Genomic DNA, 140,996 nt, shown 5'->3' with positions numbered 1-140,996 from the left:
GGATGTGGGATCTGAGGGTTAACCAGATAATAGGATGGGACAGCATCTCTGTACCAAGAAAGATTCTTATGCGACACCCTAACACCCAAACCCTAACTCAACAATGACCGCATTTATTCTGGAGAAACAAACCAAGATAGTTTTGAATTAAAAATGGAACTGGACATGGCTTACAGAATCGTTGTATACTCCCGGATCCCTAGCCTTAGAATTTGACTGTTTCATAAGAATCTTATCCATATGGTCCGCTGAATTACAAATGTGTTGAGTCATTTCACCAAATTATTTGAAACCAACTAGAACATGCATGATCTCAATAGGCTCTGCTGAAAAACATGGAAGCCTGAATAGCTTTTCCGCGTGTTAGACCTCATGAACCAACTTCCGTGTGAGGGGAGCACCTTCTCAAACGCGACGTAGTTTGCACATCCCTTCTCATTTTTCTAAAACTGGTAAATGAAGGGCATTGTTTTTTTGAACATACTGTATCTTGTTCGCCTTCAATGACGTTCTCCAGCTCTGCGTAAATAAGCCTGAGATCTGTGTGGAGATCATACAGGACAGATGGAGCCGTCTCGGGCTGTGTGGCTGTTGCCACTGTATAGGGGTGGAGGTGTGGGGGCAGCCGGTGGAGCTCGTCGGTGTCTGGACAGTCCTCGGAGCTGCTTGTTTTGACCCTCCAGAGTCTTTGTTGGGGTCCCACAGAGGATGGTAGTGTGGGGGTTAGGCTGCACCCCACCTTTTTATCTAGCCTGCTCTGAGCTGTCCAAGTCTCGGTGACCTCCAAACCAGACCATCAGAATGTCCCAGGCAGCCACAGGGGGGCTATTGTTCTTCAAAGTAGGTCAAGGACTGCAGCTATCACAATCAATTTGGACTGATTGGAGAACAGTGGGAACGGAGACGAAGAGACACGCCCAGCAAGGCTGATCACACTTGTTGATATAAACCAAAGGAACAGCAACTAATGAGAGCATTCTTTCTGTTTCATCACCCTCTTTCTCATCCTCATCTCACCAAACGTGTCCAGTCTCCTCATCCTCCTCATCTTTGTTCTTAGAACAGTCCTTCGCTTCCCCTTTTCCCCTAACGCTCCCTCTGCACTACTCATTTTGCATAGTGTAATTAGTCATGTGGAACATACCAAGCGTCACATTACATAACCCAACAGCAGGTGCACTCAGGCTCAACCCAAGATAATGCAGATCAGGGGCCACATTACTTTGGCATGGCAGATCTGAAGCGTATAGCTGCATCATAGCAAACGTTATTAGTTCTATGTCTCGTCCTGAACAATGAGTTGCTGCCGCTGGCCTCTTCCTTTCTTCAAACTAACAATGAAACAATTGCTATATTCATACACTACTGCTGCTCAGTCTGACATGCTCATGTATTATTGTCTCAGGTTTGATTAGGTGCAAAAGGATGTGATGTTTTTTAAAACTACACTTAAATATTTCATTGTTAATTTCCTTGTTGTATTTCTAAAGTTTTCTTATGGATAATGCATAGCCCGAATCCTATCCCCAGTAAAGTGATAGCCTTTTCATTTGGGTGCACTGTATCAAATACAATACATTTGTATGAAGACGTAAAAGCTTTGCCTTCAAATTCTTACTTAAAGTCACATAACTAAATTTGGGGAAATAGACCTATTTGCCTCCTTGTGAGAGTAGGACTATCAATACCCCTGTCTGTACAGTCAATATACTATCTACTAATTATAATTATCATTATTATCCCATATACATCATGTTCTCAAAGATGTTTTTAAAAAACAGCTTTAAGGTATGTTATGGAGTCAGAGGAGACCAGAAGTCGTAGAAGAAGAATCAGGTCATTGAGGACCATGTCTGGAAGTTTATCCTGTGTTTCAGCAGGAGCCAGAAGAGGTCACACAGGGCTGGAGTTACATGATTTATTGAGTGGGTACTGGTCAGAAGGTGGGCTGCAGAGTTTTGAGTATATGGAATTTTTTGTGTTTCTTAGAAAGGAACAGTAAAAGTCAGTGTAGGGCAATGTCACTGAGGTAATGTAGTGGACATGGGAAATGAACACGAGTCAAGGAGGCCTCAATGGTGGCCCATTGGAGTGTAGTGGGGTAACAATGAAGCCACCTATCAGCGTGGTTACATGGATTCGAATAACCGGCTTAGTCGGACTGAAATCGCATTATCCGTTTCATGTAAACACCTTTGTCCGACTATGTTCGGTCCGACTACGATCCGACTAACACCCCTGGATAACTTTGCGCCTGCTTGAGATCCCGACGGCGTCTTCTCTCCGTTATCAAATCAGCCAAAAGCGCCATTCGCTGTGCTCCGTTAACATCATGCACACATAGTAGAGGGTTGTAGCTTCACCTTGCTCTCCGTTCGCCATCTTTCTCCTAATGTTGATGTTGTTGTTGTTGGTAGTGGTGAAGCGGTCAAGCGGAAATGGCTGTATTACAACTGGTTGTAATGAAAACAGCGCCACCTATCGTATCGGACATGACATGCTTTCGGCCAATGATTTGATTCATTCACTGCCATGTATATTGGGATAATAGCACTTGCCCCGAAAGACAGCATAGTCCGACTAAGCAAAGATTCATTTATACCAATTATACCATCATGTAAACACACTGAGTGTTGAGTGCAAGATCTTGTGAGGTGGGGAAGGAGCCTAGGGAAAAATGAATATGAAGCCATAGCCACCATTCAGTTAGCCGAGCTTAGCGGAAAGATTGGAAGCAGGTAAAACTGAGAATTTGTACGACCACATTAACAGGTGAGCTTTATATGTGCTGGCCTAGTGGTTTCTTTCGAAGCAGATAAATAATCCTTCTGTATTTCCCTTGCTTCCAGTATTAATGCTAAGCTAACTATTGGCTCTGGCAATACCTTCACATTTACGGAATTATAGTCATTCTTGTCATCTAACTCTCAGCAAGAAGATAATTGGCATGTTTTCTATATTTTATAAAAGTTTTGAGTTTTGGGTTTGTTTTGAAAATGTGGTTTCATTATGTAGCAAAATGACCAATTTCTGTAAGATTGTCATCATATTGATGCATTGAAATGTAAGCAGCACTGTAAAGTTGTAACTCCTTGACAGGGCACACATTTTAACCGTACGAATTAATCCTATATAATATTCCTGTGGTGGATTAATCCATAGTAATGTATCAGATCCTATAAAGTCACATGTTGTATGAAATATTCATACCCGCAGAGTAAAGAATAACTTGTAGCAGCATGCTATAAAGAAACATGAAATGTAAGAAGTCCTTTTCGTTGGATGAAAGTACAGTACTTTTGTACATGTACTTAGTCACATCCCTGTGGTTTTTCTTACTTTTGCATTGTTTTTGTTACAATAAATATACTTCCTTAGCGATCTGCCTCTATCTGTATCTATTTGTTCAGATATTAATGACTTCTAAAACAGAGCCCATGTGCCCATATGTGTTTCCTCCTATATATATATCCTATATTTATACTATTCATTATGTAGCAAGTTGATCCAAGCCACCCGTAGATACATGTTGTGTTTGCAAAAGGCACAAGAGTTTTTGTAGTCTGCAGCTGAACATCTGAACACAGACCATCTGTGCATGTATAAGAAACAATGCTGCAGCTTAACACTCCCACGCCTGGTATTTGCTGAAGGGAACCTTAAAGGAGAAACAAGGCAGGGCCACCGTTTCCCAGTCCAAACATTTGGTAATGAACATACAGTAGTGACTGGCCGGACTAGAATTAGCTCTGTCACCTCTTTGTGTCTTAGCTAAAACCATAATCATGGACTATTGGGTTCATTAGCCGTGTATTATTCTAAGGGCTGGGATAATCCTGTGAGTGCTTTTTCCTGGCCGCTGCCACCATATGGGCCAGAATATACCAGCACAACGGCTCATCCGATGGCCAAACTCAACACACAATTGGCTCAGGTGTAATGTAATGACCTTAAGTCTGCTGATTAAGTAGTAATCTGAGAATCTTTTTCTTTTGTTATTTGTCACTAACGTCGATGTTGAATACGGAAGCCCGAGATCAAAAATGTTCTTGTTATCTTACAATACTTACAAAAAAAGTATTTACTTTTGTAAATACACAGGATTTTAGGAGATAACTTTTTACAAACACAATGTAATTTTCTCAGGTGAAACATCATAAACAGCATGTCATGTGTAATGGCTTTGCAATTATGCGTGTTGTTACTTTTAACAGCTGAACAAAAAACATAACTATTTGCTATATGAGTCGAGATCTTGAGATAACCCTGTCTTTTTGATGTTAAGGCTGGTCTCATCCAGCATTCGGTGTACCTAACAAGAAAAAATACACAGTACTTTGTTGATCCATATAAACTTAATGATGAACAAAGTATTAGGAACACAAAAGTCCACTCAGGGTATGTGGGGGACATACTGGGTGACTCCAACATGTATTGGACCCATGTTAAACAGGAACGGCACTAACATGTTCCAACCCAAACCATAATCAACCTAATCCTATAGTGTCACTCATTCTAAATGTATTAGTTACAGTATATCATCAGCTACACAATCGGGGCGACTGTGGGTGAGTGGGGAGCACGGTCGTCTTCCAATCAGAGGGTTGTCGGTTTGATCCCTGGCTCTGCTAACCCGCATGTCCATGTGTCCAACAACGTTGCTCCTGTAGCTGCGACTACAGTGTATGAATGTTAGTTACTGATGGCAGGTGTCACTGTGTGTGGTTCTCCTGTCATCAGTGAATGAATGATGTAATGTAGTGTTAAAGCACTTTGAGTGGTCAGAAGACTAGAAAAGCAGTATACAAGTACAGTCCATTTACACAATAGCAGCACCTTAGGAATACTCCTGGGCCAGACAGCGGATTCCTTAAGAAGCGTTTAACAGTAGTACCTCTGCTAAGTTATCGGCTTCACGTGTGTCTTCGGCCTGTATTTTACATGTGGTTTGGCTCAGGTGAGGTTTAGTAGTAGCTAGAAAACAGTCACATCAAACAAAGTACTGGCGTCAAATGTAATGCTTTTTGGCAACGATTTAACTGTGGGGAACCTCTCTTACCTTTGCTTTTCTAGAATGTCCATTATAAGAAGATGACACGTCAAACTGGCTGTCAGTTTTTCTCGTCTATTCAATTTTACCAAAAATGTGTTGATTGTCATCCCAGTGTCATTTATGATAAAGTTGTTATCTATTCCGATCTTATCAAACTCTCTTACATATCATATAACATATCTCATTCCACGCTGTATTGACTGCTGTCGTTTCATTCACTCACGTTACCTTTCTGATAATATCTGTTTGTAACTATTTATTTGAATTGCTTACAATATTATTTTGTGTGTATTAGCCCCCCATTTTCTGTGTGACATGGGGTGTTTCTGTCTTGCTTGGCTCTGCTGTTTGTATCAGTGAGGCTATTCTCTGGTTAAATAAAGATAATAAACAGAAACATTGATAGAGGTGTGATAATCAATACATACAGCATCTGTCGTCAAAGACTTGACCGACTGTCGGGGGTTAACTTAAATAATTACATTGAAGGGAGGAAGATCATCCAGCCTCACATTACATCCTCTGATAGGGCTAATTAAATTCCGTGGCCTATGTGTCCTATGCTTTGTTTAATCTGTGTGAGGTATTAACCCGATCTGATGGGTTCCTGCTTGCGTTTTGTGTTGATTAAAGTGTGTGAACGTACTGTGTAATCGTGTGTCAGCAGGGTGTGTATCACTCGTTCTATAGGAGCTGTTGATTTGTAGCTGACTTCAAATGAGAAATCTACTCACGTGATTAACAGTTATCTCTGCCAATAAGAGCCTTTTCTACTCTATGTTGTTTTATGACAATATATGGTCATTATTATAGGAGTTTTCTCATAACAGCCCCGTTTCCTACAGCCATTGTTTGACTGATGGGGTTATGTGATTTAACATTGAATTGATTAACCAAATACATAAATAAAAATAAACAAACAAAAAGAAACATTCTTCTTCTTATTCTGTCTTATTTTGTTTTTTAAAGACCTTCAAATAACAAGAAGATATAAACTTCCTTATCTTTCTTGTTGCTCTCATGATGACAATTCATAAGACATCTGTTTTTATCTCCAAAGGTTTTCTCTACACTAACTGATGTAATTAAATGGGAACCTGCTGGTAACAACCTAAACGCCAACAGTGTGTCTCAAGTCAGTAACTGCTGTGCATTCATTTGTAGAGTCATCAAATATTTGATAGACAAGAAGACTGAACTGAGACCTGGAGTGCTTTGGAACAAGAAAGGCAAGAAAAAAAAAGAGATTCACATGTTATAAAAAGGACAGCTTCGCACCTGAAAAATCAGTTTATATTGGTACCTAAAAGTTGAATTTAATTCATTTTCTTCTGTTGCTGCCCCCATATCACAAATTACACATTTTCTTTATAGGCTTTACAGTGTACAATGCAAGATCCTCTGTCCCAAAAGTCAGATACAACCATAATCAGATACAACCACCATGAGATACAACCACCATCAGACACAACCACAATCAGACACAACCACAATCAGATATCACCACCATCAGATATCACCACCATCAGATATCACCACCATCAGATATCACCACCATCAGATACAACCACCATCAGATACAACCACCATCAGATACAACCACTATCAGATACAACCACTATCAGATACAACCACCATCAGACACAACCACCATCAGACACAACCACCATCAGACACAACCACAATCAGATATCACCACCATCAGATACAACCACCATCAGATGTCACCACCATCAGATACAACCACTATCAGATACAACCACCATCTGACACAACCACCATCAGACACAACCACCATCAGACATCACCACCATCAGATATCACCACCATCAGATATAACCACCATCAGACACAACCACCATCAGACACAACCCCAATCAGATATCACCACCATCAGATATCACCACCATCAGATACAACCACCATCAGATATCACCACCATCAGATACAACCACCATCAGATGTCACCACCATCAGATACAACCACTATCAGATACAACCACCATCAGACACAACCACCATCAGACACAACCACCATCAGACATCACCACCATCAGATATCACCACCATCAGATATAACCACCATCAGACACAACCACCATCAGACACAACCACAATCAGATATCACCACCATCAGATATCACCACCATCAGATATCACCACCATCAGATACAACCACCATCAGATATCACCACCATCAGATATCACCACCATCAGATATAACCACCATCAGATACAACCACTATCAGATACAACCACCATCAGACACAACCACCATCAGACACAACCACCATCAGACATCACCACCATCAGATATCACCACCATCAGATATAACCACCATCAGACACAACCACCATCAGACACAACCACAATCAGATATCACCACCATCAGATATCACCACCATCAGATATCACCACCATCAGATACAACCACCATCAGATATCACCACCATCAGATATCACCACCATCAGATATAACCACCATCAGATACAACCACAATCAGATATCACCACCATCAGATACAACCACCATCAGACCATCTTGGCCATGGGTCCAGAAATGACTTTGATCCATGGAAAGGGAGAAAGCACAAATAGTAGCCACAACTGACAGTTCCTGTAGATATTTTGATTGTCATCTTTGGTTTTATTAGTTCCTGTAGTCCATAGAATGAGCTTGGTTCATTAATCGTTTCTTGAACTTTTGTTATCTTACTTTCAACAAAAATAAACTGCCTTACAAGGTTGCCAAGTACCTTCTATGTATTGATAAACAGGATTCATACCTATCGCAAAGAATTATTTATTTAAATAAATATCATGAGACATTATAAGTTTAAGTGCAACTTACTCAAAGAAAGGAGAGACCTCGAGGCTTACATTACATTACATGTCATTAAGCTGACGCTTTTATCCAAAGCGACTTACAATAAGTGCATTCAACCATAAGGATACAAACTCAGAAGAGCAAGAAAGTGCGATTTCATCAAATAAGACAATTTACAATTTGCTATAGATACTGTAAGTGGCGTTACAAGTACAATTTAAGTGCTACAATTTCTTAGTCTTTAGTCGAGGTAGAGTCTGAAGAGGTGTGTCTTTAGTTTGTGGCGGAAAATGGGAAGGCTCTCTGTGGTCCTGATGCTTACACTATCAGCAGCCATCCAGCTTTCCTGAAAGATAATTGGATGTGAGAGGAGGATAATCCACGTAGATGTGTCATCCTGAAAGTCCACAGCAAACAATGGAAAACTTACTGGAGATGGTCCATCGGGTAATTACAGACAATCAATACCCACATAAAGTGGTGAGTAATAGTCCTAATCCATAGGGAAGGGTTCAGCAGTCCATCTGGGGCAGATGGGCAACTATGGCGCGCGTTTTGCATTAGCCTACGCCCCGCTGGTTGCCCGGTCATGACCCTCCTGCTTTTGATCCTATTAGCAGGTGAATGAGGAGATGGACATCAGACTGACAGTCCAGCACTGGCCTCTGTTTGGCCACCTGACCCGAATACTCATTAGGCAGCACATATGCCGCTGTAAAAGCTGGCATATTGCACAAAGCTTCGGCTAATTCTCTCAATTGTTCATATCAAAGTGTGAGTCGTAACTGGAGGCAAAAGACGTAACGTAGTGAGGCATCGACTCTGCAAGCTGAATCCATAATATACTGGAAGTGTCAGTGAGTCTCAGGTCATTGTCATCACAGCCATACACTAACCATTTTCACCGTAAATTAACGGTAATTCAGGCATCAGGGACGCCAGTAACTTACTATTTTTAGGTTGTTTCACAGTATGTTTTCATACATTTGTTTACAATATGTTACTGTTTTTCTGTGGTAATTTAACGTTTGACGTTGCCAGAATGTTACTGTTGCTTTAAAAAAAGTTTAATACAATCCAATACTTTTGAATTTAATTCCCTACAAAATAAATTTAAGGTTAGAAAACTCAATCAACCTATTGGGCACCCCTGGTCTAAAGTAAGAAATTCTGAAATGGAAACAGAGTTAAAATTCATAGACAAACGGACAACAACGTATAGACAAAACCAATCCACAGCAAAAGAAAATTGTACGACAACAGACCAAAGCAGACTTAACAGGCTGCAGCATGCGTCAGGCAGAACAAACACACCTACGGTACAAGCACGTATACAGTACAACACCGAAGCACATAACATGCACGTTAAAAAGAAGGAAGATAACAACACTGAACAAGACAAATGCACATATAGGCAAGACAAGCAGACAGGACGGACAGCACATCAATGCTTACACACCAGATTGGCAACAAGCCAACCCTTAAGGTTGTATTGGAAGGTTTTGTAAGTGTTTTGTGCATTCCATGAGTGAGCTGCCTTCACAGAGAATGTAGATTTGCTAAACGAGCTTGACCTGTGTAAAATAGCACAATCACCTCTTGAAGCAGATCTAGTGAGTCTGCTGCTTTGACTGCTTTGTTTAATAAAAGCACTGAGTGGAGGGGCCATAAAAACCAGATACACATCAGTGAATTTAATGAGGTTCTCCCAACTAGGGATATGACGTTTGGTGAGAATGTTGCAGTAATGCTGACTTTTTTTTCTTTATCAAATGTTTTAGGGCTTGTTTATGGTGAAAGTGAATAGATTTCAATGTTGTGCTGCTGTTTTATGCCCCGCTAGTTAAGCAGTAGGTCAGATGGGGAACAATCATTGGTCAGAAATTTTCATATATATCTAAAATCCATGTGATTACGTTGTAAGACCTTTGTCAAATGTTTTACCCGTTTTTTTAAAAAGAAATTGGCAGCCTACAGAAAAACCCCGTACTTGGCTGTTACTATGCAACAGACAAACAACATTGGGAACTTCATGTTTGTTAGCTAACTGTTATTTTGATCAGTGCACTGATATGAACACTCAGGTCAATGTAACCAGGTAACATTACATTGTGGCTCAATTCAGTACACCCCGTGACTCACTCTCAACCAATCAGAACACTTGATTTCATCTGCCCCATATTATAAGAGACTACACTATAAGGGATATGAAACATAACCAGTAGTCGAAGTACAAGCAGGCAGTTAAATGGTGAATTTATGCTACTTTGTTGAATTCATATATTTGTGAATGTGACTTTGAAAGAGTCAGTGCCGCCCCCAGCCACGAACCTCACCGCGTTGTGTTGATTTAACACTGACAAGATTGGGACAATATAAGCATCAGCTTAGACTATAAATTGAACCTCACAGAGTCAATTTAACTCTCTGAAATTTCCTGTGTACTTGCCTCTCGCCAGCAACATAAACATCTGGCCCGGTGACACTTTGCAAGTCCTTTTTGTGAAGAACGTACAAAGTATTTTTAAGATTCAGATGAAGGTAGGAATGTGCAAGCCATTTAGTTACATTTGTCATTCTGGATGCGAGTTAAAGTGCAGTTTGTTGTTTGTTCTTTTCGTGAACATAAATCACTGTAGATTCAAACATCACACCATGCAAATTATTAATGAATAGACTGAATCACCAAGGTCCCAAAATAGAACCCTGTGGTACTCCCAGGTTAGATGTTAGAGTAGATAATGACACCCACTGCGTTCTTCCTCCAAGGTAGGATTTTATCAAGGCCAAAGACTTTCAGGGAAATTTTAAATTTGACAGTTTATTAATCGGGATGTCGTGATTAACAGTATCAAAAGCCTTCTTGAGGTAAAGAGTAAAGGCTGCTACTACACCCACTTTATCCATTTTAAACTTCACATTCTCTAAGAGAGGCAGTTGACAGTTTCAGCGATATGATTGGCCCTGTAACCAAACTGCATAGGACGCAACGGATATGGAGAGCGGTTTGAGATGTTGCTCATCAACACATTTGTCAATAGTTTTGAAAACAGTAGGACTTTCACAAACTTTGAATTGTTCTATGCACATTTGTAAATTTTCTTTTTGCATTTGTGAGTTGTTCTGTGTCCGTTTGCAGTTATTAAGACTGATCTGACCCCATAAGATGACGTTTTCAGGTGCTGTGTACTTCACTATTATGACTACTTATGAGTCAAGCCCGACTCATGACTCATGAAAATTTTTTGCTTGCTTCTAGTTACTTGTTTTCTTAGTTCCTTTTCTCCTTTTCCTGATTTCACTAGTGTTACTAGTGAAAAACTACTTCCTAGTGTGCACTTTTTCTCGGGAACAAGACAGATGCCACACCTCTGGATGCCTTCTGTATCTCCTTGCCTCTTGACTGTATTGTACGTGCATGTACACCTGCATCAATGTATCCATGTAAGGTTTTCATACACAGATAAACTTTAAATAGCATGTCTAAATTGGATTGCAGGATCATTAGATGGAATAAAAGCCATGTGTTGTTTTTTTTTACTTTTCCCACACTAGCGACATGCTGATGTCCAACACCAGTACTTGTACCCTTAAATGAAACACTAAAGTACCCCCCCCCCCCACCCCCAGAGAACACACCTCTCACACATGTACACACTGTGATTAAGGCTTGGGCCGAGATGAAAGGCAGCAGGACCAATCATACTTGAGTTAGGGGCAGCATGGGAGGAAGTGGGCGCGCCGAAGGCCTTCTGGTCTGTCTAGCAGTGACTGCCGAAAACACAAGGCTCTCAGAAACAGAAACAAACTGTAAAAAAGATGGAGGAGGGTGGAGGGAAACAGGCGCAACCATCTTCTGCAACGACAAGCTAAGCATCACTTGAGGGATTATTATTTATTTAAATGTGATTCCTTTGAACTATTGACATCCTTTTTTCTGTTATACAGTGTTTCTGGGCAGGGCATTAGCTAATTTCATCTGCTCATATTTAGGTAATAAACCTCCAGTTGCAAAACACAAACCCTGCAACACACACTCATCAGAGCATATACATGTAACACAGTGTGTAGAAGGTCTCTTCCTCAGTATGGTCTCTGCAGTTCCCCTGACTCTTATGTGCGACAGTGTGGATGGAGAAGAAGGAGAGAACACACTCACAGTGAGCCACGGCTAAGTAAGTAATCGGGATTTTTGTTTTACGTGGAAATGCTAATCGTTCATTCACAAATGGTGAATATTTTACACATTGCTGTCACATTCCTGTAGTAGAAGTAAAACAAACAGAGGTGTGACATACAGCAGAGAGCTGCGCAGAGGAATTACTCCATGTGTCAAACAGAAGGGGGTTGAGTGGCAAACGGACCACTTAAAGCACCGCTATGTTAAGCAAGCTGCTGCTGCAAGGCTACTTCCATCTCAACATCTAACGTTACCCTGTCTGCAGAGGACCACCACTGTGTCCCTAAAAGACAGTGGTTTGAAAACGTCCCGCTAAATGTGAGGGGATTGTTGGCACTTCAAACGCAGCCGTTAGATGATGGAGAGTTGAGAGCAAAGTGCACGAGGACAACAGGAAGAGTCGCTAGTTCAACATGTTCCACCAGGTGGAATTCTGCCTCCAAGATGATCACATGTGTGTCGTTTTGTGTTTAAAATAACATTAACAATTAAACAACAGTGCCTAAAATAAACATTTTCTAAAGTGATTACTCATTACTTTTAAGATTTAGTCTTAAAAACATTCATTAATAGCCATCAATCAAGATTAATGAAATGTGTGATTAATTAGTTAATTTCATTTCTCCTGATGATTCTGTCTGATAATTACTATCAGATAGAAGCAGCATTGGGGCGACTGTGGGTGAGTGGAGAGCATGGTGGTCCTCCAATCAGAGGATTGGTGGTTCGATCCCAGGCCCGACAAACCTGCATGTCGATGTGTCACTCAACACTTGTATGGTAGCTCCAGATATAACCACCATCAGGGAGGAAGTAAAGTCAGTAATGTTGGTTAATGATGACAGTAACAGTAATTTGACTGAAGTAATAGAGTAGTGTGAGGGTGTCAGCAGGGCCATGGCAGGAGATGTAACCATGACCTATGGAGTCCTGTGAGTCCACAGTACATAACATAAGGCTGGAAATAAAGGACAAATCAATTCACGGGGCTTTGGTTTTCATGTCAGACTGAATGTCCTTGTGTGCAGACTGATAATTCTGCCCCACAATCAATATCCCATATTACCATGATTCTGCTGAGGAATTGAGCAGCGGAGCGGATGCAGATGCAGCTGCCGGGATCAATAAGGAGGGTCGCGCTCAGAAGGTCGTCCTGGAACACAGGCACACAGTTTTGGAGTGTCCCTGTTCCTAGTAGAGAGAAAATTAGGCCAACAACAGCTCTGAAAAAGGAAGTTGGTGTCTACACGTCTAGTGGTGTGACTCTGGTGTTTATTGGATGAAATGAATGATGGCGAACAAGACACGCAGAGGGGGAGAGGAGTCCTAATTAGAGGAGTCTTCTTTATGTCCAATATGTCTACGATCTCTGTACGGCGACCGAATGGTTGAGGTTAGGGAAAGATCATGGAAATGGCTGATAAAGGAAAATGTTAAGGGCACTGCTGTGATCAGTATTCAACTGCAAGGAAGTTTGATTTGGCCCCCACCCATTCAACCACACCTCTCTGCTGTGTTACATACAGGACTTTGCATGGCAGGGTGTCCTAAAGTGAGACACTAAACCTTGCTCCTGGGAGGACTTTACATAAGTCCACATGCTTAACCTTCCTCTTGTGTTAGCTTTCTGTTACCATCCCTTGTGTTAACGGATCGGTTTTGACCCGTGTCTCAAATCAGCTGTAAAATACACTAGAAACAATTATCTATCATCCAATTTGTTTCTCATCTCTTGGTTACCTTGTTAGGCTTCCTTATCCATGAAAATATTGGTTTTAATATTTTTGGTGTGGGCCTCTGGGCCTTTTCTTTGTCAGTATACCCCTCGATTTCAATTTTTAAAAATTGGAAAATTAACCTCAAGAGAATCATATGCATAAATTAAAGGTTGTTGTGTTACCTGACTATTGTTGAGGGGTATTAGAACACATCTCTCAAATAAATTTGGTTGGATTATTTTTTTATTTTAATATTATTAACTATTGTAACATCTATAGATGCTACTCATTGTATACACATCTATAGAGGCTACTCATTGTAAGGGACACACCCTGGACCTGATTATCACAAAAGGTCTCATTGTTTCGGATGTTTTTGTGACTGATCCCTCATTGTCTGACCACTTCTGTGTTTTCTTTAATATTTCTTTCATTCCTGACACACAATCAGATTCAAATACTGTCAAAAAACGGTACATCAATGAACATACTAATGTACTCTTTAAAAATGTCATCTCCTCGTTACCACCTCTAATCCCATGTCATGCTGATAATCTTGTAAACAACTTTAATTCCAAAATTTTGAATGTTATAGATGGCATTGCACCTGTTACGGTTAAAACCAGTTCTAGTAAGCAAAAGGCACCCTGGAGAAAAGCTGCTGTTGTAACAGCCCAGAGAAGAGAGTGCAGGAAGGCTGAACGAATCTGGCGGAATACAAAACTTCACATTCACCGTGACATCTGTAAAGAGCGCCTCCGGGCCTACAATTTAGACTTAAAAAGTGCTAGGGAAACATTATTCTCCAACATCATCAACAACAACACTAATAAGGCAAAAACCCTATTTGAAACTGTTGACAGACTGACCAACCCCCCGACACAAATACCACCTGAACTTCATTCCACACAAAAATGCAACGAGTTTGCGTTCTTTTATACTGATAAAATTGAAGCCATCAGACGCGCCATTAATATCTCAAACAAAAATGTTGGATCACCACCCTATTTAGGCAAAAGTAACACAGCAATGATGGCAAGCTTTAATGCCATAGACTCTCAAACTCTAGTGAAAACGGTGACAAATTTAAAACCATCCACCTGCTGTCTTGATGCTCTACCTACCAACTTCTTTAAGAATATTTTTGACTGCCTAGCAACAGACGTATTGCAAATAGTTAATAACTCTATTCAGACAGGCCATTTCCCAAAAGCTTTCAAAACTGCAGTTATTAAACCTCTCCTAAAAAAGCAGAGCCTAGATGCCTCTATTATCAACAACTACAGACCAATTTCAAATCTACCTTTCATAAGTAAAATAATTGAGAAAGTTGTCCTACAACAACTTCATCACTTCCTGGCTTCAACTGGCTGCCACGACAATTTCCAGTCAGGATTTCGACCTCTTCATAGCACCGAGACGGCCCTTATTAAAGTTGTAAATGACATCCGTCTTAACACAGACTCTGGCAAAACTTCAATATTAATGCTATTAGACCTCAGTGCTGCATTTGATACTGTCGACCACTCAATACTTTTGGACAGGTTGGAAAACTGGGTGGGGCTCTCAGGCACAGTCTTAAGCTGGTTCAGGTCATATCTACAAGACAGGAACTATTTTGTTTTCATTGGTGACTTCGTATCAGAAACAACCGACGTAACGTGTGGAGTCCCCCAAGGTTCGATCTTAGGGCCGACTGTATTCAACATCTACATGCTCCCACTAGGACAAATCATGCAAAGAAATAAAATTGACCACCATTGCTACGCTGATGACACCCAAATCTATGTAGAGCTATCACCAAACGACTATCGCCCCATAGATCTTCTGTGCCAGTGCATTGAGCAAATCAAAGACTGGATCTGTCAAAATTTCCTACAACTAAATGAAGACAAAACTGAGATCATTGTATTTGGTGCTAAAAAAGAAAGGTTTAAAGTAACCCAACACATTCACTCTCTGTCCCTGAAAACATCAAATAAAGCCAGAAATCTGGGGGTTATTATGGATTCAGATTTACACTTGGAGAGTCACATCAAATCAGTAACAAAATCGGCCTACTACCACCTCAAAAATGTCGCACGACTTAGAGGGCTAATGTCAGCTCAAGACTTAGAAACACTTGTATATGCCTTTATAACTAGTAGGCTAGACTATTGTAATGGTCTCCTTGCAGGTCTTCCAAAAAAAACTGTCAGGCAGCTCCAGCTTGTTCAGAACGCTGCTGCACATTACACCAATTCTTAAATCCTTAGATTGGCTCCCAGTATGTCAGAGAATTAATTTCAAAATCCTACTGCTCACATATAAATCACTACATGGTTTAGGGCCAAAGTATATCACTGATATGCTTCCACTACATAAGCCTTCAAGATCACTAAGATCTTCTGACACCAATCTGTTAGTGATTCCCAGAGTAAATACAAATCATGGGAAAGCATCATTTAGTTACTACGCAACAAACAGCTGGAATAAACTTCCTGAAGATTTAAGACTTGCCCCAACTCTGACCACGTTTAAAACAAGACTGAAAACTTTTATGTTCAGCCTTGCCTTCTGCTAAATTTGACCTACATTGCACTTTTAACCTCTGCTTTTAATTAAACAATTTAAATAATATTTTAATTTATAATTTTATTTGCTGTTTTTAACTGTCTTTTAATTCCTGCATTTTATTTCACTTTATTGTATGAAATGTTATAATGTGAAGCACTTTGAGTCTGCCTTGTGTATGAAAAGTGCTATACAAATAAAATTGCCTTGCCTTGCCTTGCCTTGCCTTGCCTTGCCTATGGTGTTACGGGTCAATTTCGACCCATATGTATTTACTTCAAGAAAAGGGGTTCTCCACTTGCTTTTTTTGGTTGAGTTCCACCCTTGGTGGATGTGGGTTCTCAACACAAATGCATTACATGCAGACACATCAAGAATGTTGTAAAACACAAATATTGACCATCTCCTGGTAATTCGCTGGCAAGTGTAGGTGGCAGTCAGCTTGTTCAGGTTGTCCACTCCTACTTTGTTTTTGTTATAGTTGAGGATAATTGTGGGCTTTTTGTCACTTCCTGATGACACAGCTGCATCTTTGTGAAGAGTAGACATAAGTATCACATTCCGTTTTTTGGACAATATGAGACAGTGGTGGTGTCTGTAAAAGCAAACTCGAGGAAGCTTGTAGCTTTTGCTTGTGTAAATCTGTAGATTCCAGGCATAGTGGTTTTGCAGGCTGCCCAGATTTTTTATGGCGTACTTCCCTGGCTGACTGGGTATGTATTGTCCAAAGGGGCATTTTCCTCGGAAAAGGACAAGACGTTCATCCACTGTCACCTGTGGCTCTGGGTTGAACATCAGTGGAAGGAGCTGCACCGATCTGTCCCAGGCATCCCTGATGGGGGCAAGTTTGTTGGATCTTGCTCTGTTGTCAAATCTGAGAACTCTTGATATCATGTGAAAGTGACAGTGGCCTCATTGAGTGATCTGTACACCCCAGCAATAAGAAGAATACCAATGTAAGCATCCAAGAATTCCTCATCAATGTCTTTCAACGTGCCGCCATGGACTTTTTGTCCTTCAAGGTTTGTCATAGCAATAATGACTCTTTTAAGTGACGATGGCATAACCAACTCTATACTGAATTGACCACACATGTCTGCCCATGGCCGTTTTGGTTTGTTTTGGTTTTGTGCAGGTATATTGGAAAAAGAGGCCAAATGAGAATCTCCTAAAGCTGAAATGATTGGGAGAGGAGCTGGCTGTCAATGTGTTGGCTGACAGTGCACTTTTTATTTCAGTTTTGGCTCTAATTATTGCTTTATAATCTTATTTTTATGACTGGGTCGAAACCGACCCTAAACAACACAAAGGGCATAATTTCAAAAAGAGCATTTTATAATTTAGTGAAAATTTTTCTTTTGGTTTTATTTTGTTGAAATAGGTTCCTGACAAAGTCAAAAAGCCTTGATGCATAAAAACAAATTTATGTGGTTCTTTTATGCTTTTAAAATCTAAAACGGGTCGCTGCCGACCCTAACACAAGAGGAAGGTTAAATGCAGAGGTGAGATTGAACGGGTCTTATGTATCAGTAGGAGATACAGGATCATCCAATATGTAGCTAATATACACTGAATACTTTGGAAGGAGGTCCCTTGAGAGTTTTGTCTCCTATATTAGTTGCTTGCAATGAAACAAATGTTTTTTTTATTCACTCTTGGTCATTGTCTCACTCCTTTTTAGGTCAGGGAATTCCTACAAAAAATTGAAGTGTCCATCTGCCTATTAATCTTAATGCAGCTTGTTGTGGGATTGGAGGTTCACATAAGTTGTAGAAGCTTAGTGTTGGTGCTTGACCACTCAGCAACTGCCAACACTGTGTCCTGACTGTTCCTGGGCCATCGATGAGTCCCCAGCCAGGCAAGGACCCTCCATTTACATTCTGGTTCCTCAGGAAGGTAGCTGAGTTCCTGATGTTTCCTAGTCTTCTGGTAGCCGCAAAATGGAGCATCATCCTCTGTGGGAACATTCATTTGGATCTACGGAATGTTGAGGCTTGTGGACAGACACGTCGCTGTAGAACAGTGTTGAACAGAGGTTCCATCGGTAATCACATCCTGTCTGGCTTTCTGACGCTCGGCTTAGTGTGTTTCTCTACCAGCAGACCGCCATTCACAAAATGCTGACAACATAATGGCTACCAGACGGCTCGCCATGCATTTACCTGCTCTCTGTCTCTCTCCCTCACACGGGGTCCCCTAAGGGACACACTCATGTGAAAACATGTCCATGTAGAAAAAGGCTTGTTATAGTTTTGTCTTAGCACTTACAGCCCCACTCTGTGTGTGTCTGTGTGTGTGTGTGTGTGTGCGTGTGTGTGCGCGCGTGTGTGTGTGCATGCATATGTGTGTGTGCTAGGTCAAAGTGCAGCTGAGGTAGACCACAGCCGCGGGCAATGAAACTTCATCCTGATCAAAAGAGTAAAATTGAAAATTCTTCTAAATTCCCCTGTAATCCCTTTGAAGGTGTGTGTGTGTGTGTGTGTGTGTGTGTGTGTGTGTGTCTGCATACCACATGATGGGTAAGCAGAAGTCTTTTTTGCTACTACTGCAATCCCTGCTACCACTTCAACTACTAAAAACTAATTTAACTGAAGTCAAAGCCATCTTGGTTTAGTAGTTGTCACCCTTTCACTCTTGGTGTGTTGAGATCGGTTTGCTACGGGACAATCGACATGAGAAGATAGTTTGCCCCGAGCTCGTCTCTCAGTTCTGCTTCCACGTAGAACAAGTGTTGCTCGTACTATGAATCCATATGAGGAAAGTCAAACTCTGCCTTTGAGCCCTAACACACTATTCAGGAGTAGTTCTGCTGATGAGAAGTGTAGAAAACATTCTCCAAACATTCCAAGATATCTGACTGGAGTGAGGGAGAAAACTGATGATGACTCATGAGAGAAACATCCAGTAGAACATGCAAACCTTAACATGACCTCTCTGCTAGTTAACGTGTTAATGTTTTATTTAGCTAACAAATAGACTCAGAGATCATTATTGTGAGCTAAGTAATAAACAGAGGAGGGTCTCCATCGCTCGTGGACACTGATGACTCCCACCTGTCAGGAGGAGAACAGGACTCCAGGTGTGTTGTGGTACTGAGCTTACACTGTACAGTCTTACTCTTTCCCGTTGTGCGCCAGGGCCTTCAAAATATACGCTTCTTAGCCCACGATTGTTGTGGCCCAGTCCGACAGCTAACAGTGTGGCTGGAGGTTATGACCACAGAGCAGAGCCTCCCCACCCCCCCATTCTGGGCACTGCAACAAACGCAATGCTAAATGAAATGATAAAGTTGCTGCACATACGGTTGTACAGAACAGGCAACACCAGTTTGTATTTTATTTAGAAATGTTTGGGTTTTTGTGGAAAGTGGAGTCTGGTGACGAGGGTTTCTGGTTTGAAACACTGATTCTGAGTTAGGTCTGGTTTTTCAGGGGGGGTTTCCTGAATCATATGATCTTGTATAGAGAGACAAAATTGAAAAAAGAATTATTAGAGGGTTCACCAAACTTTCCAGTAATTTGTAATTGTATTTTGTGCTTATGGAAAAGTCAAGGCTCATGCAGCAAACTGAACCTGTATTTTCAATGTGATACGTCAAGATGTCTGAGCAGGTTCTAAGGAAACCCAATGTTGAGCTCCATCAGCATAAACAGCCACAACTGGGCCTCTTCCCTCGTGGCAGTTTGTGAAATTATCACAAATGAAATCGATTAGTTTCGCAATCCAAAAGTTATTTAGGTTCAAACGCTGGGTAAAAAAAAAACATGTGAATCCGCCACTGCACGTGAAAATAAGTAGCCGTGTTTTTGATACTTAATACGCAGGAAACCAATCGATTGCATTTCATTAGTATTTCACAACTTGCTATGATATTGGGTAGTTTGGAGTCAACAAACTACTAAACAGGCTCAGAAGTGGTAAAAGGTAGGAAACACTCTACAAAGAGCGAAGGATGTGACTCTGGAGACGGACAACTGTCACCAGAAATGGACGTTCTTCAAATGAGCGAATGCCACCCGCTCTCTGGTGGGCATCGGCGTTTCACCTTTTTACTTATCCCGCCTTCCTGATGGGAGAAAAGTGTATCAACCAGAAACCCCAAAAGCTTCTTATTGAGTCTTAACCTTCATAAACAAGCATAATCACTGTGATATGCTGCACGAGGTAATTAGGAGGGCATGTTGTCAAATTAGAAGCAAAATAAACTCTTTTCCTTCCGCCTCCACCAAGCCACAACAAGTATTCTCTGCCCAGCGAACTGCATCACATTCAAACAATAAACAAGTGCATTTTCTTCCCACCAAAACACTCCCACTGTCCCTCTGCCTACATTGCACATGAGGAAGAGCGCGGACAGGGTGTGCAAGATGTGAGGGATGTCGACTTGATGAGTGATGGATGGTTGACTCAACCAGTTATTATTATTTCTTCTAAAGACATGACTTACTCTGACAATGGCTCATTGCCACGTTGCTATTGTCTGTGCTCACAGTGCCCCAGCGGAGCGTGGCACCCAACCTCCGGCTGCCCCGGGTCTGCCAGCACTGCTGCCGTTGTTTGAGCTATTAGTGCCCTTGGCATCATTGGCCGCTCCATCCATCCATCCATCCATCCATCGTCAAACCGCGTATCCTGCACACAAGGTCGCGGGGGGGCTGGAGTCAATCCCAGCCAATTTTGGGTGATAGACTGGGTTCACCCAGCCAATCGCAGGGCTGCACAGAGACATACAAGCATTCACACTCACATCCACACACCAAAGGGCAACTCAGAGTCCCCAATCACCCTGATCCCCAGAGCATGTGTTTGGACTGTGGGAGGAAGCCGGAGAACCCGGTGAGAACCCACACAGACACGGGGAGAACATGCAGACTCCACACAGAAAGGCCACTGGGCGGAGTGGAACCCAGGACCTTCTTGCTGTGAGGCGACGGTGCTGACCACCACGCCACCGTGCCCATCGTCCGCCGCTCGGCGCATTATAAGATATTTCGGTTCCGTGATCTCTGTCGCTGTTGTCTTTGTTAATCCATTAATGACAATAGCCAGTCAGAGGAAATATCCTCATTTATTGTGGAATAAGGACATCACTGATTTAGTGATTAAATATCACTCCTATGTTGATAACTACTGTAGCTAAGAGAGGAGCCCCGTGGCATAGAAGTGTGTCTCTGGTTTTCTGTCAATATTAACACCAGCCTCTAAGGCATTTGTGAATAAGTGTGTGGTTAGATCTAAAGAAAAAGATCTAACACTAGATCTGCTTAAAGAAATGTGACTGAATTAGTTGAGATTTGCTTCTCGTTTGAACGCGCTCTTTACAGATGTTTGTTGCAGAGCATTTTTGGTACCGCTATAATCACTATACTTAACCTAAATTACCAGAATAAAAATCAAGGTAGAGAACAATAATCATAAGTCAACCTCTGTGGCAGTTTAAATAATTCTAAGGTTAATTAAATGTGTTGTAATGTAATGTTTAATTTGTAGAAAGAGAAATGTCTATGTGATGACTATTGACATAGCTAAAGTTGAATGGAGTGTGACAAACAGAACTTTTTCAAAGCCAGCCTGTAATATTTACCATACACACCTTCACCCCCGGGTTGCTGCTGCTGGGAGTCCTTATCGGCTCCAAATCTGATTAGATACAGTTTGAGAGAAACGGAAATATTACTTATTAAACAAACTTACCTGGGGCTTTTATGAACTAACAGCTTGATAAGGCAAACAGTCGGGCAGTGGAGCTGTTGCATGTGGTTCATAAAAGGTTGACATGAGTCCCTTCAAAGGTGTAGTGTGCACATTTAAACAAGCAAAACATCAGCATTGCCGACCATATTTTCCAGATTGTCTCGCTAAATCATGCCAGGCGGTTTGATGAGGATCTTCTCAAATGGTTTCAGGAATATTTTACATACCTTGATGGCATTGTGCAGAATATATGCAAATTTTAAGCAAATAAAATGGGCAGTCCAATGAGCAGTGATTTCCCAGGTGAAGAAACTCCCTGAGTCACCAGACTGGGCATGTTGGGAGCTGTTTTTGCCAGTACCAGAGAAGGTTTCTTGGAATGTGGGGCATGGCCTGAGCCTCGTCAGAGGAATCAGTGTTCCTGGTCCTGCTATGCAGCTTTTAGCTCCTTTTCAAAGGTTCGTAAATCCAAACAGGAGATGGATAGATGTGTGATGTGTGTTTAATACCATTTAGATAAGACAGTAGACAACAATCTATATATCTTTTTTTTCATCTGAATTGGTAAATTGTTCTTAATATTGCGCCACATCAAACACATTGTACGTTAAAGAAAACAAAGTAATAAAAGCCTTTCGGCCTCTCTTAAAATAAAAATAAAAATGTTGAGTCGTAGATTTTGCCATGTCATTTTGCACAGAGGATATTTATCCTACACAAAGTTGACCTCTGTAATGCCTTTTGATTATTTCCTCAAGACATTTCTCAACACACATTCAGCATATACTGTATAACAATAAGGTAATAGGTTTAACATTAATAGGTTTCTATGGGGGGGTTGTTGGCTGGATGTGAATTGTTTCAGGTGACTTAGATGGGTGCCTGTTGATTGTGCCGATACTCCAGTGTTGAACTGGACTTTCTCATGATAGCTAAAGGCTAGTTTATGCTTCTGCGTTTTCAGAGCGACGCAGACGCAAGACCCCCTTGCGTGTCCCTTGCGTGTCCCTTGCGTGCCTTTTCACACCTCCTTGTGTCCTTGCGTGTGTCGAGCCATTTTTCTAGACTCCCGCAGCGCACCAGGCTGCGATTGGTCCGCTAACTACGTCCTTCACGGAGTCTCACATTTCCGCTTTCACAGCCCGATACCGCCATTATTAAAACGAAGAATGTTTACGAGAGAACGGATCAGATTGAAGAACTTCGGTCGGAAGAAATGCGTAAATATGACTAAGTATTTAGTAAGTACATTACATTACATTACATGTCATTTAGCTGACGCTTTTATCCAAAGCGACGTACAATAAGTGCATTCAACCATAGGGTACAAACTCAGGAGAACAAGAAACAAGAAAGTGCAATTTCCTCAAATAAGCGAATAAGTAAATATAAGTACGTAAATATGACGCTTCTACAAGCCGCCAATGACGGCTTGTAGAAGCGGGTTGGATTGACGGAGGGAGATCGCCGCAAACGCCGGTTTGCCGGTCGAGAGGTGCACGAAGTTGTGGAGGAAGATACGGGACAAATCCGGCATTTAGAAAGAAAAGCCCTTTGTTTTGTGTCCATCGTCCTCCTTAAAGCCTCAAACCGCCTCATTAGACGTACGATCCGTAGCCGCACGCTCACCTCTCCACCAGCTGCTAGTGAAGACACCTACGCTGGCAACGCCTGTAATCACTTGTCCATGTTTGCTTAGCCACAGGAAGCCCATCGATGATGTTGATGATGTTATTGTTTGTGAGCCTCTGGCAATTGGTCACGTGATGGCGGCGTGACGAATAAGGGTCCCGATCAAGCAGCCAACGGGCGTATCCACGCCATTGCTTCCAAGAATATGCGTTTACGACTTTGTTTTCAAATGGAAAAGTACTAGTGTGCACAGTTGACTCTGCAGTGAGCAGAGCGACCAACTGCCCTGTTCGCATTCCAGTGAGCTCAATGCTAACAAGTTATTTTGCATTCAAATGCTTGTGTTGATCACAAGGGCATTTATATGTAATTTAGGTGACACGTTGGTCCAGAGCGACTTTCAATAAGTGCATGCAGTTTGATATGCGCATTGAGGCCCTAAATAGGCCGTGTCCTGTATCCTGCTGAGCCACGAGGCCAATGGCCGCTCGTGTTAACCATCAGGTTCTTTTTATTGAATCAACTGGGTGGATTGTGTGTGCCACGAGAGAAACACCTCGCTGAGGCTCATTGACCACGGCCAGCTGGGCAATGCAACGTGAAAGAGTTTGGGGCTACAAGTTGTCAGCAATGTGTTCCAGCGATATTAATAGAAATGAGGGATGGACGTGTCAGATGAAGAAGGAAACGAGGTTTTGAAGGTGTCAAAGCACACATTCAGACACTGTTCACTTTGTGTAGACTGCATGTCAAGGCTTAACATGTAGTTGGCACGATCTCATTGCAGAACACTTGTGTGTGTGATATGGGATGCATGCATTCCAGCAACCCTCCCGCTCCCAAACCCCACTGAGCCATTGTGCTGGGGTTTCCCTCTTATCCTTGCCCTTGGCCCTATAGCAGCCACCCATCCAGCCAGACCAGAGGTGCTTGTCGTGGTGCAGGACACACACACACACGCCCGGATTGACCCCCGCCGATCTGTGTTCGCGGATCACTTCACAGGACAATCTCCCTATCCATCTTTACAGGGTCATTGTGGACCTGCCCTCAGCAGAGAAAGGAGCTTCATTCACAAGGAAGACGCCTCTTTCTCTGCCTGCTCACTTTCACTCAGTCCTTCTGGGTGATGGCTGGAGGAAGGGAAGCCCTCACACACACACACACACACACACATGTGTGTGCGTGTTGTTGGAGGTCATATTTAGAATATGAAGAGGCGTCCGACTTCAAAGCTGGACATAGAATGAGGGTGAAGACAAATGTCACTACTTGACCAGGACTATTCTAGACTTCCTTTGTAGCAGAAGACAAGAATTTAAGTTTTGTTTTTATTCTCAAACTGAGCAACAGAATTGGGAATATAATAAATGACACAAAAGCACATGGCGGAGTCTGATCGCTTCCTTATCCAGCGGCACATTTGTGGAGGGATGTGTTTGTGTGAAAAACATCGTTGTGTTAAAGGTGCTAATGAAACAAGTGAAGTTGGGGAGTGGGGTTTACAAGTACCAGTGAGAGGGTGCGAGGAGGGGTAACACACACACACACACACACACTCCTAACCCTCTGATGAATTAAGGTGACATGGAATGAGCAAATCATTGAGAATGAGAACATTTGATGAAGACAACTGACGTTCCTTTTACAAACACGTGGTAACTTCCTCACTCGAGTCGAAGCAACAAGCAGAGCTACAAAGTGTAACTGGACACCACTGTCACACTTCTTGGTGTGCACGTGTGCATTTAACACTGAGCTGATTTATTTGGGACAATATGAAAACCAGCTTAGAGTTCAAATTGAATCTCACAGAGTCAATGAAATGTGCTGTGTATGTTGCTATTCAGACCGCTCGATGCGTCTCTTCAAACCCCTGCTGAGCGGCAGCCGACTTTTCAAATCAACCATTGAACGGCGTTTTGCAGCGAGCAGCCCCTTTCTGATCCAGGGGATGGGCCCTTCAGATGATTACATCGGATCATATGAGGCTATCCCAGCAGCCTGGTTCCGACCCCGTGCCTTCATAGCGATAGAGATTGTCATTGTCGCTAAATAGCATCACCAGCCATAGTTGTATTTATTTATCCGTTTCTTTTCCTGGGTCATGTATAGAATGTAGTCACATTTCTTCAACTACCTCGCTAAATTAGTGGAAACCCACACTACATCTAGGTATGTAGTGAAATAGGCTCAACAAGTGGTATGAGTTTGTGTTCCAGCTGCTGTCCCTTTAAACGCGTCCTACCAGTTACCATAAAGCTGCTAGAAGAGCCTCACTGCAAAAGTCACATGCTCCTGCTCCCTTTGTTTGCAGTGGAAAGCCTCTATCTATCTGTGCAGCAGAGGCACTGAGAAGAGACATGAAGAGGAACACAACTCAAGGATGTCATTCTGTTTGACTGACTGTTCACCTTGTCAGTTGAAAACAATGTTGAAGAAGTCAATAATATGGAAGTTTGATTCAAACATTTAGCTGGTTATAACTATATATATATATATAATAAACTATATATACCTTGTGCTTGAGTGACGGACACCTTTGTAAAGGGAATTAATGAGATAATCTAAAGGGCTTATAGTAGTGAAAGGCATCAATTGTTTATAATATTGTTTTGTTGTATTAAAGATTGTACCCTTTTATTCGTATTGATGCGAAGTCCTTTGTAAAGAAGTCACAAAACTAAACAAATGTTTTAGAATGTAAAGAGTGTTTGATCGTGTACATTTAAATGAACCATTTTCTAAATATAAGTTTGGAAAAGGCAGCATTTCGCTTACAGATGATAATGCATAGTGAAGACATGTTTTTGGATCCCTTATAATAACGATAAGAAGTTCTGCTGAGACTCCAGCCTCCGTCCACAGAGGTGCAGCCCTCTGCAGACATTACGGTAGTCCACCAATAGCCCAGAGAGGAATTCCAGGAATGTTAAAAACTCTGTTTCACGTTGAAACTACATTCAAATGTTCACATCTTCACACTAAATGCTGCTGTTTAACTTCAACAACTAAATGTGAGGATTGATGTACTTTGTATCAAGCTGTAAACGTGATTCAATATATGGCTCCTTCTGTCCTCGCTCAGAACAACAGAGCAGATATACGCTGATCAGTAGTTGGAGCCCTTTATTGATTACCGAAGACTTTTATTCACTTTTTAATAACTGCCCATTTCTGAACTTTTCCTCACGTGAAAAGTTAGGCCGACATCTGCCTAGTAACAGCAATTCCTCCCATTGGTGAAACTCCAGTCTCCTCCCGTTTGTGTGTGTGTGTGTGTGTGTGTGTGTGTGTGTGTGTGTGTGTGCGTGTGTGTGTGTGTGCGTGTGTGTGTGCGTGTGCGTTTGTGTGCGTTTGTGTGTGTGTGTGTGTGTTAGAAAGAGTCTTTAAAACTTTACTATTGGCACTTCAGCCTTACAAAGCAAACTAACCTGACTTCAACACAGTTTGTTACACTGCAGATTTACTTTTGCAATGGTCAGTACACACACACACACACACGCACACACACATACATACACACACACACACTTCTCAAGTCAATTCCTTATATTTTGTGTAGCCCAAAATGGCAAATTACAAATTTGCCCCAGAGGGCCCAGTTAGTATTTAATGAAATCACACATATGAGTTAAATACTAACTGGAGTTCTCATGTACAGATGTTGACTCACAAACCTGTTTTATATGGTCGTGTTGCTGTGGAACTAAATTGTGCAAATGTCGCTTACAGTTGATGTGATGAATTACTAACAGATGTTATCCAGCGTAATACGTTTACCTGCCCCCCCCTTCAGAGCCCCCCACCATGTGGCTTCAAAGTCGGGATGCACCGGTGGTTGAAGCAGCGCTCCTGTGTGAGTCGGACCGCACTATCGTGTCATGTGCTCACCTCATGCTCAGCGCGCGGAGCCGCGGTCGCCCCCTACCGACCCCCCCTCCCCCCCTCACAGCTCCTCTCCGCCGGCGACAGACGTCCCCCAGAGTCGGCCCCGGACCTCCCACCTCCTTCGATAAAACTGTGTGTGTGTGTGGGGGGGGGGGGGTCCCTGCCCTCTCTTTACTTTATATGTACAGAAATTAATAAATACATATACACATAAATATATATATATATGTGTGTATATAATATAATCTCTTCCTCGCGCACTCCATGACAGCCTGCGTGTTCCTTTGATACCCCCCCCCCCTCTCCTAACAACAGCTGACGTCATCCCCACCGCCCCCCCGCCCGTGATGTGCGTGCGTGCGACGCCAGGTTTTGTCTCGCGGAGGGACTCGCTGTGCGCCTCAGTGGGCTCGCGCACACCGGAGCAGCAGCAGAGCTCAGCGGCCGCAGCGCAGCGAGGAGACCGTGACCGTAGATCCGCGGACCGCCGCCGCTCCCTCCCGTAACACAGAGCCCGCGCAGAGGCGTCACCGTGCGACATTACCGGCACCAGTAGCCCGCCATGGAGGACCAGCTGCTGTGCTGCGAGGTGGACTCCATCAGGAGAGCCTACATGGACGTCAACCTGCTCAACGACCGAGTTCTCCACACCATGCTGAAGGCCGAGGAACACTACCTGCCGTCGCCAAACTACTTGAAGTGTGTCCAGAAAGAAATTGTGCCCAAAATGAGGAAAATAGTGGCTACCTGGATGTTAGAGGTTGGTTCTTATTTCACTTGAACTTTCGACTTTAGTGCCCGAGTGCGGCGGCGTCGCGTTAGTTTAAAGGTGGTCGCGGCTCTTCGGCCCAAAGCGTCTTAATTCAGCGCGCACGTTACATAAAGGAGCAGCGTGGATCCGGGAGTGCTGGGTGGTCCTTCGCCCACCACCGCACATATGGACCACGGGCTGCACACGCGTTAGAAGTTACACCTTTCTGTTCGTCGTTGTGTGTTAGGTTACGTTTTCCAGAAGATTCTGAAATGTAATTACACGTGGAAAATATTCCAAAATAACAGCAATGTACACGTATGCAGTCCGGCCCGTGCCAGCATTACGCGCCATCTTTGTTGTCGTATAAGAGAATGATTTTAATGTCATTAAAAATCTATAACGTCGGCAGCAATGACAGTAAGTCGGTTGGAAGGGCCGGAAACGCGCGCGTGTCGCCCTGCGGCCTCACGCGCTCTGCGGCGGCTCCTTCCACTGCGATCGATGGCAAAAGTTTGTTTCGCTTCTCCGAGTCGCTTCGGTCCGCGAAGGTCGCTCGGGGGGAAAAAAGCGTTTACTAAAGCTGCGAAAGTATTAAATGCATTTACACAGTCGGGTTTGATAGAGTGCATGTTTCTTAACATTAACATGAGCTATTGGATTGAAATGTGCGTAGCTTTATATTTTATATTAATTTCTGAAACTGCGCATCGGAGAGCCGACGCGATGTATCGCGTTTGGAATAAACCCAGTCTGACAAATGATTTTTTATTTAATCAATCCGTGGCACATTTCGACCTATTCCAGCGTCATCCGAACAGGCTTTAGCTGAGGATCATTTACATGATAATTATACGCACCCTGGTAATTTTTAACTATTTATAAATATTTTATGAAAAGATGACGAAGTTGAAATTGCAGAGTGAAACTTGCATAGACGCCACCTTGGTGTCTCCGTCAGAAGGGACTGCTGACTAATTCCGCACCGTGTTCAGTGCTGCGAGCCACTTGTAATTAATGCATTTGGATTTTAAATGTTTATGGCTACATGTGCATTGTGTTTGCATTACATCGCGTTTTAGAGCGATAGTTAAACACTGAATTTTAGTACATTAGATGCACAAAATGTTTAATTCCGTTTTTTATTAATTTGCAAATGATTAAACGTAAACAGCTGTACACAAAAGGAGACTTTAGTGGGGGAAAGGACGTCACACTGCATGTGAATGGGGGCATTTTCCTCCAGCAACCTTTAAGTGCTCTTCTCACCTCCTAGGTCTGCGAGGAACAAAAGTGCGAGGAGGAGGTTTTTCCGCTGGCTATGAACTATTTGGACAGATTTTTATCGGTGGAGGCCACCAGGAAAACACGACTACAGCTGCTGGGAGCCACATGCATGTTTCTGGCGTCCAAGATGAAGGAAACCGTGCCCCTAACGGCGGAGAAACTCTGCATCTACACGGACAACTCGGTCCAGCCCGGAGAGCTGCTGGTAATTGAGTTCTGCACACATGGATGTTGCATAACACATACAGTAGCCTACATGATCAGCTATCAGGAGACCACGAATAGGCCTGAAGTGTGCTTGCAGTTCTTCTGCTTTGTCGTGTCGCCATTTTCACAAAATATCCAAATTGTAGTGAAGAATCGGTGCTGAATCATGTGGGCGACATGAGAAAAGGTAGAAACATGGCATCGCTGCAGCAGTGTGCTGCCTGAGACTTTCCCATGGCGACTTGGAGGCCTCTCTGATTTCATGAATGGTCTCAGTGACTGCGGGAAAGCCCGATCACAGCGACACCTGGTGGCAGTGACCGGGAGGTGCAGGTCTGACTTTGCTGCGTCTCCACACAGTTGATGCTTATCATAGTTAAACGCAATTAAATCATATTTGCACTTACCGAAGGAAGCTGACATACGACAACGTATACATCTATAACTGCATTAATGCAGCTGTATTTATATTGTATCAATAAATTAGAAAAAATAAAATCGAGTAGATCCATTGATGCAATCTTTTGGGAAAATAAGAAAAGCCGTAAACATGAGCCCAGATGTGGACAGAAAAGGGCAAAGCTGTACTAGCTGGAGTTGTCGGATATTTTAGTAATGATTTATGACAGCAGACGTAAATAGACAGGAGGACTAACTGTCTCTGTCCCCTGTTCGCCTGCAGCAAATGGAGCTGCTGGTTCTCAACAAGCTGAAATGGGACCTGGCTTCAGTCACGCCTCACGACTTCATCGAGCACTTCCTGTCCAAGCTGAAGATCTACCCGTCCACCAAGCAGACCCTCAGGAAACACGCCCAGACCTTCGTGGCTCTTTGTGCTACAGGTAGAACAATGTGACTAAATGACACGTCATGTTACAGTAGATAAACTCAATGTTTATGCTAAGATAATTATGATAAATGCTCATCCTTTTAGATCTCTAACCATCTCCGCTTTAACGTGCCATTTTATTGTAGTATATTCTCCTCTGTACTGAGTATTTGTATTTCTTTGTACCTAGTTGTGCTGTTTTAGATCCAAACCCCTGTTCTGCTCTCTTCCACCTACTTGGTCATTATTAGTTAATAAATGCTGGAGGTTCCGAGGGGCAGATGTGAGCAGAGACATGTGTTGTTTTCCTGTCTGGTCCTGGGTCACCATATGTTGGACGTATGGCGTCTCTTCCAGCAGCGCCCACTCATATGGACCTTCTCTGTTGTAACACGGCGCCGTGCTCTTTCCGCAGACGTCAACTTCATCGCCAGTCCTCCCTCCATGGTGGCGGCGGGCAGCGTGGTGGCAGCGGTTCAGGGTCTCTACTTGAAGAGCCAGGACGCCTCCCTGTCCTCCCAGAACCTCACCAACTTCCTGTCGCAGGTCATCCGCAGCGACCCGGTACGCAAACCCGTCGGCGATGTAGAGAGAGCGTTGCTCTGGCTGCTGGCGGCGTGGTGTTCACTCACTGCCGATCTCTTCCCACAGGACTGCTTGCGCTCCTGTCAGGAGCAGATCGAGTCCCTGCTGGAGTCCAGCCTGAGACAGGCTCAGCAGCTCAGCAGCGCCGCCGAGAGCAAGCACGTGGACGAGGACGTGGACCTGTCCTGCACGCCCACAGATGTCCGAGACATCAACATCTGAAATGAGTGAGCGCCGCGCCGCGACCTGATGATCGAGGGAAAGGGGGGGGGAGGCGACAGAGGGGGGTGACGGGCGGGGAGGGGGGGGGTTCCTCATCCGAACCCAGCCTCCCCTCCTCCTCCTTCTGCCTGGGCGGCTGTCATGGCCGACGTGTCCCTCACCTGCCCGCTGTCCGCCGCAGTGGCCAAGACCAGACAGAGCGGCGATACCCCCCACCGCCCTGCAAAGCCCGCGTCACGTCTCCTGCCAGTGCCCCCCCCCCCCCCATCCTGGGAAAAGAAAAGAACACTACAGAAATGTACGAGAGGAAAGACGCCGGAAACCCGCGAGGGCGCGAGATGAAGCCACAAAAGACATTTTAGTAGATTGTTTCTGTCATTTCCTTGAATATTAAAGTAGGAATGTTTAAATGAGTGCAGACGCAAGTGGCCTACTAAGCCCCCCACGTGTGCTCGTGTTCCTTCAGCTCCTCAGACTCGTGTCACAGAGAAGAGGCTGCTTGTGGTTGTAATGTCTTTGACTCCCGTGTTTGTCTGCAGGTCAAACATCTTGTGTCCCTGCAGGTCAAACATCTCGTGTCCCTGCAGGTCAAACATCTCGTGTCCCTGCAGGTCAAACATCTCGTGTCCCTGTCCCTGCAGGTCAAACATCTCGTGTCCCTGTCCCTGCAGGTCAAACGTCTCGTGTCCCTGCAGGTCAAACATCTCGTGTCCCTGCAGGTCAAACGTCTCGTGTCCCTGCAGGTCAAACATCTCGTGTCCCTGCAGGTCAAACGTCTCGTGTCCCTGCAGGTCAAACGTCTCGTGTCCCTGCAGGTCAAACGTCTCGTGTCCCTGCAGGTCAAACGTCTCGTGTCCCTGCTCGCTCATGTTTAGTCACTTTATCATTCGTGAGTTCCACCTCTTTACGTGCAGTGTGAGATGCTGTTTTTTGACCCGGTGACTGTGGAGCGCTGAAGCCGAGGCTCGGACACGTGGTGTGATTTGATGAGATCAAATGGATGCAGAGCCCCCCCACAGTCTGCCATGTGTCTTTCTCCATGTAGTGAGATCTCAACCATTCCAACTTTGTTAAAAAAAAAGCACTTTTGGGTCAGCGCTGCTGGTCGTCTAAAAAAAAGAGAGAAAAAAGAGGGATTGAGTTTGTAAAACAAGATGTCATTTGAACGGGGGGGTGAGCAGGAGTCTGAGTCCTGAGTCCTCCAATGGGACAAAAGCACTGCTCATGGGTTCTGGGAAGGGGATGAAGCTAAAAAAAAAAAAGAAAAAAAAGTGCTGAGACTATGATTTTGCACAAACCTAAAAGACCTGGGCTGCATCTCCTGGGGACTCGCCTAAAATAAAGGTGTAAAGCGAAGCTGGCGAGGGTCCCGAGGGGTGGGTGGGTGTCAGAAGGGTGGAGGCTGGACAGGGAGGGGGTCTCCATGCTGCGGAGGGTTCCTACAGTGCGTTGGGCTGCGTGGAACCCTGTGAATGAGGTTTGTGATTGTACATTAAGGACAGAGAGGAGGAGAGAAACACTCCTTATATTCCGCTGCTATAGAAAATGAATCCCAGCTACGTGTTAAAAAAAAAAAGAAAAACTGACAAAAACGTAATGGATTAAAAATGATGCTTTTCTCCTGTTTGCTGCTACATTTTGGTGTTTTTTTATACATATAAATGTCAATATGCTGCCATTTTAGTTTTGAATTTTCTCATAGAAAATTGTTCTATTGACATCCTCATTTGATGTTTTTGTGTAGATTCTATGTGATCCGTTTTTATTTTGTATGTGTATAATTACATACAGAATTTGATTTTCCGATCTATTCCAAAAAATATGGAGAAAAATGTACAGAAATGCTTTGATCCACAATACCTCATGTGACAGTCCAGATCTATCTCTCGTCTCGGTCTCTTTGTTCAACCTGCTTGCAGAGGGGACGCCATGACAGAAACCTGGGTGTGTTTAACTCTTTTGAGTGCTAAGCTGTCTCGGTAAAGAGACTTTTATCCCCACTTTAGGCCCATGGGGGCCTCTGTTCCTTTCCCCTTTTGATATTTATGGAAGAAGAAATGGTTGAGTGAGTTGCGTTTGTACGTAGGGTGTCGTGCTTGGTAAGCCATAGACTTGTGTTGTTACCAACCATTCCACTCAGTGTCGACTTCATGCCAGTTCTCTGCAACTTCTGTCAACTACACAATAAAAACATGAACTAGATGGATCAGTGTGTAAAACGCTCTGTTCTTGTCCACACGTGATGCTATGCTAAGAGAGGGACTACTTCCTGCTGCGGATTAACACAGTTAGGAGCACCTCGCTGTGACATCCACAATATCAGCAGAGAATACGGCGCTCTGAAGGATCGACAAGCGGCTGACAGACTGAGGAGGAAACTTCTGGTCGGGATGTAGAAGTGAGAAGCTGCAGCAGGAACAGAAAGAAGCCCACGTATTGTGGCTGCACCTGACCGATGAGAGGGAGAAACATCTGGACGCAAGGCTCCACCGATCGCCCCGGGGCTTCTTCTGGAAGACGAACCTGGAATGGTTCCCCTCTGAGAAAGGGAACGCCACTTCTGCAAATGACAAGAAAGAAAGTGCTGCGTCGGCTCAACAGCTGCACGCTCATCTTCTTCCTCTTTTCTTGCCCGTTCGCAACACCGATTGCGTTCAGACCGGAATTCCTGTGGTGACACAAGTTCCTGTATTACAATGCACGCAGATGCACCGACATTTGATCCTGTGGACGCGTCATCGGACAACCTCCGGTACCTTACTGTAGATTTGGATGGGCGGAGCAGCATGAAGTCCACTGGGTGTACCGATGCAGCGGTGTCGCTCTGCTACCAGCCGGATGTGACTGCGTCAGCGCAGGAAGTGAAGCACGAGCAGGAAGTGAAGGGCAGCAGCTCTTCTATTGAGAACCAGGAAGCCCCTCAGAGGCTCCGCTCCTCTCCAGGTTACCAGGATCCTTTATTGTCATTATGTAACTGCAGGGTGCTTCTGTTTGCTTTACAGCATTAAATGGGATGAACATGCGTTGGACAAAGCTCCACGAGTTGCCGCTGTAGGGAGGATATTGGGAAAGTTACTTTAAAGCACCTTTACACTCCAAATGAGAGCAGGGAGGAGGAGTGTGACGTATCCACACAAAGTTACCACAGGAGGATGATTCATTTGTAGTTTTTATATCATATACTGTATACAGCTGCAAATGCTAATGTTTCAACGTGCTAATTTCCTCCTTCCCACATTAAAGGGAAGAAGAAGAAAGTGAATCATGATTGTTTGGCTAATGATTACCAGGATTGTGTGTTTGTGTGTGTGCGTGATGGTACTCATTGATTTGTTATGCAAGGAATGTCTTTGATGGGGCTTCAGTGTGTAGGAAAGGCGTGAAAGTCTAATCCTTTCCCACAGGCCTCACACACACACACACACACACACACACACACACACACACACACACCAGCAGCCTGATGTACGTGCTCATTTCTTTCCTGCCCCCCCCCCCCAACACATGTTGAACTGGGGCTTTTCTTTTCTATTTGACAGTATTTGAACTATTTGAAAATTGAGCTATTTAGGCTTTTGGGATATTATGCCATTTTAGAAAAGGTTGGTATAAAACGTAAAGGGACCTGGTTTGTGGTAACGCCACACGTCCCTGCTGTGGCCTACTGAGGTCCGGGAGTCAGCGGGGCAACAAACTGTTCCTCTGCGTGTGATTCCAGCGCTCACTCGGCGAGCGCGTGAGAAACACTCACAAACCTTTAGGGCCGCGGTGCTATAAAGTGCAAAGGTTCTCACGGGGGGCAGGGGCCCTCACACAGGATCTGCCTCTGCTACCTCTGCTTTAGTGCTGTGTGAGACCAAGTCTCGTGACTCGTCAATGGTCAGGGAGTCAACATCAGCCAACAACTGCTTCATACACAGTCATGGAAAACCACATCCAATTGGAAGACGGACCTTTATTTTGAAAGGACACGATGCGCTTAATGAGCAGCTACACAGTGTGACGATCAGGGGCCCTGAGCTGTATACTGGGCCTATTGGTGATGAGGATCTCGGCTGGTGGTAATGATTGGTGGAGATGCCGTGCTACGGTTCATCCAGAGGACATAAACCACTATACGGGAGAAGAAAGACCCGTTTACAGTACAGCTCATGGACCTTACAAAGCTATGCAAGGTTTATTAACCCTAAAGACCTTGAACAAATTGACTTTTCATCCAATATTCTCAGTAACACCTTCCAAAAGTAATTTGTGGAACATCTGACAAGCGACCTGTCAATCAGGAGACCTGACTTTGTTCCCTCAGAGAGACATTAAGTCGTCTCTGATGTTGTGTTCTTCAGCAGATTTCTCAACCTCACGGGGGCTTTAGGCGTGTGTCTGTTGGACTAAGCTAAGCAGTGCTGAATAGTCTTCTATCAGCACACTGAAACAGAAAGTAACAACTACGAGTTCTGGACAAAGTGCAGTGACGGAGGCCCGATCATGGAGAAGAGTCACAGTCAGCGTGGTTACATGGATTCCAATAACCGGCTTAGTCGGACTGAAATCGAATTATCCGTTTCATGTAAACACCTTTGTCCGACTATGTGCGGCCCGACTACGATCCGACTAACGCCTGGATAACTCCATCCGATCCAGTGCGACTATTGCGGCATGTAACGGTGAATAAGGAACTGGACTTTGCGTCTTTGCGCATGCTTGGGATCCCGACGGCGTCTTCTCTCCGTTATCAAATCAGCCAATAGCGCCATTCGCATTCACTGCGCTCCTATTAACATCATGCAAAAATAGTAGAGGGATGTAGCTTCACCTTCATGAAAACAGCGCCACCTATCGTATCGGATAGGACATGCTTTCGGCCAATGATTCGACTTATTCACTGCCATGTATATTGGGATAATAGCACCTCCCACTTCTTAAATCATCCACCGCTGTGGACCAACATGTGGAATAAAGAGCGGCGGGGCCCTGTGATCAGACTTTTACTCTTTCGGTTACTACTGTGAAGAATCACGACTCAAACCGGGTGTCTGTTTCCTGGGAACAGGAAGTGAAGCTTTCGGCACGTCCCACGACGTAGCAGATCAGCGTTAATGACCGCTTGCAGAGGTACGGAGGCCGAGCATTAAGGCCTTCAATAGCTAACGTTAGCCTGCTAATTCCACCAGCTTGGCTGCCGCTGGCTGTCGGCCACGTGCGCGTTGTGAAGCTCCGTGTCCGAGCAGCGGGTTGAACCCTGACTCCTCAGAGTGGGGAAGTGAGAAAACGTGAAGGTGGCCTGGTCCTAAGGGTTGGTTGACTGTTTCTTTATGGCCTTTCCGTGCATCTCTCTGCTTCACGTGAGCGCTGTTAAAATGCACGAACTCATATCCAATCAGTGACCACTTTGCTCCCTCTGAGCTGCGAAGCAGTAGTTTGACCCCCGGACGACGAAACGAAACAAAGGCCTTCTAAGAAGCCTGTTGATCTGCTGCTCTCGGGAGGCCCCTCCTCCTCCCGGAGCTGCTGCTGTGCTGCCGGTGAAATCTGAAGCCACCATTTCATTCAGAGGGCCTTTCTGCTGCTGGACGGCAGCATTTGTCACCACTGCTTTTCATGTCACCACTCACCACCTGCTCCCCACATTCCTCCACACGCTCTCAAAGAGCTCGGCCCCTCCTCTTCTCCTCCACCTCCCTTTCTCTCATTCCTCCCATTACGCTATTACTCTAACTCTTACCCCCACTCCTCCGCTTCCTCCTCTCCACCTTCCTGCACCACCAATGGATTCATTCCTTTCCACTTTCTTTGGATTTCTCGTGGTAATTGTTCACTCGAGCTCTGGCTTTGATTTTCTCTTTTCCTTTTCTTCCTTTAAGGGGGTACAAGTCGAAGTGAAACACTCATCTGAATGCATCGCTCTCGTTTGGGCCCCTGTCACCGCTGCTCCCTCCCCGGCCTCCTCATTCTCCTTTTCTCTGTTTGTCTTCAGAAGCTGCCGACCACAAGACAGCGTTCACCTGCTGCCTGAAGCTGCACAAAGCAGCTGCTACTGTACACACACACACACACACACACACACACACACACACACACACACACCGTCCCGTTGGGTTATTGTCAGAGGGAGTCTGGACGGGGAACAGAAGGCGGGCTGATGCTGTTGTTGTCGTGTGTGTGTGGACCGAGCAGCACCATGGATGCATTCTGTACACAGCAGAGGTCGCTGACCCCGTCTCTCTGAGAGGGGCAGGAGTTCACCGTTAACCAATCAGCAGACGGACGCGTCTGTGATCAGAGCTGCTCTCTTTGTTCCTTCTGCCCGACGTCAGGACTCTGCTGGGCTGTTACCATGTATCTGCACAGCCATCGCTGCTCCATCACCTCCTGCTGGCATCCAGCAACCTGTCTCTGACCACGTTATGAGGAGACGAACACGTCGCAGTGTCTCCACGTGTACTCGTATAAAGTGTGTTACTGTTCACGACGTACACTCACTCATCAACACTGTGTGTCATCTCTGTTGTGTTCTGGTTGACGTATTTACTTTGCTGTGGTTCCGCTTTGACGTCCTTATTCTCAGCTTTGTGTCCCAGCGGATCTGCAGTGAGTCCATGTCGCTGCGCGGGCAGCCAATGAGCAACACATCCCGTAATACGCCACCAACGCTGAGACAGCGTGGAAGGTTTCTACCACAAACCTGCGCTTCAGGCAAACTTCTAACCATCTGTCCACAGAAGACAGACTGAGGGTTGGTCTGTCTCAGAGCAGCGTCCACCTCCAAGCAGGCGTCTCATCCCCCGCTGGGCCGGTTTAATCCCTCACGGCTCCCAGTAGTGAACCAACACATGTGGAGGAAAAGAGATGGATGTGGGTAAACGGGTGTTACCCACAGTGTCCCCTTACCATCCACAGGCCCACCTTCGCCTCCACCCACTGCAGCTGTGCTTCTTTGATTAATGCTGACCATTCAGGTGGAGCCTGACTGTCGAGGGTGGAGGCTGTGTAAACTCCCTGCACCATCTTTGGATTGTGGTCAAATTTAAGCTCAGAATGTTTTCACGTTTCCAGAACGGAACAGTCAACATTTATCTGTGTGCGCAAACACACAACCAATAAGCATCAGACATTTCTATGCAACAACATACAACTGCAACAAAGCACGTGTGTGAGTGTGTGTCTGGGCTGCACTTCTCATGAACATGCTGGAATCACTGACGCCCTCTAGTGGTCGGCGTCTCCTGTAGCTTCTCCTCGCGCTGTGATGACGTTCGTGAATAGTTTCTGATCTAAAAAGCACGAGTTGCAAACACGGAACATGGAAGCCTTCGTCGAGCAGGTTTTCAGTGGGGGTACAGACGGGCAGTGAAACACACACACACACACACACACACACACACAGACCACAGGGAGCAACGCTTCTTGCAAGATTTTATTTTGGCATGTTTGCTGCTGTGCCTAGATTACACTGCAATAAATCCACTTGTCTACCAGGAGACACTCAATGCCCCCCAGTGTGTGAGAGGTGCTTCTGGGCCGAGGACCAGACAGAGTGACTGCAGCCGTCTCCTCAGGTCGTCCCGTTCAACATGGGCCGTGGAGCATCACACCTTCAGAGTCACCGCTCTCACAAACCACTGCAGACCAATCAGTCACTGGGGGGGGGGCCACCTCAGGGCCGCCGTCTGACCGGAGCCCCGCCTCCCTCTCTGAGGCAGGAAGTAGGTGTTCGGATCAGCGCCTCCTCGTCACGAGGCCTTCAGAAAGAAGTGCCAGCAGGAGTTCTGGTGTAATCGCTGAAGTCGGTGGGGACACTCAGCATGGAGCACACCTGGACATTAGCACATAGACATTACATGGACATGGACATTAGCACATAGCGGTTAGCTGCTGTGCCTGGAGGACAGCGGTATGGTGATCAGACGGCGTCCACACCATTGCAGGCCAGGACCCAGATTAGGCCTGAGCAGCAGACAGTACATGCATTCCCTTCCATCACTCAGAAGGTCATTACAGGGACATTCTGCAGACCAACCATTAAAAGCAAATATTCAATCTAAAATAAAAATAGGCCGCAGAATAGAATGGACGTGTGATCCTGCAGAGATTAGGGACGCAAACGGACTACCTGTCTGAACTTGGCACGAAGCTTCTCCGTGTGCTCTTGGAGCAGCGCAGACTGAGGATCATCATGAGGGGAGTTGTGGATCAGAGCCAGCAGAGCCTCCAGCGCCTTCATGCGCTTCCTGACGGCACACGTGGGGACAGGAAAGGGTCACACGGGGGCCTCACCGAGGGGACGCTCAGGACAGAAGCCTCGTTGGAGGACTGATGATATGACACAATCTGTCAAAAGGTTCTTACACGCAAACACGCCTCTGCTCACTTTGCATACGTTTACTAACGTCCTGTACTTTAACATGTTATACGTACTCCTTTCATATTAACGCCTTGAATCGGTGTGTGACTTTCTCTATTTAACTTGTAGCTGCGCACAATAGAGACCAGGAGGGTTTCCTACAAATGAATCCTTTTCACAGAGTGATGATTGTTACACATTTACACAGAAGCACGAAGTAGCACAACACAATAACATGCAAGAAGCTGGACACCTTCAGGGTTTACTTATTCAAATGGAGGCAGGAGACGACAGACCTGGATCTGACATCCACGTGATGACGGAGGAGACATCTCCATGTGACGGCGAAGCCGTAATAAAAGGAAATCTGTTGGAGGGCGAGAGACTGTAAACAACCCTGAGTGCTTCTCCCCACAGGGTGTGTGTGTGTGTGTGTGTGTGTGTGTGTGCGCGCCCCGTGCCTACTGACCTCAGTGGACAGCTTGGCCCCATGGGAGGCCCCGTGTCTGCGGCCCTCCTGCAGGCCTCGCCGGCGGCCTCTGTGGAAGCCCTCCTGGTACCCCTCCCCTCGGAACCTGCAACACAAGCACGTCACGCATGAACAAACACACACGTATGAATAAACATGTACACACACAGTTCAGTGACGATCACATGAAATCTCTAAAAGCTTCTTTTATCATTGACAGTCGCTTCTACATGTGGTCATGTGATGGTTTGATTTCGTAGGTCAACCTTCAGTATTCAAAGGCTTAAGGCAGCGTGTGTGTGTGTGTGTGTGTGTGTGTGTGTGTGTGTGTGTGTGTGTGCGTCAAACAAACAGTAAACAAACAAACAAACGGATCAAACGGTAACCCGAATCATTTATTCGCGGATGGCGCGGGCGCCGCCGGGCACGTGCTCCCCGTAAACACGACGTCACTCGCGTTCCAGGAAACTCGCCTTTCATCCGCCAAAAGGATGTTGTCGAACAGATCTTCATCCCCACAGCCGCCCGCCATCGTCCCAAAGAACTACAGAGCCCCAAAGCCCCGCCGGGCTCCCGTCCCTGTGAGAGGAACGCTGACCGCTCACTCTGCTGCTTCCAGCGGCTTCGGTGAGCCACATGAGCCGCCTCCTCCCCGCCGCGGTGCTGCCCCCTATGGACGCGGAGGCGCGTGGCTCTTCCATCAGGTTGAATTCAACGATGAAATAGTCTGATATAAAAGGTAGAGTTGGCTGCTTAGTAGTATGTAGAATATGTACAGTGCAGACTGTGCTGTGCCCACTTCCTGCTTGCTTATTTGTATGCATCTCTGTCACACTTACATGTTCAGGATCAGCAATCAGGAACTATTTATTGCCATAATATGTCACACACAGGGAATTTGACTTGGCGGTTGGTGCATATCAGCATAACAGCTGATGTTCAGCTCCCACTTGAGGTCCTGGGTGATGGAGCCCGGCTATCAGTGGTTCATTCATCTTCTCAGAAAAAGGAAAACAGACCTCCAGGTTTCTCGTCAGCACTGTAGGCAGACTGACAGACAGTCACAGCTCTGTTGAGCTGTGTATTCCTTTGGACCTCAGTAGAAAGGACTTCATGATCTTAACGTCTGAGGGGCCGTTCAGGACTTAACTAATGAGACACTCTTACATTTACTATTGAAATGCATATGATTACAAAGATATTACAAGTTTAGATACATATGCAAGTGTTTAAGAGGAGACAGAGTTGACACACAAGTCATGTGCCAACCCCACCCAAAGGTTTTCATCTTTGGAGCAGGAATTTATAGCTGGAAAATAAACATACTAAAACAGGTAAAACCCAGGTGCTGGTTGTAGACCTTGGATGTGACCATCATCTTTGCACCACAAGATTATAAACATATAATACTAAGGTAGAACATTATTGCAGTTTTTACAACATTAAGTCTTATAGATGTATAATGTTTTATATATGCACAGGCATAGTTTTACAGAGTACGTATGTATGTGTAAGTCTAGTAGTGAACGTAAGAATGTTACGGCGCCACGGTGGTGTGATGGTTACCACTCACAGCTGTGGGTGTCGCCTCACAGCAAGAAGCACAATGCACAATGAACCCATCCTTTGCTAAAACCTGAAGGTACTTTTAGCACTTTGGATTCTGATGAAAAGAATTCCTTCCTTCTCACAGCAGAGAGCGCTGTAGGACAAGTAGAGGGATGCCAGCGTCTGCAAAACTCACTTGTCCAAGGACTTCTACTCTCTCGAGTCCGTTTGACCAGAAGATAAAAGCAGCTTCAATAAAGTGTAGGCGTTGGAAACAAATTTTCCTCAATAGTTCCAAGGCCAGTTGTGTCATGCGGATTCCTTCCGTTTCCTGGGCTCCATCATCACCCAGGACCTCAAGTGGGAGCTGAACATCAGCTCCATCACCAAGAAGGCTCAGCAGAGGTTGTTCTTCCTGAGGCAGCTGAAGAAATTCAACCTGCCAAAGACGATGATGGTCCACTTCTACACGGCCATCATGGAGTCCATCCTCTGCTCCTCCATCACCGTCTGGTACGCTGCAGCCACAGCCAAGGACAAGGGCAGGCTGCAGCGTGTCCTCCGCTCTGCAGAGAGGGTGATCGGCTGCAATCTGCCGTCCCTGCAGGACTTCGCTTCCAGGTCTCTGAAGCAGCTAAAAAGATGGTAGCCAACCCCTCTTACCCCGCTGCACCGTTCGCTGCTGCATTGTTTTTTATTTTTAACTTTTATTTTTAATTTAAATTCCCCTTGCACTATGTTGTCTTATCTGTCTTGTTGTCCATTGCAACAAGACAGTCCATTGTCTTACTGTCTGATGTTATGCACCAACCGCCAAGTCAAATTCCTCGTATGTGTGACATATTTTGGTATCAGAAGTTCCTGATTCTTGATTCCTGATATTGATGCTACCAGGAAAGAGGAGGTGTCACCTCAAAGACCCGCCACATATTGCGGTTTTACTCTCCAACAGCTGTGAAAACACAGCTGCATGTTTGGGATATGAGATCATCGGCAACATTAACATGGGTTAATTATTTAGTTCTTGTTACGTGTAGAGATTTGTGCCTCTTGCCCTCACCTTTTTTTTGTTTGTCCTGCAGGTGAGGGGCGGAGTATTGGCTGGCCCTGCCTCCAGAGCACCCCGGTATTGGCCCACACTCCGGCCAATCCGATATGGAGGGCAACTATAAAGCCTCTCACTGTGCTCTCCCCCAGGGGGCTTGCTTTTTTTCCATTGAGGTTTGTGGCGGGGGAAGTGGGACTGAGGTAAGGCTGGGGTACCCTGTACACACCCACATACACGCAGCGTTACTGTTGTTATTCCACTAGGTTATGGGTTGGTGCCACCGATGTATTTCTGTTATGTTGAGCATTTGTAGAATGGAGTCAGGTCTTTTGGTTTTCCTTTTTCTTTCCACAGAGTTGAGCTAGGCCTGGTTTTATTGTACTTTGATAATTTTGTTTGGCACAACCCCCACAGTACACTCTCCCCCCCCACCTTTTTCCAACCTACCCGTTATGTACTTTTTTTTGTAAATAAACCTACTTTTCTTTAACTGCCTCACACGGTTCCTGTTTTATTCCCCCATTGGATGTCAGCGTTTCCCTCTTAACCGGAGGAAACGTAACAAGTGGGGGCTCGTCCGGGATCTACCTGTTTTTTTCTTCTTCTGACAACCAATGGGAAATTATACATGGGGTTTGTTTGGCATGTGATTGAAAATGAGTTTCAATTTACAAGATTTTGTTGACAATCCCTCTTTTGAAAAGGTTGATGTGTGTCGCAAGGATGATTTATTGTGTATTGCAGCACACTTTGATATTACTGTTCACAAGTACGGACTTAAGAAAGAAATAAAGACGCAGGTCCTAGAAAAATTAGTTGATTTAAATGTCCTTAGTCCTGCCCAGTCCGTGGCTGAAGTTTCAACTAATGATGTTCCTTCTACTACAGCAGGGGTTTTGTCTCAGAGTGCCGAGGAGACCGCAGCATTATTCACACCTCCTGCAGACCGTGCTGGGAAGTCTGCGCCAGCTACGTTACCTCGTTTTGATCCTTTCTCTCCTTCACACCCTCCGGGGTTCAGTTCGAGTTCCAAGCTGAAGGTTCGCTTGACTCGCCTTCAGCTGGAGGCCCAAGAAAAAGAGTCCATGCGTAAGGCAGAGTATGATCTCCGCCTACAGGTACGAAAGTTAGAAATTGAAGCGGATAAAGAAGTAAGACTAAAGCAACTTGAGGTTGAGGCTCGGAAAATCTCTTCCAGTCACTCGTTGAACATGTCCGACCGGTCGACACCTTTTCAAACGGTAGCCGGTAAGCAAAGTTTTGATGTCAGTAAAAATATTTCTCTGGTGCCAGCATTTCGGGAGGCCGAAGTCGATTCATATTTCAGTGCTTTTGAACGAATAGCCTCCGCACTCGACTGGCCGAGGGACATGTGGCCTATCCTCCTCCAATGCACACTGATTGGAAAAGCACAAGAGGTAGTCTCTGCCCTTTCCTTACAAGATAGTTTGCAGTATGATTCATTAAAAGAGAACCCCTTGAAGACTGTATCGATGAGGTCGGTCCAGCAGAGTATGTCAGTAAACTTGACATGTTAAAGGGTTACTGGCAGGTTCCGTTAACCCCACGTGCCTCGGAGATCTCAGCTTTTGTCACCCCTGACAGTTTTCTTCAGTACACAGTAATGCCCTTTGGACTCTGCAATGCGCCTGCTAGTTTTCAGAGACTTGTAAACAAGGTTTTGCGAGATGTTCCACACTGTAAGGCATACTTGGATGACATTGTTATATACTCTGATGATTGGAATTCTCACATGGCTACCTTAAGGGACGTTTTCAAACGTCTAGCTGAGGCGTCTCTGACTCTCAACCTCTCAAAGTGTGAATTTGGGAGGGGTTCTCTTTTGTATCTAGGTCAGCAGGTTGGTCGAGGCCAGGTGTGTCCTGCGGATGTAAAGATCACTGCAATCGCTGCCTTTCCTGAGCCAACCACCAGGCGGGAGTTGCGGCGGTTTCTTGGGATGGCCGGGTACTACCGCAGGTTTTGTAAAAACTTTTCTACGGTGGCCGCCCCATTGACTGCACTTACCAGTCCGTTGAAGCCATTTACTTGGTCTAGTGAGTGCCAACAGTCTTTTGAGGATCTCAAGTGGCTTCTCAGTTGTAACCCTGTCTTGTCTGCGCCAAACTTTTCCTTGCCATTTAAGTTAGAAGTTGATGCCAGCACTGTGGGAGCAGGAGCTGTACTCCTACAGGAGGATTTCCAGGGCATCGACCATTCTGTGGCCTACTTTTCAAGGAAATTTGACAAACACCAACTGAAGTACTCCACAATAGAGAAAGAAACCCTCGCATTGTTGTATGCTTTGCAACATTTTGAAGTATATCTTGTCTCCACTGGTAAACCTATAAAGGTTTTCACTGACCACAACCCTCTAGTCTTCCTCTCCAGGATGTACAACAGTAACCACCGCCTAATACGTTGGTCCCTGATTGTTCAGAACTACAACCTGGAGATTGTGCATAAAAAGGGTTCTGAAAATGTACTCGCCGATGCCCTGTCTCGTGCATTATAACTAAATGATTGTCCAAACCTTTGGTTGGACTTGTATGTGTGGGGGTGTTACGTGTAGAGATTTGTGCCTCTTGCCCTCACCTTTTTTTTGTTTGTCCTGCAGGTGAGGGGCGGAGTATTGGCTGGCCCTGCCTCCAGAGCACCCCGGTATTGGCCCACACTCCGGCCAATCCGATATGGAGGGCAACTATAAAGCCTCTCACTGTGCTCTCCCCCAGGGGGCTTGCTTTTTTTCCATTGAGGTTTGTGGCGGGGGAAGTGGGACTGAGGTAAGGCTGGGGTACCCTGTACACACCCACATACACGCAGCGTTACTGTTGTTATTCCACTAGGTTATGGGTTGGTGCCACCGATGTATTTCTGTTATGTTGAGCATTTGTAGAATGGAGTCAGGTCTTTTGGTTTTCCTTTTTCTTTCCACAGAGTTGAGCTAGGCCTGGTTTTATTGTACTTTGATAATTTTGTTTGGCACAACCCCCACAGTACACTCTCCCCCCCCACCTTTTTCCAACCTACCCGTTATGTACTTTTTTTTGTAAATAAACCTACTTTTCTTTAACTGCCTCACACGGTTCCTGTTTTATTCCCCCATTGGATGTCAGCGTTTCCCTCTTAACCGGAGGAAACGTAACAGTTCTACAAACATTTACCTGAGGCAAAGTTTCCCATTGGGAGGGACATTGGGGTTACAATTATTATTGTCAGAAATGACTTTTGGTACCATTTTTTCCATGGCCTGGTTAATGAGAGGGCCCTCGGGCAGAAACCTTGTGTATGTGTGTGTGTGTGTGTGTGTGTGTGTGTGTGTGGGTGTGATGTGTTTTGTTGCTTCTGACCACGTGTGGACTCAAATGACTGGCGGGACTCCAAAGCACACAGCTGTGCAAATGACAGCTGCACTGCACTGTTTGTGTGCACGGAGATGGTCGGTGCAAAGAGAAGGAAAGGATCCCTCAGAGTCCATTGTGAGACTTTAAAAAGGAGAAAGGAGAAAGTGATCCGTCAACTAATGATAGAAGCGACTGATCTCGCTCCAATGAACAACTTTATGTTCTGTAACAACTGTCCCCCGTCCAGCCTAAACACGACATGTACCGTGTTTACAGAAAGCCAGTGACCGACCAGCTTCTGGTACACAGATCTTCAAACCTCACAACATGTTTTCAAAGAGCTTTCGCTTTCAGCAGATGTACAGTACACAAGTAGAGACCATGAAAACATGATGCATGGAACAGATGAAACAGGTCGTTTTGGGCAGAGACATTTATTTGAATCTGTATTTTTTATTTTGGCCATTTAAAATCACGACAAATGATCTGAAGACGTATTATGGAATATTGAATTAAAAATGGAATTAAGGTCTGCAATCTGAAACCTGAGCTTGTGGTGCTTGTTGTGAACTGAACTCAATGTAAACGGTATGAACGCAGGACCTTTTTGGCCCAAACAATGTCAACAATAGAGGGTTGGATGCATAAAAACAATAAGCTTCTGTTTTCCAGGCTTAAAAATGTGATTTAAATAGATCAAATGTTCAGAAGCATGGTCTTTTACATGAGGAATACCAAAAATTGACTTGGAGAGATAATTACTGAGAGAAAAATGCGTAAGTTGAGTCCACATTCGCTTTGCAACATTTCTTTAGAACGTGAAAATCGTTTTTGTTGTGCCATTTGAGCTCTACGGCCAAAGACAAAGGAAGGACTGATATTTATTATCACCCTGCTGTTTGAGGTCAGTGGCTGCTAGAAGGTTCCACAAGGCTGTAGCTCAGCAGGGCACTGTGGAGGGTCAGTTGGCTTTCAGCACCTTTGTGAGCAGGTTACCAATGGACGGTGAAAGGACGTTACAGTGTCCTGCACACGCTGCATTGGATGAGGTTGAGCGATTACCTGAGGTAGTGTAGCTGGCAGAATCAGTGTAATCATGTAATCAAACACCAAGAAATGATTAATAACTTTTGCCTCACCATCCCTACATGGTGCCACTAAGCTAAGCTAACATGGAGACACTTTATATTACCGTTTACAACCACCAATAGAAACTCCTGCTTCATTCAGCAGCTTATGCCCCGCCCACTACATCCAAACTCAGATCGCAAAATTCTTTTGAGACAAAAGGTTTATTTTTTAGAGTAAAGTTTTTTTTTAAAGAAAAAAAGTTTTTGGTTTTGTAGCCAAAAATTCTAGTCTCATAAGAAAATGTATTCTCAGTTCATGTATTTTTACTTAGGAACTTGATTTTTGTTTCTTTTGTTCGCATAATAAAGACACAAATATTCTTTCATACAGTTATGTTAACACCGATGTAAAATCCTTAAACAGGACATTTTTTGAATAATACTCGCCAGCAGGAGACTGAACTGAAGCAGTCATGCGTCCAGTTGCTGCTCGCAGGTCTGTGTCTCAGCCCACAAACTATTTAGTGGAAGTAGTACACAAGTACACAAGTTGTGCATCAAGGCTGAAAGTACTCACCCAATTTATATACACACGAGACACGCATCAAGGCTTCTCCAGTGTCGGCGTCTAGGTGAGATAACACACACCAGGTACACAACAAGGCTTCTCTGCTGGGGGGTCACACACTCAACGGCCTTTTACTCCATTATTGTTCAACTATTGTGGTTTTCCCAACCTTTTGAACGTAATACAGTCCCACTGTTGGTAACATTGGACACACATGTGGAACTTTCCCTTGTGTCCCACATACCGTGTTGACATTGAACCAAAGTAACCTCTGCCCATGTCCCAGAGGTCAGAGGTTATCCGAGAGGTGATAGACAAAGCAAACGGACAACTTCAAAAGACGCAGCTCTTTCTATGACATTTGAAGGGATTGTATGCTAAACAAGATATACCCCCCCCCCCCCCCCCCCCCCGCCGGGTGAAGGGCCTGGCTGTGACAGGCTTAGCAAACACAAACAGTAGTATTTTCCCATGTTATAGATGAAAAGATGATATAAATGTCAGCGGTTGCTGAAAAAAAGAATGACACACCCGGTGACATGAACATACGTACACACATACAACAGACATGCAGCAGTGACACGGGCACACACACTCTTTATACACCAGCAGGCCTTCAACCCCCAGTTCACAGCCGCAGGGACACTGTGCTCATGTGATCAGCTGGTTGTAAGCAAACAGCAAGCAAAATATTTCCGAAATTTAATTTTCTCAATTCCAGACGAAGTGGTTCTGAAGATTATTACTTGTAGTTCATGCGGCCAAGTGACAACAGTGAGCCTCCATATGTGGATGAGGCCATGAGATCTGCATGGCCACAAAATATACAGTAGATTCAAACGCAGTTGCACTTGATTTGGACTATTTGGATGTGTTTCCAACTTACAACCTTCTCCTGCAGGTCTCTACGTAGATAAAAGATGCTTCACCTGCCCATGAGGAGTGCAGCGGTGTTGCTACAACAAAGTTTGTAACGCCTTCACAAAGATATTAGGAAACCTTTGGACATCTACAGAGACACTGGGAAGAGAAAAACACTTACTGAGGGTACAGACCAAAGACGCGGCCTGAGCTGAAAGATGCTGAGGTGGGAATCGCGGATGATTTGTGGATGATTCTCTGTGGCTTCGTCTGTACTAAACCAAACCTAACATGAATGTAATCATTCAATCCATTGCATCTGTAAGGACAGAGGGAGGGGGCGTCATCTACATAATACGCTATCTTCTCTTCTCTGCAGATGAAGTACAAGTATTAAAACAATTTAATGATTCAGACCATTTTCATGAAGCTCTTACTTTTATTTATTTCTCTCCGCAGACAAAAAGAAACATATTGAGATGGTCCTTGAAAAGGAGCTTATGGAAGATCTACAGTCACGACTATTCAAGTAAAATGTGAAGACGTCCAGTTTCTAAAAGCAAAGGTCAGAAAGATAATGTGACTACTTAATGTGATTAAATAGAGGAATAGAGTTGTATCAACATTTGCATGAAATCAATACACGACTAACAAATCAAATGAATTCAGTACGATTCTAAAAGTTTTGACAATATTTATTGTGACGTACAAAGAACAAAGAACTTGACATATATGTGTGACTGCAAATATAAATAATTTTTCTTAATTAACTAAATAAAAGTAGGGCTGCATTTAAAAAAAATTAAAAATGAAATTTGAAAATTTCTGCATGTTTAAATATCCTCTCAACAAATGATAAATAATACATTTAACAATGAATAGAATATATTTGTGGGAGGAATAAGATCTAGTTTTTCCGATCAAAGCTGCGCTGTCGCGTTCAAATCCCAACTGTCTTTTTTAGCTTCTGGTCCGGATGGGGCGGCTTCTGGGTCCGGATCTGGACCGCGGTCTTTCGTTGCACCCTGAGAACCTGTCAATCCCAGGAGACGTTATCACGCTGGGAGCTGACGTGTTTCAGTCGTGCCACTAGATGGCAGCACATAATCTAAATTGTTGTCAGTCTGCAGCAGTGTGGGATGTTTTAGGCCTACCTTGGGTTTACTGTTACTGCCTCCCACTTCCATCACTTCCAATAAATACCACATCCACCTCCTCCAGGAGCACCATGTCCAACTCTACTCCGCCCACAAGAGACCAACGTATTATTTCATTTGGACTTCTGCACTCGTTGGACACAAAGTTCAAAAAGGAACAGATTTATGCTTGTATTTACTGTATGCGCTTTACATTAAAATACAACAATAAAAATGATAATTAATAAATAAAATATATGCAATTGACTCCACTGTCTCTTAAGGTCCCTGACCTCAGTAATTTCACATATATAGCGAATATAAGCAGGTTTAAACGGTCTTCTATTGTACCACGGTGTGTTCCAGCTATAAGAGTCCTGCAGCTTGGTGGCCATTCTTGCGTGTGTACCCAACACCATGAAAACATGTCAGTGTCCATTAGGAACCAACTGGCGTTACCCGTTTCCCTCCCAGCCTCCCCAGACCACTGAGGGTTGTGAATACTTGGACCGGCAGGGTCTCACCACTGCGGTCTACTGGGAGGTCTCTTCAGATTCCTGTCTGACAGCGAGGGTCCTCCACTCTCTGTGGAGAGACACTTCACCTCCAACTAGCAGAGAGCGAGGCCTGAGCCCCAACTACACACACATATGCACGCACTCAATTATTCCAGACAAATTATGGACACTGGAGGGATACTTTGGCCTCTGCGTGGTCCGAGGGGGGAACATTTAACTCATTGTTGCCCCCTAATCTTCACCTCCCCTCCTGCTGTGACCCCCGCTTTCAGCCCCCGCTCCTTCACCAGCACCCTGCCACAAATATGTGGCCATCATTCAGTGTTTGGTTTTGATACATTTTTTTAGTATTTAATACATTAAATGTTTTCAAAAGTAGTTGTAAGCTGCTGTCGGATCCCTCTGAATCCGTTGGCTCTGGTGCTCCTTCTCATTCATGTGACGTGTGGCGTCTGACCATAAGGCCAAACGAGGAGGAGGGAGGGAAACTCGATTGGCCAGAGTGAGGTGGAGGTCAGAGGTCAGACTAGGGAGAGCAGACATGGGCAGTAATGAGACTGACCCCCATTAGATCTCCTGGTGAGACGACAATGAGAGCTGATGAGGACAGTCAGGTGTAACGAGCAACGAAACAATACGTATCAACACACAGGAAGGAGAAGGGGCCTCGGCCTCGGGGAGCCGGGACCTTTATTTTACAGGGAACGGTTGCATGTGTATGCATCCACGTAAAGGTCATTATGAAGCCTGTTAGTCAGTCGGATCTCATATTCTGTGTTGATTTATTGTTCTATTGATTATTGATAAGAAGAATCATCAAACCATCAACCACATCAATGGTGGACAACAAATCAAGGAGCAACACTCCACTTAATGCTAGGAATGTAATAGTGGGTAATATTGCACTTCTAATTTTAATCTCATTTAACTAATAAGGAGGGCAGTGCTTGTGTTCCATCACAGTCTTGTGACTAATGTTCCCATTTCTACTAACTGTAGCCCATCCTTACCCAAGTGTTCTACTTCTCCCACTGGCGTGCCTTCATGCCAACCAAATGTGTGTACGTATTAGCCGGTATTGATGCGTTGCAGTCTTAAGATGACATCGTTGTGCTAATTAGAGAGAAGCAGGGAAGGGTGTCAGGCGCTGTAGAAAGGAGACGTGCTGAAACAAGGCTGATCAAAGGTACGACTGTTTAGAGGGAGTGTGACAGGTGAAGTGATCAAAGTCCCCATCAGAAAGAGCCTTTTTATGATGTTATAAGGGAAGCGGAGCAAAGCTCTGCTCACCTCGATGAATGCGACTTTCTAGCAAGATTTCGAGTGATTTTAACGGCGCCAATGAGAAGCATTAAAAATAATCACATAGAAATATTTAGTGCTAGCCCAAAATCCCACATCCTCTGTCCCGAAAGCCACACAACGGCACAGGAAAAACTGAATTTAGCTTATTTCATAAAGCCAACTGTAAAAAATGACAAAAGGGACTTTACAGACTGGCTATGATACCCTCTGTCCTTTCTTTGACCCTCGCTTCAGATGAGGAAGAACTCACAGCAAATGTGTGGACAGAATTGCAATGAATGGTGTGAAGAGTAACGCATATACAGAAATACTTAATAATCCGATGAAGAATGTGAACTTGTGAATCTGTGGTTGTGATTTAAATCCTTGAGTTAATTCAATTCAATTCATTTTATTTTGTATAGTGCAAAATCGCAAATTACAGTCTGTACACATACGACATCCTCTGTCCCGAAACCCACACAACAGCACAGGAAAAACTCCCAAGAAATGAAAAAACTCTTCCAAGAGGGAAAAAAGGGAAGAAACCTTGGTGTTAGAAGCGGTGTGTGTCCGAGGGACCAGGCAGGACTCAGGAACAGGGTAACTGAATTAGTGATCTGCACTAGTGAGATGTGGATTCTTGTAGAAGGAGAGAGCGAGAGTGAGAGAGGAGCTCGGTGTGTCCTAAGAAGTCCCCCAGTAGTCTAAGCCCATAGCAGCTTAACTAAGGGCTGGTCCGGACTAACCTGAGCCAGCCCTAACTATAGGCACAATCAAAGAGGAACGTTTTAAGTTTTACTTTGAAAGAGCTGACCGAATCTGCCCCCCGGACTGAAAGTGGAACCTGGTTCCACAAAAGAGGAGCTTGATAACTGAAGGCTCTGGCCCCCAGCCTACTTTTTACAACCATAGGAACAACAAGTAACCAGCATCTATGGAGCGCAGCTGCCTTGTAGGGCAATAAGGTGCTACAAGCTCTTTAAGATACGACGGTGCCTCACCAGCAAGTGCCTTGTAGGTGAGGAGAAGTACCTTAATATCTATTCTTGCACTACAGGACTATCGTTGCTCTAAGTCTGGACTGATGGTCTGGACATTTGCCATCAACCAGTAGACCAATGAAACTGAAACAACACAATTACTGTATTGCATAAGAAAAGTCAATAGGGGAAGAGAGTTTTGTGTATAATTTATTCCTATCTTGGTGGTCGTACATCCCCAAAACCTCGTAGATGCCCCGGCCCCCAGGTTGGGAACCACTGCTTCGGCCAACTGATTTACAGCAGGTCCTCTTTCGACCTGGCTTCCTGCCGCCAACAGCTTACTTACTTGTGAGTGACAGCGCTGCATGCTTGGCTGATACAGTCTTAAGGTGTGCTTGATGGATGAGCTGATGTCCAAAGATCTGTTTGTCTGGTTGCTTTCAAAGGCCTGGCGTGACCCGCCGCCATGGATCAAGATGTGAGCCTTACTTCGTCCACACCGGAACACCAACAGGTCGTGACCTCTGACAACAAGATCCAACATCATGTGGAGACTGCACATCAATAAACACTTTGAAACTGCATCGCCGCCCTCAACAGCCACCCATGGCCCAAACAAAGCCCTGCAGTGACACAAAGACAACACAATTGGAAAACAGAAATGCATGAGTTGAGAAAAGGAAGGGCAGGGTGGGAGAGAGGGGCAACGTTGGGGTGAGAGGGGGGAGTTTAAGAGACCATTTGGAATCATTTGATGCAGAAGCTGAGCAGCGGACTACACGGACTGTGACTTTCAGGGCCTGTTTGTGCTAAAGTGATGCAGGTTTTGAAAGGGCCCTCTGAAGTGACAGCTTTTTCTCTCTCTCTGTCCCTGTGTAGTGCAGGGGACCAACTGGGTCCCAGAGACACTTATACCACTGGGCCGTGACAGCTACACACATACACGAAGACACAAACACACACAGAGCGGTGGCTCCAAGCCTTTTGTTGCTGGGTCCTGGTCCACTGATCTTACTTGTTGCTGAAGGACAATAAAAGGGCAGTCAGTCAAACAGGCAGTCAGTCAGCTACTGTCTGCTTCCCAGTAACATAGCACGCAGTCGCGAGGGCAGAACTAATCTGGGAATGTCTCCCCAACTCTTAAAGCATAAAACAAAAGAAGCACATGGACCCAGAGCTGAAATCACATAATGACACTGGTCTTATTTTGGGACCTCATGAAACCATAATTGTACCAACAACCTCTGGATACACCTGGATAGTTCATTCAACACTTGATTTTGAAATGTTGATATTGATTTAAATCTGACTGCTGGAAGGACACATTTAGTAAGTCCAGTCCCTGTATGTGTGTGTACGAGTGTGAAACGTGTTGAAATCAAAACTCTACTAGCAAATGGAAACAACTATTAGCTTTAAACTGTAGTCTGTTTGGGTGCAAAACACAAACACAAATGTCACAAGCGTCTTATTAAATCAAAATCTAAAAATAATCTAACTTTCAGTAAAAAGACTGGATTTTTATTTGAAAAAGGAAACACAGTTAATGCAGCAGTATTTTATTTCGGATGGCAAAATGTTTATTTGATATTGCACACAACACTCAATAATCTACATTTCTGTAATTGATTGGATTGGATTAGAATTTTGTTCAAAAAACATTTATTCAACCCGGGGGGGAATAACATTGCTTACCAACGTCACGTAACTTTATAAACTAAGATGTCACGTTATTGACATTGAACAGCGAAATATGCCTTCGCATTTACCCCTGTCGCTCCACGAATCCAAACACAGTACCACTTTTTGTGCAATTTGAGCCGAAGTTGCATGTAAATTATTTATAAAATTAGTGTTAGTTTTTGATACAATGTCACAAAACATAACATCTAAATACTCAAGAATATCAACCATTTCCAACATTGTTAATGAATGTGGATATTTCTTCTTGAAATCCTATCTGGTTACAGATAGCCTGCCAATACCCGTTGGGAATCAGAGCAGAATGATCCTTATGAAACCCTCTGGAAGGCCTTAGAGATGCCTTCTTGAAGCATCGGAATCGTGACTTACCCTTTGCTCTTTTCAACCTGCAGATATTCATGCACACCCAAGATGAGCACAAGATCCCTCACAGGTCTCCCACTTTGCCCCAGATGTGTTCAGCTGGCTGATGAAGCTAAAAGGTTAAAGGTTCTCTCCCTGAGGACAGCGTGTAAACTACCACAGCAGACGCCGAGGTGATCTGGATGAACAAGACTCTATCGCACATGAACAAAAACTGTGTGAATGAGCTCAACAGTGTTGCAGAGAGGAGACAAATGGAAGACGACAGTGAGAGAGCCACCTGCAGATATAGCAAGACGTTTGCAACATGAATGCCAAAGGCTTGTGGCAGGAGATCCATTCTGGAGAAATGTCAATCGGCCGCCCCGAGAAAACGGAGAGGAACAATTCTTCAAAAGGCAGGAGGGGAATGGTCAGTCAGTGGAAACTCTGCTGTCTCATCAATAAAGAGTTTGGAGCATTGTTGTTTGACAGTTGGTATGGGGCCGAGGACCGCCACGAGGGGGACGGAGTGTGTGTGTGTGTGTTTGTCAGGATGTCAGTGGGAGACCTCTCAATCAAACTTTAAGACAGTAATTTGCCACCTCATTACTAAACTTCAGCCCACAGGAGCTGTGAGAGAGACCCAGGTGGTCATCAGCATGAGGAGGCTTAGTTAAGACGTCCCAACTCCACTCTGTGGTGATCCATAGTATTGTTTTCTCTTCTGTTGGAATATTGAAATATATTTCTAGAGTGAGGTAACATGGTAACATCCCTCACTATGATAACAGGCATTATAAAATATCACACAACGCGTTGAAGGAATGAATGCAGCAGAATGTGTTTTCGCGGTTCAACCAGTCCGCCACTATGAAAAAAAGTTCACGTAATACAGAACATGCCAAGGCAAGGTGATGAGGATGCAACATGCCGCCTTTTGAACATGCAAGGATGCGTGAAAACAGAAAAGGGCGAAGTACAGCTTTCCCTCTATTTGGTTGAATATATATGTTGTGAGTCTGTATGGGCTGCATGGGAAACCCAGTCAAATGTGTTGTAATAGTTGTGCATACTTGGCCAATAAATTGTGTTTCTGAAAGACAATATCAGTTAACCCAATTTACACCTCACCCTTCCAACAAGAATATTGATGTTGGGCACTTCTGCAAAACACAAGGTTACATTTGATGGAAAACCTTTTAAGATTCTTTTCTTTCCGGGTGGTCAGGGGACTTCAGCCATGAACAGAATGTTCCTGACTCGAGTTCGGCGGAGGACTTTTGCACCAGAAAGTTGCTTAGACTGCTTCATTTTACTCTACTTTTCAATTCTTTAAACTGGCTCCCCAAAATGAACAATTAGTAACTGTCTATTGAGTGTAGAGGAAAAGTTCCCGTTGAAAACGACTTTGCGACTTAGTTAATTTATTAGTTGGTGGTCTGGATGTGTATCCCAGGTGGATTGGTAAGTTGAAAAACTTCAAGCAATATTAAAGTATAAACTGCAAAATTAGACTAATGCTGTTATAAACTGACTCTTAAACTGTTGCCACTTTCTTTAATACATCCGACACTGTGGATAATTGTATTGCTATGATCCAACACATGGCAAAGCCCTCTTATGGTTCCTGAATCTATAGTGCTCATAAAGACAATCACTGCGATTTGATTTGGTCTTAGAAATGAATTGTTATCTTCAGCTTTCCTCCTTAGTGTAGTGTGTCAGAGGCAGATGTGAACCTATTCACTCATTGACTCCCTCCTTCATTTACTCACGTTATCCCACAGTTCGTGTGTGTGTGTGTGTGTGTGTGTGTGTGTGTGTGTGTGTGTGTGTGTGTGTGTGTGTGTGTGTGTGTGTGTGTGTGTGTGTGTGTGTGTGTGTGAAAGAGAGGACAAAAGAGGGAAAACTTTGCATCCAGTTACAGGTGGTGGCATCTCAATAGGCCCAGAGAGGAAAGAGCCGCCTTTGAATGCCACATGAAAGGACAGGGTGGGATGGGATATCTGGGGATACCTTCATTTCTCTGACGGCAGCCGTGCATACAAATGGGAAGCTATGTAAGGAATCTCCTCTTCCTCGTTCTCTCTCTCTCTCATGCCTTTGTGTAGTCTCTCTGTCTCAGTGAAGCGAGGAGGGCCGCTCTTCTGTGGTCTGATGCGCTCACTCTCCCATGCCACTGGGGTGTTAGGAGTCGTGTAGGACAAGAGTGATGACACCGAGAGGGGCGCCGCTCTGTGTGTGTGTGTGTGTGTGTTTAGAGGGAGAGGGGTACCATGTCCAAGCTATTCATCATTTGTCAATGTATCTACTGATCAATTAGGGGAGTGAATGCTACAGGGCTACACACACACACACACACACACACACGTATGTGGTAAACACATGTGATGTCAGTGTCGGTACACAGATATTTCAACCCATCACTAGTGGCACATGTTCAGGACCCCTTGGCAACACTGTTTTTACACAGACGCTAGCAGTGGCTAGAGGGTTTTCATCAAAAGGCTAACATGTAACTATCTTTTATACATCAACCCGTTCCATCATAACAGCGAGTGTGTGGAGGATATAGCTTCAGTAATGAGGGACAGACGGCCAATCCAACCTGCACTCTCACACGCTCACTGTAACCCGCGAGGGTTTAGGACGGTGTTTGAGGGCCCTCAGGCAGACATCTATGAGAACCCTTTCCGTGAGTCATCAGTCAAGCTGACTTCATTCTATTATTGGCTACATTGTGGAGCATGGATGCTGACTCACCCACAAGTCATTGCAATGTGACGTTAAATACAGGATGACCAGAAGCGTAAAAATAAGGGTAAAGGAAGAGCAGCCCGCGTGTCTTCAGACTGTCGTAATAGAATGTATACAAGATCAAGGATTAAAGATGGAGAAGAAAACACATCAGAGATGCATACGTGTGGACATAATGGGCGGTTATGAAGCGCACTGGTGAGGTACACAGACTAAAGAGGCTTGAAGGACGTAGCTGTTTTATCAGTGTGGTCTGCCATGATTTGGAAATGTGCGAGGACACTGGCTTCCTTCCCTGCAGGTGTGGAGGGGTCCGAGCAGGGGTCATCCAGGCATTGGACACACCTGAGGAACCGTAGGTGTATTTCTACCAACTGGCTCCACTCTGTCTCTGAGTTGTTCTCTCTTGTTGTAGGTTATCATTCACATATCTTCCAGTTTACTGATGGATATAATGCATTTTTAAAAGTGAATACAGTAAAAATGTGTTTCACCACCGTTGTTCCTACATGTTGGTAGTTGTTGCTTTTGTGCTTCACATCATTCAGTACTGACAACAACGACGGTTGTGTTGACCAAAAGCGCGCAGCAGAAGTGACCTTCTTGTAGTTATCCTGATTAGTTCACCAAGAAAACAATTAAGGTTGCATACTCCACTGTTAGTTGACCGTGTGTGTGCGTGTGTGTGTGTGTGTGTCCATGTGTGTGTCCCCAGAACAGAAGATTTATATCAAAGCCTTTCAGCCCCAAACACACACATCATCTGCTCCACGCCTCCCTGTGGTTTGGCATCAGGCCCGGCCCTCCAACTTCCTTACAGTGGGATCAACAGCAGGTGGAAGCACTTTGAACTTTGCTGCAGGTGGAGCTGCTTTGAACCTTCACACAGTCTTTCCTAACACATCTACAATATGTTAACAACTTTAGAGACACACTTAGAAAGGTGCACTCAGCGGAGTGCAGATCCCCAGGTGTGTCTGCAGCGACCAGCAGAGTATTGTGTGAATGAATGAACACAACCCACAACCGGTGAACCCCTCCCCTCCAAACACCATTGGGTAGTAAGGTGTCAAAAAATACACCTCATTTAACCTCAAAACCAAGCCGTGATGAAGGCAGGCATTTGTCCAAAGTCTTCATAATTTTACTCAAGCCACATTAAGGGGGTTCCCCTTTAGTAGTCCAGATAGACAAAGTAGTTCCTTCTGAACTAATCCTTTCTGCGCACACACTGATGGATGGCCTGGTTTCAGGCTCGAGTATCCTACCCAAGGACACCTCCACATGCTCTGACCCACACATGTTGTCATCTCTCCACTAGGCTGCAGCAGTTGGAAGACAGACGGGGGAAGGGGTGTTACTAGTCCAAGTTGTTGAGGCCATTCTGTTCCTCCCCACCATTAAACTATATGACCTTTATTGATTCGCCATTATTTGGGGTTTTCATCAGATGCATTTCCAAGCATCTTCTCTTCCTCATTCTCTCCCATCATAGGGTTTTTGAGGGAGTTTTTCCTGTGCCAATCACAGTGTTCCGGAGTAGAGGATGTTGCATGTGAACAGATGAAGCTGCAAATTTGTCATTTGTGATTTTGCTTATGAATTTAATTTCAATTTAATTGTGTTTTACTTTCATTTTTTGCAGCTTTCATATATTTTTGCCAATTAACTTCATCCATTTCAACAGTTTTATCGATCTGTTAAAGGGCTTTTCTTGGAGGGGTGGCGATTTTTTTTTCTTTCATCCATGCACTGTCGAGGGAGCCGCCGTAGGTCTACGGACATTTGGGGTACTTTGGAGGTGGAATAAGTCCACGTTGGGCATGCCGCCGTGCTTTAATACTCAAGCCACATGGACAGCTCCAGACAGTTAATGAGGAGGGATAGATTTCCTATATTCCTCACAACTTGTGTCACACACAACATGTGTGTGATTCCGGAGAGAAAAACCCCAGACAGCAGCAGGTGTTGACCTTGCCAGTTCAGACCAAATTGAGCGAGCAAAGCATACATATTTTGTTCCAAACTGGATGGAGGCAAAAGCAGCTTAGAATTATTCTCATGTGAAGGGGTCACAGGATCAACCGTCTTGCAGACATCGTACCTTGCATCAGCACAGCCACTACTCATCCCCTCAGAGTCCGGATCTCTGTCCTTCAGACAAGAGCTGCTTGCTTCCGGATGAACAATGGAGCATTGTCTCTATGAAGATGTGGGTGAAACAGTCAGCAACCATTGCTTGGTTCTCCTGAAGGCTTAATTCATCCATCTTATTTTTCTGCAACCAAATAGAAAACAGCAGCCTGCTGGGTAGCGGAGTAGCCTCCAGTCCTATCTGGGTTAGCTTAGTTCCCATCTGGACTCCCCTGCCTCTCCTCACTTTTGGTGGTATTTGGTGTGATGGGTCCGGCTGGTTGGTTGGCCGTGGGCAGTGATAGACGATCCTGCTCTACCACTAATCAATAGTGGCCCCCTAATTGGTACCAATAATGTTCTTGGCGGCTTTAATCACCCGCTGAACAGCCAGAGTCAGCCAGAGTCAGGAAGCTTTTCCACACTGCAAAAATAAGAATCTGTTGGATAAAAAAGTTAGTCAGGGGTGCCCTATAGGACGTTCACCAAGCCAGTGCCGGTAGACGGCCTGTCACGGCTCACCATGCACAGTCGACCGCGGAAACAGAAAACTTGATAGTACTAATTAGCGATCATTGCTTCGGACACATTTCATTCAAACGCAACCCTGGCTGCGACCGTGGCCCGACTTGTAGCCCGTCCCACTCCCGGTCAGTCCTGGGGGGCGGGATAGATGGCCATGACTTGGTCAATTGAAAAGTAGCTTGCAGGCCGAAAAGGTGTGGGCAACCTTGATGTTAGTAATCAACTGGGAAGGTTTCATCATCATATCTATTAGTTAAACTAATCCTGACCCATTTTTGTAAGAATTTTCTGATTAATGGAGTGATACAAATATATATGCAATTATGTTATGTTTATAATGTATATCGACGGATGTTTTCCAAAATGTGTTGTTACTGTTTTTACTGAAGTAAAAGATCTGACTACTTCCCCCACCCCTTTAAATTAAGACAATATGAATACACTATATACGCTATGCTGTATGAACGCCATTGTACCCCATCATACTGTATCGTAGCAGAGATGAAGGGCTTTGATTGGCTGATACCTGGTGTTTAGTAACAGGACAGTCCAAGGCAAAGATATGGAGAGCTCTGGCCTAGTCATAACTAAGTAAAGAAAAGGGAGCATCAATGAAGAGAGACAGTAGAGAGACATAAAGGCAAAGAGAAGGGTTGTCTGTCTCTCCCATAGATGAAAGACAGTCAGCGACAAGGAGGAGGAGAAGTCTTTTCTTTTGCTGATGAAAACAAGAATCAGCCTGGCTAAAGGTAAAGAGGGTTTTCGTATGGCGCGGCCCACGTTCAAAAGACACACCTGTTGTTTGGCCTGTTGCAGTCTATCCGTCCATCCCTGTCTGTCTGTCTGTCTTGTCAGTCTGTCTCCCCACACACAGACGCAACAAGCAAGAACTTCAAACAAGCCACCACACCCACTAAAACACACACACGCTTGCAGATAGATAATTTAACCACAGAAATCGACTGGTGAGGCACAGGTAGGCACCAGCTAATGAAGAAAACAAGCAGTATCAAGTAGTTATGCCTACAGCATATTGGCCACGCCCCCTTTGATGATATCGGACCATTGAAGTCCATCCCTCACCCCAAATGGGTCGTCCCTTGTTTGTTTCAAAATAATTGCATTATAATTTATAAACTCTAGAAAATTGGTTTTTCTTCCTAAAATAAGTACATATTATCTCACTTTTCCACACAGTTTTTTATTTATTTTACTGAAAATAGTATAGCAATAAAATAGGACAGCAGAGCAGCAAAATAAACAGCCAGGACAGCAAAGAGACGTGATCTTGAGAGTGTTTTGCTCTCAGTGAGGGAGGAACAACATTTCCCCACATATATTCTTTTAGTGTTAAATCAGGAATCAGGAAACATTTATTTGCCAAAATATGTCAAACATACAAGGAATTTGTCTTGGCGGTTAGTGCGCGACAGTAGACAGACAAGACAACAGTGCACAGGTAATAAAATAAAGTGGAATGAAATGCTAATGCAATGGGTTAGTAGAATAAGGCTATGGGTTAGCATAAAACAAGGGAATAAAGTTAAAAAAATATTATATTATTTTTATATTATATTTAAATATATATTATATTTAAATATTAAAAAGTTAAAAAGAAAAATATTAAGCATAAAGTGCACTAACAAACAAGTAACAGACAAGAGACAAAGTGACAAGTGACTTTGAGCGGTCGGAAGTGCTATAGAAGTACAGTCTATTTACCATATTCTGATGGTGTTCACAAGGCCAGGATGGTGGCTTTGTGAAGTGTCATTTTACTGGGCTTCATAGTGTCTGCTGCCAGTATTTTAAGACACCTTCCTCTGTTCTGTCTTTGGATTTCTCTCTCTCTTTTCTTGGTTTTTCTCTCCCTTTCCAGGTGCAATCCCAGTGGTCGGGTTCCTCCAGTACTGGTCAATCAACAGGGCTCGGCTATGAAAGGAGGAAGGGGGGGCTGATCTGGTTGACTTATGTGTAGGTTGTTGAGAAGGTTAGTGGTGGGAGGTTGAGGACCAGGTGAGGCTGCAGTATTCATTGCTACTACGTAGTCAATTTCAGTCTTTTTCAGTTTGTAATTACATAACCAGCTAAAAACAGGCACAGCGGACTGAAAATATATATCCTCCTTCCTTGGTTCACAGTAGTTCCTTCACCAGCTTCTCAAAGCTGTTGAGGGAGTCAAAGGTATAAAGTGTCTTAGCTTTTTCCAACACGTTTTTTAATCTGTTACATACATAAAACAACATTTGTGTAAAACCTCTGCCTTGTCACTAACTAGGGAATAAAGAAAATAGAGGGGAAAAAGAAAAGGAAGGAAGCAAGCTCGAATGTGGCACGAGATCAGCGTTTGATGGTCATACGAGTGATGTGAGTTACAGGCCCTCCTCTGCTGCTTCACTAATTGCAACCCTGCAAACCACCCTGACTGCAGTCTAAACCGTCCCACTGTGCACTTGGTGGGCTAGGGCAGACCTCCGGGATAAGACTTCAACCAAGCCCATCACTATACACAGCCTCTCATTATGCGTTGATCAATGCTCTTTCACACAGACACTTCCGTTATTTACCAGTTTTTTTTGACAATCCCTCGTTTGTCATAAGATTTCACTCACCAGTTGCAAAGAGGTGGGATCAAAGTGATTTAAATGCAGCCGTGTGGTCACTGGAAAATTTGACACCCTTCATGACAAAGCTGAAGATAGAGGGCTACCTTGGGCGAAGACTGAATCGTCTACCACAGGGGGGCCCACACCTTTTCAGCTCGCAAGCTTCCTTTCAATCGATCGGGCCCCCCTCCCCGTCGGTGCTCTAGGTGGGGGGTGGTAGCGGTCAGCTGTCAGAAGCAAGGAAACTGTCACAACTATTCCACACATTCTTGGCTATATGATGACTTTCACTGATCAGAGTCAGCCAAGGCTGCTTTCGAATCAAACGAAATGTGTCCGTTGCAAAGCAAAGGTCGCTATTTATTTATTTTATTTAGTTTTCCGTTAGCTACCATGGTTGACCGCGCATGCGTGGTGACTCGACGCGATTTTTTTCCAATGGCAGGCGATGTACCGGCAATGCCTTGGCCATCGACCGGTCGATCTCTTGAACAACAGACGGGAGTGAAATGTGCTAATTGTAGATAAACAGTGTGTGAAAGTAGTGACTCACTGTCTGATGCTGGCAATACATGGTCTCATTTCCAGTTATTTCTAGACATGCAATCAAATACATCAGATCCCTGATCAGTTCAGCCACTGCAGACCTGCGAAGGTGATGAAGCGACCTCCGTCTCACTCATGGCTCATAAATGATTTATCCACGTTATTGTATTAGACAATATATACCCATACGCTAATCTGGTATTGGTATTATTGTAAGTTATTTTCCCTTTGTTTGTCTGGGGACCCTGCTTTACATTTAGCTGACAAAAGAAAGACAGACCATAATCACATCTATGATCTGACCAACAGAAACACTTATAATGTATGTATGGAAGTATATTGAAAGCTAGAGATTTTGTAGAACACAATTTGTTTGAGAAACAGCATTGTGAAGATTTGGGGAGTATTTATTCATCAACAGAGACTAGCAACATTCTCCTGCTCATCATGATCGAAGCTGCCTCAGCTCACTTTGTCATAATACCGTTCGAGTTAAACTTGTTTCGACTTGTTCTAATGGACCCTTCCCTCTTACTTTCACAATAACAGCCGGGTCATTGGAATCGTTCTTTGCCCATCAGATGGAGACGGAGAGTCACTGGGCCTCATTCACCAAATGTGCTTAATCCCCATTTACCAGTTTTCACGAAGATTCTGTCATTCACAAAAGTTCTTATTTGGTATTTGTTCCTAGGTAACAGAACTTACCCACACGCAAGAGCACAATTGAGCGCTGACATGTTTGCGCAAAATAAGTAGTTATACCGTTTTCGTCCGTTGTCATTTAAAATTAAAAAAATAAAACTTTGCAACTAATTATTTATATTATTTTACGCATAATTATGTCTGTTTGTTTTAATAAATACACACCCTTAACTTATGCTAAATAGGAGCAACAGAGCACGAGCTTTCAATTTACGACGTATTGGGATTCATCGTTCAGACGCACCTGCGAACAATTCGCATTGGATCACACGTCGACTTTTCTCAGGAACTTTCTTAAGATCAAATGTAAGAAATAACTTAGCAAGATATTGGTGAATGGCTGGACTGTCATGGTCGGGCCACAAACAGAACTTAAGTATTGGTCCGGTTGGGAATTAGTGGGGATTCGCTGTTGTGTTTTGATGCAGCTTACTAGTCACAAATGGTTGGCAGGACATCTTTTTGATGTTTCAAAAAGTGTTTGGAAGCCAAACTGAGCCAGCAGACTCTTTCATGATAGGGGTTGCTCGCCCAAATCTAATCACGCATTGAATCTGCTGTTGAGTAGCGCTCAGAATCGGTTGATCACTCAAATCTTTTGTCATCAATATGCTTCCACAACCTCATGCAGAAATGAGGCGGAGAGTCGTGTGGCAGACATCGGAAACACATAAAGAAGGGGCCACCACATCACAGACAGGCGCACACACCACCACGCACACTAACGCAATGCAAGTGTAACACACAGGGATTAGCAGCGGACAAGCTGACTGAATAGCTCAATGCTGGTTCCTCAACTGGAGATCTATTGATTCATGTTAACTACAAGCTTGTTTGCACACTTAACTAGAGCTTTGTTGGCACATAATGAAAGACCAGGTAATTCAAGGGAACACTGGATTTGCATCCCCATCCATATTTATTGGAAACAGAAATCATGCAGTACATCCTACTGATGTAGTATTATTCTTGGTGCTGCTGTCGCAAAGACAAAACAACCAGATCGCTCGCAATTACCAACAACACACAGTAAAACACTACGTGCTACTTCAACCAGGAGAGACTTTTAACAATGATTTATTAACACAAGTATTAAAAGTGCAAAGTTCCATCCAGCCATAGGATAGTCCTGGAGATCAGATGAGGCATTTACCCCCCTTTGGGAGTCCAGACACTGGTGGTGGTGGTGGTAGAGAATAAGTTGCTCTACATATGTCAGATCCCCCTGCTGATTGGAGGTGTCAGGGGGGGCGGAGGGTTGCGTCTGGTGCTTGGTGAAATGACAACTGACAGCACAGAGATGAGAACAGCTTTTAACGCTGACGCGATGGGTTGACAGAGACGGTGCCCCCCCCCCCCCCCAATCAGCTTATGGTGTACCCACATAGGCAGCGGGGGCCCTGGGGCAGACATTAGCTTAGTTTGAGAGCCTCACGGGTCCATCTCTCCACTGAGGGAAGGCCCGTGCGGGGTTGTTTTTCCTCACTTTCAATCACGCTTTCTCTTGGCCTTCTTTGCCTCCAGGGTTTCCAACAGTGTCACGACGCTGAGGTATAATGCTTCTCTACAAAGGCACACGGAGGAAAATACTGCGCATTTTTATCAAGTTGGCAGAAAAGAGAATGTAGATCTTTTAAGAAAGTGGCCAAGCTACGAGTGACCGAGCTAATTGAAAGCTGCACAAAAGCCTGCAGCTTTTAATTAGCATTACTCTGTTGCACTTGTACTTGTATATTTTGTCTTTTGCATTTCACTGATTTTATCATCATGCACTAATTTGTGGTATTGTTCAATGTAATAAAGATGTCTACCTTAGTACACAGTCTGTCTCACGCGTATTATTAAGCAAACTCGACATAATCAGCTTGTATGTGCAACCATACTTGGCAATAAATCGTTTCTGGTTCTGATCAATAACTGGTGAGCAGAGTTGATGTTTGCTATGATGTGTGATATCCAGTTCATGCTATCCTGTTCATCAGAGCTTGGTCTATAGCTTCATGTGTGCCCTGTCTTAATAAAAAGGTCAAGTAACTTCCACTGCGCTCGTTGGGCCCTGTAGTGCATTTCTCTTAAAGCACGCTAAATTGGGGAACCCTAACCCTAAACAGGCAGTTTAAAGTTCCTCACGTAATAAAGAACGGCGCGCTTTCTTTGAGTTTTTACTTTAAGAGCCCTACACTGTATTAATAAATCTAGTTGTGATTAATTAGCTTAAGCAGCGTTATTTTGTGGTCAAGTTTACATTGCTAGCTTATGACTTTAAAGATGTAGAGCAGGTAACAGGTGTATCAATACTGAGTTCACAGATTCAATTGTTCCCCATTATATTGATGATCACTATATGACAATGCGCTGGTTCTACTGAACTCAACCTGAGCTTGACCACCTTCAACACATGTCAGATCATCAAGCTGTAGGACGATACAATCCGCAGATAAATAAAAGAATTCCCTGAGAACGGAACAGCAAACACAAACCACCACAAGCAAGACACCTGTCAGTCAAGAAGACATGAATAATGACGGAAACCGTCTATCATCCTACAGCAAAACGTAGCATGACATGGAGCACATGGATTCAGTTGCTACTACAGAACTAACTACAGCAGACATGCTGACCGAGTCAACAGTGTGTGCAAGAGGAGAAACCTGAGGGGGGGGGCGCTATGCGGCTGCACCCTCGGCCGTTGGGAGCAGTGCATCGTGGCAACCTCGACCTGGCCAAGGGGGCACACGCAGATGAGGTCGCATGCACTAAAAGCACGCCTTCCAGCTATGTCATCAGCAGGGAGAGTTTGGATTACAACCCACGCAGGGGGAGAGCAACTGTATTCTCTGCTCAAACCACATGTCTCAGTTGCTCGTATGTTAACACTCTAAATATAGTATATTACTCATTCCAAAATGTATATCTCTACATGTGTTGAATACAAAAGAAAACGTTGACAGAGCGGACAATGTGTGATATAGTAAATTATTCTTGATGCTGAGTAACCAGCCATGACGGTTATGGCGGCAAATCACTGTCAAAATTCAAGAGCGCAAATCAGGTTGATGCGCGAGCTGTTCTTCTTTACCATAATGGTAAATGATGGTTGTAGCTGGTTGTCATCTACGGTCCACTACGGTTACAGAGAGGTGTCGTTTGTTTTATCTCATAATTTCGACTTTCCATCCTTTCTTCAGTGCGGAAATGAGCTTCTATAGTTGTGTGAATGCATCACTCCAGCAGATCCAAAGACGGGGTTTGTAACCAATCAGATGTACTACTGTCTTTGTGCTCTCTCTCCCCACAGGCTTCTGTGGATGGTGGTTCTATGTGATGGTGGTTCTATGTGTTGGTGGTTCTATGTGATGGTGGTTCTATCTGATGGTGGTTCTATGTGATGGTGGTTCTATCTGATGGTGGTTCTATCTACTGGTGGTTCTATCTGATGGTGGTTCTATGTGATGGTGGTTCTATCTGATGGTTCTATGTGATGGTGGTTCTATCTGATGGTTCTATGTGATGGTGGATCTATCTGATGGTTCTATGTGATGGTGGTTCTATGTGATGGTGGTTCTATCTGATGGTGGTTCTATCTACTGGTGGTTCTATCTGATGGTGGTTCTATCTGATGGTGGTTCTATGTGATGGTGGTTCTATCTGATGCTGGTTCTATGTGATGGTGGTTCTATCTGATGGTTCTATGTGATGGTGGATCTATCTGATGGTTCTATGTGATGGTGGTTCTATCTGATGGTTCTATGTGATGGTGGTTCTATCTGATGCTGGTTCTATGTGATGGTGGTTCTATGTGATGGTGGTTCTATGTGATGGTGGTTCTATCTGATGGTTCTATGTGATGGTGGTTCTATCTGATGGTGGTTCTATCTGATGCTGGTTCTATGTGATGGTGGTTCTATCTGATGGTGGTTCTATCTGATGCTGGTTCTATGTGATGGTGGTTCTATGTGATGGTGGTTCTATCTGATGGTGGTTCTATCTGATGGTGGTTCTATCTGATGCTGGTTCTATGTGATGGTGGTTCTATGTGATGGTGGTTCTATCTGATGGTGGTTCTATCTGATGGTGGTTCTATCTGATGGTGGTTGCCCCTGCAGTGGTCCTGCTGTGCGTCTGGTTTACTACTCACAATTACTTGAATAATTTCTGTCATATAGTCTCATGTATTATACATTGTTCATTCTGTACACATGGCATCATTGTAGTCTGTCCATCAGGAGACGGATCCTCCTCTGACGTTCTCACTGAGGTTTCTTCCCTTTTTTCCCTCTTGGAAAGGTTTTATTCATTTTTTGGGGAGTTTTTCCTGTGCTGATGGTGGGTTTCGGGACAGAGGATGTCGTATGTGTACAGACTGTAAAGCCCTCTGAGGCAAATTTGTAATTTGCGATTTGGGGCTATACAAAATAAAATGAATTGAATTGAATTGTCAAAAAGAACAACAGCGAGCGCGTAGAAAACACCTTCGAGCACGAGCAGAGATTAACCTTGCGAGCGAGCAAGTTCACGTTCCGCGAGGAGACGTATATTTGCTCGCGGATGTTTTATTTATGCGCGTGCGTCAACCTTCTTTGCGCTCTCGAATGTTGACAGTGATTTGCCGCCACAACAGTATAGTTTTTACCCTCTGGATCTGATCGTGTCACTGCGATATCAATCTGTGTAGCATGCAGTCGCAAAATGATGAACTTTGTAGCAGAGATTCAGTGGAAGCCTGAGAAGCGTGGAGGGGGAAGGGTCCATTGTTCCCCCAATTTACAACCCCAGCCTGATTTGGTGTCACAAAACTTCACAGAAATCTTCAAGAAGGATTGACAGTAGCTGGATTTGAAGATTTTAGATCGGACTCTTTGCATCTTGTACAATATACGAGAAAGCAAAGTATGGATGTGAGTGTGTCCACAGTTGTATAACGATTGATGGTTTTTTGCTGTGTGGTCCAGTGGAAGAGCGGGTAGAGTTTTACAGAGTGCAAAGGAAGAAAGGCCTGAAGAAGCGTCGGGCTGAGATGATGGAATACACACAAAAAACACACACGCATTGCACTTTGAAACTGAAGTCAGCCTGGCTTGCAACTTTCAATAGCCCCAGGCCTTAAAGTGCCCCCCCCCCCCTAATCACACACACTGTCTGGTCAGTCTAATCACCCAGAGGAAGTAGTCTGGAAGATCTGGTGCCCATATCTGATTGGCCTGGTACACACACACACACACACACACACACACACACACGTAGTAGCAGTGTGGCAGGGCGATGCCTTTGACCTGCTTCCCTGTATTTAGAGCCTTTGATTTCCTGACTCCACTTATTGTTCCGGTCACCAACCATGTCAACCATTCGTGTCCCACTTTACTCCTTTACTGTGTCCCTTCTGCAGATGCACAGAGCCAAAGACAGAAGGAGAACCAGATGAAGGGAGTTTGAGTGACATGCTGAACGGGGTTGGTGTGCTGCATTGACACATAAAACCAGTGATTCTCAGTATTCAGATATCGCATTGACGCTTTGATATTTTAAGTAGGTATCACAACAAAAGGGCTTACAATGGTTGGAGCGGTGCTGCAGGACTATTGCTGAAGCTAATGGAGAAGCTAGTGTGTGAAGAATGGACAAGGGAGGAGGAAAGCGCTGTCCTCAGGGACATGTAAGGTTACCTGGAGAGAGAAACTCAGGTACTCCCCTTCCTCCTCTTGAAACAGGATTAATCACTGCATGGCTTTAGCTTCACTTATTAACCTTTCATAGCCGGTTTGGATTTGTAAGGAGCTGACATATTCCACACAGGGCAGGCAGGAGCACTGGTGGATGGGACTTTATACTGCTGTTTGCTCCCGGCCAAACTAGATAAGAGAATTGTAATTATAATTATGTTATTAGTGTATTCTTCTAAACATAATAAACTTTATGGTTTTGTTGTCTGAATCCTGTCCACTGGTTATATATATAATGACACCGGTTATATATATACTGCTTGTTGAAAGAGAAAACTGAAAGGCCGTCCCTGACATTTCCAGAACTGGTGCTATTTAGGTACCTAGAGGGTAATACTACTCTGGGTAACCCTCTAGGTATCTAAATATATAGTAAGAGCATCACAGAGCCTACAGGGTCAACTAATCGGCAGTATGAATGTGTTGGAAAACTAAGGGCCGTTGGACTGTAACGCCAGACTGAAATGGATTTAATTAAGAGAAGTATGCCCAGCGTTTTAAAGAAATATGTTAACTATATTTTTCTATCATGGATTCACATTATGTGAAAGGCTGGAAGTGTACTTACACGACATTAGCTCCCCTTTAAAGTCTGCTGTTGGTATAAAGCCTGTAAACAGGAAGTGTCTTTTGTTTATTGGGGAATAAGCGGCATAATAGTGTCAAACCTTCTCACTGAGGTATGCAGCTCAACAAGCACACACACACACACAGACACACACATACGCAGACGCAGGTCTGTTTTTCATTAGACAGCCCACCGTGCTGCCCGGTGCATGTAGACCATGTTAACATGACTGTGGCTTGTGTCTACTAACACGTCTCTGTGATCATGATTCCTCCCGTACCTCATTCACCCCAAACACCCGTTGTGGGAGTGTGGGGAAGAAACGCACTAACACACGGAGGCCGAACAAAAACACTGGTGTTCAGCTATCTGCCTTCCCAACGGTGATTACACCTGCAACATGGCTCTTCTGACCCAACCAAAGTTGAGAAGTTGACGCTGGTGGTTTTTGGTTGACCCTGTTTGGACAACGACCTCAGCAGGAAGCGGGCTTAACTTCACCCCACCAGATGGGACATTTTGAGATCTTACTTTCCATTAGATCAACCGGACCCCGTTCAGTCAGCATTGGTCAATTGTGTACAGTTGCACTAGTGGAACTCTTTTCCGTCAGGGTGGTTGCCTTTGTGAACCCGGTGCCTAGATGCAAACGTCCGGTCCTGCTCAGTAAAGTATGTGAAGGTAGCGATGGCATTTGGTTGGTGCAGATGTGGGAAGCATTTGACATTCATGCAGGTATTCCGTCACCTGAAACTGTCACCGTATCACATAATCAGGACATAGGGACAGTTAAACAGATAACATGTAAAATAATCCATCAAATCCATCAAAGCTGGAAATGAACGGTCTACTTAGTTATTGTTTTGTACACTGCCCCCCTCATCTGAGCACATGAATTGTTCCTCCCTTTCAACCCACTTCTTTTGAATCCTACTGCACCTCAAATTCCCCAATGTTGTCACGAAGATACGTTCAGGGCACTTCTTAAAACTAACCAGGTGGTTAGGTGTTTCTTTTGCCTAAACCGAATGGCTAATGTTTCTAAACGTATTTGCCTGAATATTACAATAATTAGAATATGTGTCGCCAGCATTTTTTGTTAAGATCACGTCGGTCCACCTACAGCATAGTTCGTCGAACTGTAAAGAAACAGAGGGGCTGGGAGATAAACCCCCTCCATACCACGAAGGCCTTGACACAGGGGTGACAAATATGACGTTGAGTGGCTCGGGGAACAGCTACAGTATGTGGGGCTCTGAATTTGATGCATTTTCAGTACATTAGATGGCAAATGTTCATGTTCCCTCTGCCTCCCACGTCACTTTACTGGGAGGAGAGCAGGCTCTGCTCAGGGAACTGGGACCCAGTGCAACCTGTGACCGGTGTATCGTCAGCATGAAATAATTAGCACGCTAATGTTTAAAAGGTAACTAGCCAGCCACTAAATTCCATCCATCTGCAAACCGCTTATCCTGCACACAGGGGGGCTGGAGTCCATCCCAGCCAACTTCGATAGACAGGGTTCATTCTGGACTGGTCGCCAGCCAATGAATGAATTACATTGAATTAACAAGCTAATCTTTCCTCTACGCCTGTAACGGCAACATAGTCCCATGTGCTGTTAGCGCCTGCTTGTGTATGCTGGTGCTTGGCTGTGTTGCATGTAGTGGACACAGACACAGACCATGGAAACATATGTACACACACACGCGTTTTAACGTACTTATCTGCTTTTATTGTTAATTCTTGCTTGTATATTTTTATCTTATTTTATTTTATCTTATTTTATTCTATTTTATTCTTATATTGCACCAACTCACCAATTCAAATTCCTCTATGTGTAACAAATGCGGCAATAAATAGCTTCTGATTCTGATTCTGATTAAGTAAAAAAGGCAAGGAGAGGGGTCGGAATAGAAGACATTAACATTATTTTATCTCATGATGTAGATTAGTTGCAAGCGGAGTTTAAAAGAGTCGAGCAATGGAATGTCAACTTTAATGATTTAAAAAAAATAATATATGAACACCAGCGTGTGTTTCACCACAGAACAGTTTTAATTTAGTCTATAGCCTAAAAACCCATTTGGTTCCAAGCTAAATACAGTGGGTAGCTACTCTTTAATCGCATCACTGTTTCAGAACTCTTTTGACAGAAACAAACACTGGAGGGAATACTCAATACTCAATACTCAATACTCGGTGTGGATGAAAAAGGAGATTTGGCAAACTGCTGGTTTGGAGAGGCATTAACATAGCTGCGGCATGTCGGCTGTAAGACAAAGGCAAACATATCGCGCCCTCAAGTGCCTCCTCGACAGGCGTCTGTCACCTGGAGAACTGGCTTACTGAGTGACGGCAGCCGCCCACCGACAGACAGACAGTATCTCAAGTCAAACAGGTGAAAACCCTCACAGGCTTTATTTCTCCAGGGATTTGATTCATTCCAACGCTCAGCGTATCTAAGTCATTTCCACTCGCCTCGAATAGTGCCAGGAATCGCTTCCGAGTGAAGGTCTTAGGTAAAAGCACCTCATCCGTCTTCTACTCATTCAGCCGGCAGCTTCCTCGCATGGCCCCCTGTGGAGCAGCCAGGGTTTGTTCTCTATGGTCCCGAGGAAATGAGGCAACATTCTGTTTTAAAACAGCTACTTCATCAATGTCAGCTGGAGGGAGAATCTAACATCCATCACACGCTACCACTGTTTGGTACCTTCTGAGGAAAAGAGACCTGTTTCTACGTGTTAGCATCAGCTGCGAGTGCACAGATCTTTGCAAGAATGTAAGCAATTAACAAACTGCAGGTAACACGATCAAACTAATCGTTGTTATCGATCGATGTCTCAGTAGTTCAATTAATCGTTGAGCCTTTAAAAGAAACTAGAGAAAAACTTAATAATAATTTCCCGCAGCGTACAATCTTCAAATGTCTGTTAAATGTCAAAGATATTAAGGCTGGAAGCAGCAGCTGTTTTCCATATAATTAATGATTAATTAATACATTAATTTGTTGTCAGTAAACACAAACAAATGTCAAAATGTCTGAAATGTCTGCTTTTCCTTTCACAAGTCTGAGCTCTTGCTTGAAATGTTAAAATATATAAAAAAATATAAAAAATCATATTATTTTCAAACTGTTGGATTTTCTTTTTTGTATAAAGGTAAAAAAACCCAAACAAAAGTAATATAAAATGGACCTACTTTATATCTGTTCCTTGGGTGACCGAGCTGGACGGTATGTCTATGTTCATGGGTGCATAGTGAATGTACATCACTAGGTTTTGCATTGCATTATCAAAGGTTTCTTTGACATAGTGCAAAGTAACACAACCCGATACGAGTGCCCTTCCTTTTGATGTACTGTAATATACTGGTGTGTAAATTAAATGAAGGCATAAATAACAATAAAAGCTCATTCAAAGACAAGAGAAAGTGCTTTTTAGGTCATTGTGTAATGATTGACTGATCTGCTGGGAGACAAATGTTCAACACGCATCCTGACACATCATCAAGGGTTATTCGTGCGTTTTAGATGTAGGATTAACTGTTAAAGTGGTAAAGAGAACTGTGTCATCAGTGTTTAAATACCAAAGTCTACAGAAAGAAACCAAAATGGAGCCAAGTGTAAAAGCATCCATATTTAATTCAGATCTCGTCTCACTGGAAGATGACCACAGAGATGGAAGCCATCTATGTCCTCCGCCATGGAGCCATTATGAGTACTGCTGTAATCCACTACAAACCTCCTCATGAGCTAAATGAAGTTAAGTAAGTCGCCAGCTTTGTTGGCTAAAACACAGTTGAGTCGCAACATGGTACAACACGTACAAGGTACATCACCAGATTAGCAGCAGCTTTGTTAAGCTCATTTTCTGTGTTATTAATGCATATTATTAAATCATGGCGGGCTGGCTAGGTGGTCAGCTATGGGCTAGTTAGCTAGACAGTTAGCCCGTTCCGTCACGCCTCAATGCTCCACCGGTTACAGCGTCAGTCCGCCGCTGCAGAGGAGAACGAGCTACCTCGCTAACTAGCCCGCCATCCGTCCTCGCCCCAGCAGGTAGCGGCATCCCGTTAAGGCCCCGTCGTGTTGTCACTAAACAACACTCCACATTGGACCATGGAGAACGCTCAGCGTCTCGTACTCACTTTCTATGGTGCTGGTTGTGTATCTGTGTGTGCGTGTTTGTGTGGATAGTGTATGTACCTGTATTTGTTTGATGAATGTGTGTGTGTGTCACAGCCATTGATGGCCTCTAGAGTTTCATCCTTCCACAATCATTTGCCTGTTGGAAGGTGCAGCCACTCTGCAGGCATCTGAGACCTGCAGCTAACAATCACTGAGCTGTAGGAGCATCAGACAGACCTCTCCGGTTTCACAGGGAAACCAGTGAATGAGAGACAAAGACTGGCAGAGAGAGAGAGAGAAAGCGTGTGAGAAAGAGAAGCGCAGAAAAACATTGGAGGTTGTTATTTTCATCCACCCTCCATCTCTTTCTGCATTTCACCTTTTCTGTATGACAACAGATACATTACATAGTGACCCCATGGGGGACCTGGACAAGCTGCATGTCTGTCCATCCTCATAAAGCGAGGCGAGTCCTTCGACTGGTCGACATGTCCGCTGCTTGTTTGAAATGACACTGTTCAATGTAGTCGTGTTCAGTATCACTAACAAATGGTTGGGATTAGTTAAAAATCAATCATTTACTGCTAATCAACCTGCCCAGAGGAAACATTTGAACCTGGAATTCTTTCTACAACTGACAACTGACTCAAATTCTAAAAAAGGTAAAAAAATGGTATATCTTTCCATGTATTTATCTATAGTATTTACACAAATCCTGCATTGGTTGGGGTTTGATCACATACTAGAACAACCGTCAGAGACAACAAGGATGGAGACGTGTGCTCAGCGGTGTGTGCGTGTTGCGCCAGCCGACGACACAATGTTTCCGTAATAACTCACCCTAAATGCAGCTTTGTCACTTTGTGCCAAGTGTGTGATACTTTATTAGGAGGTGATCCAAAGCTGCTGTGCTGCCGGCGGGTGATGGGTCACCCTGCACATTACCACCGGTTTCACTCCCGTTAACTCCCGGAAAACCACGTAAGCGGCTTCTTTCCCACCCACAACATCCAACCCGTGGTTGCCTTTAACGGATTTTGTATGAATAAATCAAAATCAATTAGCATTGAAAAATAACAGTAAGTATGACGATATTGCAACTTTGGAGAGACATTCAATACAAAGGTTTTCTCAAATGTGTGTTTTTCAAGAGAATGGAAAAAGACAACAGTAGCCACCTTTTAACTTTTAATGCCAACATATGTCTACACAATTAGTCAGAGCGGATCCAGGGGGGTCACGTTCTCCCCAAAGAAAGGTATTGTGCTGAATTATAGGGGGAATTGTTTCAAAACTTCACCTAATCAGAATATTCTACTTATTGTTGTCATCCCGAATTATTTAGAGATGCTGGTGTCATGGTGACATTGACTGTCTTGCTGCCACTTGACTAAAAGCTACATTTGGTCTGCTCCACCTAACATTTAAATTGGCGTGCAAATGAATCTAGAGAACCGAGATCACACACACACACACACATGATCACCTTTCTCCTCATCGTCGCCTGGGAAGAGACCTAAGCAACAAGAGACTGGACAAACAGCTGAGGGACGTCAACTCGCCGGCCGTCTTTCAAAGCAAACTCCGCCCATATTTATCAAACGCAATGACGTGTGTTTGATAAAGTGTTGGTGCCGTTAAGCTGCAGTGTGGTGTTTGTGTGTTCATTCTGCTTTTTAAAGAAACCAGTAGCAGAGGGAAAGGGGGGGTGACGTTTTGAGGTATGCTATATAATAAGAAGAAGATCTTTTTCTACAAAATAATATTAGTATACAGTGTTAAAGACAAGAAAATACAAACATCTGTAATCCATAAATACTTTAACCAGTATAGAAACATAAAGTGTGTGAATGACACTCACATCATTCATTAATAAAGTAGTTGAAGCACAATAGTCATTCCCACCGCGGTTCTTTTTCATTTCATCACCATTTTTGTTCTGCGCCTGTCAGATTCTGTGCTGCTTCCTATTGTTTCCTTCTCCGTTTTATCACCACAGAGGACAATTCTTATTTTTATCATGTTATGCTCAGGAAACACCGTCAACCCATTCAACACAGCAGCATTTAGCACAGAACTGGCTTAAACAAGAATAAGAGGGAGGCAGAATAAAATAGTTGCCAATTTGTTTGCTGTGTGCTGGAACTGTACGAGAGCTCTTTGTGAGGCGCCTGACAAGCAGGTGAGATCAAAGTCAGGGGGACAAAAGAGGCTCAGCAGCGATTTGTCAGGAGACGAGAGGCAGCGGCCGGGTCCAGCCCTCTGATCACCGCCCCACCAAAGAACTCTGTCCATGAGAAAAAGTACAGCAGAAAGGGTTCAAAGGTCATTTTGATTTGCTCTGGATTACTGGTACCTCCTTTTTCCTCTGCTAAAAGAGGGCTGGGGGCGGGGCAAGAAAAGGACCTGGCTAATAACCTTTGTATTATTGCAGAAAAGAAACCCTTTTGTGCCAAAAGGGTTTGTTGGGGTGGTGGTGGGATTTTGGGGGAGGTCAATTAAAAAAGGAGCCCTGAAATTCTTGCTTTCATTCATGCGTGGAGGAGGGAAGAGGGGAAAGTTAAAATGTGTGCTTTGGGGTTTTGTCCTGAGCTCGTGGGCCGGGTTTGGATTCGTTTGTCAAGTGGACGATGGCAAACGTGCTCGAAAATGTTGTGTAAATTGTCAAGAATTGCAGGAGCTTTGCTTCCCACACAGGTGTGAATGGCTCCCGGCACAGGGGACGCTCAGGGGACGCACAGGGGACACACAGGGGACGCTCGGGGGACGCTCAGGGCACACACAGGGGACGCACAGGGGACGTACAGGGGAGGCACAAGGGACGCTTAGGGGAGGCTCAGGGGACGTACAGGGGAGGCACAGGGGACGTACAGGGGACGCACAGGGGACGCTCAGGAGACACTCAGGGGACACTCAGGCGACTTCAGGGGACGCACAGGGGACGCTCAGGGGACACACAGGGGACGCTCGGGGGACACTCAGGCGACTTCAGGGGACGCTCAGGGGACACACAGGGGACGCTCGGGGGACGCTCAGGGCACACACAGGGGACGCACAGAGGACGCTCAGGGGACGTACAGGGGACGCACAGGGGACGCTCAGGGGACACTCAGGGGACACTCAGGGGACTTCAGGGGACGCTCAGGGACCCGATCGCTCCGGCCGCGGTGGGAGGCGGTCAGGAATGCAGTGTGCAGTGTAATGTGAACTCGAATGGCTCCCTGGCCGCATTGAAGGACCAATTAGTCAACTTTGTATTGTGTAGAGCGCAGAACAAAGCTCAGAAACACAGTTGGTTTCACTCTGCCAAACCGGGCCGAGGTTGTGAAGTCTGGCCGGGCCGTCGGCAGCTCCTGCTCTCCCTCAGCGGCCCAGTGGAAACGCACTCTGTTCAGTTGGGCTGCGGTTGAAGTTTCCCGACGTTCAAAAGTGAGCAGGGAAGTGAAATCAAACACAAGTGACCTCTCAAGACGCATTTGAGATGCACCCTGATGCCCTCACCCGGTCTTCAGGGGTCCACTGGGGTCTCAGTAATCCAGAACCGACCCGGGACTCCAGTCTGTCCTCCAGGGTCCCGTTTCCCTTCCACAGGTCTCAGGTGTGTGACAGCTTCATGGCGACATGTTACACAAAGACAGACTTAAAAGGTAAATGACCGGGCTTCTTTTGGTGAGTGTGATTATGCGTTTGTGTGTTGGTGCAGGTGAAATGGGACTTGTGTGCAGTCTGTTTTGTCTTTTTGGTCCTGAAACAGTATCTTTAGCTTGATTCTCTGCACGGCTAAAAGTCAGAGCACAAGATGCTTCCCACTGGCCAACTTCTGTTTAATAATTGACATTTGAACCCTAAAAACTACAAACAGCTTCAAACGTTTCCTAATGGCAACACAGGGGTGCGTGTTTGTGTGCGCGCGTGTGTTGCCCTGCTTATTGATGGGATGCTCCGTGGGCGGCGTGGAGCATAATTAAAATAGTTTGTGAGAGAAACAGCAGGCCACATCTGAGCTTCCGCCCTCTTCCAGCATCCAACCACATCAAGAGTGTCTCACTTAGAAACGGCCACCAGAACAAGCGGCTGCGCACGCGCTTCACTGTGGTGTCTGACTGGCGAGGGGCCCGGGAGACATAATGCGCACACACTTGTAATTAAAAGAGACCTGCCTCCTCCTGATCATTGGGGTAAATAAAGTGACAGAGGCCACCGGCCGGGTGATGTATGGGAGGGGAAGACAAATTAACCGTTGAGCCTCTGGGGGATTGTTAGCACAGGCCTTCACAGCGGCAGTGGAGCAGCGCCAAAGGGCAGGGAGATTTGTAGATGATGGTGCTAATTACCAGAATGCAAACCATAATGCGACCAAGATGGAAGCAATTTAGGCAGTAGTCATTTAGCCTGCTGCTCTTCCGCCCACCGGCTGCTGCCGAGCCGGAGCTCAGCCCCAGGATGGGAAAAGTCTGGGACAATCCATTGCTCGGGTGGAAGATGAAGTATTAACGCATAGCAGAGAGGTTCGCGGCGTGAGGAGCACATGGGGACGGATCCGGGACGGATCCGGGACGGACGTTTCATTTGTCTTTTTCTCTCAATCTGACTTGAACAGAAATGACCCGTACCATTAGCAGGAAATAGCAGGTCAGGGGCAGGAAGGAGCATCGGAAGACTTGAGAACAAAGAAGCCTGCTGAGAGGTTGTCTGGATGGAGCTTACCTCGCCGATGGAAGAACTTGGTGGATCGGTTCCACGTACATGTATGTGCAGGAACATCATGGCCAGCCAGCGCCTGGGGAACTAGGGCGGACGGGGGAACGGTACCAGCCAAAGACCTCGCATGATGGCTCCTAACTGAAGACAGAAGCGTCGGGTGAATATGCTAAAGGTTAAGACAGCTTGGTGACAGCCAGCAGCTTGTTCCTCACCTGCTGCAGTGTGTGTGCTGCCTGTGTAATTTGGGAGGTCTAATTGCTCTTTCAGGACATTTCACAAGAGCAGTTCAGAGGAGAGAGCTGTTCCGCACTCAGCCACTGTGTAATTTTACCCCGCCGCAGTCTCTCACTTCACACAGGCGCGATACCTTTGGCCTCCCCCCTTTTCCTTTGTATCAATTGGTTGGAGTTCAGCCTATTGTCGCCACAAGCTTCTTTTATATGTGCGCCGGCCTGAGCGGAGGCGCTCAGTCGGACCCGCAGGAGGGATTCACAGGCGATCCCACCTCCAGGGCGGTGTCTGTGCGCGCGGCTGGAGCTCTGGAGCGCGGGGGCCCCCGACACTTTAATGGGACCCTGAGAGCCAGAAGGAAGTGCTCCCGTTTTGTAATGCCAGCGTCGCGCCACGGCCATGCCACAATGCTGCTGATCTCTCTGCTGGTGTTGCTGAGCGTGCTGCGTCCCGTCTGCCTCCAGGCCCGCTGCTCCGCGGGCCCGGCCGGACACCCCCGCCCGCGGAGGGACGCCGGGGGCCGCGGGGGAGTTTATGAGCACCTCGGTGGAGCCCCGAGACGCAGGAAACTCTACTGCGCTACTAAATACCATTTACAAATCCATCCCAACGGGACGATAAACGGATCACTGGAGGAAAACAACAAGTATAGTGAGTATTTACGCACAGAGACAGTGACACAAATACTTCTCCTTTTGTGGAATGGAATAAAACACGTTCGCTTTTCGGGTAAATAATGATATTGTGTTTGACTTATGAAAATATGTAGGATTCACTATAATATTTATTGATATATTTGAGTCAATTGTCACATGATTAGTCAGTCAGACCTCTGTGTGTTTGTCTACGTTTCTTCGTGCGCGCGTGTGTCCGTGTCTGTGCGACAAATCGTGCAGGTTAGTCTCCATTTGAAGTAGAAGCCAAAGTATTAACATCCAGGCTGCACAAAGGCGCCGTGCTAACGGATGTATTTATCTAATCAGCGGCCATTAGAGGCTTCCTACCGCCTCAATGGGCCATTGACCAATCAAGCGCTGATTAAAAACGCCAATAAACACACTGAATGGGGCGCGAGGAGGTGTGGAGCACAACAGGATGTTCGTTTCTTTACTCCTGAAGAGCGACTGAGGTTGTTTGTTGCGTTTGATGGTCAATAAATCCACAGTGCAAATAAGACTGATGTTTATCTTATTCCTGCTTAATGTTCATTATTTGCGAGGCTGAATTTGGCTTTATAAATAAAATAAAATGAATTGAATTATGTTTCTCTGTTTTGCAGGCATCATGGAAATTACAGCGGTGGATGTGGGTGTTGTGGCCATAAAAGGCCTTTTCTCCAGCCGATACCTGGCCATGAATGACAAAGGCAAGCTGTATGCCTCGGTGGGTACACACGTTAAATCGTCCTTTATCCTTTTGGTCACCAGACGGCTGCTGCTACCACGCGGCACAGAGGCCTTGAAGGCTGAGGCTCCTGGCCGGGTCTGAACGGTGTTAATGTAGGGCTGACAGCGGCTGGGTGGAAACCCTCTTGGTGCCTCCGGTTGACCTGTGAATCAAAACCTTACACGAGCTGCAAGACAAATGTTTCCTCCTCTCTCGTCCCCCCAGGAAGGGTTCAACAAAGAGTGCGAGTTCGTGGAGCGGATCCATGAGTTGGGGTACAACACCTACGCGTCGTGCCACCACTCCACCGAGCTGCCGCTGCCGCTGGGAAGTGGCAGTAAGCGGCGTGCCAGTGCCAAGCGCCAGTGGTACGTCTCCATCAACGGCAAAGGGCGGCCGCGGCGAGGCTTCAAAACGCGGAGTACGGACAAAGCGTCGCTTTTCCTGCCGCGTGTGCTCGGACTCACGGACCACGAGATGGTCACGAATGTCACCCGAGGAGAGCGGCGCAGACGCAGACACCGCGCCAGGAAAGGCCGCGGCCTGCGGCCAGATGACTGAGCAGATTCATGTGGCGGGAGTTTACCCTGTTGCCCTCCGACTGAAACGCGGACCCCTCGCCTCGGCACATCCTGTCGCTTGGCAGCAGGATGCGAAGGATCGCTTCGGATTCTGCCTGGTGGATTAGCGGAAGCATGTTGATGCACGGAGAGCAGAACACCCAGAGGAGAAGGAAGGCACAGCGTGGGGACACACACACACACACACAGCTGAATAATCTACCACTTACAGATTTTGTTAAATGCCACTGTCATGACATATTCTCTTAAATGCTTTTGTCATGTAAACAGATGTATTAATATAGTTGAAGTTCTACTTTTGTAAAATAAATCATTTTACCATCGACACCACACGGATCAAAAACCCTTTTAACGTGGTTCTCTTGTGAATATTGTATGCACCGTGCATGTACCGTGACATCATAGCTTTTCACTTCACAAGCAGGATATCATACAATATGTTTGCTAATTGAAGTGCTAACGCAAATATGACGGATATTGAAGAGAGGACTTTAATCAGCAAAGCACTTTTTGTCGGATTCACAGTAGGAGACGTTGTGCGTTACAATGTGATGTCTACTGCTCGTCAACTGAAAGATGGACTTTTTATATTTTTACTAATGAGATGAATATTTATTTGGTGCCTGTGTTGTAAGTTATTGATAATTCTATTCCTGCATTTTACCCATTTTGCTGTCTTGTTTCATAGTTTTCATTCACCACCTGGTTCCAATATAAAGCGTGATGGGATCGACCCCAGAGACAAGTGGCTCATTTCTTCTAAAGTCTCTAAAGTTTGTCTTCTCTCTTAACAATGAAGCGATTTTCTCTGCTGGAAAATAAGTGTTATTGTAGTAAATTGGAGAGACACATGCGTGTGTTAGTCATGTATTAGTAATGATTTATTTTTAATGATTGATCTCATTTTGAGCTCCCATGTTAAAAACAGTGTTTGGACGTCACCAAGCAAACAAACCTAAAATCGCCCTCAAGACTCTCTGAATTTCTGGAATCCGATATCTGTTTTTATATTTAAAGGGAAAACAAGGTTTTAATTGCTGAGCAGATAATAATTATTTCAGCTCTTTATTATTGGTCCACGGCTCTCTGAAGCCTGACACACACAAACAGCCGGACCTCGGACCAATGTGCCCCCCGATAATAATAACAGATAAACAGTCAAATAAAATCCATTGATTCACTGTAATCGGTGTGACCTTTTTGTATTGTTACTCGTAGCTTTTACACACATATGGTGACGTGTGGCAGCAGAAAGCAGCCTGCTGTGCCGTATTTCTTCTGTGGACAGCAGTTGCAGACAGGTGTGCGGTTCATTACAACCTGGTGTGCCTTTAGAGTTCCCCGCCCCTCCGTCCACGTCCCCCTACGGTTGACATGATCGCTCTGTCCCTGCTTGAGCTCATTCGTTAATGCTCATTGGGACTATTTTGGATGTTCGGGTTTTGCCTCGTTCCCATCTATAGGTCGCTGCATATAAAGCCTTGTTATCCTATACCTGCGGTGCTGGGGAGGCTTCCCGGCCTGGACAATAGCTCCTCCCAGGGGGGGCCTGGGAAGCAATGTCGCTTGAGACTTTTGGGCTTCTTTTTAAACGCCGACCAAAAGCCACAGAGTCGACAAACAAGGCAGAACCGGCTGAAAGCAGAAACTGTGTCAGACAACGTGTGACACCTTGCTACGGCTTTTCATCAATGCCGAACTCTAATATTACTCAACAGGAATGCAGCCTTCGGAGAGGCCGGGGCCTTTTGTGGCCCGTCCCCCTGCCGCCTTTTCATTTAGCAACATGCACCGTCTGAATCTTTTTTCACATGTTCTCTCTACCCATGGGACCCGCTGAGGACTGGCCTCACTACGGTTCATCCGCTGGGCAACACACACAGCTCTCATCCGCAATCTCAGCTGCCTAATGTGAAGCCATCTAAATAATAACTTTAAAGCCATCTTTATTGAATAGATATTCATTAACAATGACTTAGTAAGCATTTATTGAATGATCACCGACATACATACCAATTTATTCTTATGCATTTAGCAGACAATTCACAATCCTTTGAGCATCAACAGATCATTTTATTAAAGACTTAAGAGTGATATGAACAAGCGCTAGTTTATTGATACGGTTAATTATTAGACCTTTCTTTTCACCAACGAGTAAAGGGTGTTTTTCATGCTATCACCATCATGTTTGGGGCATATGGAAATAGACCCACGGTTCTCAGACAGAATGTGTGTTGTGAATGAGTCAGAATGGGACTATTTATCAGAACGCAATCTGTGAAAGAACCGAGCACAGCTGGGTTATTAACAGGACACTGGTGTCCTCAGCACAGCGTTCACTTGTAAATAGTGACCCCCACAGGCAGAGAGCTGCGCTTCTTCCACCCCGCAGAGGTTTGTGCGTTATTTGATTACCCTCAGTGTTCAATGCCCCCTGCAGGCAGCCCACCGCCAGCTGAAACGAGACGAGTCAAAGCATTTCCTCGACTTGAGCTGTAACCAAACGTTAAAGGACATAGTCAAAATGTTCACGCTCAGAGGAGGCGTCCTTCTTCAGTCAGAGGGTCGGTGGTTCGTACTCTCTCTGCGCTAACCCTAGGGCAAGACGCGTAGCCCCAACACGGCCCCCAAAGGTGAAAAACAATACTTTGAAAAATACACATCAGCCTAAATAAGCATTGTTTCAGCAGAAGACCTATGGCACTAGAGGCTAAACAGCAGCCACTTTGCTCATTTTCACTTAGTGTTTAGTGAATCCAGTTGTGCGGTGGTCCAGTGACAGCTGGCCAGCACCCAACTGAGCGGGAAAGACATCGTCATCCTCTGTTTGGACACAGGACACGACTGTGATGCAGGGAGGACACCTTTTCACGCCCCAGAGGCATGGAAACGCTGATCCAGCTGGATGTGTGAACAGATTCATGCTTTGTGTGATACAATTTAGGCCGATTGATTCGCAGCAGGTGACCGAGGGATGAAGAAGTTCTGCCATGATAATGGCCATGTGAAGTTTTGACGTCCACAACATTGAGAATATCAACTCACCTTCTCTTATGTACATTCTATTTTTAATGTTGGAAAGCAACTTTACCTGAGACTGTTAAGACTTGTATCATTGAGTTTTGGTTAAGAGAAAGCTCGGGGTAAAGAAAGTAAAGTAAAAGACAAAAGAAGAAGAGGCTTTGACTGCTTTTCCTCACAGTAATAATCTGTGTAATTTGATTTCATTTTCCTGTGTTTATGAATTACAAGATGCTTTGCTTTAGCAGTGTTGGATAAGCAAGTCAGAGAATGAATGCTTGTGTGAATGTTGAGACATTTTAAGATCTGAATTGCAGCTGTCACCCAGTGAAATCCAAAACCTCTTTCCCTCAGCATAATTCATTACGTACATGAAACCTAAAACCACAATGACTTCAGTGCAACATAAACAAAAAGCTGCGCATGCTGTGACCCAAGAAGCAAGGACACATCTCAACAGCGTTTTATTTAAGAGTGATAATTGGAGATTACAGAACCATGGACAGAGACAGCGCAGAAACTGCTGTATACTCCATTTACAAATGTCTTCAGGTCTTTCCCTCCAGGAACTCACTGAACTCGCCAGCTCACATTCTAAAAGACCAGTATTCCAACGACCAACATGTATTCTGCTCCGAGGATTTTTAATGAGATTCCCTGAAAGTTTGATCACATGTCAGTCATCCTGTTTTCAACACGTGAGGTGATCCGATCTTCCACTGCTACGCTGGAGCTCCATTTCCTGATAGTCCACTATAGCCACTCAGCCCATGAGGTCCAAGTGGTCTATATCTTTGCTTCCATTGGCAGATGAGTTGTTCTAGAGGTCAGGACACAAGTTGATGGGGAGGTCAAAAATTCATTTGTACTTTTGGCCCAGTGGTCAGACAGGTCTAATAGAGAGGCAGGAGTCCATCAGCTGTCATAGAGGTACAGTGGTCAATGTGCTGTTCTGAGGGGTCCAGCATGCTCAGTAAGTTCTAATGGAGATCCAGAAGATCATCTGTTATTCTGGAGATCCAGCAGCCAATAAGTTATGTTCTTGAGAGCCAGTGGTCAGTGGTTTTTAAATGTTCTTGTTCCCCATCCAGGAGGTTTTAATGGACCACCAGCATTATTTCGGTCCATGCATCCTGAGGGTCATTTGGTCCACCAGACTGGGCTCTGTTTGCTGGCTGGTATGTCAACCATTTTGGGGGTGTGGGGGCCTTAACGCCACAGGATTGTCTCTAAGATCTAACTGTGTTCATGGAGCCATTTTGCAGCACACAAAGAAACAATGTTGTTGTACATTGAGGATTACCCGAATGTGAACGTGAGAAAACATGTCATGCGTGGTCAACGAGGAGCCCCCCCAGAGATCAAAGGAATCTATCTCTGGTCTGACACGGAAGGAAGACCTTCAGTGCTCCGACTTAGAGATGAGTAATGGGACACTCGACAGAGAGGGTAAATGGCAGTGCTCAACATACATTTAAGCCGGAATAATAGCATTGATGAAACGCGCTAGTGCATCGGAAAGACTGTCATGGATGACATATTAAAGACAGGCCGTCATGACAACAGTTAGTTAATGTACAATGACAACTACACAATCATTTGTATGTGAGTAGTGCCCAAAAAATCCCACAATTCACGTGTTTGCCATCAACACCAGAACATAAAACCGAGCAGCCGAGCAGCTTTTCAAATAGTGACAGTGAAATCTAGTAATAACTAAAGACAAACTTCAGGCCACAAAATATTTAGCTATGAAGTCTTGTCAAGAGTTTTTTATTAAGTCCACACCCAAATTACAGTTCACAAACGAAGACATCAGGACTGTGCGTGTTTTGGCCAACAATGACAGCCTACTTATCACTGTGCAAACTCTCTATTTAGTCTTACCATTGTTTTCTATAAGGGCCGAGGACATGATTTCCCTTCTGCCAGTCTTAAGTTAGCGCTTTTTCATTGGGTTGAATTGGACCTGTGTTTTTTCCTGTTATTGTTCATTTATAGAACTGTCTCCTGTCTCGACACCACGGTCTGTTAACTTGGCCGTTTCCTATTTTACATCCTCCCATACATCAATTATGATATTCTGCTGCTGATAGTGAAGGCCTCACACAAAGAAGTATTTTTTATCATAATACCGCCTTTATTCGTGTATTTTCTACAAACTCCTGACTTTTCTCTCAGATAAGACAGCTATTATTTGATTTGAATGAGGCCTCGGGCGGTGTTTGGTGCGCCTGGCTGTGAGGCTAATTTGTAGACTTCTTCTAGGTGCAGAGCTGTGATGTAATGCGCCTGTAGGTATAAATAGAGACTCATGGCCGCGCAGCGTCCAGATCAATGTCGCTCCGTGCGCTCCAGCCAGTGCGCCTGTCGGTCCGGGAATGAGCGCAACGTGCAGCCGCTCCTCTGTGCCGCTCCGCCCGCCTCGCCGCCGGGAGGCTGCTGCGAGAGCCGGACCCGGGATGGGCTCTGTGGCGGCCCTGCGGACCGTCCTGGTGCTGGGCCTGGTGACCGGCTTGGTGGGATGCGCCCCCGGTTTGAACGGCACAGCGGACCGCTGGGAGGCCCTCTACTCGCGGTCCCTGGCGCGGATCCCGGGGGAGAAGCGGGAGGAGGTGCGCCGGGACGGCGACTATCTCGTGGGCATTAAGAGGTTGCGTCGCCTGTATTGTAACGTGGGGATTGGCTTCCACATCCAGGTGTTACCGGACGGTAGAATCACGGGAGTACACAATGAAAATCGTCACAGTAAGTCAATTATTGAATGGATCGACTGTGTGTGGCTCACGACTCGTGTTATTACTTTACGCGTGTCACGCGCGTTCTAACGACGGCTCTTTAAGAACAACAAAAGAAAATTGACCAAGAAATATTAGTTTGCGCATGTTTCCAGTCACTGAGTATCAGGACGCGTCACCACCTGCTGATCCTTTACTTTCCACTCCATCCACGCTCGGCATGTTTCATGACATTCAGTCAACAGTAAGAGATGATCCGTGCGTTAGTGGCCACATCTGGACTGGTGTGTAACCAGAGCTCGCTGTGATCCAGACCAGAACCTAAAGTTAGGACACAGTTCATCGACCCATCTGTTAAAAGGGATTAACCCCAGCGGCCCGACAAAGTCCCACCCCGCCTTACATTTGCAGACATGTGGAACAACAAAACAAGAGATGTTCCTCCATGCCGAGCGTAGTCCCTGTCATCCCTGTCGGCCCTGTCGGTGAGGGATGTTCCCACAGCCGACCGGGGGTTGACAGGCTGCCCTGGAGAACTCAAAGCATGTTGGGGTTTTCTTGTGCTGCCTTTGTACTATTTTGAGACAAGGCACAAAGATTCAGGAAGATACATTACCAAAAAAAATCTGAGTGGAATTTAGGTTCCTGTAAAGCATTTCACGCAGTTAGCAGGGAGACACACATTGTGCCGAATGCAGCAGCTTATCAAGGCCAAGTGATGAAATGAGTGAGCCCTCAAACATCTCAACATGTAATACGATTTACCTCTGCAGACGTATGAAGGAACGCGACGGGGACGGACAGGATGGTTTTTACAAACATCAGAGGAATTAGATGTATTTTTGTGGCGTCTGAATTACAATTAACTAAAATCCCAGAGATAAATGTTTAAACCCAGTTAAGGACTTCTGACTACCAACCCTAATAAGGTTGAAACCCAAATGTATCTATTTGTGTTGCTGAGCATGAAAGGTGTAAAATGTTTGGACTAATCGGCATTCACGGCTTAATTTGGCTTCCTGATGAGTATCCAGCTCCTGTTACACATGATGTCAGTGTCTCCGTGTGGTGTGGCTCAGTGTGTGATGTGCTTCCCCAAAGGTGTGCTGCAGATCTCTCCGGTGGAGAGAGGAGTGGTGACTCTGCTGGGCGTTCGTAGCAGTCTCTTTGTGGCCATGAACCGGAGAGGGAAGCTCTACGGATCTGTGAGTGTGCGAACACCGAGGGCGACTTTCACACCGTGCATTTCTTTACTGTCATTGAGTAACTAACAATACTAGAACATGCATATGAAATCATTTTCCTAACCCTTCCAAAGAGTTCAATGGTTAAACTTAAATCTCAGATAAGAAATAGGGATTAAGGTGGCGCTCAGGAGCGGGTTGCACCACTTCTTGTTGGAACCAGCAAGTGTTGATTAGATGTTAATGTGGAAATCCATTAATTATTAAGTAGTGAAATGAGAATGAGTTGAACCACAGAAAGTTCCACAAGGAGAGAAGTTAATACCAAATATTGTAGCTGTTGCTTGTGCAATGGGAAGATGATGCATTAGCTTGCTAATTCATATATTTACCTCAGTAACACAATATATTACAAACGAAGAAGATGAATGTCAATAAGCTAAAAATATAGAAAGCAGATATTTCCCTCTGACATTAAATCTAAACTTCTAAATACTACAAACTAACAGACATTGCATCACGTATGCTGACATACAGTGTAATAAAAGTAGGGCCGGGCAAAATGAATGCGTTATTACTGAATATAATGTTAACGTTATTACTGAATATAATGTTAACATATTCATTAATTAACGGCAAAAATGATTATTATTTTTTTGTTTTATCGAATCATTTTATTTTAGTAGCGCAGTTTTTTAAAATTATTTTCATTTTGGAAGTCCGTTGCTCACTGGGTATGACTACACATGTGGACAAACAAGCCGGGTGGTTGTTGGGTCATTATTTGCTTAGGAGGGGCGTTGTCATGGGCCTCAACCAATGAAATCATTTGGGGGCGGGCCTAATCACAATTACCTGCATCACCGAAAGACTGCGTTTCGCCCTCGCCCGACTGAGGTTCTGCAAAGGAAATCCAGTACAAACATGCACTTCACAGACTGAAAGGTCTGTGAAGTGACCTCGTCCCTCTAACCGGGACACGATCAGGGAACCTGACCCTAAAGAGATGCCTGCTGCTGCCGTGCACAGGTTAGGCCGGCGCTGTAACTCATGGTGCTGGGATCTAAATGAGGCCTCCAAATGAAAACTCAACCAGATTCCCACATCACATGCGATTATTCCACTTCCTGAGGGAAAATAATGCCACCAGAGCCTGGTGTCCCGAGTCCTGCCTCATTCACATCATTCATCATTTGACAATCAAATATTGGGTCAAAGTCTCTGACTGAAACGACTGCTGTACAATAGCTTCGTGGTAAGAAACAAAGCAATTGTTTGATAGTAATCACAAAGAACAATACGGAAATGAACGCCCCCCCCCCCCCCCCCACACGTACAAATGTCCCGGGATCCCTGTTTTGTCTCTGCCTTCAAACAATCGTCATTTTGAAACGGTCTCTACAGCGTCCGTCTCCCTCTCTTCTCTTTCAGTCCCAGTACAACAACGAGTGCAAGTTCAGAGAGAAGCTCCTCGCCAACAACTACAACGCCTACGAGTCGGCGGCCTACCCGAGGATGTACATCGGCCTGAGTAAGAACGGCAAAACAAAAAGAGGAAACCGAGTGTCACCCGCCATGACGGTGACACATTTCTTGCCAAGAATCTAGTGGCTTCATAAATAGACTTCACCTCGATATGGAGACAGAGGGGGGAGGGGCACTTTCACTTCTGCAAGTGTACAACACGTCTTTAGCGCTGTATATATTCATTTTTTTATTTATGTCTAACCATTTGTAAAGTGTCTTTTCTCTGTTAAGGAGGGGGGGGGGGTCAAAGAGACGAAACATGTAATTCATGTTGTCATTCTCTAACTTATCAGTTATCTGCTGCTGCTGAAGGGAATCCTTTCCACCGACGTGGGTTTTTAACTTTGCACTGATATGTGGAAATATGTTATTTTAAACGTTTGACTAAACGTGAGCTTTCTGAGCCTAAAAGATTTAGACTAAATATTAAATGAGTGTGTTTGGTGTTGGAGGTGCCGAAGGCTCCGGCTCTTTGCTGTGGCACTGGAGCCTGATTGAAAAGAGAGGGGGGGGGGCTGGAAGGAGACGAAGAACCCCCACCACCTCCACTGGTCTGTTTATAGATCTGCAGGGGGCTGGGGGTGGGGGTGGGGCTTGAACTCTGAACTTTGCTGCTGTCAATCAGTCAGACCTATAGGACAGTTAGAGAGCGGCATCCTCTTCGGGGAATTTAGGCGTTTGGCGGCGAGGTCAAATAGCTGACATGCGATGGAAACGCGGCAGCCTTGACTGAGGAACCGGATCATTCTTTGTGTCCCGTCATGTCCGACTGTCAGGTAGCGGCTGCACTGGGACAAGTTGGTCTGCCGGGGAGGACGGGGGACAGCGGCACGCCCGGGACAGTTGAACCACGCTGCTGCTGCTGGCGCGCCAAACGTTGTCTCCCCTAGACACCGTCGTTCAACTCAGCATCCAACCTTCTCTCAAGGTCATACTGTTCATCTTTGGATAGAAGATGTTTCGATATTACTCCTACAACTGAAAGTTCTGACTCAGTCCAGTAACAGATGAACCTTTTGCTGCTGTGATTAAATAACAGCCAGAAAGAAGCAGATAGCAAATAAACGTGTGATCTGATCTCAGTACCTAGAAGCAGAACCTGGTGTCAGGTTGTAAATGCGTCTCCCAGGCTACACATCCGTGTCGTTCACTAAGTGCGTTTCCCCTGCAGTCATTTCCTCGTGCAGTGATGAACAACAACACACTCAGGATAAAATAAGCTCATTCGGTCAAGGACACAAAGTTTGGCACAGTTCCGGTACAAATAGTTACCAATTCCCCTCTTTTACTAAACCTGCTTTGGACTTGCGTTTAACCTCGTCCAGCACGCGCTCAGCGTAGTGTACAAGTGTCCCCTTGGTCTCCATCTGTCTCTGCTGTAGGAGACATGTCGTCCTAGTTGCGCCTTGTCACGTTCTGGCTATCTTTACCCTGCAATTCCCTTTTAGAATGGATAATCACGGGAGAAACATTTACACACAGCTGTTGGACTGGACTATATGCTACGACCAGTAACTCTATATTTTCTTTATATATTTTGTAAATATAACCTCAAAGTAACTGACGGTGCTGGTATTCCCTGCGGGGGGAGCACAGTCTTAAACCAGCCGAGCTGGCTGGAAGTTGCTGTCTGGAGGTAAGAGGTGCGTTTGATTTGTCTCGCTTTGGTGCAATTGATGAATAAATGTACTGATCATCAACAAGCCATGTCAACAGATGGACCGGTGACCTTTGAACTGTTTTTTATTCTTTACTATGCAATCATTTTTTCTTATTCAGACTTTAATCCAAGAGGTTTGAAATCTCAGCTTCCACATTCCACAAAACGTGGTTGTATTGTAACCAGCTCCTCTCCTGCTGGGATCCTGTGTTTCTCTCTGCTAAGCGAGCGTGCCTCGAGTGGAAGTCATGATGCATTAGAGCGGAGCGCTGCAGCGCTACGTATTAAGTTGCAAATAGTTCAAGCAAATATCATGCAAACGGTGGCTGTAGTTGCTTTAGGCTACGATCCCTGCGCATCAGCATGAGAGGGGAGACGGAACCAAGCCAAACAGACTACAGCGAGGTACTCGTCAAATGCCAGGCCCTGTCTGCTGGTCACGCGGCGTCTCCTGTTACAGGCCGTCTGTTTAAATCTCCCCCCGGACGTTGCGGCTGGTCAGCAGGGATGCACGCAGGTATACTGGTGTGTGTTCCTGCGTGCTCACAGCTGTGCTCAGTCTTCTCATGTATCACTGCTTTGCATTGTGGCCATCGTGTTCACAGTGGAATACCTTTCTGCCCTGTGCCACTGATCCAGGGCCAGTCCTCTACTCCAGCTGCTCATTTGGTTATTCAGCTACAGTCAAAGTGAGGCCAATTCCTAAAGTTCCTGAAGTCTGCAGTGTGTTTGGGCGTCCCCTCCACATACAGGGGGGCAGAGGCTGCTGACCAGTAGGACCAGTACAGAAAGGCAGTCCTTGATTTTATTATCCTGCATATATACGTGTGTGTGTGTGTGTGTGTACACTGTACGTGATGTGACCATTTTGCAGTGAAATGGGTGGTGTTTCAGAAAGTGAGCCTGGAGTTACAGGACTTGCTGATGTGATACTGTACTATCTATAAGTCCTGTGGTCTTATGACAATTTGTTATCAACTGTTTTTATTAGTTGTCCTGTAGTTTTATCCAGGGCCTCATAAAATGTCCACTGTATGTGCTGTGCACATGGCTTAGTCAAAGGTGAGCTGACAATAAAATCCTGCTCAAATGAAAGTGAGACGTGTTCTTATCTGTGCTTTTCTCATGAGCTTATCTTTTGTCCTTCACTTCTTTTTCAATTAAAATATATGTCTTTCCCGCAGTGTATTCCTTATGTAATGCGACATATTGCCTGTTGTAAATAAATAATTAAATAAATACCGCTTTTGCTTCGGAGGTGCATGAAGAGATTATCTGTGTGGGATATAAACACTTCTACCGCATTTCCGCCTCGACAACAACCTCGTTGAAGCTCATTCTCTGGTGGACCTCAAAGGACACTTTGAAGATCCGAGGTAAATCCTCGTCGCCTTGCCGTGGACACAAAGTCAATCAAGTGGTGTTTGTGAACGGCAGACAGGGAACACATCCACCTACACATGGGTTCTTGTGTGTTAGATGTTTTGTTAATCCCTCCCTTTGCACTCGGCGGATGTTTTATATGTCTTAATTAAACCCTGTCAGCGCCTTCAGTTACAGGAATGATGGTGCTGTTGAAGCAGCGGGGGAACTCTCGCATGTTAGAAATGTCCCTGATGACATCAGTTAGCAGTAAACAAGCAGGAGAGCTGTGAGGAGCAGCAGCTTCCCTCCCGTTCCCTCTAATCTCACATCTGCTGCAGATGCTCACAGTGGGATGGACGACTTTGTTCAGGAGATCAAGGTGTTGAGCACATCTGACACCGTGGCCCCCCGGGTGAGGGGGGTTCGCCCCATCCTAGATCGCCTGCACACGTCTTCCGGGTCTCTTCCAAAAGAGACGTCTTTTAGGCCTTTTTATGACATAAAAGAAAATATTGCAGGTTTTTATCTAATAAATGACTAAATTGATGAAGGCAACTTAGACCCAAATGAATTAACTTGTAACCAGTGAAACTAAATCAACCTTAGAATCTGCAGCCTTTGGTTTTACACCTCCACTGGGATTCTCTGTTAAACCTCATTGTAATCAGCTGAGAATGAAATGCTCTGCTTTTCTTTATCGGTCTGGCATTTTCTGTAGCTGCCTGGCACTTTGATGTGTGTCTCCTGCAATGTGACAGGTGTCCACACAGCTTCCACGTATATGTATTTCTGTACCTCCATGGAGCTGCAGCCAAGCCTATAACAGGCCACAGCCTTAAAATGACCGAAGCCGGGCTGGCCTGGTTAAAGACTGCTTCCTGCTTCCTGGTGTCTGCGAGCTGGACAGCGCACACACAACACTAACCCTGACCCACACACACACCTGTAGCATGAAAAGCGTGAGGCTTTTAAGCCGCGCAGTTTGTGAGAGAAGAGAGGATGTTGGCAACGTCCGTGGCAACAGAAAGAAGTGATTCAACATCCATAAACACACAGAAGGGTGAGGAGATTTCAAGTCAAGTGCGTCCCAGCTCGCACACACAGACATACACAGAAACACTCACTGGCTGATTATCCTGATGCTTTATTCAATGGAGAGGAACAGCAGAGCTCCATAGTCTACCTTTTCCTTCAGACAAGTGTGCACCGGCCTGAGAGCGTCATTTATCTATAAATTAGAGCCAACAAGGAAAGAATGGCGTTGAAGTAGCCGGCGGGGTCCTGGATAGTCCAGAGGCAAATCAGGGGCTTTAACTGCAGCATTCAAACGTCTTTAAATGTCGTACTCATCTGTCCGACTGGACACCTGCTGCTGCACATTGGACTCAAACTCACTGTCCAAACAACCAGCTACACAAATACATAAATGTGCATTTCCCCAACCAATTGTGATGTCATTCAGTCAGTTCGGGCCAAGTTTTATCCATCCGAGCGTCCAGGTTGAGCTGCTCCTGAAACAGCCCGACACTAAACCTGTTCCTGTCAAGCAATGTTTTTAACATGCAAATGAGATGGTGGCCGGTAGTTTGGCACATTTATTCACATCAAAATACAATAAGTTCTTACACTAACTGCCTAAATAGAGCACAGTCAACTTTAATAAAGTTTACTTTGTACTGTTACTGAAATGTAAAAGTCAGACGGCCTTGCATGCATTGAAATGCTCCTACTGTTCATGAGAACTCATTGGACTAGATTTGTACTTTTTCTTAATATCCAACATTTCATTCCACTTAAAAGCACATCGCTGTCTGTGTCAGTGGGTACTTATCATCAAAAAACAAGATTCAAACCCAAATATTAAAGAGAACGCACCTTAGGAACCATTCAAACTATGTACTGACAACTGGCAAGTGAGGAATTCTGGAGGAAACAATTTATTGCTTGAGCAGACAGCTCCCAAACACGGCATTTTACTGAGGCAACATGAACATTTGAGACGTGGGACTCCTTTTGTTTAAGGTCCCATACTCACAAATAGATAGTTCATTACAAAGAAGGTGTAAGTGCTGTGAGAATACAGTGAAAGTACCAAAAAACTCAACCCACAGTGAAATGCACACGGCCCCCATTCACTGTGTCAGTAAATAAGCCTTACAGTTGTAATGTAACAACTATACAATATAGGCTACTTCAAGAGTTTAAAAAGCTATTGTTTTGCTGTTGGTATAAATGTTGGCAGTTAACTGCAGCAGACTGGCATCACACTGCACACCCTCCAATCACAAAAAAGCTCAAACTCTACTAGACTAGAAAAGATACATACAGTCCATTTATCAACCACTCTGAGTTCATTCCACCACTTAGGAGACAGGACAACAGTCAGGGTTTAGTTCTCTGTACTGCAGCAACAGGCAGATTGGCAGATCAGAGCAGAGTGAGCGCGCAGGGATGTTTGACCACGTTCTGGATGTAGACTGGACGGTACACAAGTACCAATGTCTTGAAGGGGATGCGAGCAGCCACTGGTGACCAGTGGAGGGAGCGGAGGAGCACAGTGCTGTGGCTGAATTTGGTTAGGTTGAAGACAAGTCAAGCATTCCCTGATGAGCTGCAGAGGTGTGATGCCATCGGCAGGTAGACCGTCTAAGAGGGAGTTACAATAGTTAAGGTGTGAAATGAGCAGAGCCTGTACCAGAACCTGCCTCCCTGTCTGAGTGAGAGGAGGAACAGGAATGTGTTGTTGCTGAATGTTGGCAGTGAGGGAAGGTTGTGGGATGGGGTCAGGACAGAGTTGTCAAAGGTAACGGTGAGGGTGTTGGTGGGAGAGTCTTTCTCTAGAAGGAGAAGACGTTCAGTCATATCAAGGTTAATCATTGCGCGGTGTGCAGCCATCTACTGAGAGACGGAAGTCAAACAGGCAGAGGTTTCAGGTTGAGGCAGTTGATCTACAAAGAGAAGAGAAGGGGACCCAGGACAGAGCCTTGGGGGACGCGTGTGGTGGGAGGACAAGGTTTAGACATAGATCTTCTCCCAAGTAAATGGTAAATGGACTGTACTTGTACAGCGCTCTTCTAGTCTTCCGACCACTCAAAGCGCTTTAACACTACATGACATCATTCACCCATTCATACCCTGATGACAGGAGAACCACACACAGTGACACCTGCCCATCAGTCACTAACATTCACACACTGTAGTCACAGCTACAGGAGCCATGTTGGGTTAAGTGTCTTGCCCAAGGACACATTGACATGCGGCTCAGCAGAGCCTGGGATCAAACCGACAACCCTCTGATTGGAGGACGACCTGCTCCCCACTCACCCACAGTTGCCTCCGAGTCACTTGGTAAGTGTGCTCGTTGAGGTAGGATGAGAGAAGGGAGAGAGCAGAGGCCGAGACGCAGTTCCTGAAGGGAAGGTTCACTGGGTCATATGCAGCAGAAAGGTGGAGAAGGTGATGGACAGAGGAGAGAGAGGCAGGGTGAAGTTGCTCACAGACAGCGAGGAGAGCAGTCTCTGTTGAGTGGCCGGCCTTGAAGCCTGATTGGTGAAGAGAGAAGGAGTCAGTTGGAGGGAGGGCTGAGAGGGAGCGAATGTTACGACAGACAGAGTCAGCTGATGTGTCCCGGAGAGAGAAGGAGAGCGAAAGAGACAAAGTGGTCAGAGACATGAAGCGGTCACCACAAGGTGCTGCCGGCTTTGTGAGTAGGAGGGAAAGGAGTGAGTGAGCGAGCAAATACATATAGAGATATTTACCCTCTCGCAGAACGTGAACGCGAGGTTAGTCTCCAAGGTGTTTTCTACGCGCTCGCTGTTGTTCTTTTTGACAGTAAGGGGGCGGAGCCAGTCACCATGGTCTCTACACCTGATTGGTTACAAACCCCGTCTTTGGATTAGGTGAAGTGATGCATTCACACAACTATAGAAGCCCATTTCTGCACTACAGAAAAGGTCTCAGTGACAGCAAGGAAGTCAAGCGATTGCTGGACACCAAAGCCGGAAATGAAGTCCGTCGACTGGCAGTTCCAAAGGCCGTCTGAGACAAGGTGTCGGTGTGTGAGAGCGGGTGGGATAGATAGATAGATACCTGAAAAGGTTGGCTTGTTATTTCATAACAAAGACAAAGTGGCCGTTTGTCAGTTTGTTGCTGTTGTAAAACAACAGCTTCTTTCCGGTGTCTTGGAAAGTGCTCATGACTCACCGGCTACTGAAAGGTCACGGACATCTCCAGGATGATGTGCCTGGAATGCCGACGGGTCCGGAACCTGGTCAAAATGAACTTGATCAAATTGATTATCATTTCTTGTAATTAAGTCCCCCTTTGACCCCTGAGGTGCAGCATTTTCTGTAAAGCGTCACTACTGCCCTCTGTTGGCGTGAGTTCATTAAAGCCACACAGGACATTGACCTCTAGTCATGGATTATGGAGGTTACACGATCATACTAACGGGTCACAATATCATGTCTAAAATAGAAGCCTTGCTAATCCTGTTGGTGTTTGGTATTATCATTTTCCTATTCACATGAATGGCGCTATGGTAGAAAACAACAATTACGAATCAGGCTTGGATCACCTGATTTGATGTCCGTGGGAGATTTTGACTCTGTGAGGACATTCCAGTGACAGAATTCAGCGTCAGTGTGTGACCACATAAACCGGGGGCTTCCACGGCTGCAACATTTGGTATTCTGTCACCTGAAACAGCCCCACCAGCATTACGAGGCAGCCGTGCCTCTCAAATGTCAGCGGGGCGACTCCCGTAGAGTCAGTCTGCATCCGTCTGTCCGCAAGTGAAACAGCCCAACAGCTCAGTGACATCGGTGTCGTGGTGACTTCTTAGGAAGAGGAATTGTTCTGTCTTAGAGTTGCATCTTAATCAAGCTAAAAGGAGGCCGATGAAGGTCCATGTCCTCGGGCTTTGTGGAGACGGACCTGAGCAGAGACACACGCAGCTCTTGTCTCCACCATCTCTCCAGATAGGACAGAATTCATCAGAGGCGACTGTGGAGGACAGCAGGAAAAACGTGTGTCATAGGCCCTTTGAGGAACTCGATAGAACTTTGTGTTGATGGTAAAACGTGCTACTTCAATACAATCGTGTCAAAGGAAGCTTTTCAACACATCAGGTTATTTTTAACAGAAGCCAGAGACACGAGGCCACAGAGGCTCACTGTGTAGCATCTTCTACGGGCTTTTTGGCCAATATTTGGATGGACGGTGGGAATTACATGAGGTACAAACTCAACAAAACTATACACGATGTACTGATCAGAATGATGTTATAGATGATACATTATATAATATAAATTGTCTCACTTGTAAAGGGTAGGATAGTTGATGTGAAACAACTTAAATCTAAATTTAGAAACTGAAGAAAACTAGAACCACGGAGATAAAGATGACTCTTCTGCACTGAAACACGTGTGGCAAAGCTTTAGGACACTGAGGTGTGTATCTATTGACCTTTACACTTCCCCTGTTGTACCTCTGTTCATTTCTTTTCTTGTGTTCAAGCACTAGAAAACAATGAATTCCTGTCATCCATCCTGCCTGTTTGAGGCTGCCACCTAGCGACAGAAGCTGACCTCTTCTTTTAGCACTTGTCAATGTGCCATTTGTCATAACACAGACAAAATCAATTCACCAACCTTGTGGTGAATTGTGATGTTTGTTCTTGAACTCTTGCGTAAATGTGAGAGGAAGCACAGGCCAATGCGCGATAAGAGCGGAAAGGAGTGTGTTACTCAGTGTGCAGTGACCTAGTCTCACAGTTCCGCTTGGCTTAGGACCCATCTGCAGACTTTACCCTCTCCACAAATAAAAAAAGTGGTGGTGTAAAAGATGCATATTTGGTGTCATTATGTCTCCATAAATATATATAATACTACTTAACTACTACTAGTACGACCACTACTATGTCTACTAATACACACGGCGCTACCACAGCAGCCTACTAGTGCATTGTTTAATGTGTGTGAGATGCACCTCGCCTAGTCTTGCTCCTACTAACAGTGCAGCGTATTTTATAAGCTCATCACCTTTGGGGGGAGCAGAACTAGTACATACACAGTCTACACAGACTCTCAAGATGATAAAGTGTGAGGCTCATTGGCACTGCAGAGAGGTTCTCATCCCCAGCAGGACCCCCGGGGAGCAGCAGGTGAAGCCACGTGTGTTCACAGCTCACGCCAAATGCATAACAGGGTAGAGTCCTTTGCTCACACGCAGACGACGCGGTTATGAATCTGACCACATCCTTAGTGTCTTCTGGCTCACACACACGGCGGGGGCTCGGACGGCCAATGGAGAGCTATGATTCCGTTGGATGTGGTTCAGGGGTGTGTTGTGGGCTGCTTCGTGGAACTGGCTTTGGGAAAGAGGGTTATCTGCTGCTGATAAGGGCCACATTTAAAAGACTGGGCCAGGAGGAGACTAGATGATTCGCCTCTGCCTGCCGGAGGGAGCAGCGACTCACACAGCCTCTGAGCAGCCATGCTGCTGCTGCTGGTCCCCGCGTACGTTGCCAGTGTGTTTTTAGCTCTCGGGGTTGTTTGCTTGCCCCTAACAGATCAGGGTCTCCACATGGCCGACGACTGGGGCCAGTCGGTCCGACTCAAGCACCTGTACGCCGCCAGCCCGGGACTCCACCTGCTGATCGGGGAGGATGGTCGGATCCAAGGCTCGGCGCAGCAAAGCCCCTACAGTAAGTCCAGCACGTTAAGACGAGCGCGGGACGCTTGGAGGCTTTTTCACACCGATGATCCTTTGACCTGCAGGCCTGCTGGAGATCAGTGCAGTGGATCCGGGCTGTGTGGTCATCAGAGGAGTAGCAACCGCACGGTTTCTCTGCATCGAAGGCGATGGAAGACTGTACTCATCGGTGAGGACAACCTGCCGTCTGTCTGCGTCTACTTTTGTTATTAACCATCTGGAATTACGTTTAAAGCTGCACGAGTCATTATTCATCCCAAAAAGAATGAATTTCTTTCTCTCTTCTTTCTCTGAGGAGTGCAAATTCAGTCTATTATTTACACTGCAGAGTGATGATGGAGACATATTTTGTCAAACTGGTTAAACTATCTGTTGTAGGCTACAATCAATCATACAAAAAACATTAAACGGCCAACATCAAACAAATCAAACTAATAATCACTTTTGTCAAATAATGCATTTTGCAAAATAGTTGTATCCCATGAGTCCATACTGACCGATGGGCCCCACCTTTCAGCCAGTACCGTTTCCTCTGGTAGCTGCAGCGCTCACGTTAGCCTCAGGCGTCCAGCGGCTTCCTGCTCTGGTGCTAGCATGTCGTACAAGAGCGGATCAGCTACTTTGTGTGTGCGTGCACGGCGCTGCGCACATGTCAGATGTGTGTCGGTTGTTTTGATCTCTGTGCGATCATAAATAAGCATATAGTCCATTTTCAGGCCACACCTATCTACTCACGCAATGAGATTTAACCTCACAGTGTCACTCATTTTGGAGCTTCCTCGTATGTTGTTGATCAACTTCTATGTTCACAAATGCCAGTCAGTCATTCATTGAAACAGACGGACAGTTCATCAACCTTTGTCCATGCGGCGCAGGGTACGATGTGTTTGCAAAGGGAAAAAGCTGAATGAAAAGGCCCAGCAGCAGGAATAACAACCTTGGCCTCTGACTGTCTCTGTGTGGTCAAAGTAAACAGCCGTCGAAGAACTCGCAGCTCCTTTTTTAATAAAAACGGCCTTGTGTCTCAAAACGCCGTTGATTTAAATCTTAAATCTTAAATGTTTTGCAACCAGGGCGACTTTCTAACCTGTGTTCATGGTTTGGCTGTAACAAAACCACGACCGGCTCTGGAGGGAAGAAGCGCCGTGACGTCAGAAACTTGGTGCAATATTGATCCCAAGTTTGCAACATTAGTCAACATCACACGCTGCTGGACCACAAGTTGTGCTGAATGAGAAAAGGGCCTTTTGTTACTGGTGCATTTGTAAGAGGAGGAATGTGTGATTTATTCAGGGAACACATAGTATTGCTTTGAATATTTCACTCAAAGTTACAATTCATCCCAAACAGAGCCCTTGGTCTCACGTGTTCCTGGGCTCATTTCCTCACAGCCAAGTGTCCTGCTCATCAAGCTCACAACCTGTACATCTTTTTATGTGGACATGTCCCATGGCTTGCAGGGCACCTACAGCAGAGACGACTGCACCTTCAGGGAGCAGATCCTCCCGGACGGCTACAGCGTCTACGTCTCCCATGGACACGGGGCCCTGCTCAGCCTGGGGAACCACAGGCAGAGGCTGCAGGGTCGAGACCACGGCGTGCCGGCTCTGGCCCAGTTCCTCCCGAGGGTCAGCACCATGGATCAGGCCTCGGCCCCCGACGCGCCCGGGCAGACCGCCACCGAGACGGAGGAGCCCGTGGACTCGTTTGGAAAGCTCTCTCAGATCATTCACAGTCCCAGCTTCCACGAGAGATGAGCCCGTTGCTCTGGGGCTCCACGGAGACCCGGGCTGTCAAACCCGCTTCAGCTTCGGGCCAGATCCGGCCCACTCTGATCCAAGGGGGGAGGGGGAGGTGACCGGTAAACGGTGCGGCCGACGGGGGACTGGACACAATACAAGCGCAGTGTGTGCGCAGGAGAACGACACCAGCAGTATAATATATAATGTTGTATTCTGTCACTTTCCATTTATTGAGCAAACAGCCAGGGATCTCGTTCCTCCTCCCCAACGCGAGCGGCGGGGAATAAAGACACGCTAACGTCTACGAGTAGCGCCCACGGGAAGTCAGTCCACCTTCGGTCACGGAGGCCGATCAGCGGGCGGAGTGGCACCAGCAGGCCGACGCGCTGCAGACGTGTCTGCCGTCTCACACGCTGCCTGTGGACGAGGAAGAGGAAGACGCTGTCCTACCAGCAGATGAGGATCAGCTCGTAGTGAAATGCATTAAAAGATGAATACTATTCCACCCCAGACTTAAAGGGTTTGTCCTCCAGTGCAGTAGTTTGCCTGTAAAAAGGTGCAGTGTGATTCATGAACGCACTGTTGCATCTTCTGTTTGAGTGATGTTTCTAGTCACATGTAAAGCAACAATATGCATTTGTTGATATATTTCGAATAAAGTCTTCAAAGCATTCTAAGAACAGCATGTAATGAATACCTATCACCTTAGGATGCAAATAGCAAATATGATTACGAGACATGTGATTACATGCATTTGTTTTCTTATAAATATTTGGGTGATTTAAAGGTCACAACTGGACTCATATAAACACGACTTCTATAAATGTCAGACCTGCACACAGATCCCCGCGCGGGGGGAGGACAGAGTGGCAGAAGAGCTCTGAGGGTCCAAACAAGTTGGACATTTTGGCTTCGACTATAACATCTTCCGGATTTGGCACAAAGTGTTCTGTGACTACGATATGTGAGGACAGCGAGACACTGTAATGGGTGAGGGGGACAAACGAAGGGAGCTGGATAAAGATAAAGATAAAGGTAACAGTTGTAGCAAGAGATTGTGATGAAACAGCTTAACCCCATTGAGCCTGACAATGAGTGGTCTACATATGCTGAATACAAACAGTAAACTATCTTTTGTGAACCAATAAGTTGCGCAGCTGAGAGACGGCTGCTGTCTCTGGCCCCGCCCCTCTGTGACGCGGCGCTGGGTGCGGACATTGAAGGCAGCGTTAAAGTCACATGACAGGCCAACCTCTCCGGCTGATCGGACACACAGCTAATAATCATGGTAAGCGGTTCTCCACATAAACCGGCTGTCTGACCTGACCGCCCGTCAGTGTTTCTTCTGGCTCTTCATTAAATGTGTAACGTTACCGTGACGTGTGTTAAATGGGGCTGGTTAGTGAGCGGCGCTCAGGCTAGCTCGGCTAGCAAGCTGCAGCGGATGGCCGGCTAACGTCAGTAGCTAACGTTAGCTGTACTACATCCACCATGTCCTTAAAGTCCGTGTCCGGTGTTGGTTCAACGAGCCAGCGAGTGTGACGTTGTCCTCTAATGGTCGGGACATCCCGGGTGACAGTGTGAAGGCTAATGCTAACTGTTGTTAGCCTCTTCCGCTCGCTGGCTCGTAGCACAGCTAACGGCTAACAGCTAACGTTAGCGGGATGTTGTGGCCTGAGCTCGTTTCCGCGTCACATAAACAGAAGTCGTGTCAGCTGGTCAGCCAGCATATATGTCGTCCCCCACATGTATGTTCCTACACACAGTCACTACTGTCAGTCCTGCCGCTCCGCGAGCCTTTAGCTAACATAAGCTAATGCTACATTAGATACATCCGATCTCATTGAAGGCAATTGGCATTGAGCAAAGCACTCGCCTCATTTTGGGAAGAGGGTCCTGTTCTTGATTCACTTCGATGGCCTGTGACCCCCGGAGGGCCCTGAGACGACCGGGACACGGCGCTGAGGACAGTCCACCGGGTCCACTGAGGAACCGGATACAGAACATGACATAACACTGGTTATTCGCCTCTGTATAAACACACGTAGTAGTTTGTAAATGAAGCTGTGATTTCAATGGTTTGTCTTCCCGATGTCTTGGTCCTCCAGCCAACCTCCCAGCAGTCTCCCCAGGACGAGCAGGAGAAGCTTCTCGATGAAGCGGTGCAGGCCGTCAAGGTCCAGTCGTTCCAGATGAAGCGATGTCTGGTAGGGAGGCATGTTATAATAGTTCGAACCATTTTGATCTCCACCTTGAGCCTAGAATACATGAGTTTTCTTAAAGAAACCAGATTCCTTATCTGTTGCCATTTGCTACGTTACCTTGCAAATCAATATTCAGTCACAAGTGCACGCAGATAGCAGCATTTGTTCATACTGTGATGTAGCAATAACTGCCACCGCACACCACCCGTCTTCTCCGTCTGGACCCGACGTCACAGCACTCAACGGTGCTACAGAGGCCTCAGCTCGCACTACGAGCAACAACCGCCGATGAAGCATGTTTGGATTCCTTCAGAAAGGGAAGCGTCCTCACAAAAGGAGCGGCGAGCGCTTGCAGACACAGGACTGTGTGCGTGTCTGAAGTGGTCGCTGCCCTGTTGTGTTTGTGTTCTCAGGGAAACACACAGTGTAGCAAACATATAGCCTTATGTATACTTCATGGATTGATCTGACTACCTCCCCTTTCTAGTCACAGCACAGTATGTCAGCAATGTGCTACCGTCTGCAACTTTGTATCCCGTGAATGTCCAACATCTGGCCTGCAGGACAAAAACAAGCTGATGGATGCCCTGAAGCACGCGTCCAACATGCTGGGTGAGCTGAGGACCTCCATGCTTTCTCCAAAGAGCTACTACGAGCTCTGTATCCTTTTACAGTTGTAAAGTTCAGGCGTCTTTTACCTTACAGGTCATTTAGCTGACGCTTTTATCCAAAGCGACTTACGTTGCATTTTTAACCCATGGCTTTTTTTACATTTTGCCCGGGGAGCAATTAGGGGTTGGGTGTCTTGCTCAGGGATACTTCCACATGGGGCAGCCGGGACTCGAACCGCCAACCTTGCGGTTCCCTGCGCCACGTCTTCACCCTGAGAGGCAGTTGAAGTGCTCCATAACTCGTCGTATGCGCCTTGAGATCTCATCTTGGTGCCTTTTTTGTTGAAGACTGAAGCACTATTCGAATGTCTTTTGTTGAAGAAATGAGAAAGAAACTAATCCGATCTTTTATGGTATCTGTGTATCCAAACGTGGAGCCAACGTGTAAAATCCCTGTTCCCTAGTGGATCTACAGGTGGTGCTGCACGCGGAGGCCCGTGTAGCGCTGTGCCTCAATGCGTACTGACGGAGGACTGCAGCAGAAGCTCCATTAGCTCCGCCCCCCTTCAGGCCGCAGAGAGTCGACCCGTGTTGGGTCGTGTCTGTTAGGGGGGACCCAACACGGGACACCTCAGTGTCCCTCCACAGCTCATGAGCTACTCTGCTGCACAATAGATTGACTGGCCACTTGTGGCTGCCTGCTGAAGGACCTGTTAAACACCTAAACCCCCCCATCCGTACTCGTCTTAGTACCTCTGGACCCCTTGTTTCTGGACGGTGTGTTTTGCTAATGGCAGACCAGCTCACCATGCTTGAGTTAGTGACTTTACCTTTCATGTGTCAGTGTAACGTTGCGTCATGGCTTGTTTTTGAGTTGAACATGAAGTCTATTGGACAGTGCTTTTAAAGTGTCATCAAATGGTACAATACAGCTGCTGTGGGTTTGCACTGGTCCCTAACACTCTCCTTAGACATGGCCATCTCTGACGAACTCCACTACCTAGAGGTGTATCTGACTGACGAGTTTGCCAAAGGACGCAAGGTGGCAGACCTCTATGAGCTGGTCCAGTATGCAGGCAACATCATCCCCAGACTGTGAGTACCACCGCACAGCAGAACCGTGTTCACTCAGCACTGACTGAAAGGTCCCCTGCTGGGGGACAAACCGCCCCAGCCCGTCTCTGGGCTGCCGGCATGGGGGGCCGTTGTGTACACAAAGTGACAGAAACAACTTCCTTCTCCCCGCTTTTATTACAAAGTAGTTTCATTTCCAAGCAGATCACCTCATGCTATCGTGAGCTGTTTTGTTTAAGTTGTGCTTTTATTGTGAAAGGTAAAGAAGGCGGGCTTGCTGCTGTGATGCACCTCCATTAGCAAACTGTCTCTGTGCACTTCAAAGCCCCGCTTCCCTTTTCCTTTTCTAAAAGGAACTTAACAAATGTATACAAGAGCCACAAGCAACCAACAGGAACCATGAAATGATTCGACATCATCAGCATCGTGTCCACGGTGCTTTGGACAGGTTTTGGCCCTGATCATTATGGGATGTGGGGTTCAGATTCCCTGCTAGGCGTCGTCCTAAAGTGAAGTGCTCTGCTTTCCTTTTGGAGAATCTGTAATAGGCCGGCTTCATGCTGACTTTTGTGTTGTTTTTCACTGTGAGATATGAACTTGTGACCCCCCCCTCTCTCCCCCCAGCTATCTGCTGATCACGGTGGGCGTGGTCTACGTTCGCTCCTTTCCCCAGTCTCGTAAGGACATTCTGAAGGACCTGGTGGAGATGTGCCGCGGTGTCCAGCACCCACTCAGGGGCCTCTTCCTCAGGAACTACCTGCTGCAGTGCACCCGCAACATACTGCCCGACGACGGGGAGCAGCCAGAGTGAGAGCCGCCCCCAGTCCCTCGCCGGAGGGGGGTCCTAGAAATCCACCTCAGGGTTCCTCAAAAACACCAGAACACGCTTATGTCATTTTTAGATTGTAGCCCAGTTTAGATGAAAGGTTTTCCATCTGATGTTACGTGTCACCACCCAGCAGCACAGTACTGTATGAGTACCGGCCAGCTAAAGCATATGCAGAACCTTTCTGTGCGAGTTCCCCCTCTGAATCCTCCTTTCTTCTTCTCTGCTTTGTCAGCTGAGAAGTATCTTTAACACTAGTTTCTCTCCGGCTGAGGAACCTCCTCCCATGTCCTCTCCGCTTCGTCTAAGCTCGTCCCATTTACTCCACAGGGGAACGGAGGAGATGACCGGGGAGATCAACGACTCCATCGACTTCGTCCTGTTGAACTTTGCAGAAATGAACAAGTTATGGGTCCGAATGCAGCATCAGGGTCACAGCCGAGACCGAGAGAAGAGGGAGAAAGAGAGACAGGAGCTGCGGATCCTGGTGGGAACCAACCTGGTCCGCCTCAGCCAGCTGGAGGGCGTCAACGTGGAGAAGTACAAGCAGGTAAGTCTGCTTGCACTGTGGGAGTTTTCCACCACCCAAGATCCCAGTGGGACCCAGAGACACCGACTCCAGCTGTCCGGTTATCCTCCGATGTCGTCGTTTACTGAATCCTTTTTACCCACAGAAAAAGGCATCAAATGTATTACAGCCATTAACCCAGTGGAAATAATGTTTGAGCAGCTAATGGATAAACACTGTAAAGCACTAGATGGGTTACGGGCCTGTTCTGTTGATTTAAATGCTCAGCTGCTCCCGCTTATCCTTGGAAAGCAGCACAATGCGCTTGTATCGGGTCTCCATGGAGACGGGCTTCGGGTTGTGGATTCAGACTGTGGTCCTGCACTCGTTGGTACACCAATACGACTCCACAGAGAGCCCACGCTCAGCAGCCAGCCCAGTTTGTAGGGGGGGAACTTGAATGTCTTCCAGGCGGTGTGAACCTCTGGGTTACGGTCGGTACGAGAGCCACTGAAGCTCCCGTGATGCTTCCTCTTGCTTCGTGGATCCAGAGAGCAAGGCGGCAGTGGGACTGTAACCGTCCAACTACACATCCAGTGTGTCCCCGACGCAGACCGCTTTGGACGCCTGCGTTTTAATTCAATGGATTTAGTTTTCAGTCATCCAGCTGTTTGGACATCTGGATGGTGACCCTGGCTTCTCTCCACAGATTGTTCTGGCTGGAGTGTTGGAGCAGGTTGTGAACTGCAGGGACTCGTTGGCTCAGGAGTATCTGATGGAGTGCATCATCCAGGTACACGCCACACTTCTTATTGTCTCTGTGCTATGAAATGTAGTTCCAGCTCCTTGAATGGGTGTCAGTGCTCCTCCGGGACTAACGTGGTCTCGTCCCGAAAGGTTTTCCCAGACGAGTTCCACCTTCAGACCCTGAACCCCTTCCTGCGGTCCTGTGCTGAGCTCCACCAGCATGTCAATGTGAAGAACATCATCATTGCCCTCATTGACAGGTGCAGTTGGGTTCAGGTTGAATACTCCTTAGTCCCCATGGGGGCCTCTGTAAAGGGGAAGAGGAGCTGTGCACCGTTTCTGGTTGGACTAGAAGACGGCGACTAGCTTTGGGTGTGATGTTTGTCGTGTTTCAGGCTGGCTCTCTTTGCTCATCGAGAAGACGGCCCCGGCATCCCAGCAGAGATCAAACTCTTTGACATCTTCTCTCAGCAAGTGGCCACAGTCATTCAGGTAGGTGAGACGCCGTCCCGTTCAGGCAGGACCTATTTGTCGAGGCGGCCTCGGTGTCCGAGTACCACGCGAGCCAAAAGGTTGACTGGTCTGTATCAGTCACAGCGAGACGTGTTTAAAAGCAGCACCACGAGGCGACACATTTACTCCCTCAGTCCTCGTTCACGCGGATAATTCAGTGAATCGCTCTCATGCTAGACATGTATTGTCTTCTAGATGGCGCGTGTATCTACAGGACAGACTAAACCACTCACTGCGTGTCGTGAGGGACTTTAGTTTAGTTTAGTTTGTTTCATTTTTCTGCGTTCTGTAAGCTCACTTGAGGTCGGGAGATGAACCTGGACAGGAGGAAAGGGAAACTGTCCTCCGTAGTTTGGACAAAGACATCCATTCATACGTCTTAATCCAGCAGAACAGTCCTCCAAGCGTCGGAGGACCAATTAAATGTCTTCTTTCTGTGATTCCTCCTTCAGTCTCGCCAGGACATGCCCTCCGAGGACGTGGTCTCTCTTCAGGTCTCTCTCATTAACTTGGCCATGAAGTGTTACCCGGACCGCGTCGACTACGTGGACAAAGTGCTGGAGAGCACCGTGGAGATCTTCAACAAGCTCAACTTGGAACAGTAGGTCCTGAATGAATGGAGCTCCGTGCTCGTGGAGGACGTAGCGCCTTCTTTACTACATCAATATACATACATGTTAACGGGAGGCCATTGTTCTTACTGACCTATTGTCTATGAGACCTCCTTCCCTGTGGACAGTTGACCCCTTGGCACCAGAAACGTGATGGAAGACCTCATACTCCGTGTGAAGCAGTCAAGTCTAAACGTTCTCTGGCTCGCCTGCCTCGGTACTGATGTGTCTCCCCTTGACCCTCCCAGCATAGCGACCAGCAGCGCCGTGTCCAAGGAACTTACTCGCCTGCTGAAGATCCCGGTGGACACCTACAACAACATCCTGACGGTGCTGCAGCTCAAGCACTTCCCCCCACTCTTTGAGTACTTTGACTACGAGTCCCGTAAGAGCATGAGCTGCTACGTGCTGAGCAACACGCTGGACTACAACACCACCATCCTGGCACAGGAACAGGTCAGTGTGTCGAGTCCAGCGTTTCCTCCATTAACAACGAGGGGGCGCTTCTCACCTGGTCGTGTGTCCTGGTTCTAATGCTCTCTTCACTGCGACGCTTCCCTTTTAATAAGGCGGATGTCCGGTTGGAGTAGAGTTAATCTGAGCCCTTTACGCACGAGTCAGAGCGCTGCATGGGCGCGAGCGTGCGTAAGACCGGAGTAACTCTCCCCTCGTGTCAGGAGAAGAATGAACATGGACTCACGAGACACGACCAACGTGCAGCACTGAGCGTTGTGTGCAGCCGCTGACTGCCGATCCCTCCCTGGCTCCTCTAGGTGGACTCCATCTTGACCTTGGTAGCCACACTGATCCAGGACCAGCCGGACCAACCGGCCGATGACCCCGACCCGGAGGACTTTGCCGAGGAGCAGAGCCTTGTGGGTCGGTTCATTCATCTGCTCCACTCTGAAGATCCTGATCAACAATACCTTGTGGGTCCTCTGGTCAACATTAGCGAGCGCGCCAGTCAGTAAGCGGGATGCCTTGTTAAACTTGTCTCTCTGTTTGAGGTCAGATTCTGAACACGGCCCGGAAACACTTTGGTGCGGGCGGAAACCTCCGGATCCGCTACACGCTGCCTCCCCTGGTGTTCGCTGCCTACCAGCTGGCCTTCAGATACAAGGAGAACTCTTCATCGGTGTGCAAACGCCCCTCTTCACGACCTCGCGTGCTCCGCTTTGTCCTTCCTTGTTTAAGTTGTCCCACTCTGTCTCCCGTCAGGATGACAAGTGGGAAAAGAAGTGCCAGAAGATCTTCTCCTTCGCCCACCAGACCATCAGTGCGCTGATCAAGGCTGAGCTGGCTGAGCTGCCTCTTCGACTCTTCCTGCAGGGCGCGCTGGCTGGAGGCGAGATCGGCTTTGAGAACCACGAGACTGTAGCCTACGAGTTCATGTCCCAGGTACGCTGTGTGGCGCCGCCGCCTCCCGCACCTCCTGGGTGAAGGTGCTGAAACACTTTGCTGTAAAAATGAAAGGATTGAAACCGCAGTTGTAAAACTGGGAAATACCAGTAAACCAATAATAAGCTGGCTCACTTTGAGTTGAGTGGATTTGTTAAATCTCGCACTTTGGCCCCTTAATTCAAAAAAAGGAGAGCGGTGATGTTTGAATTTGGCAGCTGTCCCCTTGTCTCTCTCCCTCCAGGCCTTCTCTCTGTACGAGGACGAGATCAGTGACTCCAAAGCCCAGCTGGCGGCCATCACCCTGATCATCGGCACCTTTGAGCGCATGCGTTGTTTCAGCGAGGAGAACCACGAGCCGCTGAGGACTCAGTGTGCGCTGGCTGCCTCCAAGCTGCTGAAGAAGCCCGACCAGTGCCGAGCCGTCAGCATCTGTGCCCACCTCTTCTGGTCGGGCCGCAGCACCGACAAGAGTGGGGAAGAGGTGCGTTGCTGCTCTCCTCCATGTTTTCAGAAGAACTAAACGCTCCGTGTCGTGAGACTCTCATTCTGTCCAAGTTGATTCCGTTCTGCTTTTGTTAAACCTGTTGGCTTCAGACCATCAAGGCTCACCAAGTAGAAGGTGCACAGGGTTGTCTTGTTAGCATGTTGGTGAGGGCAAAGGAGAGCATGAGGGTTGAATCAGGGATGTGACAATGACACGTCTTAAACCCAGAGTTTACCAGGACGCCTGTATACAGAACTAAGCCCTTTGCTGTGACACGCTGGAACCTGGTCTGTTTCCGGCGCTGTCCTTGTTCAGTGCTGATGTTGCATCTCCAGATCCGTGACGGCAAGCGGGTGATGGAGTGCTTGAAGAAAGCCCTGAAGATCGCCAACCAGTGTATGGACCAATCGCTGCAGGTCCAGCTCTTCATCGAGATCCTCAACCGATACGTCTGCTTCTACGAGAGGGAAAACGATGCGGTAAGACACCCGCCTGGTCTAGTCTTCACTCTGCTGTAGCCCGACCTCTGACCTCTCACAAGCATGCTGTCTGATGTAGCAGGTGTATTACTACCATCACGCGTAGACACGCAGTGCATCTTTATGTTGAAGGTTAGATCACACCTATTACTATATCGAGGTAAGATGGTTGTTTAGGGATCCGACTCGTCTTCACTGAGCGGCGTGGTTGTGGTGACTGAGACGCATGTTGGTGTAACTTTATTAACAAGGCTGCAGCATGAATGAGTGATGCTAACAGATACTCACAGGATCTGCGTTTCTCTGTCATCGTTATTTCTCGTGAACAGCCGATAATTAAACCTTATTTAAATATTGCCACCGCAAGGCATTGTGGGACGGAATGATCTCCTTTCCTTTGCGTTCCTATGCTAAAGGAGCTAAGCGAGGAAGCATTGAAGCTCCTTTCCTCAGCACTAGAGGCTTCAAACCGCTCTCATTATGGCGCCACTTCATTTCACTCAGTGAGGAACCTTCCTGAGGACATTTGACAGTTTGAATCCAGCCAAGATGTCTTCCATTGTCCCACTACAGTCTCACTCTGTCCCTCGTTCTCCACCCCTCCAGGTGACGGTCCAAGTATTAAACCAGCTCATCCAGAAGATCAGGGAAGATCTTCCCAACCTGGAGGCCAGCGAGGAGACAGAGCAGATCAACAAACACTTCCACAACACACTGGAGCATCTCCGCCTGCAGAGAGAGTCCCCCGAGTCCGAGGGCCCCGCCTACGAGGGCCTCGTCCTTTAAAGTCCATCCTTCGATGTATCACTATGTTATAAATATACAACAGCGCGCACAATGTCCCATCCTGTAGGCCACAGATTAAAAAATAACTCAAGATCGCAAAGAACTCCCACCTTCATTCTATTAATGTTTATGCATAATTTAGTCTTCACGGCCCCTTACGAGCATCGAGGCTGGAGATGTTACATCTTAAGTGTGTGCCAGCAAGTTCCAGTGGCCTTGAGGCAACATCCCAGGCTGTCCTGCTCGTCCACCGTGTCTTTAACCTCCATCATTTTATCGTCACGTGAGACTTCTGACGTAGGCGTGTCTCAGTGAACGCATCAGTGGAACGGCTGCAGGATCCCTTAATAATAATAATAGTAATGGATAACTGCTGCTGTTGATTCAGGTCGGCCTGTCGAGCTGAAGCGTAAGCAAACGTTGGCCCCAAATTACCGAAGCAAACTGTTTTGGTGCCATCTTGAATGGACGGGAGGACGTTTTCACGTGCTCGGCAATGTCCTTTATTCAAACTGGGATACAAAGAAATCACCAATCATTTCCCCAAAACACTCACAAATTGTCATTTTTCTCTAGCAATGTTTTTGATTTCTTTATTGAAATCTGATTTGTTTCCATCCATCCATTTGTTTTATTTCCAGACTTCTCCCCAACGAACCCCCCCACTCAGAAGTTGCTTGTTCTCATGTCCTGCTTCTCAGTTCACTCTGCATGGACCAGCAGCAATGTCTGACCTTTGGTTGGTCAGTGAAATCCTGTGGCTCGTCGCGTGGGATGAATTTGGGGTCCTCAGGATGGTTTGCTAGTTGACAAGTTGCCATACTGACGATGTTCATGTTTGTTGCAGCCACTGACTGCTGATTTCTTTGCTCTTATCTGTTGTTGACCGATTCCTTTCCCCTTTTTTAAATCTGTGTAAACCTACTTGTAAATCAAATAAAGATTAAATAGCAATTATCATTGTCATTTGCTGAAATAAAATTGATATTAACGATACACATTTGAAGTGTGCTAATTTAACAGCCAGTTCCACACACATGGACCGAGCTAGTGTCCAGAAGCTCGTATGCAATGTTAATTATTCCGCTTCCCTTCATTCACTGCGATACTATATCATGTGATGTATTGAATTGACTTAGTCATATCTAGAAACAACCAGTTACTTTTCTCTTTTTACAGTTTACAGAAAAATAACAAGTGAACAGAAGAATCCTTTATTTCAGCAGATATTCACGTCACACACAACTTTGCGCATCACTTTGAAACATGAACACTGGCGTCCTGAAGTTTGCGGTCGCCATCACCCTGTGTGACTCCCCCGTCACTATTGTGGACTCCTTCCGTTTCCTGGGCTCCATCATCACCCAGGACCTCAAGTGGGAGCTGAACATCAGCTCCATCACCAAGAAGGCTCAGCAGAGGTTGTTCTTCCTGAGGCAGCTGAAGAAATTCAACCTGCCAAAGACGATGATGGTCCACTTCTACACGGCCATCATCGAGTCCATCCTCTGCTCCTCCATCAGCGTCTGGTACGCTGCAGCCACAGCCAAGGACAAGGGCGGGCTGCAGCGTGTCCTCCGCTCTGGCTTTGCTTTTAACTCATTTTTTATTTAAATTCCTCTTGCACTATGTTGTCTTATCTATCCTCTTGCACTATGTTTTTCTTTATTTACACATGTCACACGTGTCGGTCATATCGTGGTCATTTCGCGTACTTCTGCCCAGAGGCTAAATCAATTAAAGAATGTTCTAACAAGTTCCTATTTTTACGAGCTGCTTCCATTCCTCAAATAAAAGAAAGGAATAATCATAAAAAAGCTAAATTTACACAGCCAATGCCAGCTGAGATTCAGGAACAAATGGAAATACGTGTTGGGAGAGCGATTCACCAAAAATCACTTAGTCTTGCTATAGAGCCCAGTTGTGTTTCTTACACAAAAGGTTTACACCTGCCACTATGAATCGCGTATCTTTAATAATCAACTTTGCAGCGTTGCACAACTATTTTACCAGAATAAAAAGTTTTAACTCCGGCGTTTTCCTATTGTACCTGAATGCAACACGCCAGCAGCGGAACTGTCGCTGCGCATGCGCAGAGCGTCGCGGTGCTTCTAGAATACCGAACCGTCCGTGTGCTTCTAGCGCCGTGTTGCCGTTTAGCCAAACCGGTGTGTCCCCCGCGCGGACGTCCGAGACTCTGCGCGAACCCTCTGCGGTCCAGCAGTCACCGAGAGACGCGGAGCCGCGGCGCGGCGCGAGGACACGGACTATGTCTGCGAATAAAACAAAGAAAGTCAAAATGGCTACGAAGTCTTGTCCTGAATGCGACCAACAGGTGAGGAAATCCGTGTGTGCGATTCAAACGCCGTCGGTAGCGACCCGCGCGCCGGTGGTCATTTAGCGCGGAATCGCTCGCGCGCAGCGAGCACGCGGCAGCGTCACTGCACGGCGCGGAAGGCAGATCCCGTTGACCGGGAGCCGCGCGACGTCAGCGGCCGTTCTCCTCGGTGTTCAGGGTTCTTGTTGGAACATTAGTTAAAGAGTGTGAGTCACGTGAGGTCCGCACACAAAGCGCTGATCCACGATGTGAGGAACCCAACACACGCACTGCGACTCACACTCACTTCATACATTGCCATACATTTACTCCGCGTTGTTTTTCTAACATTCCCCAACGTGTCATGATGTTATGTCCTCAACCTTCTTCAAACATCAGATTCTTTTTCAGTTTTCAGACCTTGTTTTCCAACATGTTTTTTCTGGAATGTTTTCCCAACCTTCTCTGAATGTTTTGTTTTTAACTTTTCTGTTAACGTTGTATTCCCACGTTCTCTGCTGTTCTCGGGATGTTTAGGAAACCTTGATTCTGAGCATCGTGAGAACTTTGGATTCCTGACTTCTTCTTGGAACATTGTCTTCGTTTTTCTTTCCAAAGATGTGTGTTTTACGTTTAGCTTCTTTTTCATAACATACACAAATTAGAAGGTTCTCAATTCAGAGTTTCTGAAGGTTCTAACAGTGATTAATTACCTTTTTTTGGAGCCCCCAAACATTTTTCGACCTTTTTAATGTTTTCCGGCTGTTGGTTCTGTAACAATTTCTGACTGTTGGTTGTTCCGTAACGCATTCTGACTGTTGTCTGTTCCGTAACGCATTCTGACTGTTGTCTGTTCCGTAACGCGGAGGTTCCGTAACGCATTCTGACTGTTGGTGGTTCCGTAACGCATTCTGACTGTTGGTGGTTCCGTAACGCATTCTGACTGTTGGTGGTTCCGTAACGCATTCTGACTGTTGGTGGTTCCGTAACGCATTCTGACTGTGGTCTGTTCCGTAACGCATTCTGACTGTGGTCTGTTCCGTAACGCATTCTGTTCCGTAACGCATTCTGACTGTTGGTGGTTCCGTAACGCATTCTGACTGTTGGTGGTTCCGTAACGCATTCTGACTGTGGTCTGTTCCGTAACGCATTCTGACTGTGGTCTGTTCCGTAACGCATTCTGTTCCGTAACGCATTCTGACTGTTGGTGGTTCCGTAACGCATTCTGACTGTTGGTGGTTCCGTAACGCATTCTGACTGTGGTCTGTTCCGTAACGCATTCTGACTGTGGTCTGTTCCGTAACGCATTCTGTTCCGTAACGCATTCTGACTGTTGGTGGTTCCGTAACGCATTCTGACTGTGGTCTGTTCCGTAACGCATTCTGACTGTTGGTGGTTCCGTAACGCATTCTGACTGTGGTCTGTTCCGTAACGCATTCTGTTCCGTAACGCATTCTGACTGTTGGTGGTTCCGTAACGCATTCTGACTGTTGGTGGTTCCGTAACGCATTCTGACTGTGGTCTGTTCCGTAACGCATTCTGACTGTTGTCTGTTCCGTAACGCATTCTGACTGTTGTCTGTTCCGTAACGCATTCTGACTGTTGGTGGTTCCGTAACGCATTCTGACTGTTGGTGGTTCCGTAACGCATTCTGACTGTTGGTGGTTCCGTAACGCCTTCTGACTGTTGGTGGTTCCGTAACGCATTCTGACTATTGTCTGTTCCGTAACGCATTCTGACTATTGTCTATTCCGTAACGCATTCTGACTATTGTCTGTTCCGTAACGCGGAGGTTCCGTAACGCATTCTGACTGCTGGCTGTTCCGTAACGCATTCTGACTGTTGGTGGTTCCGTAACGCATTCTGACTGTTGGTGGTTCCGTAACGACTTCTGACTGTTGGTGGTTCCGTAACGACTTCTGACTGTTGGTGGTTCCGTAACGACTTCTGACTGTTGGTGGTTCCGTAACGACTTCTGACTGTTGGTGGTTCCGTAACGACTTCTGACTGTTGGTGGTTCTGTAACGACTTCTGACTGTTGGTGGTTCTGTAACGACTTCTGACTGTGGTCTGTTCCGTAACGCATTCTGACTGTGGTCTGTTCCGTAACGCATTCTGACTGTTGGTGGTTGCGTAACGCATTCTGACTGTGGTCTGTTCCGTAACGCATTCTGACTGTTGGTGGTTGCGTAACGCATTCTGACTGTGCTCTGTTCCGTAACGCATTCTGACTGTGGTCTGTTACGTAACGCATTCTGACTGTTGGTGGTTCCGTAACGACTTCTGACTGTTGGTGGTTCCGTAACGACTTCTGACTGTGGTCTGTTCCGTAACGCGGAGGTTCCGTAACGCATTCTGACTGTTGGTTGTTCCGTAACGAATTCTGACTGTTGGTTGTTCCGTAACGCATTCTGACTGTGGTCTGTTCCGTAACGCATTCTGACTGTGGTCTGTTCCGTAACGCATTCTGACTGTTGGTGGTTCCGTAACGACTTCTGACTGTTGGTGGTTCCGTAACGCATTCTGACTGTGGTCTGTTCCGTAACGCGGAGGTTCCGTAATGCATTCTGACTGTTGGTTGTTCCGTAACGCATTCTGACTGTTGGTGGTTCCGTAACGACTTCTGACTGTTGTCGGTTCCGTAACGACTTCTGACTGTTGTCGGTTCCGTAACGACTTCTGACTGTTGTCGGTTCCGTAACGACTTCTGACTGTGGTCTGTTCCGTAACGCATTCTGACTTGAAGGTTCCGTAACGCATTCTGACTTGGTGGTTCCGTCACGCATTCTGACTTGGTGGTTCCGTCACGCATTCTGACTGTGGTCTGTTCCGTAACGAATTCTGACTGTTGGTTGTTCCGTAACGCATTCTGACTGTTGGTGGTTCCGTAACGACTTCTGACTGTTGGTGGTTCCGTAACGACTTCTGACTGTTGGTGGTTCCGTAACGACTTCTGACTGTTGGTGGTTCCGTAACGACTTCTGACTGTTGGTGGTTCCGTAACGACTTCTGACTGTGGTCTGTTCCGTAACGACTTCTGACTGTTGGTGGTTCCGTAACGACTTCTGACTGTGGTCTGTTCCGTAACGCATTCTGACTGTGGTCTGTTCCGTAACGCATTCTGACTGTTGGTGGTTCCGTAACGACTTCTGACTGTTGGTGGTTCCGTAACGACTTCTGACTGTGGTCTGTTCCGTAACGACTTCTGACTGTTGGTGGTTCCGTAACGACTTCTGACTGTGGTCTGTTCCGTAACGCATTCTGACTGTTGGTGGTTCCGTAACGCATTCTGACTGTGGTCTATTCCGTAACGCGGAGGTTCCGTAACGCATTCTGACTGTTGGTTGTTCCGTAACGCATTCTGACTGTGGTCTGTTCCGTAACGCATTCTGACTGTGGTCTGTTCCGTAACGCATTCTGACTGTTGGTGGTTCCGTAACGCATTCTGACTGTTGGTGGTTCCGTAACGCATTCTGACTGTGGTCTATTCCGTAACGCGGAGGTTCCGTAACGCATTCTGACTGTTGGTTGTTCCGTAACGCATTCTGACTGTGGTCTGTTCCGTAACGCATTCTGACTGTTGGTGGTTCCGTAACGCATTCTGACTGTGGTCTGTTCCGTAACGCATTCTGACTGTGGTCTGTTCCGTAACGCATTCTGACTGTGGTCTGTTCCGTAACGCATTCTGACTGTTGGTGGTTCCGTAACGACTTCTGACTGTTGGTGGTTCCGTAACGCATTCTGACTGTGGTCTGTTCCGTAACGCATTCTGACTGTTGGTGGTTCCGTAACGACTTCTGACTGTTGGTGGTTCCGTAACGCATTCTGACTGTTGGTTGTTCCGTAACGCATTCTGACTGTGGTCTGTTCCGTAACGCATTCTGACTGTGGTCTGTTCCGTAACGCATTCTGACTGTTGGTGGTTCCGTAACGCATTCTGACTGTTGGTGGTTCCGTAACGCATTCTGACTGTGGTCTGTTCCGTAACGCATTCTGACTGTTGGTGGTTCCGTAACGCATTCTGACTGTTGGTGGTTCCGTAACGCATTCTGACTGTGGTCTGTTCCGTAACGCGGAGGTTCCGTAACGCATTCTGACTGTTGGTTGTTCCGTAACGAATTCTGACTGTTGGTTGTTCCGTAACGAATTCTGACTGTTGGTTGTTCCGTAACGCATTCTGACTGTTGGTGGTTCCGTAACGACTTCTGACTGTTGTCGGTTCCGTAACGACTTCTGACTGTTGTCGGTTCCGTAACGACTTCTGACTGTGGTCTGTTCCGTAACGCCTTCTGACTTGGTGGTTCCGTAACGCATTCTGACTTGGTGGTTCCGTCACGCATTCTGACTTGGTGGTTCCGTAACGCATTCTGACTGTGGTCTGTTCCGTAACGCATTCTGTTCCGTAACGCATTCTGACTGTTGGTGGTTCCGTAACGCATTCTGACTGTTGGTGGTTCCGTAACGCATTCTGACTGTTGGTGGTTCCGTAACGCATTCTGACTATTGTCTGTTCCGTAACGCATTCTGACTATTGTCTATTCCGTAACGCATTCTGACTATTGTCTGTTCCGTAACGCGGAGGTTCCGTAACGCATTCTGACTGCTGGCTGTTCCGTAACGCATTCTGACTGTTGGTGGTTCCGTAACGCATTCTGACTGTTGGTGGTTCCGTAACGACTTCTGACTGTTGGTGGTTCCGTAACGACTTCTGACTGTTGGTGGTTCCGTAACGACTTCTGACTGTTGGTGGTTCCGTAACAACTTCTGACTGTTGGTGGTTCCGTAACGACTTCTGACTGTTGGTGGTTCTGTAACGACTTCTGACTGTTGGTGGTTCTGTAACGACTTCTGACTGTGGTCTGTTCCGTAACGCATTCTGACTGTGGTCTGTTCCGTAACGCATTCTGACTGTTGGTGGTTGCGTAACGCATTCTGACTGTGGTCTGTTCCGTAACGCATTCTGACTGTTGGTGGTTGCGTAACGCATTCTGACTGTGCTCTGTTCCGTAACGCATTCTGACTGTGGTCTGTTCCGTAACGCATTCTGACTGTGGTCTGTTACGTAACGCATTCTGACTGTTGGTGGTTCCGTAACGACTTCTGACTGTTGGTGGTTCCGTAACGACTTCTGACTGTTGGTGGTTCCGTAACGCATTCTGACTGTGGTCTGTTCCGTAACGCAGAGGTTCCGTAACGCATTCTGACTGTTAGTTGTTCCGTAACGAATTCTGACTGTTGGTTGTTCCGTAACGCATTCTGACTGTGGTCTGTTCCGTAACGCATTCTGACTGTGGTCTGTTCCGTAACGACTTCTGACTGTTGGTGGTTCCGTAACGACTTCTGACTGTTGGTGGTTCCGTAACGCATTCTGACTGTGGTCTGTTCCGTAACGCGGAGGTTCCGTAATGCATTCTGACTGTTGGTTGTTCCGTAACGCATTCTGACTGTTGGTTGTTCCGTAACGCATTCTGACTGTTGGTTGTTCCGTAACGCATTCTGACTGTTGGTGGTTCCGTAACGACTTCTGACTGTTGTCGGTTCCGTAACGACTTCTGACTGTTGTCGGTTCCGTAACGACTTCTGACTGTTGTCGGTTCCGTAACGACTTCTGACTGTGGTCTGTTCCGTAACGCATTCTGACTTGGTGGTTCCGTAACGCATTCTGACTTGGTGGTTCCGTCACGCATTCTGACTTGGTGGTTCCGTCACGCATTCTGACTGTGGTCTGTTCCGTAACGAATTCTGACTGTTGGTTGTTCCGTAACGCATTCTGACTGTTGGTGGTTCCGTAACGACTTCTGACTGTTGGTGGTTCCGTAACGACTTCTGACTGTTGGTGGTTCCGTAACGACTTCTGACTGTTGGTGGTTCCGTAACGACTTCTGACTGTTGGTGGTTCCGTAACGACTTCTGACTGTGGTCTGTTCCGTAACGACTTCTGACTGTTGGTGGTTCCGTAACGACTTCTGACTGTGGTCTGTTCCGTAACGCATTCTGACTGTTGGTGGTTCCGTAACGACTTCTGACTGTTGGTGGTTCCGTAACGACTTCTGACTGTGGTCTGTTCCGTAACGACTTCTGACTGTTGGTGGTTCCGTAACGACTTCTGACTGTGGTCTGTTCCGTAACGCATTCTGACTGTTGGTGGTTCCGTAACGCATTTGACTGTGGTCTATTCCGTAACGCGGAGGTTCCGTAACGCATTCTGACTGTTGGTTGTTCCGTAACGCATTCTGACTGTGGTCTGTTCCGTAACGCATTCTGACTGTGGTCTGTTCCGTAACGCATTCTGACTGTTGGTGGTTCCGTAACGCATTCTGACTGTTGGTGGTTCCGTAACGCATTCTGACTGTGGTCTATTCCGTAACGCGGAGGTTCCGTAACGCATTCTGACTGTTGGTTGTTCCGTAACGCATTCTGACTGTGGTCTGTTCCGTAACGCATTCTGACTGTTGGTGGTTCCGTAACGCATTCTGACTGTGGTCTGTTCCGTAACGCATTCTGACTGTGGTCTGTTCCGTAACGCATTCTGACTGTGGTCTGTTCCGTAACGCATTCTGACTGTTGGTGGTTCCGTAACGACTTCTGACTGTTGGTGGTTCCGTAACGCATTCTGACTGTTGGTTGTTCCGTAACGCATTCTGACTGTGGTCTGTTCCGTAACGCATTCTGACTGTGGTCTGTTCCGTAACGCATTCTGACTGTGGTCTGTTCCGTAACGCATTCTGACTGTTGGTGGTTCCGTAACGCATTCTGACTGTTGGTGGTTCCGTAACGCATTCTGACTGTGGTCTGTTCCGTAACGCATTCTGACTGTTGGTGGGACCGTAACGCATTCTGACTGTTGGTGGTTCCGTAACGCATTCTGACTGTGGTCTGTTCCGTAACGCGGAGGTTCCGTAACGCATTCTGACTGTTGGTTGTTCCGTAACGAATTCTGACTGTTGGTTGTTCCGTAACGAATTCTGACTGTTGGTTGTTCCGTAACGCATTCTGACTGTTGGTGGTTCCGTAACGACTTCTGACTGTTGTCGGTTCCGTAACGACTTCTGACTGTTGTCGGTTCCGTAACGACTTCTGACTGTGGTCTGTTCCGTAACGCCTTCTGACTTGGTGGTTCCGTAACGCATTCTGACTTGGTGGTTCCGTCACGCATTCTGACTTGGTGGTTCCGTAACGCATTCTGACTGTGGTCTGTTCCGTAACGCATTCTGTTCCGTAACGCATTCTGACTGTTGGTGGTTCCGTAACGACTTCTGACTGTTGGTGGTTCCGTAACGACTTCTGACTGTTGGTGGTTCCGTAACGACTTCTGACTGTTGGTGGTTCCGTAACGACTTCTGACTGTTGGTGGTTCCGTAACGACTTCTGACTGTGGTCTGTTCCGTAACGCATTCTGACAGTTGGTGGTTCCGTAACGACTTCTGATTGTTGGTGGTTCCGTAACGCATTCTGACTGTGGTCTGTTCCGTAACGACTTCTGACTGTTGGTGGTTCCGTAACGCATTCTGACTGTTGGTGGTTCCGTAACGCATTCTGACTGTTGGTGGTTCCGTAACGCATTCTGACTGTTGGTGGTTCCGTAACGCATTCTGACTGTTGGTGGTTCCGTAACGCATTCTGACTGTTGGTGGTTCTGTAACGAATTCTGACTGTTCCGTAATGTTCTCTGAATGTGTTTTTTGCACTCTTGTGGTGGATTGTTATCAGTTTCAATGTTTTTGTATACGATTCTGGGAACGTGTTCTAAGTATTTCATTGTTATAGATTCAAAGCAACCTTCAAACTGTATTTAATCCGTGGCTGAAACGTGAAGGAGGATCCGTACCAAACACTTATCAATTTCAACCCTTTACTGAAATACATGAAATGAAAAGACATGAAATACACACATTGTGTAAGTCAGAGAGGTACTCTAAATTGTAACTATGACAGCCTCACATGTACAGGTTCTTGCATGTCCTTTGTGTCTGGGTGGACAGGCTTGTGTTCGTGGGTTTGTGTTTGTGCCCTATTCTTTCCTCTTTTGATCATGTAATGGTGCTTTGTGAGCTTCATACTACGCTACAACTTTAACCCTGAGCTGTTGGGTGAGCTCCTTGGTCTCTGTGATGTCTACATAATGAAATCCATTTTGAATGTGTCTTTATACCATATGACAAAACATGGAAAGGTCTAAGGGGACTTATGCAAGGTATTGCATAATTGAATGTGAGGAAGAAGCAGTTGATATGTTCCAACATCAAGTAATTTAATCTGTTTCCTGTCTGGTTTTCTCTAGATTCCTGTTGCGTGCAAGTCCTGTCCATGTGGTTATGTGTTTATCAGCAGGAAGCTTCTCAATGCCAAATTAAATGAGCGCTCCTCTCCAGCTATAGCAGGTAAGGTTCAGCCTGCATGATTGATGCCTGGAAATGTTCCACCTTGTGTTTGCTCTTTGTTTGATTGTTCTGCCTTTGTGTTGAGCAAATATTGTTAGTTGTAAGACATTGTTCAGTGCTGTTCTTTATTCTGTAAAGTCTGCCGTGGATCTGAACACACAGCATAAAGAGATGGAACTGAAACGTTGTGGATCTATCTATTGAGCACGCTCTCTCAAGCTCGTCCTGCGGGACCAAACCAGTGGATTTTAGCAGCTAACGTGTTTTAACCAGATTTCTGCTCATGCAAAACCTTCTGCAGAATCTGAAAGTTGGTACAACATGAAGTCCTCAGACGGATGAAGGGTGAAGGAAATAATCATTTAGAAAAGGCCTTTTATGAATATGGAGAGAAGTCTGGCATGTGGCTGGACCTCCTCAGAACAAGCTGCAGTGACTTCCCCCCCCCGGTCAGTTCAACCGGGACGTTCTTCTGCCTGCAAAGGCCACTTCTTAACGAATGTGATTTCCATATGTGGTGGTGCACTAGAACCTCTAACCCACACTGCGTCCGTGTTGTCCTTCAGACAAGCTGGACTTCAAGCGGAGGAGGACGGAACGCATCCGCAGAGAAAGGATAGACTCCTCTTTAACCAGCGACATGGAGAACAGGAGACGGTCCCGAGCCAACAGTCAATCGGATCCCATTCGGAGGGGGCGGGGCAGACCCAAAACAGTGGGTCTGAAGAAGCAGGAAGAGGAGAAAGGTAAAGTCCTCTGCACCTAAATGTCCTTTAGACGTTCTTATGCCGCGCGTATAGTACTGAGGGTACCAAAGCAAGGACTCTCTGGAAAGGAACTCTTAAGAAGATTCCGGTCTAAAGTGTGTGTGGCTGCTCAGGCTTATTGGCCTGATGACAAGCGTTCTCATGGACGTGCACTGAGCGGTCAGCAGAGATGATGGAGTTAACGTTGGAACTAAGAGCCGTTTGTTCTCAGCAGTGTTAATTTCGACGACGAAAACTATGACGAAAATTTTTCGTTAACGAACCTTTTTTCCATGACTAAGACGAGACTAAGACGTGACGAAAACGATCTTAAAAAATAAAAACTATGACTAAATCTATTCTAACTTTCGTTAACGAGACAAACATGTTGGTGGTTGACGAAGTCACGAAACCTTTCCCCCCTAAATTCACACGCAGCTGACAGACAACAGACAGACAAAGTACGGCGGTTATTAACGCATCATGATGACGTCATCCACGAACCCAGAACGCTCGCTAAACTAGCGGTGCAGCGGTGGTTCTTGTGCACAGACTACGGACCGCAACGAATGTGGCTTCGTTAGTTGATGCTCCGTTACAAACGCATTTAACATAATACATCACATATCATTTAGCTGATGCTTTTATCCAAAGCGACGTACAATAAGTGCATTTCAACCATAAAGAAACAAACTTAGAAGAACAAGGAACAAAAAAGTGCATTTTCCTCAAATAAGCCAATTTACAACTTGCTGTAGATAAGAATCGTTATAAGTCCAATGTAAGTGCTCCAGTTAGTTAGTGTGTTAGTGGAGGTAGAGTGTGAAGAGGTGTGTCTTTAGTCTGAAGATGTGAAGGCTCTCTGTGGTCCTGGTGTCTTCAGAGAGCTCCTTCCACCATTTAGGAGCAGGACAGCAAAGAGTGGAGATCTAGTCCAGTGTTTTGCTCTCAGTGAGGAGGAACAAGCAGTTTATCAGATGCAGAGCGGAGAGTGCGGGTTGGGATGTCGGGTTGGACCAGGTCCTGGATGTAAGCTGGACCCCATCCATTCACAGCGTGGTACGTGAGCACCAGTGTTTAGAACTGGATGAGCCACCGGTACCAGTGAAGAGAGCGGAGGAGTGGAGGAGTGAGGGAGAACTTAGGAAGGTTAAAGACCAGTGGAGCTGCTGCATTTTGGATGAGCTGCAGAGGTGGAATGGTGGTAGCAGGAGACCTGCAGGAGTGAGTTGCAGTTGTCCAGGAGGGAGATGACAAGAGCCTGAATCAGTACCTGCGCTGCCTTCTGAGTGAGAAGGGGACGTATTCTCCTGATGTTGTAGAGCGAGTATCTACAGTATCGTGTTGTCAGTGATGTTGGGAGTCAGGGAGAGTCGGCTGTCGATGTCACGCCGAGGTTCCTGCAGTCAAAGTGGACGTTAACACGGAGTTGCCAAAGTTGACAGTCAAGTCGTGGGTCGGAGAATCTTTTCCTGAAAACAGATGGTGGGCGGATCCACTGAGAGATGTCAGTCAGACAGGCAGAGATCCGAGTGAGGGAAGGAGAGGATTAGTTGGGTGTCATCAGCACAGCTGTGGTAGGAGAAGCCATGCGAGCGAATGACAGCGCGGAGAGTTGGTGTAGAGCGAGAAGGGGAGGGGACCCAGGACGGAACGGAATAATAAACTCATTGCAGGTTCTGAAGCCAAGAAAATAATGTATTGCAGCGATTTTAGGACGTTAAGGTCTCTTTTGTTGCGACAGTGGAAACAATAAAGGAGCATGAAGTGTCAAAAGCATTGCAAGTAAACAGACAAAGACAACAAAGTGTTGCGTTTAGATCCCTGGTCCTCATGAAGTTGTTACACCTTTGCCAATTTGTTAAATTGCCTTGCCAATAAATGCTTTGCTATTTGTTAAAATCCAAATCCTTTCATGTAATGATTTTTCACATGTCATTTATATCAGCTCACACAAACACTTCCACCATTTGTTCTTGGCCCGGCTCCTCAGTCACATTTTACAACCCGCTGTGGCCCGGCAGTCAAAACGTTTCCGACCTGCTATAGACCTGTCCTATAGGAGGGACATCTATAGACCTGTCCTATAGGAGGGACATCTATAGACCTGTCCTATAGGAGGGACATCTATAGACCTGTCCTATAGGAGGGACATCTATAGGCCTGTCCTATAGGAGGGACATCTATAGGCCTGTCCTATAGGAGGGACATCTATAGGCCTGTCCTATAGGAGGGACATCTATAGGCCTGTCCTATAGGAGGGACATCTATAGGCCTGTCCTATAGGAGGGACATCTATAGGCCTGTCCTATAGGAGGGACATCTATAGGCCTGTCCTATAGGAGGGACATCTATAGGCCTGTCCTATAGGAGGGACAGCTAATGGACAACCAAGTACTGCAAGCTGGACTATTATGCAGCTGTAGACACAACACAGAGGGTCCCTGAGAAGGGAAGAAAAGGAGTTTAATATAGATATTAAATGGGACTAAAACTAATTACATTTTTGTCTAGTTTTCGTCAACAAAAACTAAGAAGGATTAAAATGACTAAATGTGACTAAAACTAATATGCATTTTTCGTCTAAAGACTAAATCAAAAGTAGCTGCCAAAATTAACACTGGTTCTCATGTGTATTTAAAACACGTCTGTTACCAACGTCATCTCCCTTTGTCTGCACATAAACAGTTACACCTGTCACTCAGACCACCCATCCCGTCAGTATTTAGAATACTACACTAGTTGTGACTGTCCTCTGGGGGAACCAGGGCATCGCTTGATGTGGATCCAGGTGAATAGTTCTTGAGGAGGAAGCATTGAGTCTGACCTTTTCTTAATCTCACAAGCTCCTTGTGCCTGATAGCGTTTCATTGTGTCCACAGAGAAGCAAGACAAGGAGGTGGATATCTACGCCAGTCTGTCAGACGAGAAGGCCTTCGTGTTCTCTGTGGCCTTGGCTGAGATCAACCGTAAGATCTTGGGTCAGAGACTCATCTTATAGATTAGGGCCTGAATGTCCTGGCACAGAGGACCTGTCACAGAGAAACTATCCAACAGCAAGAGGACGACCAAAGAAGGCTGACCGGAGCAGAACTCTGATCTGGAAGTCGTTCGCTCGGTGATGGGAAGAGATCCAGAAGCTGCTGGAGCTGCAGACTGAAGCAGAGTCATGGGGAGATCACAGCTCTTTTGCACCATGTATTATTAACCCACCACACACACACATGTAAACATGTTTCTACAGTATGCAGTGTGTGTTGTAACGTTATACAGTGATATTTCCTAACTCCTCTGCAGATACAAAAATCTAAAGAAATACTACATTCATCTGGAATAATGGAGCTCAATGTTAATTGGAGGGACCCAGATTTAATGTCAGCTGTGCACTTTCTTATTAACTGGAGAGGCAATAAAACTGATTATTAGATTGCTATTGCTAAGTGATGTTCTATGCACAGTACACACATGTATTTATTACTTGAACAGATGAAGTTCAATTCACCTTGATCTCAATTGGACCTGGGAACAAAAAGTGCAATCGCCTAAAGATGGTGTCCAGCTTTCACAGTTTTATAAAGGAAGTCAGAAGCGTAGTGCTGATGTAGTGAATTCTTATAAAATAAATGATTTTAAGCAGTCTGTCCAACTTTGATTCATTCAGCAGTTTTTATAATATATATATATATATATATATATATATATATATACATATATTACACACACAGCACTTTGCATTTCACTCTGCAGTCCAACTCCTCCAACACCAACAGTGTAACAAGCAACGCCCCCCATCACCCCTCCTCCTCCATGCTTCATGGTAGGAACATCCCATGTAGAAACCTTCTGTCCTACAGAGACAGCGGGTGCAACCAAAAATGTCAAATGTTGACTCATCAGCCCAAACCACCGTTGACCACTGGTTTAATGTCCCCTGTGTTTTTGGCCCAGTAAGTCTCCTCTGGTTCTTTGCAGTAATTCAACCATGATGGTCGGATTCTGAGATGTGAGATGTGTCTTATTGAACGGAAGCAGTTACGTCTGAGGCTGGAGACCCTTCTGAGCAGCGGTAAGCCTTGGTCTTCATGAGAGACCCCCTGAGCGTTTGACTGCACCGGAGGACACATTCAGTTCTTCAAATGTTTCGGATTGAGTGAGCTTCCCGTCCCCAAGCAATGATGGACTGTTGTTTATCTGCAGTTGAGTGCTTCTTTTATTACATTACATCACATGTCATTTAGCTGACACTTTTATCCAAAGAGGCTTACAATAAGTACATTGAATCATAAGGATACAAACGCAGGAGCAAGAAACAAAGTGTAATTTCCTCAAATAAGCTAATTTACAATGGCTATAGATAGGGATGGGGCCGATCCGATCCAGTATCGGTATCGGGACCCGATACCAGAGAAATTCGGGTATTGGATTTTCCGATACAACCTTTGGAGATTTCCGATATCAATGAGCCATGTCTGCGCTTTAACGTCGTCTGCTGAAATGACTCCAAAAGTGATCCCCGACTGCTGGTCTGCTAGTCTGCTAGTCTGCTAGTCTGCTGGTCTGCTGGTCTGCTGGTCTGCTAGTCTGCTAGTCTGCTGGTCTGCTAGTCTGCTAGTCTGCTGGTCTGCTGGTCTGCTAGTCTGCTGGTCTGCTGGTCTGCTAGTCTGCTGGTCTGATGGTCTGCTGGTCTGCTGGTCTGCTGGTCTGCTAGTCTGCTGGTCTGCTAGTCTGCTGGTCTGCTGGTCTGCTGGTCTGCTAGTCTGCTAGTCTGCTGGTCTGCTAGTCTGCTGGTCTGCTGGTCTGCTAGTCTGCTGGTCTGCTGGTCTGCTAGTCTGCTGCAAACTGTGGAATGGATTCCTGAGCGGGTCTCATAACTGTCTCATTGAGCCGCGCCTCCGTTCAGGAATCCATTCCACAGTTTGCAGCCAGCTAGCAGACCAGCAGGCTAGCAGGATAGCAGACTAGCAGGCTAGCAGGATAGCGCTGAGGCTAGACTGTTTAGCACGGCAGCCAATACCGTGGATGAAAAAAGGAATCGTCTAACTGCAGAGAGCAGAAATGCTCATATTCCTCAAGAAGAACCTGCCGATGTAAGATTTGTTGAACACTAACATCACTTCCTCAGAGTCAACTTTGAGACATTCAAGTTTTGTTTTCTTTTAAAGAATAGTTAGTCTCTGGTGTTTAGTTTATTCCAGGTCATCTTAAGTGCTGTTCTGATGCACACTGTTTTAAAACTTATTGTGTGTGTGTGTGAGAGAGTAAGTGTGATTGCGTGTGTGAATGAGTGAGTGAGACTGTGTCAAGTGTGTATGTGTGTAAGATGTTTACAGTTATTTTATTGCACTTTTCTTCAGATATTTGACATGTTGTTCATGATACAAGAGTCAGTTTACTTGATTTGTGCTGTTATTTTTGTAAACGAGTGAGTGAGACTGTGTGTCAATTGTGTATGTGTGTGTGTGTAAGATGTTCACACTTTCACACTAAATTTTTGAGACTCAAGTATTTGACATTTATGAAATTAAATAAATATTGACATGACAATCAATCTGAAACCCTTAGTTTCAAATTTGTTTTCAGAATTGTTTCTGTTAACAGGATTTCCTGTTTTTCAAAGACAGCTCTGGTATCGGAATATTATCTGTATCGGCCGATATCCAAATTTAGGTATCGGGATCGGATCGAAAGTGAAAAAATGTGGATCGGTGCATCCCTAGCTATAGATGAGTGGCGTTAAAGCTCGTAGCTGACCCCTCTGACCCCGGACACGGACTCTTTGAGCCCCGTCCCCCTGGCAGTAGGCTGCGGTCAATCAGAACCAAGACCTCTCCACAGAAACCGGTTTTCCCCTCTGCCATTGGTCTCATGAGTCAAAGCCCCCCAAAGCCCCCCATGGACCCAATACTCTGTCCCAACACTTGCACAGTGGAAACATGTGGACATACATATGTGTTTTAATGTATTTATTGTTTTAATTTTGCTTTGTATATTTGTATTCTTATATCGCACCAATTATTATTATTAGTATAAGACAAATTCTGTGTGTAACGTATGGCTTCAGATTATGATTTGACACAGTCAATAATATATATACACATAATACATATATAGTATGTATGTATATATGTATAGTATGTATGTATGTATATATACACATATATACACATATATATATACATATATATTATATATATATATATATATATACATATATATGTGTATGTATGTATGTATGTGTATATATATATATACACACATGTGATAGTATGTATCCATGTGTGCGTGGTGAGTGGCGGCCTCGGTCTGTGATTGGTTGCATGTTGTCGTGACGCGGCCGCAGGAGGAGCCAACGCGCGTCACCCACACAGTGATGCCCGCTCGGCCGGGAGACCGTCCACGCTAACCGGGGACTGCACGAGCCGGCATGCATCTGGTTAAGCACGTGGCGCAGCGGCGCCCGCTGCTCCCCCGGCGGGGCGCCTCCTCTCTCGGGCGGCAGGCCCCGCGTGAGGCGCCGGGCTCCCCGCCGCGGCCCGTCGGGACCAAGCGATTTGGCACGGTGGAAGCTTCCGCGAAGACCGGGGCGCCGGCCCGGGCGCGAGAGAAGTCCCTGACGGTGGCCACCCTGAACCCGCAGGTGAAGGCGGTGGAGTACGCGGTGCGCGGACCCATCGTCCTCAAGGCGGGAGACATCGAGAGGCGGCTGCTGCAGGTTAGCGGCCAGCTTCACGCTAAAGAAACCCACCGTTCCGGGATGGAGGAGCGAGGAGGGGGGAGGGCGGGGGTTAAGTAAGTGATGGGGTGCTACATCTGACGTGTGCGCGCCTGAGGTATCGACTCCTCTGCGGGGGGGCGGTTGCATCATCCTCTGATGTGGCAGCTCGTGCTCTCTTCCTGTTTGGAGGCTCTCTGTGCGCACGCAGCGCCTCCATCACCATGGCAACGGGAACCCGGCTTCCCTCCACTTGTGTTCAGATGGTATTTCTCTCTTGTCTCCCCAGGGAGAGAAACTGTCTTTCACTGACGTCATCAAGGCCAACATTGGTGATGCCCATGCTATGGGCCAGCAGCCAATCACTTTCCTCCGTCAGGTGTGCAGCCAACCAATGTCATTCTGGAATGTGTGTGTGTGTGTGTGTGTGTGTCTTTAAATGCTGACTAGCTGACCCTACAGCTACCCTGTGTCCTCTTGTCTTCGTCCTTTACGCTCTTCCCCTCTGCAGGTGGTGGCTCTGTGTTGTTTCCCAGAACTGCTGAGCAGTCCGGCGTTCCCCGATGACGCCAAGCAACGAGCCCAGCGCATTCTGCAGGACTGTGGTGGACAAAGCATAGGTGTGTGTTTGTGTGCGCGTATGGTGGCAGTTGAGTACATAGAGGCTCATTAAACATGTGACCAGATTATTTTACTCCTCAAACAAATTAATTAGTAATTACAGAATCCCTGCATCACAAATGATTGACGTGTGTGTATTTGTTTACTGTATCCTGTGCATTAAATGACATGAGCTGGCATAAAGGACGTACATCTGACATCATGACGTGTCTCTTCAGGCTCGTACAGTGCCAGCCAGGGGCTGCAGTGTATCCGTCGTGATGTTGCTGATTACATCACGCACAGAGACCAGGGTGTCCCTTCTGATTGGAACAACGTTTACCTCACCACAGGGGCCAGCGATGGCATCATGGTAGGAAGAAGGCAGGGAACTGACCAACCAGTAATGGGGAAGTGACTTCCTGGCTGCATTAGACTTAGAATGTGCAGGGGGGGGAGTCTTGATTGGGTAAGCAGTGTGTCGGTCTGATAGTGGGGAGCAGCTTCTGCAAACAAATGAATCCCATAAATCCTCTCTGTCAATCCAGAGCATCCTGAAGCTGGTCGTATCGGGTCGGGGCCCCTCCAGGACGGGCGTGATGATCCCTATCCCGCAGTACCCGCTCTACTCGGCCGCCATATCGGAGTTAGATGCAGTCCACATCAACTACTACCTGGATGAGGACAACTGCTGGGCGTTGGACATTGAGGAACTGCAGCGAGCTTACCTGGATGCCAAACTGCATTGCCAGCCTCGTGTCCTCTGTATCATCAACCCTGGGAACCCCACTGGTAGGTGTTGGGACTCGCTTTGTCACACGTTATCTACTTCAGCTTTTGGTTGAGGGTAGGACCCAAAGATACAAGAGTACTGTGTCTCACAATCAAGATTCAATAGACATTTATATTTATATAGACATGCACTGTATGTATATTCATGTTAAATTAACGCCAACAATTACTTTTCCTTGCTCTATTTATATTATTACAGCTCAATGGCTCTGAATACACATACAGACACCCCATGGGCCACAGGAAAGGGTAGCCTCTATCATAGAGGCTCTTTGATAGAGCCTCTGTGATGGAGCCTCTGTGATGGAGCCTCTAATGATGGAGCTTCTCTGATGGAGCCTCTCTGATAGAGCCTCTGTGATAGAGCCTCTCTGATAGAGCTTCTATGACGGAGCCTCTATGATGGAGCCTCTTTGATAGAGCCTCTGTGATAGAGCCTCTCTGATAGAGCTTCTATGACGGAGCCTCTATGATGGAGCCTCTTTGATAGAGCCTCTCTGATAGAGCTTCTATGATGGAGCCTCTTTAATAGAGCCTCTAATGATGGAGCCTCTATGATGGAGCCTCTAATGATGGAGCCTCTGTGATGGAGCCTCTAATGATGGAGCCTCTGTGATGGAGCCTCTAATGATGGAGCCTCTATGATGGAGCCTCTGTGATGGAGCCTCTGTGATGGAGCCTCTAATGATGGAGCCTCTGTGATGGAGCCTCTAATGATGGAGCCTCTAATGATGGAGCCTCTGTGATGGAGCCTCTAATGATGGAGCCTCTAATGATGGAGCCTCTAATGATGGAGCCTCTGTGATGGAGCCTCTGTGATAGCATGGACAGATGTTCACCTGGACTTGTTGATCCTGTGGTCGGCTTAAAGCTGTCCTGCTCCTTGTAGAAGAGGCTGGTTGACTTGTGGGGACATGGCTACCTTCCTCTCGCTCTGCAGTGTCTTTGCAGCGCGGTGTAACATACAGCGTTCAGCTAACTTCCTGTCAGCCATGAGAAGCTGCTACGCATAGTTTAGCTCTCCTTTGAAACCAACCAGTATAACTCTTTCACAACTGTGTTACTACGCTGAAAGCTCACCTAAAGCTCACTTTTTCATGTTCATTGGTTGATTTTGAATGAAATGAAATGTGTCTCTTTGTAAGCAAATTAGCATTAATTAATTAGCATTAGCGTTCCGTTAGCTCCCGCCGTCGACTGCGCTTGTGTGACGTGATTTCTTTTGCGATAGCTGATGTGCTGCTTCCGCCCTGACACCAGACGGCTATTTACTTCCTGTGCTAATAATGTCTCCCAAATTCTGTTCTCCAGGTCAAGTGCAGACTAAGAAGTGCATAGAGGAGGTGCTCCACTTCGCCTATGAGGAGAATCTGTTAGTCATGGCGGATGAGGTAACTTCTAATGCCTGCAGACACCGTTTCAAACTCCTCACGCCTCACTGTAAATTCACACTGTGCACTTCAGAGGCAGGTTGTCTTTTTCTTAAAGTCAAATCAGCAGAGATCAAACCCAAAGAACCTGTATTAATTAATTAGTTCATTAATTGATTAGCCTAAAAACATTGACAACATACCTGTGCAGCTGAAAACTGTGAAGATGTCCACCAACAAGGTCAAGTGGACATTAAATCATCAATGAATGATCAATAGGGTCAAGCAGGCAGCAGTGAGTCTGATGGAAGCACAGAGCAGCACACGGCCGCCTGGTCCCGAGTGTCTCGTGATCAAGGAGTTACTGAAGACTGACGTCCTCTGGTGAGACGGATGTCTCACAGGAATGACCCACTAAAGACGTTCAGTAGGTGTGGATGTGCCCTGCTGTGAGATGTTCTTCATCGTGCTGTGTCTTCACAGGTTTACCAGGACAACGTGTACCTGCCAGACTGCCAGTTCCACTCCTTTAAGAAGGTCCTCTATGAGATGGGCCCGGAGTACTTTAACGGTGTGGAGCTGGTGTCTTTCCACTCCACCTCCAAGGGCTTCACCGGAGAGTGAGAAACCATTGCCCTCAACACACACAGACATGTCATATACATCATATCATTACCTGGGTGATGCTGAGCAGGCAGATGGTAATCTGGGGTACTAATACTCTCCCTCCCAGGTGTGGTTTCCGTGGGGGCTACATGGAGGTGTTGAACATGGATCCACAGGTGGAGGCCCAGCTGGTCAAACTACTGTCTGTCCGCCTGTGCCCCCCTGTCCCCGGACAGGCAGCGATGGACGTCATTGTTAACCCCCCTAAAGAGCATGAGCCCTCGTATGCTCAGTTTATCAAGGTGTGTGTGTGTGTGTGTGTGTGTGTGTGTGTGTTGCCTTCACAGCAACGGTCAAAACATCAATAACTTTATATAATAATAAAGTAGTAAAGATTAGAATTGTCTTATTCAGGATCCTGTTTGGTTCTCCGTGGTCCAACTAAAGCCATCAGCCTCAAGGTGGTTTATTAGGATACAACATGAGTATCAGCACCAGGAGCTGCTGGTTCTCCTTCATTAAACATATGGAAGCTGTGCTGATTCTTCTGCTCCTGACTGGCGCTGCAGCAGCCAGAGGCTCAGAGCATGGACTCTCAGAGGCGCTCATGATGTCTGCTTGTGGCGTTCCATCCTACTTCTCTCTCACACTATCCTTTTCCAGATGTACGCCTAAAGTCGGGTCTCCCTCTGAGGAGATCCGTGCTGAGCGCCACACCAACGTTTTCCCTTGTGTGTGTTGTGTTGGTGTCCAGGAGAAGAGCTCCGTCCTCGACGTCCTGGCTCACAAGGCAAAGCTCACAGAGCAATTCCTGAACTCCGTGCCCGGGATCAAGTGCAACCCGGTCCAAGGAGCCATGTATGCCTTCCCTCAGATCTTCATCCCACCACGAGCGATTCAGGAGGCTCAGGTCTGTTCCTTCATGTTACAGCCTTATTCCAAAATGGATTAAATTCATTATTTTCCTCAACATTCTACACACAACAACCTATAAAGACAGCTTTTAATGTCATGTGAGGAGTCCTTCAGAATAAGGCTATGTTCATCCTGAGGCTCTATCTAAGCATGCGATGGATGAACCTGTGGCCTGAAGCCGCTGCACAGAGCAGAGTCATCGTTCCGTCTGTTATTTGCAGTCCCTGTCGATGGCCCCCGACATGCTGTACTGTCTCAGGCTGCTGGAGGAAACGGGCATCTGTGTGGTCCCAGGGTCTGGATTTGGCCAGAGAGAGGGCACCTTCCACTTCAGGTTGGACACGCACTCCTCTGCATCTTATTCAACATAATCCCAACTTGAAGTTTTTAAAAGGATTTGGAACCTTTTGGAAGATTTAGACAGGCTGTTTTTCAAAGAGTCACGGGACATCCTTTTGGTACTTGAACGCACAGTGTGATACTCCACATTGACAATGCAGCCTGTCATGAATACATGTGATGGACGAACCGACCCAGAGCGCTCGTCCTCTGGTTCTGAACAGTGAGGCGGACACGTCTTAAAACGGGCATCCTCTGTGCTGACCAGCAGGGGGCGACTCCTCCGGTTGTTTGGTTGGTTTATTACTTCAGTAGACATGAGTTTATGGACTCTTCAGTTTCAAGTATTCCTTAAAACCACCATGATGCTAATTTATTAAGGCTTAAGTCTTACTTACATCTTCTACGGTCCGACTGCCCCAGAGGCACCGGGGGGGGGCAAAAGGGGCGAGACGGTGAAATGAGGCGTGGGGGCACTGATCCTCAGCACGCTGCTGTTCAGGGGCCGGCAGACATAACTTTGAGGAATGTCTGCACACGGAGGGATGAGGAGAGGAGGCGCTCAGCACATTACATTACATTACAATGTAGGTGACGCTTTTATCCAAAGCGACTTACATTACACTTTAAACCCGTGGCTTTTAAACCTGGAGTCAGGAGAGCAACGCCTTGAGTAGAAGGGTTGCATATTTTGAGCTGCTGTGTATGTTGTTCTCACTGTGTATGTGTGTGTTTTGGTTTCTTAAGAATGACCATCCTGCCGAGCCCAGAAAAGCTACAAGTTCTCTTGGGGCAGCTGAAGGGATTCCACCTGAGGTTCCTAGAAGAGTATTCCCAAGAGGAGCCTGACAGCTCCAGAGCGTCGGAGCAGCCGGACTGATGCTGCTCACAGAGCTCATTGTGTCATGTTCGGGTTTTGTTAAATTAAGTTGACTGTTTCTTCAGAAGTTGTGTTACAGAAATATCGTGCCTTCTGCTGATTGTTTTTGTACCTGTCGAGACAATTGTCCCCCAATGGGAGCACACACAGTAAGGTGTGCTCCCATTGGCCGGTGCTCTGTGGCGTACACAGACACCTCCTCTCCATCATCATCATCATCATCCGGCTGCTCCTCTTGACCACAACATGGTTGTCTGGAAGAACAGCTACAATGTTTTTCAAATGGATGTTCTGTTTGATTGGCTATTGCCTTATATAAAATAAAAGGTTGGTTAACATGCATCACTATATACGTATGGTATATATTGTCTCACTGGTATTTTCCCATGTAGATAGTTTTGCTCGTACTGCTTTACAGATATCTGACACGTTCAACTTTATCCACCTTGTCTACCGATCTCGTCATTTGCAAGATGTGGGTTTTATGTTGGTGGGTGCAGGACATGTAGGACGGTATAGGATATTTTTTGAATGTTTTGTCAACTAAAAAGTGCCACCATTCCCACAGGATGATTGACAGGATGAACTGGTTCACCACAAGAGACCTTTACTTACCCGACAAACTCAGCGAATTAAATAGCTTTTCTTGAACAATTTATCTCACATTGACATAACGTGTCTTTTAGTCCATCACAAAGTCCACGTAAGTGGACAAAGTCTCCAAACTAGAGTACTGCAGCTAATGAGACAGCAGGACGTGGATAGCGCACTGAAAGTTAAAGAATCGTCTTTATTCTGGTTCTATTAATTGATGACTAGAACAATCTATAGTTCCATTAGGTGAACTATATGGAGGAATGGCTCTTTGCCCTAGACCTTTACGGATGTGACGTCACGCTGGACAGTAGAGGGCGCTGCGCACCTTCAACCACTTTCCGCCAACAGAAGAAGAAGTGGAAGGAAAACATGGCGGCGTCCACTGTCGGTACATTCAGGGCGAGTCGAACACGGTCACAGAATCCCGCCCAAAGTCTCCACTGACACGGACATGATACTTCGAGCCGAGGCCACAGCGCGTTACTATGTGGGCCGCCGGCTGCCTCGCGGCGACGCTGTCCCGCGGACTCTCGTCCTCCTCGCGGGCCCCCTGGAGGCTCCTCTTCTTTGGCTCGGACCAGTTTGCGGTGGAGTCCCTGAAGCTGCTCGCGTCCAGCAGGTAACGTCACGTAACCTCACGGCCTCCGTGGTCGTGGGTTGAGGAGCGCTAATAAGCTCCGTGTGGTCTCCAGGAGCCGCCCGGGCGGGACGGTGGAGACCCTTGAAGTGGTCGCGTTGTCCGGTGACGTCCCAGTGAAGCGGTTCGCTCAACAGAACCGGCTGGCGGTCCACAGCTGGCCCCCCGATGACGTGGAAGGCCGGTTCGATGTCGGCGTGGTGGTGTCGTTTGGCTGCCTCCTCCACGAGGGGCTGATCAACAAGTTCCCACAGTGAGCATTGATCCCTTGTCCTCAGGAGACAGTCCCACCTGTCCATGCACAAGTCCCACACTCTGTCCTTTCAGTCTGAGAAGAGGTCAAAGGCCGAGCCAACAAAACATCTTCAGGACCAGTATTATTTACACCCAACTTAAATATGAAAAAGTTGAATGTGTTTTATTATTGACAAACAGCAGAGAAGAAACGATGGTATTTACTCACAAGTGGAAGCGATGCCAATGATCTCGCTGCACATCGAGGCGCTTGTTTATAACGGCGATGAAAGCAGAGACCTGTGATTGAATTCAGTGTCAAATCACCAAACAGGACATTTAATGTTTGCAAACAGGAGACAGAATTGACACACACACAAGTCAAGGCTACTCAAAGGTTTTCATCTTCGGAGCAGGAATCCATAGTTGGAAGATAAACACGCTCAAACAGGGGGCTCTGGTAGTCGACCTCCGACGTAGACGATGATCTTTGCACAACTGTGTAACCACTGTGGGTGTGTGTCCGTCATTGCAGCGGCGTGCTGAATGTTCACCCCAGCCTGCTGCCTCGGTGGCGAGGTCCAGCCCCCATCTTCCACACCATCCTGCACGGAGACACTGTGACGGGGGTCACCGTCATCCAGATCCGCCCCCACAGGTAAACCGAGGGAGGAAGAGCGCGCACAACAAGTACAAGTGTCGAGTCTCGCAGTATGTCAAAGGGCTCCGTGTCTCCACATCCCAGGTTTGATGTGGGCCCCATCCTCAACCAGGAGCTCCATGAGGTCCCTGGGAACTGTAGCGCTGATGAGCTTGGAGCCCTCCTTGCCACCAGGGGAGCACATCTGGTGAGGTGTTGGAACACGCGTGGTTGGCGGATGCTCACTTACTTCCCTTTAGTCTCACTTTGTTTGATTTGCATCCTCGCTTGCAGCTGCTCGACACGTTGAGGACGCTGCCGGAGAGGCTGGCCCTCCAAAGGGAGCAACGCCCGACAGGCGCAACGTTTGGTAAGTCTGAACCACGCAGCCGCTTAACATACGAACCTGCAAAGCTTTTCGGAGAAATTCGCCATTTTGAAATCAAAATATGTCATCTGCGTGAACTGTGACGCGTGAGCTTTTCTTTGGGCGTATCTGAGATCTACAACTTCCACATTGGTTTCTCTCAAAAGCCCCGAAGATCAGCCCGTCCATGAGCTGGGTGCAGTGGGAGGAGCAGACGTGTGAGCACATCGATCGTCTCTATCGGGCCATCGGATCGCGGGTAAGAAGCTGCTGCCGCGTGAGGAACAGGAGGAGCCTGTGTGATGTCACCGTGCTCATCCCGCTCTCTGCCAACAGATAGCGCTGAGGACCACGTGGATGGGCCGGACCATCAAGCTCCTGGATTTTGTAGGAAAATGTCACATTTCATTACTGGGTAAGTTTGTCGAAATTAGACTGAATATCTTTACGGTAAACGTTCATCAGGTGTTGTGATATTTACTGAAGGTTTCTGTGAATGTAAATGTTTCAGAGAGTGGAGACAACGTGTCTGTAAGATGTTGACGTGGTTTTAAGGGTTTTCAGAGCCACCGGCGGTCCCCTCTGTGGGGCCCGGGGGCCTGTGCCGTCACTCATCACTACTCCCGTCTGCAGATCCACAGAGGAAAGCGGCGCCGGGCTCGCTGAGCTACCAGAAGGAGTCCAACACGCTGGCTGTCTGCTGTAAGGTCCGTGCACTTCTTTGTACATGAGGACAAACTCCTCGGCCCCTTTGTACCACAGTGGCACGAGGCCAGCCGAGCTCAGCCTGTTCAGTTATGACACGTGAGGGAGGGTTCTACACGGAGCGACTCCTTGTAGAAGAACCTCCGAGGAGACTGAGCCCCTCGTGGACGCTCACAATCCTTCGGTCACGAAGGCTCCAGGAGGGACCTTCTAGATGATGTGAGAACGTCATCAGGGGGCCGTTGGAGTCCTTCCCTGGGGGGCTTGACGGGTGCATAAGGCTGCAGGCTGAAGGGGGCTAGTGTTCTCCTTTTGAACAACACATGTATAGTAAATCTGAACCACATCTCTTTGTACGTTATTGATTTCACTGAAAATACATTCACAGAATCACCTGAAATGCACGTCTCCACACGTAAATTGGATCCACACAGTGATACTCAACACCCTGCTGCTCCTACTTTCCCATAAACACAAAAGTTGTGGTCATTCATCAACAATTGAATCTACTCTACCGTTATTTAGGATGAAGCATCATTTCTCTCCGGTCCCCAGGGGCTGAAGTCTTCTTGTCACTAGTGGGTGTGAAATGCGATGCGCGGGAGACGTGGGTGCCGAGCGTGACGGGAGCATGTGTTGTGTGTTTCAGGACGGCTGGGTGGGATTCAAAGCGGTGCTGCTGAAGAAGAAGCTGACCGCTGCTGACTTCTACAACGGGTACCTGCACCGGGCGCTGCAGCAGAGCCCCCCCTCCCGCACCGCGGAGGGCCGCTTCCTCAGCCCTAACCAAGCAACCCGAGCACATGAGAGAAGAGACCAGTCCGAGCTGTGATGCAGCAGGGGTCCTCTCCCCCTGGACGAGCCCTTCACACATGACCTTTGACCCCACCCCATTGATTGTGGTGCTGGTGTCTGTTTTAAGACGTCTGCATTTGCAGTTCATAGTCAATGTGCTGGTGTGTGGCAGATACAAGGGACAACTATCAACTCATTACTTGTGTTCCGACGTGTACGTTTCCTAATGAGTGAAGCACTTTGTGTTTGTTTAAATGAAATGTAAGCGATTGCGTCAGAGAGTCAACTTCTTTGTCCCGTCGAACCGGATGATGGGAGATCATCATCATTCATTTTCTTATGATTGGCTCCGTTAATGTTTGACATTTTATGCTAGTGAGCTTTAGGTTGGCTAATATACTTTGCTAAAGTAATAAACGAGGCTATGAAGAGTCTCTGCTTATGATTTCATTGAAACATTATACGTCATGGAGTCCTTCCCAGGTCCACGTGAGTCTAAGACAACGTGTCCATCTCTGCGTTGGTCAATGGATCCCTGCAGCTGGAGCCGGGTCCACACCACGACTGCCTCTGCTACTTGGGCAGGTACCTCCTGTTCTGAGAAGAGAAGCCAACGACCAGCAGGTGGCAAAACACATGGATGGCATCAGAAAGAAATGCTGAACCACATTCCACCAACAAACAGCTCCTTGTGTAGCATATGAGTGCTACGTGTTACACTCACACTGATCATCTGCGGCCTCTGTGTCCTCTTTCTTAACTTAAGTCCCACAGTTGAGGACAGTATTGTCAGTAGGTCACCGGTGGGCTTTGGGATGAATGACACCGTGTTAACAGCTCCGATCCGTCATGGTTGGGATCATTTCAGTTACATTCTATGTAACTTCCACATGCAACTGTCCATTTATACGTTGTAGTTCTGGTCCGTTGTAGTTCTCTGGTCCGTTGTAGTTCTCTGGTCCGTTGTAGTTCTCTGGTTCGTTGTAGTTCTGGTCCGTTGTAGTTCTCTGGTTCGTTGTAGTTGTGGTTCGTTGTAGTTGTAGTTTTCTGGTCCGTTGTAGTTGTCTGGTTCGTTGTAGTTGTAGTTCTCTGGTACGGCGTAGTTCTGGTCCGTTGTAGTTCTCTGGTCCGTTGTAGTTTTCTGGTCCGTTGTAGTTTTCTGGTCCGTTGTAGTTTTCTGGTCCGTTGTAGTTGTAGTTCTCTGGTACGGTGTAGTTCTGGTCCGTTGTAGTTTTCTGGTCCGTTGTAGTTGTCTGGTTCGTTGTAGTTGTCTGGTTCGTTGTAGTTGTAGTTCTCTGGTACGGCGTAGTTCTGGTCCGTTGTAGTTTTCTGGTCCGTTGTAGTTGTAGTTCTCTGGTACGGTGTAGTTCTCTGGTACGGTGTAGTTCTGGTCCGTTGTAGTTTTCTGGTCCGTTGTAGTTGTAGTTCTCTGGTACGGTGTAGTTCTGGTCCGTTGTAGTTTTCTGGTCCGTTGTAGTTGTCTGGTTCGTTGTAGTTGTCTGGTTCGTTGTAGTTGTAGTTCTCTGGTACGGCGTAGTTCTGGTCCGTTGTAGTTTTCTGGTCCGTTGTAGTTGTAGTTCTCTGGTACGGTGTAGTTCTCTGGTACGGTGTAGTTCTGGTCCGTTGTAGTTTTCTGGTCCGTTGTAGTTTTCTGGTCCGTTGTAGTTGTAGTTTTCTGGTCCGTTGTAGTTGTAGTTCTCTGGTACGGTGTAGTTTTCTGGTCCGTTGTAGTTGTCTGGTTCGTTGTAGTTGTCTGGTTCGTTGTAGTTGTAGTTCTCTGGTACGGCGTAGTTCTCTGGTACGGCGTAGTTCTGGTCCGTTGTAGTTCTCTGGTTCGTTGTGGTTGTGGTTCGCTGGTCCGTTGTAGTTGTCTGGTTCGTTGTAGTTGTAGTTCTCTGGTACGGTGTAGTTCTCTGGTACGGCGT

General features: G+C 46.2%; 10 protein-coding genes across 17 annotated transcripts; 8 read left to right on the top strand and 2 right to left on the bottom strand.

Moving 5' to 3' along the window:
• The first annotated feature begins 27,950 nt into the window (after positions 1-27,950).
• ccnd1 (cyclin D1) lies at positions 27,951-33,636 on the top strand. Of its 2 annotated transcripts, XR_013451557.1 has the most exons (6): positions 27,951-28,309; positions 29,577-29,792; positions 30,477-30,636; positions 31,039-31,187; positions 31,275-32,041; positions 32,102-33,636. XR_013451557.1 is itself a non-coding variant. In XM_040168053.2 (5 exons), exons 1-5 carry the CDS (start codon positions 28,112-28,114, stop codon positions 31,428-31,430), a joined length of 879 nt encoding a protein of 292 aa, XP_040023987.2. In that variant the 5' UTR covers positions 27,951-28,111; the 3' UTR covers positions 31,431-33,636. The 2 variants fall into 2 exon arrangements, 1 of the variants encoding a protein (XP_040023987.2); XM_040168053.2 differs by having other exon boundaries at positions 31,275-33,636.
• LOC144385324 (uncharacterized) lies at positions 27,972-32,299 on the bottom strand. Its single transcript, XM_078085398.1, has one exon. It carries the CDS (start codon positions 32,297-32,299, stop codon positions 31,901-31,903), a length of 399 nt encoding a protein of 132 aa, XP_077941524.1. The 3' UTR covers positions 27,972-31,900.
• Positions 33,637-38,831: 5,195 nt separating the features above from the next.
• Positions 38,832-40,944, bottom strand: lto1 (LTO1 maturation factor of ABCE1). Of its 2 annotated transcripts, XR_013451558.1 has the most exons (6): positions 40,714-40,939; positions 40,241-40,346; positions 40,068-40,138; positions 39,541-39,658; positions 39,348-39,435; positions 39,069-39,243 (listed from the first exon to the last, which is right to left on the bottom strand). XR_013451558.1 is itself a non-coding variant. In XM_040168272.2 (5 exons), exons 1-5 carry the CDS (start codon positions 40,770-40,772, stop codon positions 39,172-39,174), a joined length of 426 nt encoding a protein of 141 aa, XP_040024206.1. In that variant the 5' UTR covers positions 40,773-40,944; the 3' UTR covers positions 38,832-39,171. The 2 variants fall into 2 exon arrangements, 1 of the variants encoding a protein (XP_040024206.1); XM_040168272.2 differs by lacking the exon at positions 39,348-39,435 and having other exon boundaries at positions 38,832-39,243; positions 40,714-40,944.
• Positions 40,945-79,217: 38,273 nt separating this feature from the next.
• fgf3 (fibroblast growth factor 3) lies at positions 79,218-81,569 on the top strand. 2 transcript variants are annotated; one of them, XM_078084780.1, is made up of 3 exons: positions 79,218-79,927; positions 80,556-80,659; positions 80,892-81,569. In XM_078084780.1, the coding sequence occupies exons 1-3, from the start codon at positions 79,486-79,488 to the stop codon at positions 81,348-81,350; spliced, it is 1,005 nt and encodes a 334-aa protein (XP_077940906.1). In that variant the 5' UTR covers positions 79,218-79,485; the 3' UTR covers positions 81,351-81,569. The 2 variants fall into 2 exon arrangements, with proteins under 2 accessions (XP_077940906.1, XP_040051197.1); XM_040195263.2 differs by having other exon boundaries at positions 79,376-79,927; positions 80,888-81,569.
• Positions 81,570-86,591: 5,022 nt separating this feature from the next.
• Positions 86,592-92,468, top strand: fgf4 (fibroblast growth factor 4). The gene is made up of 3 exons (XM_040169350.2): positions 86,592-87,012; positions 88,104-88,207; positions 89,618-92,468. The coding sequence occupies exons 1-3, from the start codon at positions 86,646-86,648 to the stop codon at positions 89,792-89,794; spliced, it is 648 nt and encodes a 215-aa protein (XP_040025284.2). The 5' UTR covers positions 86,592-86,645; the 3' UTR covers positions 89,795-92,468.
• A 6,675-nt stretch (positions 92,469-99,143) lies between these two features.
• fgf19 (fibroblast growth factor 19) lies at positions 99,144-101,868 on the top strand. The gene is made up of 3 exons (XM_040202472.2): positions 99,144-99,444; positions 99,518-99,621; positions 100,913-101,868. The coding sequence occupies exons 1-3, from the start codon at positions 99,234-99,236 to the stop codon at positions 101,207-101,209; spliced, it is 612 nt and encodes a 203-aa protein (XP_040058406.2). The 5' UTR covers positions 99,144-99,233; the 3' UTR covers positions 101,210-101,868.
• Positions 101,869-102,057: 189 nt separating this feature from the next.
• Positions 102,058-112,434, top strand: vps35 (VPS35 retromer complex component). Its single transcript, XM_040202460.2, has 18 exons — positions 102,058-102,229; positions 102,344-102,482; positions 103,303-103,401; positions 103,962-104,058; positions 104,981-105,104; positions 105,708-105,890; positions 106,240-106,459; positions 107,127-107,210; positions 107,315-107,424; positions 107,560-107,656; positions 108,130-108,278; positions 108,537-108,744; positions 109,062-109,217; positions 109,301-109,423; positions 109,507-109,686; positions 109,931-110,170; positions 110,509-110,652; positions 111,259-112,434. Exons 2-18 carry the CDS (start codon positions 102,480-102,482, stop codon positions 111,436-111,438), a joined length of 2,397 nt encoding a protein of 798 aa, XP_040058394.1. The 5' UTR covers positions 102,058-102,229; positions 102,344-102,479; the 3' UTR covers positions 111,439-112,434.
• A 1,057-nt stretch (positions 112,435-113,491) lies between these two features.
• c12h16orf87 (chromosome 12 C16orf87 homolog) lies at positions 113,492-126,518 on the top strand. Its single transcript, XM_040166749.2, has 4 exons — positions 113,492-113,773; positions 122,037-122,136; positions 122,703-122,882; positions 125,765-126,518. The coding sequence occupies exons 1-4, from the start codon at positions 113,708-113,710 to the stop codon at positions 125,881-125,883; spliced, it is 465 nt and encodes a 154-aa protein (XP_040022683.1). The 5' UTR covers positions 113,492-113,707; the 3' UTR covers positions 125,884-126,518.
• Positions 126,519-129,177: 2,659 nt separating this feature from the next.
• gpt2 (glutamic pyruvate transaminase (alanine aminotransferase) 2) lies at positions 129,178-135,446 on the top strand. 2 transcript variants are annotated; one of them, XM_040165984.2, is made up of 11 exons: positions 129,178-129,594; positions 129,884-129,973; positions 130,106-130,214; positions 130,434-130,567; positions 130,743-130,986; positions 132,298-132,377; positions 132,840-132,976; positions 133,090-133,264; positions 133,717-133,872; positions 134,099-134,211; positions 134,964-135,446. In XM_040165984.2, exons 1-11 carry the CDS (start codon positions 129,307-129,309, stop codon positions 135,094-135,096), a joined length of 1,659 nt encoding a protein of 552 aa, XP_040021918.2. In that variant the 5' UTR covers positions 129,178-129,306; the 3' UTR covers positions 135,097-135,446. The 2 variants fall into 2 exon arrangements, 1 of the variants encoding a protein (XP_040021918.2); XR_013451556.1 differs by having other exon boundaries at positions 129,223-129,594; positions 133,377-133,872.
• A 538-nt stretch (positions 135,447-135,984) lies between these two features.
• mtfmt (mitochondrial methionyl-tRNA formyltransferase) lies at positions 135,985-139,505 on the top strand. Of its 4 annotated transcripts, none has more exons than XM_040200955.2 (9): positions 135,985-136,312; positions 136,386-136,583; positions 137,100-137,222; positions 137,310-137,412; positions 137,499-137,574; positions 137,739-137,830; positions 137,908-137,986; positions 138,205-138,273; positions 138,926-139,505. In XM_040200955.2, coding segments are annotated over exons 1-9 (876 nt in total). In that variant the 5' UTR covers positions 135,985-136,178; the 3' UTR covers positions 138,928-139,505. The 4 variants fall into 4 exon arrangements, with proteins under 4 accessions (XP_040056889.2, XP_040056867.2, XP_040056878.2 ...); XM_040200933.2 differs by having other exon boundaries at positions 138,205-138,278; XM_040200944.2 differs by having other exon boundaries at positions 136,015-136,312; positions 138,127-138,273.
• The last annotated feature ends 1,491 nt before the right edge of the window (positions 139,506-140,996 follow it).

The sequence above is a fragment of the Gasterosteus aculeatus genome, chromosome 12, assembly GCF_964276395.1.
Source record: "Gasterosteus aculeatus chromosome 12, fGasAcu3.hap1.1, whole genome shotgun sequence".
Classification (NCBI taxonomy): domain Eukaryota; kingdom Metazoa; phylum Chordata; class Actinopteri; order Perciformes; family Gasterosteidae; genus Gasterosteus; species Gasterosteus aculeatus.
The sequence above is the reverse complement of the archived record's forward strand: the minus strand, read 5'-3'. Positions and strand labels throughout refer to the sequence as shown.

Coding starts and splice junctions, on each gene's coding strand:
- fgf19 (XM_040202472.2), top strand. CDS start 99,234: ATGCTGCTGCTGCTGGTCCCCGCGTACGTTGCCAGTGTGTTTTTAGCT. Junction 99,445..99,517: donor GGCGCAGCAAAGCCCCTACA/GTAAGTCCAGCA, acceptor TTTGACCTGCAG/GCCTGCTGGAGATCAGTGCA. Junction 99,622..100,912: donor ATGGAAGACTGTACTCATCG/GTGAGGACAACC, acceptor CATGGCTTGCAG/GGCACCTACAGCAGAGACGA.
- mtfmt (XM_040200924.2), top strand. CDS start 136,179: ATGTGGGCCGCCGGCTGCCTCGCGGCGACGCTGTCCCGCGGACTCTCG. Junction 136,584..137,099: donor CTGATCAACAAGTTCCCACA/GTGAGCATTGAT, acceptor CCGTCATTGCAG/CGGCGTGCTGAATGTTCACC. Junction 137,413..137,498: donor CCACCAGGGGAGCACATCTG/GTGAGGTGTTGG, acceptor CCTCGCTTGCAG/CTGCTCGACACGTTGAGGAC.
- c12h16orf87 (XM_040166749.2), top strand. CDS start 113,708: ATGTCTGCGAATAAAACAAAGAAAGTCAAAATGGCTACGAAGTCTTGT. Junction 113,774..122,036: donor GTCCTGAATGCGACCAACAG/GTGAGGAAATCC, acceptor GGTTTTCTCTAG/ATTCCTGTTGCGTGCAAGTC. Junction 122,883..125,764: donor GAAGCAGGAAGAGGAGAAAG/GTAAAGTCCTCT, acceptor TTGTGTCCACAG/AGAAGCAAGACAAGGAGGTG.
- gpt2 (XM_040165984.2), top strand. CDS start 129,307: ATGCATCTGGTTAAGCACGTGGCGCAGCGGCGCCCGCTGCTCCCCCGG. Junction 130,987..132,297: donor CAACCCTGGGAACCCCACTG/GTAGGTGTTGGG, acceptor TCTGTTCTCCAG/GTCAAGTGCAGACTAAGAAG. Junction 134,212..134,963: donor GAGGGCACCTTCCACTTCAG/GTTGGACACGCA, acceptor TGGTTTCTTAAG/AATGACCATCCTGCCGAGCC.
- LOC144385324 (XM_078085398.1), bottom strand. CDS start 32,299: ATGAGCGAGCAGGGACACGAGACGTTTGACCTGCAGGGACACGAGACG.
- lto1 (XM_040168272.2), bottom strand. CDS start 40,772: ATGGCGGGCGGCTGTGGGGATGAAGATCTGTTCGACAACATCCTTTTG. Junction 39,659..40,067: donor CACGTGGATGTCAGATCCAG/GTCTGTCGTCTC, acceptor GTGTGCCGTCAG/GAAGCGCATGAAGGCGCTGG. Junction 39,244..39,540: donor TTCGTGCCAAGTTCAGACAG/GTAGTCCGTTTG, acceptor GCTAATGTCCAG/GTGTGCTCCATGCTGAGTGT.
- ccnd1 (XM_040168053.2), top strand. CDS start 28,112: ATGGAGGACCAGCTGCTGTGCTGCGAGGTGGACTCCATCAGGAGAGCC. Junction 30,637..31,038: donor CGTGGCTCTTTGTGCTACAG/GTAGAACAATGT, acceptor CTCTTTCCGCAG/ACGTCAACTTCATCGCCAGT. Junction 31,188..31,274: donor AGGTCATCCGCAGCGACCCG/GTACGCAAACCC, acceptor CTCTTCCCACAG/GACTGCTTGCGCTCCTGTCA.
- fgf3 (XM_078084780.1), top strand. CDS start 79,486: ATGTGCGCCGGCCTGAGCGGAGGCGCTCAGTCGGACCCGCAGGAGGGA. Junction 79,928..80,555: donor GGAGGAAAACAACAAGTATA/GTGAGTATTTAC, acceptor TCTGTTTTGCAG/GCATCATGGAAATTACAGCG. Junction 80,660..80,891: donor AAGGCAAGCTGTATGCCTCG/GTGGGTACACAC, acceptor CCCCCCAGGAAG/GGTTCAACAAAGAGTGCGAG.
- fgf4 (XM_040169350.2), top strand. CDS start 86,646: ATGAGCGCAACGTGCAGCCGCTCCTCTGTGCCGCTCCGCCCGCCTCGC. Junction 87,013..88,103: donor ACACAATGAAAATCGTCACA/GTAAGTCAATTA, acceptor GCTTCCCCAAAG/GTGTGCTGCAGATCTCTCCG. Junction 88,208..89,617: donor GAGGGAAGCTCTACGGATCT/GTGAGTGTGCGA, acceptor CTTCTCTTTCAG/TCCCAGTACAACAACGAGTG.
- vps35 (XM_040202460.2), top strand. Junction 106,460..107,126: donor ACGTGGAGAAGTACAAGCAG/GTAAGTCTGCTT, acceptor TTCTCTCCACAG/ATTGTTCTGGCTGGAGTGTT. Junction 107,425..107,559: donor ATCATTGCCCTCATTGACAG/GTGCAGTTGGGT, acceptor GTCGTGTTTCAG/GCTGGCTCTCTTTGCTCATC.